The sequence below is a fragment of the Monodelphis domestica genome, chromosome 2, assembly GCF_027887165.1.
Source record: "Monodelphis domestica isolate mMonDom1 chromosome 2, mMonDom1.pri, whole genome shotgun sequence".
NCBI lineage: Eukaryota > Metazoa > Chordata > Mammalia > Didelphimorphia > Didelphidae > Monodelphis > Monodelphis domestica.
This window is the reverse complement of record NC_077228.1, coordinates 302,108,760-302,238,880: the sequence shown is the minus strand read 5'-3', so window position 1 is coordinate 302,238,880 and position 130,121 is coordinate 302,108,760. Positions and strand designations below refer to the sequence as shown.

The window sequence follows — 130,121 nt, the reverse complement described above, 5'->3', positions numbered from 1 at the left end:
TGGAGGGGGTGTCCCTTGATTGGGGAATGGGTGAACAAATTGTGGTATCTGATCGTGATGGAATACGATTGTGCTCAAAGGAATAATGAACTGGAGGAATTCCAAATGAACTAGAGTGACCTCCAGGAATTTATGCAGAGTGAAATGAGCAGAACTAGGAGAACTTTATACATAGAGATGAATACATTATGGCACAATTGAATGTAATCAACTTCTCTACCAGCAGCAATGCAATGATCCAGGATAATCCAGAGGAACTTATGAGAAAGAATGCTATCCACCTCCAGAGAAAAAACTATGGGAACAGAAATGCATAAGAAAAACATATGATTGATCACATGGTTTGATGGGGAATTGATTGGGTATGCTGACTTTGAATGATCACTTAATGCAAATATTAATTATATGGAAATAGGTTTTGAACAATGATAGATGTATAACCCTCATGAACCCTAATGAAGTGCTCATCAGCTCCAGAATGGGGGAGATAATGAGGGGATCATGAATCATGTAACCATGGAAAAATATTCTAAATAAATAAATTGTGAAATGGTTAAACAAGTAATGGTATATAAATTTGATAGATTAATATTGCTCTGAATTCCTATTTGTGTAGTGACCAACCAGTCTTCTGGAGGACTAATGAGGTTACCCAATGTAAAAATGGAGATTTGAACCCCAGACTTCAATCCCCAGAAGTCTTTGGCACTTCCCAGAATGTCCTATAATCTCACCTGAGATACCCACCTGGGCAGAGAACAAAATGGGTATTTAAACTGACTATACTGCCTACTTGGTCTCTCTGCTTCCACTTCTAAGCACACGCATCTCTCAAGATGTAGTAAGTGAAATTGAATGGCCTAGGCTTTTCTTATTTTGTATTTCTTTATCCTTGATTTCTAATAATATTTAATAAATCTCCAAAAATATAATACTTTTAGTAGAGAAACTAATTTAACTGTTACAGTTAATGGCAACCAAATGGGAAAAACTCTCAATTAAAAAAAAAAAGATAGTCTAAATAATGATTTCTAAGCCATGTTTCTCCAAGGCTTTTTAGCAAGTCTCTTGACTCATCTTGCTCCTGCCTGCCTGCTTCCCGGATCCCAGCTCCCATTTCCTCTTTTCTCTTTCCCTCACCTGGCCCAGCTGATCCAGGGCCCCAACAACTCTGGCCTCTGACCCAGATGGCTCATCACCCCAGGCCCAGCCCTAGGACCCAGGCTGCTGGCAGCAGACCGAATTTCTTTAGGATCAAAAACCAGCTGGTAAAAACGGGGGTGATTTTTCCTTAGGCTACGATTAGCTTCCACGTGGCAAGGGGCAGGGGGCACAGAGGGAAAGAAAGAGGATAAGGAAGAGAATTTTCCAAACAGGAACTTACAAGCATGGCTACTTTAAAAGGATATCTTTTGACTCTATTGATTCTTTCACTTAGCTCACCTGGGAGTGAAGAGAGCATTTCAACTCCCTGCAATTCTTTGGCCCAAACTGAGATTCCTAAAACCCACCCTCACTATGGGGAAGCAGCTCAGTGGCTCAGTGGATTGAGAGCCAGGCCTAGAGATGGGAGGTCCTGGGTTAAAATCTGGCCTCAGACACTTCCTGGTGGTGTGGCCTTGGGCAGGTCATTTAACCCCCATTGCCTACCCCTTATCAATCTTCTGCCTTCTGACAATAGACGTCTAAATGGATAATTAAAAAAATAAAACAAGGAACTTTAAAGAGACTGGAGGTTATATTTTAAGGCATTTCAGACTCCAGTGTTTTATATTAAAAAAATCTCTGTATTTTATTGCATTTTGCTGATTGTTTTGTTTAAGATTTAACTTTGTGGTTTTAAGTTCATATATTAATGTATTCAATACTATTTGGTTATAATGAATCATTTTAATGTACTAGGTTTTTAACTACTGTTATATTCTGTTGCTTTTCCCCTATAACTATACTGATCAAACATTATTGAGTAAGCCCATATAAAAATAGCTTTTCTATTTTTGACTTTGTAAATTGTCACATAGAGGATAGATGATTCCATCAGAAAATTGCTACAATTGTATAACAACCTTTGAAAAATTTAATGAGCTAAATATCTCAGATTGATTTTAAGGGTTCTTTAGACATGGTTTTTAGAATTTTTCTTAACAATCTCTGGTCTTTTTTGCCTGGCCCTAACAGGAGGTGAGGCCCATTTTAGTAGCTGAAGTGAAATGCAATTATAAACCCCACCTCCCACATTTAGAAAAATGTAAACAGAAGATGAGAAGTTAATCCCAGGGCATATAGTACCCCTGGATGGCTCCCCAAAAGAGGAGTATCTCTCATTTATAACTCTTCAACTCACTTTACGCAACATCAACAGTATAGGGGTTTGGGTATTTTTTTTCTGCCACATTTTTTGCAATGATATCTAGATTTCTTGATGATGTTCTAAACCCAAAATGAGTTTTACTTTGTTTAAATATGTTTACCAACGTTGAAAGACTTGCTACATTTGTAAAATTATGAAGAATATTCATCAGTTCATAGGCTTTTTAAAATGCCATACAGCAACTTATGTGAAATATGATAGTGGGTTTGTTTGTTATTGCAATTAACTATTGAGAATTTTGGGGATATTGATACCTACATATTTGTGCTACTGTTCTTTATAAAAAAAAACTGTTACTTTGTAAAATTCATTTGCTTGTACTCACAGTGGATCATGACCAGATATGAAGAGGAAATGGATCTCATTTTTAGTGAGGAAGCCTTGTATTCTATATTTCCTTAACTGACACAGTATGTCAATGATTATAAGCTATAATTTTGAATTTAAAAACTCTTATTATTATATTTTTCTTACATGTGCAATATACTATTTCATTTTTTTTTTATTTTTTCTCTCCTTTTTATATTTGAAGCACATGTCACCAGTATTAAGATTTTCTTTAACTTTTTGATTTTGCACTAATACAAGTTTAAAATACATTTGACCTAATGTCAATGCATAACCAAAAAGCTTGAGACTGTAAAAATGATGCCACTAATTGTTTAAAAAAATTTATGGGACTTTGCTTAATGATTCTGTCTGATTCCAGGACAAGATATACAAAAGAGCCATTTCACAGGGCCAAAGAAGCAAAGCTAAACCTGAATTGGGCCAAAAGAGCACACAGGTCAACAAATAAACCAATCCAGGAAGGATCGGTGCACTTCTAAGCCAATATAAAGGGCTTGAACCTAGTGTGAAGACTCAAGGTTGCTATGCTTAACATACGTTAAGACATAGGCCTTCCTTGTATCTACACTCTTTGTGGAAATACTTACAGACAAGTATCCCAAACTTGGCTCCTAACCTGGCTCCTATAATCTAGTCCCTTTTCTGTCTTTCATGGTGTGGCAAACTTTCTGTAGTCCTGAAGACTGACTGGGTAAATGCTTACTTGCTTATATCATTTTAATTGGGTCCTGATTCATGAACCTGTTATAGATTTATATTTCCTTTACTTAGAATTTTTACACATAAGACTTTGATAGTCTATATTTTCATCCAGAAGTTATCTTTTTTATTTGGATTTTTCTGATGTCTTTTTAATTTCTCTTGCCAATTGATTCATATACCTCATAACTCAGCCATGCATCCCTAAATGATCCCTGTGTTTTCAATCACCTTCTTCAAGGGGGGAATGTAAAAATATTGTTATTTTAAATTGCAAAGTTTAAGTTCCTTTTGAGAAGAATTTTAGGTTAAGAAACCTGCTACCTCTCAGAATCCAGAAACTGAACTGTTTGGATAAGACACCATGAAGATGCCTCCAGACCACAAGCTTCACAAGAAGATCAAGAATGAACTTTGGGTATGGTTGATTGAACATTTATTTGTATGTATACTTTCATGCCAAAGGGGACTGCCCCCTAACTGTTTTTTTTGTCAATGTGTCTAGCAATTATTGGATTTGTTCTTTTTTCATCTTACCTCAAATTATTGTAATCTTTAAGTTGATTATGTTTTCATGATCCTTTTTTGGGGAAACCTTTCCCAATAACAATCAGACAGGGGAATATAAAAATGAAGATTTGAACCCCAGACTTCAATCCCCAGAAGTCCTTGGCACTTCCCAGAATGTCCTATAATCTCACCTGAGATACCCACCTGGGCCGAGAACAAAATGGGTATTTAAACTGACTATACCGCCTACTTGGTCTCTCTGCTTCCACTTCTAAGCACACGCGTCTCTCAAGATGTAGTAAGTGAAATTGAATGGCTTAGGCTTTTCTTATTTTCTTATTTCTTTATCCTTGATTTCTAATAATCTTTAATAAACCTCTAAAAATATACTTTTAGTAGAGAAACTAATTTAGCTGTTATACCACCTACTGATAGAGAGATGGAGAAATTAGAGTGTAGAATGAGACAACAATTTTTTGACAGTGGGTTAAGTCAAAATTCTATTTTGGAAATGTTTTGTGGAAATATGTTTTGATTGGCTATACATAGCTTTACTTGTTTGTAAGGGGGGTTGTTTTTCTTGGTTTCTCAATAGAGATAGAGAGGAATTTGGTATGGGAGCATAACAAGGCAGATTTTGGATGATTAAAAAATAATAAAATATTTTTAAAAAGAAAAATCTATGTTTTTTTAAACCCTTAGCTTTCATTTTAGAATGAATACTACGTATTGGTTCCACAGAATCAAGCAATAAGGGCCAGGCAACTGGGGATAAATGACTTGCTCAGGGTCCCATGACTAGGAAATGTCTTAGGCCATATTTGAACACGGGACTTTCCTGCTCTCAATCCATTGAGCCATCTAGCTACCCCAAATCTGTAGTTTCTAATTGATTACAAATTCAATGCATTTCAATATTGTTTCAACAATAGTTCAAACAAATAATCTCACCTTGGAGTAAGATGAGAGATATACCATCAAAAATAAGCAAGGTAAGAGTTTTACTAAGCTCTTCCCTAGCCAAAATGTATGTTAAGTATGTGCTCTAGTTCTAGGTACAACATTTTAAAGATTGCTGCTGATAATCTAGAGTGAATTTGCTCCTTCCATTTTTCCTCAACACACACACACACACACACACACACACACACACACACACACACACATACACACACAGATAGTGACTTTCTAAGGCTGGGTTCCAAAATTACTTGGTGGAGACTGGAATTTATCTAAATATTTAACTGAGCCTAAATAGCTCCCCCTACAAGTATAAGATTCATCTGCTATGAATCCATGGTGTAAATACCCTCACTGACTCAACACAGGGCAAAACATGCTTCTACCCCTTTTCCAACCTCATTATGCTCAAAGGCATAACTCCCCACCCTTGTATTGCCCAAACTTTACTCATTCTCCCCTCCCAGCTGTCCTGCCTCGGTTGCTCTTTATTTCAATTTTATAACCTTGCACACACCAAGTCACAAGGGCCTCTACTGGTTTTGATTCATTTTTGGTTGACACTGAAACCATGCCCTTATGGATTCTTCTTATGGTTGACATTCCTTTCATTGATCTTGTAGCTTCTTCATTAGCATCCTCTTTGCAAATGTATGATATAATTCAAATGTCAATTTCCAAGCTGAAGGACCCTATTTCTCTTCCCCATCCAATCCCCCTTTATAACCTAAAGATAGTATATGTCAAAATTACACATTCTGAGCATGAAACGAGTTAGGCAAATGTGTGTTCAACACTTCATTTCATTTTAATTCAACTGACATTACTTAAGCATCTATATGAAAGGTCTTTAAGGTTTTATGATAAAGAGCTCCTATTTCTAGTGTCCTTAAAGCCTCTCAAAGGATTTTCCTCACAATAAACATCTGAGGTAGTCAGAAGAAATATTATTCTCCCTCTCTCCAGATGAAGAAATTGAGGTCCATACAATAAAAGTTTTCAATATTGGCACTGCCCACTGTGCTTATTTACTTAGTTTCTTTGTCTCTCAGTTTCTCAACTTATAAAATTACTTAGACCAATTGTTTAGCTTCTCAGGTTCCCAATTTATGAAATGAGGGGATCATGCTACAAGACCCTTGCATTCCCTTCCACCTTTAAAATACCTGTTAAAGTATTTTACCTATATTTTGACACCAATAATTGAAAAATCAATAAATATATCCCATTTCTAATATATTTTTGAGCAGGGAGTTATTTTTAACTCTTAGGTAATATTTTATTTTTCCCCATTATATATAAAAATAATTTTTGGCTTTACCTGAGATGTTAAGCAATTTGACATAGGTTACACATGTACTGTAACATAAAACATATTCCCATATTCTTCATGTTGTGAAAGAAAAAGACATGTATTCAAAAAAGGAAGAAATAAAGTGAAAGGGGATAACTGTTAGCGGAAAGAAGGAAGTGGTTGAATACAAGAAGTATTGTGGGTGTGAGACTGATGAGACTTGGCAACCAATTTTATATGTAAATTAGAAGTAAGTGACAGGAAAGAGATAGAGATGAATTTGATTGACTGAAAGGATAATATTCTTCTGTTAAAAATGAGGAAATTTGGATAGGGGGAAGATTTACTTGCAGAGAGAAAAAGTTCATCTTGGACCTTGCTGAGAAGAGTTCAACACAGAACTTAGAGAACATATCTCATACTTGTTCTCATTGTGATATGGCTTAGTTGTGTTTCATTCCAACCTTTCTTCAGTTGTCTTTTGCTGCTCTCATTCCTCTGTTACTCAGCTTTTGATGCTTAATAAATGTATACAGATTCTTTAAAAAAGTGAAAATGGTAAGTTTCAAAAAAATAAATAAATAAAATAAAATGCCTGTTAGCATAGCAGTTCAGTCAAGAGACTAGTAGGGATGGTGGGACCAATGGAGCAAGGTTGAGCAGCAACCGAACCCCATGGAGAGCAGTAGGAATCAATCTTCAGTAGAAACTAATGACTGGTAGAGGACACATGGCTAGTGGAGATTATACAATGCATGAGACCAACAGAAGGAAGGCGAACCCAGTGAGAACAGGGGTGTGACATCACCCAAAGACATTCCAGGTTCTCCTGTTGTCAGAGCTGGGAATTGCTCCTCCGTGCATGTGCCCTAACCATGTATATGTATTTTTTATGGAAAGTCTCCTCTGTGAGAAGGAAATTTGTATTTTTATTTGATCAGTCAGAGATTTAGACTTCTCTTCCATTTGTTTTGAATTTGGGTCAATCAGCAACCAGGGAATTGATCCCACAGACACTGTCCCCTGGGCGGTACCAGGCTAATTGAGGAATTGTGATTGGTCCCTGGGGAGTGATGTAGAGCTAATGGGTGTAGTAAGGATTTATAAAATGAGACCCAGCGGGAAGCTGGGGAGGGGGATTATTTTCTGAGACTGAGATTTAGAGATAGACACTGAGGAAATTCTTCACCTCCTTTCTATATTTCTCTCATTTTCTTTTTCATATTAATAAATTTATCTATTAACAGTCTTGTGACTTAAGGGTTAATTACAATTTTGGGCGACCACCCATTATAATCATTACACCTCCATGGGTTCTAGCCATACCTTTTCCTGAATATATATCCCACTGTGGGATATCCTTCCACCCTTATCACATGTGTTTCCCTCCAGGTCTCTACTCTTTCCACTGAGAGTGGGGAAATGGCTAACTTCTCCCTGTTTATTTATTTGTTATATATTATTATATATAATATATAATATTATCATATAATATATATTATTATATACTCTTCCGCTATTTCCTCAAATACCTTTTTACAAAACATTATTTGAGCCCTCCAGATGATTAATAAATTTAAGCACAATCAGCCAGGCCTGGTAAGCTTCAGTTTTGAGTTATCATGGACAAACGTAGCCCCTTGAATCTAAGGAGCTTTATTTAGGGGGCCCACTCTCCAGATTGGAAAGTGACTTGCAGAATTGAATATAATTTTATTAAAATGATTTTAAGTGTCCTCTTATTAAACTGTTAGTTCCCTGAGGGCAGGGAATTTGTCTTGCCTAATCATTTACTCTTTCTCATATCTGATGGGTGTCCTTGGTATGGTAGGCAATTAATAAATGTTTATTAGCGTTCATATTGTAAGGGCTGGTCATAATCATAGGAAAGGCAAGAATTCAGGTGAGATTCAGCTTGTCTCCCAAACATTAAAGGATATAGCTAGGTGAAGCATTTGACCTGGAGTCAGGAAGAACTAAATTCAAGTTTCTACTCAGATACTTACTAGCTGTGTGACCCTGGGCAAGTCATTTAGCCTCAGTTTCCTCATATGTAATGTGGGGATAATAATACCTTTCTGGATTATTATAAAGAAGTAATAATTATAAAGTGCTTACTCAGGCCAGTGCCTGATACATAGTAACCACAATAAAGATCTTTGCAATTAGCTATTATTGAAGAATAATGTAGAATCCTTAAGCACCAGACTTGGATAGGACAAAAGTCCTGGCTTGGTGACTAACATTTGCTCACCTTGCCAGCCTGAAATCCAGGGTAACTCATGTGTTGTCTTTACATTCTGTTAAGATGCCATTTCATCTCAGAACTCACAGAGACAAAAATAAAAAATCATAATATCATCAGAATAAACCTTGGTGGTACTTTATAGCATCACTTCAAAAGGTTATTCCAAACAGGAAATTTTCAGTCTTCCAGTTTCAGTTTGTGATCCTCTGAGAGCAGATCTATATTCTGTTTCTAAGGCTCAGAACTCAAAATACTTTGAAGAGAAGCAGCGGTGGCCAGTGCATAAAGGAATGTACTGGGAGTTGAGGCACAGGCCCTGCTGAGAAACAAAGGACGATGTATGTGAAGTGTCTGGCTGGCTCTCCTGGTGAGAGGATGGGAAATACAGGGGCTTAGGGAATAGTTACTGTAAATCTTAGTGGCTGACATATTTATATATATATTAAAAAAAAACACCAAAGCTACAAGGGGGAAAAAAAGGCATTCAGTAGACTGAAAGTGACATTTTATTCAAATAGAAAACAACATAATATGAAAAACTTTCAGGAGCTAAGAGATTTTGTAAATGGAGCAAAGAATAGGCCACATCAGGGGAGTGTGAGAGAATGAGCTAAAAATCTATACTGTTACTTTTGCCAATTTCCCCAGTGAAATGTAAAGAATAAGACTACCCTCATGCTCCCTCTTTCATGGCATTAACTATGACATGTGTGTAAAATGCACTTAAAAGTGGACACGTGAAATCTGTTGAGATAACCATGAATGTCACTTTATTCAAATGATCACATTTCCAAGTGCATAGAATCCCAAAGGAAGCATCTTTCTCATTGTAAAGGCAAGTTGAATTAAACAGAGAAGAGTTTTATTTGTTCCAATTAAAAGTCGACATCCGTGCAAACCTGCTAAATTATGAATAAGGCATAGTGGTTCCATGTTTGAAGAAGTTTAACAATGAGAAACAAGCTCTTCAGGGGGAATACTTTATTAGGGAGGATAAGAAGCATTATTCAAACAGTCCGAATGCAGAGCGATACCATCAACAGTGATATCTTTTATATTGGAATCCTCTGGATCTTGAGATAATAGGTCAAAGTCCTCATCCGAAGTGGAAGGGCGAGTTAGGATGATCCGGGGTATCTAAAGCAGAATATTAGAAGTTATTGACAAAAGAGATATGTATATATTAAAAAAAATAAAAAACAAACAGAAAGTGAAAAATTAATTTAAATGACAGGAGAAAGCATAAAGCATGCGAATAACAGAGTTAATGCAATTAAAAAGTGTGACTGAAATATAAACACTGAGATTGAGACAAAAGATTTAAACAGCAGCCTAGAGAAGGAAATATTGTCCAATTAGCTCTGGTAGAGCATCGATAAAAGTATGAAGTCATTGTTTGGCCTTGTTTTGAAATTGGAACAGTAATTCTCGATGACAATTCCTATTACTTTATGTTTTATGTGACCTTAAAAGTTGCAAGAGAAAAAGATTACCTGAATAGGAAAAGGGCCACACTGAAATTATTATTGCCTCTTGGGCCTGTTAAATGGAAGGAGGACATAAGGATGCCCTGTGCCAAAACAAATTTTTCCTCCTAACTATACTCTTCAACTGATACTCAAGTGGAATCATTTGCAAAATGATTTAATCAAAATATCCAAATGCTAATTGATGAATGTGTTATTTGCAAGCATCATTCAGTAGGCAGATTTCATCTATGTGAAATTCTTGTTAATTTTATGTTATGAAATACAGATGAGAAGCAAAAGAAGCCAGAGGGCAGATATTCAAATTCCTGCCAAGAAGCGTCTGAGTTTAGCTACTCTCATTACTATATGCTGCCAAAGCTCATAATTGGGAAGAAAAATCTGTTGCCCTAAATGCCCAAGTTGATGTCATTTCAAAATGAAAAAACAGAAACCATAAGGTTTCATTCATAAACTGGCCATCATACACTGACTTTACTACATTTATCATTTAATTTGCAAGGATTTTATGCATGAAAGATCATAGACTCCAGAGCAGGAAGAGACCTAAAAAGTCATTTAATCTAATTGCTTCCTTTTATGGGTGAGGAAACTCAAGACCAGAGAGATAAAGGGACTTGCTCAAAGTCATACAGGGAAGATCTAAGGCAGGTTTTGAAACCAGCAACTTTCTATATAAACTGTGATCCTATAATCCCATGACCTCAAAAAGAATATTCTTTCCTATACATCAGTGAAGTCTTTCATAATGGCATTCAGAAATCATAATCTCAGGGTTAGAAGGAATTTCATCTAGTACAATCTGAGCCAGGACACTTGATCAAATTGGGCTTCTCATTGGTCTTGCTCTATCATCAATCCCCACTCCAAACAATTCACCATATTGCTGCTGAAATGATTTTCCTTAGCTGCAGATCTGACCATGTTATTCCCCTTTGCAACACTGCAGTGGCTCCCTATTACCACCACCATCACAATAAAGTATGAACTTGTCTGTTTGGCTTTAAATTCCTTCACAATTTAGCTCCACTTTATATTTCTGGCTATTTTGTGCATTGTTTCCCCTCTTGTCCTCTCCAATCCAGTCAAAATGGTCTTTTTTTGTTCCTCCACATTGTTTTTCATCTTCCTTTTCTGTTCTTTTGTACTGGGTAGGCTCCATGCCTGGAATGCACTCCCTTGTGACTTCTGCCTCATAAAATCCTCCTTTTCCTTCAAAAAACCAGCTCAAACACTACCTTCCACATGACTGTTTTCCTGATTTCCTCAGTTGCCAATGTCTTCCCTCCCAAATTATTTTAACTGTTTCATACTTATTTGTAGTTGTTCTCTTCATATTTAGCGTGTATATAAACACAAACATATATAAATATTTATATTTATATATATTTATATATGTATATTGATGTATGAACATATGTATACACAAATATGCATTTATATGTATATATGTATATGTATATGCTCATGGCAGCTAGGTGGCTCAGTGGATAGAATGCCAAGCCTAGAATTCAGAAGACCTGGGTTCAAATGTGACCTCGGATGGTTCTTGGCTGTGTGATCCTGAGTAAGTCACTTAATTCCATTTGCCTAGTCCTTGCCTTTCTGTCTTAGAGTTGTTTCTAAGATAGAAAATAAAGGTTTAAAAAATAAGTTTATGCTTATAAGTATAAACATACAAAGATATATATACATAGGTATATATGTATATACAAACATACATTTGTGTGCACACATATGTATATTCTTATAAGTATATAAATTCATACATATATGTGTATATATGTATATATATGTATATATTTATTTGTTTATTGCTCATCTCCATCAGCAGAATGTAAGCTCCTTAAGATTGTTTCCTTCTTTGTATTTGTATCTGACACAAAGTAGGTGCTTAATAAATGTTTAAATGATTGTTGGTTGATTGATTGAATAAGAATCCCTTATAAAACACACCTGAGAGGTGGGATCCAAGCTCTACCTGAAGATCTCTGAGATCTCTGAGATCCTAGTTACCTTAGGACACACTCTATTCCACTTTGCAAAGCTCAGATGGTTAGGAAGTTTGAGGTTGTTGTTTTATTTTCCTTTCATCAAGCTAAATTTCTCTCTCACAAGTTGACCACAGCTTCTACTATTTCCTCTTTGGGAACTAGCTAGACAAGTCTAATCCTTTTTCCACAAGGCAGTTCTTCAAATGCTCAAACCCAGCTATCCTGCTCCACTCACTCCTTAAGTTTTCTCTCCTCTGTCACAAATGGAAATGAGATGTGTGTGGCAGGCTCTTCCGACCTGCTCTTACTGAAGCCTTGCTGGTTCTTCCCTTTGTAGTCCCTAAAAGCTTCTAAGAACTAATGAGTTCGCTCTGGTTAAGGAGGGAGTTGGTAGTGCCAGCTGCTATACCCTTCTAAATGCTAGCAAAATGTTCTTTTAATAATAGTGCTAGATTTTTACCAGGAATTAAAGTCAGGCTCCCTATAGAGGTTGTAGCCTCTGCCTTCTTCCATTTTGGGAAAATGGAGACATTTGGCCTCTTACAACCCTACAGCTCTTCTGCCATATCCCATGGTCTTTTAAAAATCACTGACAACAGCTTGGCAATCATACATGCCAGTCCTTTCAGTATTATAGAAAATAGTTTGGTATTGGTGACTTGCAATCCTGGAGGAAAGCTGGGTGTTCTCACTTCTGGAGTAATTCCCAGATGACCTTTTTGTCTAGCCTTCCCAGGACAGAGTTCATTCACTTCATAAGAGAAAATAGGAATAGAAAAAGATTTGAGTAATTCTACCTCTACGCTATCATCCATCAACAATATCCTGCCAGTCCAGGCAGGAATCTTACTCTTTCTTTGGTCTCCATGATACCACCCACATGGATAAATAAGCTAGCTTGACTCTTCAGAGCTTGTATTATCATCTTCAGTTCATTTTGGGCTTTATGATCCCTGGCACTACTTTTATAGGATCATACTCCTATTCTATGTTTATCTACAGTAACCTATCCTTTTTTCCATCATCTCTACTTGTCTTTTTATATTCCAAGTTTTTATAATCCAGTTGAGTTCCCTGTGGAGTGACATAAGTCTTTTTTTTTAACAGTTCCCCTTTTTCTACTAACTTGAATCATCTCTCTTTGTGTCTTCCATTTATGAATGAAAAGAAGCTTTCCATCCTTCTTGAGAATGCATCTCTCTAGAGAATTTTAGGCTGTAGAATCCTTTTTTATCTTTCCCCTAAATGTTCCAAAATTCATTTCCCCAAGATTTCAAGTGTGCTAGACTCTTATCAAAAATTTTGGAGGGTAGAGGCAATATGGCATAATCCAGGCAGCAATCCAGATTAATTCTCCCAACATTCCTTCTCAAATAAATTTTTTAACTTTGTTTTCTGTCTTAGTATCAATTCTGAAACAGAAAAATGGCAAGGTCTAGGCAATTGGGTTTTGTTTAGGGTCACCAAGCTAGGAAGTGTCTGAGGTCAGTTTTGAACCCAGGTCCTCCTGACTCTAGGCTTGGTGCCCTATCCACTATGCTGCCTAGCCACCTTTCAAATAACTTTTAAGTAACACCTGAAATCAAATTTTGGTATAGCAGCGCCAACAAAAGGTCAGAGTGCCTTCCTAAGACAACTTATGAGGCTGGTCAGAGAGATTTGTGACATTGGGTTGGAGTCTATTCTGGAGTGAGTGCAACTCCAACACCAATTGTGGGACTCTGATGCAGTGGGGACAGTGGCCACAGAATTATAGGGAGCTCTCAGTGCAGAGAAAGCAAAGAGGTTAGACAATTGATCAGAAAGGGATTGCAGAAAGGGACTGCTAGCACTGTGTGCATTTGGTACTGACTGGCTATTCTATTGCTCATAAGCAGATTTGGGTTGTAGTTGCAGGGCAGAGAGGACTGCTTGCTTGCTCTTGGTCACAAGGGAACAGGGGCCCTGGTCCCAATTTCAAGATAAGGAGGAGCACTAGCACATGCAGCTACAGTGGAGCAGGGGCTCTTCTTGGGTAAGGAGCAGAGCTCAGACAAGAAGAATGGCCACACTGCTGTCAGGATAATATCACCTTACAATCACTGAAAAATTGGAGACCTCCAGAACCAGCTCTAAAAACAGCCTGAAGCTTAAGACATTGCCTCCTTAATATGAGAGCAGAGGTTTACTATAATATAAAGGTCAAAATCAAGAAATAGGTTGAAAAAATGTGCAAACATGGAGCAGCTGGGTGACTCAGTACATTGGAAGATAGGCCCAGAGACAGGAGGTCCTAGGTTCAAATATGACCTTAGATACTTCCTAGCTGTGTGACTCTGGACAAGTCACTTGACCCCCATTGCCTAGCCCTTACCACTCTTCTGCCTTGGAACTAATCCACTGTGTTGATTCTAAGATGGAAAGTTATGTTTTAAAAAAAAAGCAAACAACAAAAAAGAACTTGAACATAAAAATCTACTACAGTTTTGGGGAAGACAAAGATAAGACAACATTGTGAAAACAACTACCCAAAAAAAGACTCAAAGAAAAATGCCAATTGAGCCCAACCTCAAAAAGAATTCTTATAAGAGGTAAAGAAAGAGATGAGTGGTAGAGGGAAAATTGGAGAAAGAAATGAGAGATTGTAAAATGTCAGAAAATGATTATTAAAATTTAATATTGAAAAAAATTTTTTAAGGAAATAAGAAATTAAAAATATTTGAACTGAGCAAAAACTGAGAAAGTTAGTGATTCCTTGACACATCAGGAGACAATAAAATACAATCAAAAGAAGAAAATGTGAAATAACTCTTTGGGGGGGGGAATAAAACAACTAACCTGGAAAATAGATCAAGGAGACATAATTTAAGAATTAAAGGACTACCTGATAACCATGATCCAAAAAATATTCAAGACAACATACTTCAAGACAGTATAAATGAAAATTGCCCCCAAATCTTAGACATAGAGGATAAAATAGAAATTGAAAAAAGTCTACTATCAGCTCATACAAGAGTTCCCCAAATAAAAACTCTTAGGAATATTATAGTCAAATTCCAGAGCTCCCAGGGCAAGGTGAAAATATTGCAGAAAAAAACCAGCAAGGAAGGAACAGTTCAAATATCATGCAGCCACAGTCAGGATCACAAAAATTTATTAGCTTCCACATTAAAGGAGTAGAAAGGCTTGGGATATGATATTCCAGAGGGCAAAGGAGCTAGGATTATAACCAAAAATATCTTACCCAGAAAAATTGAATATAAAGTATTCTTGATGAAAAAACCAGAGAGGAGTAGAAAGTTTAAGTTTCAGATACAAGACTCAAGAGAAGTATAAAAAGGTAAAATATTAAAAAAAAGTATTCAGAAGAACTCAATGAGGTTAAACTCTTTATATTCCTATATGGGAAGATTATTAACTCCTAAGTACTTTACCATCATTAGGATAGTTAGGAGGAGATTGCAGAGAGAGAGCATGGGTATGAGTCAATTATGTTAGAATGATCTCAAAAAAGCTGAGGATGAGACAGAGGGGTATGCTGGGAGAAAAGAGAAAGAAGCCATAGAACAGGGACATTTTCTCATATAAAAGAGTAATAAGCAAAGAAGAAATTTTATAGTGGAGGGGTAAATGGAGTGTGGGGAGCAGCAATACCTGAACATCCCCCCACCTTTAGGATTAGTTCAAAGAGAAAAAATATATATATATATATATATGTGTGTATACACACACACACACACACACACTCAGTTGAGTATAGAAATTATCTTACACAATAGGGAAAGAGGAGAGGAAGAGGGGGAAGAGGAGAAGAAATGTGGGAAAGGAGAAGATAAAAGGAAGGGTTAAGGGAGGCCATCATCAGAAGTAAACCAGACTTGAAGAGGGATAAGATATAAAGAGAGCAAGAAGGATAAACAAAATAAAATGAGATGAAGGGAAATGCACATTAATCATTATTGTGAATGTGAATAGGATGAGATCACTCATAAAAAGGAAGTGGATAGCAGAATGGATTAAAAACCAGAATCCAACAATATGTTGTTTACAAGAGACATACTTGAAACAGAAAGACATATAGAAAGTTAAAATAAAAGGCTGGAGCAGAACCTATTATACTGCAGCTGAAATTTTTTTAAAAAGGCAGGAAGAACAATCATGATTTCAGATAAAGGAAAAGCAAAAATAAACCTAATTAAAAGAGATTATCAGGGAAATTATATTTTGCTAAAAGGTATCATAGACAGAAAAGTAATATCAAAAGTGTGTATGAATTTTCTCTGATAAAGGTCTCATTTCTCAAATATATGGGAAACTGAGTCAGACTTACAAAAATAACAGCTATTCCCCAATTTAAAAATGGTCAAAAGATTTGAACAGAGAGTTTTTCTTTCAACTCTTACCTTCCATCTTGGAATCAATACATTGTATTGTTTCTAAATTAGAAGATTGGTAAGGGCTATGCAATGGGAGTTAAGTGACTTGCCCAGAGTCAAACAGCTAGGAAATGTCTGAGAACAAATATGAATTCAGGACCTCCTATATCTGGGCCTGGATCTCTATCCACTGAGCTACCTAACTGCATAAACATGCAGTTTCCAAAAGAAATCAAAGCAATCTATAGTAATTGTATAATGTTCTAAATTACTATTGACAAGAGAAAGGCAAATTAAAACACCTCTGAGGTGCTACCTTACACATATCAGAAATGACAAATGCTAGAGGGGATAAGGAAAAAAAGGTAGCTTGATGAACTGTTGGTGGAATTGTGAATCATTCTGAAAAACAATTTGAAACTATGCTCAAAGGCCATAAAACTGTGCATACCCTTTGACTTAGTAATACCACTACTAAGTCCATATGCCAAAGAGATGACAGAAAAAGGAAGGATCTCTACATACAAAAATATTCATAACAGCTCTTTTTCTGTTGGAAAATGTTTGAAAATTGAGGGGATGCTCTTCAAGTGGAAAATGACTGAACAATGAGGCATATGATTATTCTGGAAATACTACTGTGTTATAAGAAATGATGAGGGGAATGGTTTCAGAAAAAAACACGGCAAGACACCTATAAATTCATGTAAAGTGAGAACAACCAGGAAATCACTGTGCATAGTAACAGCACTGTTGTTGAATGATCAACTATGAAAGATATGACTCTAATCAATACAATGATCCAAAACAATTCCAAAGGATTTTTGATGATAAAATGCTATCCACCTCCAGAGAGAGAAGATAAACTCTGATTCAAAATGAAGTACAATTTTCTTGCTTTATTTCTTTTTTGGAATATGACTAATATGGAAATATGTTTTACATGATTTCACATGTATAATTGATATCATTTTGCTTGCTTTCTCAGTGGAAGATTAGAGGGAGGAGGAAGGGAGAGATTTTGGAACTCTAAATTAAAAAGAAAAGAATGCTTAAAAATAAATAACAAATGTATTGTTTTTAAAAATTCTTTGATGGACTATTGGTCATTTGGCTCCAAAGTTCCCTTTGTTTCTTTGTCAGCTAGTTAATTTGTGTTGGTTACAATGATGTCTAGAATAGTAGTTCCTTTACCTTTTGAGGAATGAAATTGAAATTATTGCAAAAGATTCCTGACCCCCTCCTACTATAACCATTTTCCTAAGTTGTTGATGCCAAGCTTTACTCTCGCTCTGGTCTCCACATTATTTGATGTCTCCTAGTCTACCAAGGTACAAAGTTTTCTTTTTTATTCATAGGCATTTGCAACAGATGAAGATAAATAGGGCTGACCTAGGTAAAATGGGAAGTCTTTTAAGTGTATTAGATATTGTTCACAGATATGGACCTAGAAAGGACCAGCATCATTTAGTTTAAACCCTCCCGTTTCATTTTACAAATAAAGAAACCAAGACTCAAAAGAATGAATTGACTTGCTTAAGATCACATGGGTAAGAAGTGAATTCTGGATTTGAACCTAGACCCTCTGATTCCAAATCCTATGTTCTTTCCAATATTCCAAGATGCTTGCCATTCTTTCCTTTCTGTCTTCCTTACTCCCTTCTGTGGTACCCCTTCCTGTCTCTTCAGGCTTTCCTCATTTCTCTCTTTTCTATCACTCTTACCCTATGAAAGCAGGGGAGGATTTGGTAATATCGTGTAACAGATGGTCCTGAAAGGAATGATAAGTTTACCTATCAAGATATATAGAGAGAATGTGCCTACCACTTCAGGCATGGGACTGGGGCATAGCATGTTTGTGTTTTTAAACCCTTACCTTATGTCTTAGAACCAATATTAAGTATTGGTTCCAAGATAGAAGAGCAGTAAGGGCTAGAAAATTGGGGTTAAGTTGTTTTCTGAAGGTTACAAAGCTAGGAAGTGTCTGAGGCCACATTTGAACACAGGATCCCTCATCTCTAGACTTGCTTCTCTATCCACTGAGTCACCTAATTCCCCCTCACAGTAGCATATGGTTTTGAGGAGGATGAAATAAAGCACCTAATGGTGATCAAGCACAAATATTTTTCTCTTGACGCTATGGATATTAGGCTTATGACTGACCAGCTGCAACCATATAGGAGAAAGAAGCCTAAAGCACACTAACTTGCACTTGAGAGATTGTGGATATAGACTAAAATAAAGGAGTATTGGATTAGGAATAGGGAGCAATGTTGAGAGGTCGAGTGCTCACTACTTAACCCAGAATAAGCTCTTAACCATGCTTTTTTGCCTTATTAAGAAACAGGTTGAGGAGTGATCTCCCCTTTCTGAGTTCAAATCTGTCTTCAGAGACTTACTAGCTGTGTGACCTGAGGCAAGTCACTTAACCTTGTTTGCCTCAGTTTCCTTATTTATAGAATAAGCTAAAGAAGGAAATGACAAACCACTCCAGTATCTTTGCCAAGAAAACCCCAAATGGGGTCACAAGGAGTCAGACACAACTGAAAAATGAAATAACAACAAGTAGTAACTGATTGATTGAGCAAGAACAGAAAAGAATTGCTCTTCTGTATGTTCTGTAGTGAGAAGAATATGAGTCTTCTGAGCCCATTTTTATCTCTCACCCGAGACTCTTTTCCATTTTGGGGTTGAATGGAAAACAAAAGGACCTGACATGAGAAGATAACAATGTGGCTCTATTAGCAGAGAAAAAAGAAACTGATCCTTATGGATAATCCTGTTTGAGATGTTTTTATTACTCTGGTCAAATATTCATCTAATTATTCATATGGCCTGGAATAATTAATAAACATTGAAGAAAGAGTTAAAATGGAAGAGTTTCCCAAGTTGGTTGAAAGGTAGGGCCAAGATCTGATTGACTAAATCTAAACAGTGGGGAGAAAAAAACCCTTTGTAGACTAATAAGATAAGCTTTGTCACCAGCAAAGGCATATATCTGAGGCAAAAAATGGCATCCAGCTCTCTGAGAACTAGAGAAAATTTGGCAATTACATTATTATTATGGTTTGCATAGAAGACGGCAAATGCACATTTAGCTGATGGCACCATTCCCTATAATAAATAAAGACAGGCAGTGGTCAACAGTATCCCCTGAAAGCTATAATCACACATAATTAATTTGATCAAAACTCATTCAAACTCATGTTGAATGTCCCAAGTATCTGCATTTTCAGGGCTTATGGATCAAAAGAGGGAGGCAAAATGGTAGAATGGAAAGAGATGGATTAGAGCCAGAAGGCAGGCTGAAATCTTATATCTTCCTCTTACTGCCTAATGACCTTGGGCAAGTAGTTAACCTGCTTTGGATCAAGGCCTTGGTTGCAATATCTATGGAAACTGAATCAACTAAATGACTTCTAAGATCCCATCCAACTCTTATTTTATAACCCTTTATTGTTATCCAATCATTTCAGTTATATTTGATTTTTTGTGACTTCATCTGGGGTTTCCTTGGGGAAATATGCTGAAATGATTTGCCATTTCCTTTTCCATCTCATTTTACAGATGAGGAAACTTTAACCAATGGAGTTGTGACTTGCCCAAAGTCACACAGCTAGAAAATGTCTGAGACAGGATTTATTCTTGGAGTCAGGAAGATCAAGATCCAAACCCTATATCTGACAAATACTCACTGTGTGCCCTTGGGCAAATCACCTAATTCCTCAGCGCCTCTTTTCATACTGTAAAGTTTCTTTACTAAGTCACTGATGATTTGAGATTTATATTGGTTGAAGGAATCCCCACACTGAAGGAATCATAGTTGCTCCACATATCTGGGATATGAAAGTTAAAAAAAGAAATGAAAATAGTTCTTTGGCCCTGGTCATCGTCATCTCTTATTGGATAACTCAAACCTTCTACTCGATTTTAAGTAGAGTCCAAATGCTTAAAGATTCACAATTGAACTTTTCATTTTCTTCCTATAGGTCAGTGAGAGAATTTGTTTCATTAACCTTTAGTCTGAAAAATTCTCTTGTCACATTTTTTTCCCAAAGGAATATATGGAGTTTTTTAAAAAAGATTTATTCATATGTGTACACATGGCTAGCCAAACTTAGAGGCAACACTAGAAGGCAATCAAATGACTGAAATCCCAGTATGTGTAAGAACATAACTGAAAGGACTGTACAACAACAACTTCCTGACTTCAAGGCCTACTCGCTATGCTACTTAAGCTACAGGAGCTAACAAAATTTTTGGAGAATATCAGTATTTTGCCTCTCATCTCTTAGTTTCTTTGTTTTTAATCCTTACCTTCTGCCTTCAAAATTGTGTATTGGTTCTAAGGAAGAAGAATGGTAAGGGCTAGGCAATGGGGGTTAAGTGCCTTACTCAGGATCACACAGCTAGGAAGTATCTATGATCAAATTTGAACCCAAGACCTCCCATCTCTAGGCGTAGTTTTTAATCCATTGAGCCACCCAGCTGCCCCCTCATCTCTTAATTTATTAAGGGAATTGGTACACAAATGGGACAGAACAAGGTATACACATTCAGAGTTGCCCAAAGTAAAGATTTGTTTTATTTGACTATTCCTTTTACAAGGCCAGAGGGAGAAGTAGATGGAAAGCATGGGAAGTAAGTAATGATATGAAACAAAAAAATGTCAATAAAGGGCAGCTAAGTGGCACAGTAGATAGAGTTCTGGGCTTGGAGTCAGGAAAAGCTGAGTTCAAACCCAGTTTTAGACATTTAAAAGCAATGCAACACTGAGCAGGTCACTTAACCCATCTGCCTCAGTTTCCTCAACTGTAAAATGGTGATAATAATAGTACCCATCTCCCAAGTGGTTGTGAAAGTCAAACAAGATAATATTTGTAAAGTGCCTGACCCAGAGTAGGCAAATAATGATTATTTCCTTCTATAAAGAATTTTAAAGGCTTTGTTTTTAAAGACATGTTCATTTTTAAAGGCGTTACTGCTTTTTTGCTCACATATAACATTCTCTGAATATCATCAGTACTTAACTGTCACAGAGAGAAGCACAAACACCTGAAAATATCCCCTAAAGATCATCTCCAGAAGAGAAAAGAATCAGGACTCCTTTGCGGTTTCTTAAGAAAAACTCAGAACATCCAGGTAAGACATCTTGTGAAAGAGACTGAGACCTAATTGAAGCTTTATCTCAGAATGAGAACATTCTCAATGGGCCTTTCAAAATCCTGAGCAGCACCACTCAGGATGGAAATAAGTATATGAGAACAAGTTGAAACCCTTCTGCACATTGTCCTGATTATCTCCATGTTGTTTAGAAGGACCATTAGCCTGTATTTGAGGGAACAGGAAAAAAATGTTTTTAATCCACTACTCTGTGAGGAAGAGAAAACGAACACTAATGTATGACCTAAGTAAGAAAAAAAAAAGGTAGTTGAAATGTGGTAGGAGATTAAATAGAACAAAGACCCCTAACTGAAGTACTAGGCTGGGAAGGAGAAGAAGGAAGTAGATTGAGGACAAATAAGGCATCTGGCAAAAAAAAAATTATGGAGCCATGAACAAATAAAGAAAATTATTTAAAGAGCTCTTCTGCAGGGCACAGGAACTAAAGGCAGGCAGGAAATGAATGAATGGACAAATGGAAAGAAGACAACTGAAACTAATGGCAGTAGATAGTAATAATAATAGCTCTAATAGCTCAAACTTATAGAGAGCTTTAAGGTTTTCAAAGCACTTTATAAAAATTATCTCATTTCATCTTCATAAGAACCCTGGGATGTAGGTGATTTTATAGATAAGGAAACTGAGGCAGACAGGTTAAGTGACTTGTCCAGAGTTTACAAAGTTAATAAGCATTTGAGACAGGATTCAAACTCATTTCTTCTGGACTCCAAGTCCATCATTCTATCCCTCCTGCCACCTAGAAGCACAGAGAAATGGGGGGAGAGAGGAATCAGCCCTCATAAGGATCATAGAAGAAATGAGAAAAAAAGAAAAGATGTGGAATTTGCTACAGTCAGCACCAGTCAGAATGGAATGTCCTCTGAATTTACAGTACAGACAAGCCAAAAGAGCACTGTGCCAAGGCACTCTGGTAAAATCACTCATTTAAAAATTTTATATAGTAAATTCAGTTTATGAGATATTGGAGAAAAACTTAACAATGCCCAGTAAAGAGAAATATTATACATACGAGCTATTTGAAAGTACCTGAGGGAACCTCTCTCTATCTCTATGTCTCTGTCTCTGTCTCTCTCTGTCTCTGTCTCTGTCTTTCCCTCTTTCTGCCTTATGTGTCTCCTCTTTTCTCTCACTCTCATTCTTTCTTATTCTGTCTCTTTCTTCCATCTTTTACCCCCAGTCTGTCTGCCTGTCTCTTTCACTCTCTTGTTTTTAATTTGTATTTCCCTCCTCTCTCTCTCTCTCTCTCTCTCTCTCTCTCTCTCTCTCTCTCTCTCTCTCTCTCTCTCTCTCTCTCTCTCTCTCTCTCTCTCTCTCTCTCTCTCTTTCTCTCTCTCCATTTTACATAATTTTAACCTCTGTCAAAAAGATTGGAACTCATGATTCCTATAACTTAGAATTCTCATTTTTCACATTATGGGAAGAAGGTGGGAAGCAGTATTGGAGAGCTGGCCTCCAAGACAAAAAGAATTGAGTTCAAGTCATGCTTCTTATACTTTCTGGCTCTGTGATTCTGAGAGCAAGTTACTCAATCTCTCAGTACCTCTAAGCAGTTTTCTAAGACCCTAAATTGCAAAGATTTCATTAGTAGAGAAAATTTCCTCTCTGGGAGTTCTCTATACAGATAAAATAATAAGTAAGATCCAAAAAAATCATTGGGCAGGTACTCTGGTATTGTAGAAAAAAGGCTGGATTTGTAACCAAACTTTCTTAGCTATGTGAACTTGGGCAAATTATTCCCTCCACCCCACCCCACCCCCAATCCTCAGCTCCTTTATTGGTATGTCACCCCTATCTTCAGGGCCACTGGTTTAGGACTCTCTCCTTATGGGTGGAGATGAATGCCCTTCCCTGTTAGAGGGGCAAGGTAAAATTTTTGCCTCTCACACAGGGCAAGGAATGAGTTTTAGAACAAAGGGTGACATGTAAAATAGTCCTGAACACAAAGACTTAAAACTGCCTCCTGCCATCTTCCTACCCAACAGCCTCTCAAGGTTGTTCTGGAGATAAAATGAGATTATGCATCACCATTATCATTCTGGTTATGCTGTCCAGTTGAAGACCATGGAATACCACACAGACTCTGAAGAATTAAACTGGAAGGTTGCCCAAAAAGAAATGGAGAATCACATGATAGATATAAGTAAACTATGACATATTACCAACAAAAAATTGTGCAACATGGGCATAAAAGATAGCATCAGAAAGATGTTTAGTTGGAAAAGAAGGTGGGCCAATTGTGTGGCTACAGCAAAAAAAAAAAAACTAATGAACAACCCAAGTACTACATGGTACCTGTACAATGTCAAGAGACTTAAAGACTCTAAAGCCATTGAATGGACCCACTTTGGAGGATTTACAGGGGAACTGTATTAGAGGTGTACTCTAATGAATGAATGGTTAAATTCTCTGAGTGTGTCATGAAGTCCTTGGCCCCCTCACCCAGTTGCAGTTGGCTGCCTCTTCTTAGAAAAGTCAAAATAGCCCTTCTGACTGTGCAAAGACAGAGCTGCCTCCTTCTCTGTGAACTGTGGAGAAGTAAAGCCAGAGTGAGAAAGGGATAAGAAAAGCAGAGGAATGCTGAGGCCCAGGAAATTAGTCCAGGCTCCTTCCCAGAAAGCCTTCATTGTCTCCAATTTAAAGATGCAGTATGCTGTGATTATTATGTGAATCAAAAAAAAAGTTTGAAAACCACTGGAGTAAACTATAAACTTAATTACAGTAATACTGTTACATTATTTCCCAGACCTAGAAACAATTAACTCCCACTGATAATCAATTTTCTTAAAGGCAATTGCTCTCATTAAAATTTCCCAGACTCAAGCACATGCTTTTCTATCATTTGGCAGTATTTAGATATACATTTCTATGTTTAGATGTATATTTCTGTATTTTAAAATATGATCAGGTCTCTTCTCTGACAGAGGTTCTTTCAATAAGAAATCTGATTAAGAACAAGATGTTCTCCAGACTCTCACCTCTCTTTCTTTGTTTCTGTCTCTCTTTCATATACACACACTTTTTATCTCTCTTAGTCCTCTCTTTTTCTCTGACTAATTCTCTTGATCTCTCATACATTCTCTTTAATTCTCTCTCTCTCTCTCTCTCTCTCTCTCTCTCTCTCTCTCTCTCTCTCTCACACACACACACACACACACACACACACACACACACACACACACACACACACAAAGGCATGCCCTGTGTGCTACCTAGGTATTGTATTGTAACTAATTCAAAACATGTTTTGTACTGTATTGCTGGGTCTTTTAGGTAAAAATCTAGCAAACAAATTCAGACTAATTTCAGTAACCAATTCTGGCCCTGAAGAACAAATGATGAAACATATTTTCCTCTGCTTGGAGGAGAGGTGGGAGAAGATTGAAATAATATTTAATATAAAGTCAGATTAAATCCTTCTTTGGTCCTCTATCTATTGTCTCAATCAGAGCTTCTAGAGAGCAGAGATAGTCCCACTTTTCTATTCCCAGACTCAATATTCAGCCTTTTCATTAACTCATTCAAGTTGCTTAACTGTTCTTATTGTTTTCATTGTTATTAGAGTAATGTTGATAGGAGTGGGATTGTATTAGTAATTTTTATATCAGAATTTATATTAGAAATGTAAAACAAAATCATCAATAAATGTTTTGTGTATAATTAAATGTTAATAATAATACCAGAAACTACTCCTGACCCCTACAAGTTTCCCCTTTTTACTCCTGTTTTCCTATCCCTTACTCTTCTATCCTTCCTTAACCCAGTTTACTTCTTTCTAACCAGTCCCAAACTCCTCAAGATTTTGAGTGACCAGAATGTCTGTAGTCTAGTCCTAGCCATTGCCTAACAACAGATTCCTTATACAGCACCATTGTCCCCAGAGTAACAGAAGATGGCCTATCACTGCTGAGCACAGAGTAGGATGAACATTATGGTCACAGAGCAAAGCTATGTAATATATGTCAATGCAGTACAGAACACAGACCCTAGAGTCACAAAGATTCATTTTCCAGAGTTCTGTGTGACCTTGTATAAGTCACTTCATCCTGTTTGTCTCATTTCCTCATCTGTAAAATGAGCAGGAGAAGGAAATGGCAAACCACTTCAGTATCTTCTCAAGGAAACCCCAAAAGAGATCATGAAGAGTTGGACATGACTGAACAATCATAACAAGTATGTGTGTATGTGTGATCAGTATGCTTTATATTTACCAGTCAAAAATGTGTTTACCAATCCAATGGAGCCAGCTTATCCTTCTTCCTATTTCCTATTTCTCTGGAGTTTACTACTCCAAGTTTTTAACCCTAGCATTACCCTTGACTCCTCCCTCCCTCTCCCTTACCCCATGTATATTTTCATTCATCATTGCAGTTTCTTTTATTTGATCATTTCCAAATATTATTCATTGGAGACAAAGATCATTTTCTTTTCCTCCCCCCCTCCCCCACCTATCCCATAGTGGACACACAATTCCACTGGACATGTGTTCTTGATTCGAAACCATTTCCATGTTGTGGGGTTTTGCATTAGAGTATTCATTTAGCATCTCTCCTCAGTCATATCCCCTCAACCCCTGTAGTCAAGCAGTTGCTTTTCCTCAGTGTTTTTACTCCCACAGTTTGTCCTCTGCTTGTGAATAGTATTTTTTCTACTAGATCCCTGCAGATTGTTCAGGGACATTGCATTGACACTAATGGAAAAGTCCATTAAGTTCGATTGTACCACAGTGTATCAATCTCTGTGTACAATGTTTTCCTGGTTCTGCTCCTCTCACTCTGCATCACTTCCTGGAGGTTGTTCCAGTCTCCATGGAATTCCTCCACTTTATTATTCCTTTGAGCACAATAGTATTCCATCACCAACATATACCACAATTTGTTCAGCCATTCCCCAATTGAAGGGCATCCCCTCATTTTCCAATTTTTGGCCACCACAAAGAGCGCAGCTATGAATATTCTTCTACAAGTCTTTTTCCTTATTATCTCTTTGGGGTACAAACCCAGCAGTGCTATGGCTGGATCAAAGGGCAGAAAGTCTTTTATCACCCTTTGGGCATAGTTCCAAATTGCCCTCCAGAATGGTTGGATCAATTCACAACTCCACCAACAATGAATTAATGTCCCTACTTTGACACATCCCCTCCAGCATTCAGTACTTTCCTCTGCTGTCATGTTAGCCAATCTGCTAGGTGTGAGGTGATACCTCAGAGTTGTTTTGATTTGCATCTCTCTGATTATAAGAGATTTAGAACACTTTTTCATGTGCTTATTAATAGTTTTGATTTCTTTATCTGAAAACTGCCTATTCATGTCCCTTGCCCATTTATCAATCTGCAATGGGGATAAACTAGATGCATTCCCAATAAGATCAGGAGTGAATCAAGGATGCCCATTATCACCTCTAGTATTTGACATTGTACTAGAAACACTAGCAGTAGCAATTAGAGAAGATAAAGGAATTGAAAGCATCAAAATAGGCAAGGAGGAGACCAAGTTATCACTCTTTGCAGATGACATGATGGTCTACTTAAAGAATCCTAGAGATTCAACCAAAAAGCTAATTGAAATAATCAACAACTTTAGCAAAGTTGCAGGATACAAAATAAACCCACATAAGTCATCAGCATTTCTATATATCTCCAACACAGCTCAGCAGCAAAAACTAGAAAGAGAAATCCCATTCAAAATCACCTTAGACAAAATAAAATACCTAGGAATCTATCTCCCGAGACAAACACAGGAACTATATGAACACAACTACAAAACACTCTCCACACAACTAAAACTAGACTTGAGCAATTGTAAAAACATTAACTGCTCATGGGTAGGACGAGCCAATATAATAAAAATGAACATCCTACCCAAACTTATTTATCTATTTAGTGCCATATCCATTGAACTTCCAAAAAATTTCCTTACTGATTTAGAAAAAAACATAACAAAGTTCAGTTGGAAGAACAAAGGATCAAGGATATCTAGGGAAATAATGGAAAAAAATACAAAGGAAGGTGGCCTTGCAGTCCCAGATCTCAAACTATATTACAAAGCAGCAATCATCAAAACAATTTGGTACTGGCTAAGAGACAGAAAGGAGGATCAGTGGAATAGACTTGGGGCAAGTGACCTCAGCAAGACAGTATATGATAAACCCAAAGATCCCAGCTTTTGGGACAAAAATCCGCTATTCGATAAAAACTGCTGGGAAAATTGGAAGACAGTGTGGAAGAGATTAGGTTTGGATCAACACCTCACACCCTACATCAAGATAAATTCAAAATGGGTGAATGACTTGAACATAAAGAAGGAAACTATAAGTAAATTAGGCAAACACAGAATAGTATACATGTCAGACATTTGGGAAGGTAAAGACTTTAAAACCAAGCAAGACATAGAAAGAGTCACAAAATAAATAATTTTGACTACATCAAATTAAAAAGTTTTTGTACAAACAAAACCAATGTAACTAAAATCAGAAGGGAAGCAACAAATTGGGAAACAATCTTCATAAAAACTTCTGACAAAGGTTTAATTACTCAAATTTACAAAGAGCTAAATCAATTGTACAAAAAAATCAAGCCATTCTCCAATTGATAAATCATTGCAGTTTTTATCTGTACAATATTTCTCCTTTGTGACTCCTCTCTCCTCACACAGGCTATTACCTTAGTTCAGGACCTGACAGTCTCCCAACTAGACTATTCTGATGGCTTCCTAATTGATTTCCCTGTCTTTGGCCCCTCCCTACAACAACCCATCCCTCACATAGCTGCCAAAGTGATTTTCATTTTCTGCATATTTGACCACATAATTTCATGTCTTAATAAACTGCAGTGGCTCCCTACTGCCTGTAGGATAAGGGATAAGCTTCCATTAGACTGTAAGATTCTTAAGAACAAGGACTAGTTTGTTGTTTTGGTTTTTGGGTTTTTTTTTTTTTCATTTCTTTTGCATCCCTCGCAATTAGCCCAGTTAACTTGTAACTCCTGCTAGTTGACTACTTCGTTTTTAAAGACCTTTACAAATGAATCTCCTTCCAAACTCATTGTATATTTCTTTCCTTGCCAGTCTGGCTAGACTGAACTTGTCTCTGTTCCTCACAGACTGAGCTCAATCTCCTAGCTCATTGTTCAAGACTATTGTACTGGTCCTGGGATACTGGGACCCATTTCTGGAGAGATAAGATTTCTCCTCACTTCTATCTCCTAGAATGGCACTCTTCATCATCTGCTTCTACAGATCCCAACTTCTTGATCCCAACAGTTAGTGTTCTCTTTCTCTAACTACTTTGTATCTTACTTTGCATAGTCTGTTTATACTTATTTGTGTACTCATCGTCTCCAATTAGAATGGTTAGAATGTATATGTGCTCCTTGGGAGGAGGGATCGTTTCATTTATTCTATGCTCAGCCCCAAAGCACAGTGACTAGCACATAGTAAAGCATTTAATAAATACTGATAGAGGGACTGATTGGGCACATAAGTTGTTTAGTGGTTTTTTTTCTCTCTAAGGCAGACAAGAATAATAAGGTCTAAGTCACAGTGTGATAAGATATGTAAGCTTAAGGGAACCTTAGAAATTATCTATTCCAACTTCCCCTTCCCTTCATTTTTTACAAGTGAAGAAAATGAGGGAAAGAGAAGTGAGAAGTCGATGCCAATATCATATTGTGAGTTAGAGACAGGCAGGGTTTTGTGTTTTGTTTTGTTTTGTTTTGTTTTGTTTTAATAGCATTACCCTCCTAATGGCCTCTTATCAGCCCTATCAATTATACATATTATAGTGCTGGTCAGTCAGGAAGCATTTATAAACCACCTAATGTGTACCAGGTATAGGTCTAACCTTGGGAAAAATGAAGAAAAGCAAAAGACATCTCCTGACCTCAAGGAGTTACATTCTAATGAGGGAAGACTATGCCCAAAAGAAAGCTGCTATGAGGAACCTAGCTAGCATGGGTGAGGTATGATAGAGAAATCCAGAATAGCACTATCTATGGAAAATGAAGAGATGACTAACCTGGGTATCCACTTAAAAGGAGGTTCTGGGAAGAGCTCTCCTCCCTCCAGTCCGAGCAAGTGGACCCAAGAGTAAAGAGCACTTCCCAGCCTGAGTTCCAAGGCTGAAGTGATGAAATTCCTGGGGCATAATAGAGAAATGCAAAGTACATACAAATAGCAAATAAAGGGGTAAGGATTCTACTTTTATGGGGACTTCTAAAGCTATCCCTGACAATAAATCTCCCTTCAATGACAAGAGGTTCTAGATCATGCTGCTTAGGGGGTCAGGGAAATGAAAGGGTAAGGGGTTCTACTTTTGAGGGGACTTCTAGATCTTTGCCTGCTAAGAAATCTCGCTTCAGTGATAGGAGGTTCTAGATTCATGCTATTTAAGGGGTCAGGGATCAGGAACATTATCCATGCACTCTCTGCCTGGCTTTGTGGGTAAGCACATGTCTGTTTCTAGTATGCTGAGCTAATGCAGTAATCCATTACTGTTAAGGTGCTGCCTCTATCTCTTAGATAAGGAAAGTCTTTTCTAAGTTCTCAGATCTCTGCCCTCTGTTCACAAAGGAGTCCCAGAGAACTAATCAGGAGTTGCATTCTGTTCTCTTAACCAGATTCCAAAGGGCATGCCATAAGATAATGAGGAGGTGGCACTTTCAAAAACCCCAGACAAAAACTCCTAAAACTATTCGATTACCAAGTGCTTGAGGAATCAACTATCGTTGATTAACCTCATCTCCTCATACTAGGAAAGTCTTTTTCCTTCTCTGTGCCTATATAAAGATTTCAACAACCCATCTTTCTCATGGGACTATTGGGAGCAGTTAGACTACCAAGAAGGAAACAAGGTCTTTATTTAGCCTTTCCAATAGAACTTGGTATTTAAGAAGTGAAGTACCAGCACATAGCTGGAAAGAGGGAAGTAAAAGAAGGAATTCCCTTGTGTGATTTGAAATCTCTGTGAATAACCTTTCCTGCCCTCCTCTAACCCAACGTTCTAAGAAGTCAGGAAAAGATAGCATTGACCTCTGAAACTGCCTGATGATCCCCCAAATCAAAGGAATTCACCTTGTTTATTTTGTGGAAATCTCTGCCCTAATCATAGGAGTATCACAGAATCATAGATTTTAGAGTAGGGAGGGATCTCTGAGACCATTTAGTCCCTAATTTTATAAATAAAGAAACTGAGGTACAATAAGTAAAGTTGGAAAAAAGTTCATCTAGAAAACTCAAGATCCATCAACTCTGGTACTCATCCTCCAACAGTACCCTCCGTAGTAGCCTCAGTGCCTTTAATTGGAGAGCTAAAGAAGGGAGCAAAAACTCCTCCCAAAGATTTCATTTAAAGATGAATATTTATTTCCCACCAATAAATTTCCCACAACCATCAGCATGCCCTAATGCTGAGTACCTTCTCCCCACCTCCATTTTTAGTTTCCTTTTGTTTTGTCTTCCCCCATTAGACTATAAACTCCTTGAGAGCAGAGATTATATATAGTTTTTTCTTACTTGTATCTCCAGATCTTTGCACAGTACCTGACACATAGTCAGTGCTTAATAAGTGTGTGTTACAACATGACAAATATGAAAATGTTTTATGTGACTGCATATGTAAAACATCAAATTGCTAGCCTTCTCAATGATGGGGGAGGTGAGGGAAGAAGGGAGGAAAGGAGAGAATTTGGAACTCAATATTTTTTTAATGTTAAAATTTTGTTTTTACATGGAATTGGAAAAAAACATAATATTTTTAAAAATAAAATAAATGTGTGTCATATTGTACTGTCACTTGCCCAAGGTCACATAGGCTAAGAATTTAAACATAGAGCCTTAAGCTTCCCGGTCGGTGCTCTTTCTCCTGAACTGTGTTGTCTCCCTAAACCATAAGACAGAGTCCCAGGAAAAGTGCCATTTAAAGAAAATGTATTTGAATTTGCCCATGTATTTGTATATAACAGTTTCATCTCTCAAGCTTGGGGAATACAGGGCCTTGAAAGCAGATATCAGTCTCTATTCAGTAGCTTAAAACTCTAGGACATGCTGCAATGCAGAGATTGCTTCAGGATAATCTCACAGACAAAGAAGGAAAGGCTAGAAGAATGTCCATTGTTTTCCATACACTAATGTAGGAAGGAGACAAATACCTTGTTGGTATTCAGTTCAGCAATCTAACACAACCTTGGCATTTAGGTACTTAACAAATTTTTCCAGGTTCATAGACTGCCAGAGCTAGACGGGATCATGGGCATTACCTAACTTATCCACTTTGATTTCCAGATGAGGAAACTGAGAGACAAGTGACCTACTATGTGCCAGGCATTGTTAGGCTCTGGAGATGCAAAAACATAAATTTTCCAAGTCCCTGCTCTAAAGAAACATATTCTATAGGGGGAAACAACATGGGCACATAAGACTATACACAAAATAAGTCATAATGATAAAAACTTTAAGGTTTTCAGTGAAATTTACATATATTAATCTCAATCCTCAAAACAAAACTAAGGGGGCAGCTGGGTAGCTCAGTGGACTGAGAGCCAGGCCTAAAGACAGAAGGTCCTAGGTTCAAATGTGACCTTAGACACTTCCTAGCTGTGTGACCCTGGACAAGTCACTTGACCCCCATTGCCTAGCCCTTACCACTCTTCTGCCTTGGAGCCAATACACAGTATTGACTCCAAGACTGAAAGTAATGATTTTATTAAAAAAGAAAGAAAGAAATACTTAACAAATCAATAAAAACAATAAAATAGGGAATGTTAATACAGGATTTTCTTAACTCAGCATGTGACCCCCACCCACCCAGGAATGCTTCTGTACAGTTTAGTGACCCCCATTTCTATTTGCATTTGATACCACTACTCTCTTTAGCCACTATAACCCTTAGGATCCACCAAATCTGTAAAATAAATCAACGAACACCAAGGAATTGTGTTTGTGACCTTGGAAAGGGGTGTACTAATAATGGCTGGGAGTTTCAGAAAAGCCATAATGCCAGAGATACTGGCACAGAGGAGGCCCTTAAAAATTGTGGGTCCATTGACTGATTTGAGCTAAATTCTGAAAGAAACCAGAATCCCAAGAAGCAGAGGAGATGGGGCAAGAGGAGATTCCAAGCACTGCCTATGCAAAGGGGAGAAATAAGATGGAAGGTCATGGGTGAAGAAAGACTGTAAGAAAACAGGAGCAGAGCTGGGGTTAGACCTTATCTAATGAATCCCACGTCTGTGCTCCTTCTCCTCTACAAAGATAGGGAAACAGTCAGCACCACAATGCCTGCATTGTCTAATGAAAAACAACTTGAGTAGCTGATGTGCATAATCACCCTTCTTCAATCCAGCTGTTACCCGTGATTTTCTTTCCCTGTCTAACATAATCATCTTGATCATCCCACTAAGGGCAGGCACTCTCCTAGGTTGCTATGGGGATTTTCCCGAAGACAATCACTCATGAATACTTCCGGGCTTTATCCAAATGCTAGAACTCAGACTACCCCCTTCATCTTTACATGTAGCAAATCCCACAGGGCAAGCAAATGGCTCTAGTAGAGAGCCACGGAGAGATCAAGAGTCGCCAACAACTCCAGACTCCCCAAACGGATTAGAGGATTAACATTCAAGCTTGCCAGAACCTAAATTCTTTGGGGCTCCAGAGAAAGCAAAAATTAGAAGAAGGGGGTGAGGAGGGCTGAAAAAAAAAGGTTTGTAGGAAAAGCACAATAACAACAGTGCACTGGGAAATCAGGAAACCTGGTTTCTAGCCCCAGTTCTCTTGTCTAGGACATCATGACTTTAGAGGCTCGTTTCCCATCTCTGGCTAGACCAGATTGTCTCGAAAGGCCCTTCTTACCCTCATAATCTATGATTCTAAGAAGGAGACTAGCTAGGAAACCATTCCCGAGATGGTTAACATTTAAATGGTATGTTCCTTTTTGGGGGGTAGGGGATCCAAATCCTGGGGTTGGGGGAGCCAAATTTGGGTTATTTGCTAAATTATGCACAGATGCCCAAAGAATTAGAGATTCTAATGAACTATAATGGCTATGTTTAAAATATAATAGGCTTCATAGAGTTGGAGATGGGAGTGGATGAGGAATAGACAAGCAAGTTGTCTCCCATTTTGAAGCAGTCCTTGGTTTGCTAAAGATGGACAACCATGTAACAATGACTCTTCAAGAACTCATTCAAAAATAATAATAATAAAATAAAATCTTCCTCCCTGGAGGGGAAGATACAAGAAAAGGTTTCCACCATCCCCACCACTTGGGTAATACTGACACCTACTGGCCTTTTCTTTCTCTGTTCCCAAAGCTTTGGGGGGAAATTTTTTCTTAAAAAAAAGGGGGGGGCAGCTTTACTTTCTTTTTTTAGTATCAGTTCTAAAACAGAAGAGGAGCAAGGGCTCGGCAATAAGGCTTAAGGGATTTGTTCAGCTTCACACAGCTAGGAAGTATCTGAAGTCATATTTGAACTGGTGTCTTTCTGACTCCAGCATGCTGCTCTCTACTGTGCTCCCGAGCTGCCCCTAAAACCCTTCTTAACATGCCACTGTAATTTTGCAATCTGATTTCCTCCTTACCCATCAATGGAAACATACCTGATTCGGGGCAATTTACAGTGTGTACTACATTTAAAGAAGCCTTGTTATGAGTAAAATAAAGTATAATATCTGCAGATATTAACTAATGAATGATTATTTTAGGAGTTACTAGAGCATCCTCACCATATATGTACTCACCCACAGTCTCAATTATATTTCTCTGCAGAGAAATGTTTGGGAGGGCCTCAAAGTATTCTGTTTTCAGATGTTCTCATTATTTAAAGTCATCGCTGACAGATGAAGCATCATTATGTATACATGAACATAAGGTGGGGCTCCTTGTTGTTGTTCAAGTTGTTTCAGTAGTATCTGACTCTTTTTAATCCCATTAGAGATTTTCTTTGCAAAGAGACTGGAGTGGTTTGATATTTCCTTCTCCAGCTCATTTTACAGATGAGGAAACTGAGGCAAACAGGAGGAAGTGACTTGCCCGGGGTCACACAGCTAGTTTGTGTCAGATTCTAATTCAGGAAGATGAATCTTTCTGACTCCAGGCCTGGTCCTCCATCCACTGTGTCAGCTAGCTGAAAAGAGCTTAAAGGGAGACCGAAATAATATAAGAGATTGAAAAAGACAGAGATCTGGAGGCAAATCCAATGAGGCAAATAACCAGAAAGGAAGAAAAAGAAGGCTACAGTACAGTTAGACTATTGAACTTAAAGTTGGAAAGATCTGCATTTACTCCTCCTTTAGAAACTTTCTTAGTTTTGCAACCATAAACAAGTCATAGAATCATAGAGCTGGAAAGGATCATAGAAGTCACTGAGTTCATTCCCCATCCCCTTTTGGCAAACCAAGAAACTTAGGCACAGAAGCTCCTTGAAGGCAAGAACGGTCCTTCACCTCTTTGTATCCTGGGTGCTTAGCATAGTGCCTGGCACATTGCAGGCTCTTAATTAGTTCATTAATTGTTTGAGAGGTAGCTAGGTGGTGTAGTAGATAGAGTGCCAGGTCTACAGTCAAGAAGACTTGGGTTCAAATATGTCCTCAGACACTTTCTAGTTGTGTGTCCCTGGGCAAATTGCTTAACCCCAGTTGCCTAACTCTTATTGATCTTCTGCCTTAGAACTGATACTTAGCATGAATTCTAAGACAGAAAGTAAGATTTTTTTTAAGAAAGAAAATTGTTTATTGATTTATTGATTGTTTGATTGATGACTTGCTCAGATTCACACAACTAATATGCACATGAAGCAAATTTGAACTCCAAATCCAACATCTTCTCCACTCTGTACTATCTTTCACTGTATTATACTTTTATAAATAGAGGAAAGAATTGTGTATATGGAATCAGAGAACATGAGTTTGAATTCTGATTATGCCACTAACCACCTATATGACAATGAGCAAATAACTTCAGCACCTCTTGCCCTCCTTCCTTATCTGTAGAACAAGACAGTAGAGTTAGATGGTGGCCCTTAAGCTCTTTTCTAACTCTGAAGCTATGAACTTAACTTTTGTCAGCCTCAGTTTTCTAATCTATTGAATGGGAATAATGATAATACCTTTATCACAGAGGTGGTCTAAGGGCCAAAATGAGATGATGTATACAAAGTTCTTTGAAAACCTTAAAGCACCATATAGATACTTAATAATATTATTACATTAACGGAAATCATTTGCATTTTTTATTTATAATCGACTGAATTCTTTATTACCAAATGGGTCTTTTCCATGACAGGAGAAAAGAAGGAAAAGAAATCAGTCCATAAACATTAAGTAGTACGAGAGGTCCCAGGGATCATAAAACCTATGGTGGCTAAAGGCAGAACCCAAACATTATAGTCCAGATGCTGTTCTTGAAAGAGTCTCTCTGGCTGGATGTGGAAGGAATACAGTTGACATAACGAGGAGCCATCATTAAATTATTGAAAACAGATATCAACCTCTATTCAGTGGCCTAATGCTCTAGAATATGCTGCAATGCAGAGATTATTTCAGTATAATATTATAGATAATGGAGGAAAGGCTTGTGTAAGCCTTCATTTAAAGAAAAAGGATGCTCAAGAGTTCAGGAATATGGAAACTAAGAACTGTACTCATGCAGATATGTCAAATTACTCTGGGACCTTAAGCTGAAAATTAGGGCAGAGAGGTAGAGAGTAATTTGCTCTGTCTGGGAAGTCAGAAAGCAACACTTTCCCCTTCAGCTTGACTAGGTAATAAGATCAGAATGTACTGGAGTAGAGGACCATAATCCACTTGGGCAGGTCAAATCAGGAATCTAAAAATGCAAAGATCCAAACAATATGGAATATGGATATGCCAGACATGATGGTAATGTGCAACCCAAAAGTTAAATTGTCATGCCAGATGATAGGCTGGTAGCACTCATTTGCTCGGGCATAGGATACTGGAATCTGTTGCCAAGGACCCACATATTTGATGCTTAGTTCTGAGACCTCTCCATCTAGGAATGGTTCCGATAGTTGGCCGGCCCAAAATTCTACTGCCTTGTTCACCTTCCCTATCAGTAGCCATGTCCACACCAGCCCTGGCCAGATAGATACAAAGGCAACACCCTGGAGTCATAGACTGTAGTCAGCTCAGCACATGCCTATACCATAGGCCACATTGAAAATAATACTGAGGCCTATCATGAAGACATAAGCATTAAGGGCCCTTGGCCAACTGGCACCATTAGCCAGACTCAAACACTCAGCACAAGTAGTGGGCTTGAAGTCCCAAATTATTGATATGACACCATATGGAAGCTAGGCACTTGCAGGATTTCTTCAAATGGGAAATGTTGGCATGAGTGCTAGTATAGACATTATTGACCAACACATCCCATCTACCATCTTGTTCTTTATTCACTTTTTCAAACAGGAAACAGAACTCATCTTTATGGCTTAAGTAATATACCACAAGCCCAATTTGTCTCCCTGCCCCAGATCCTTCATCTCTAGGATTATGTTGGCTGAGCAGCATATAGCAGTGAGTCTTATTTTCAACTAATGAAGTATATTCAGAGCAGCTATTACAGGTCAGAATTGCAGATGGGTGCCAAGGACAATGGCCCTGAAGGCCCCTATTACCACGTGTACTTGGCCCTTGCAGGGAGTCCTAGATGGTAAAAAGAACAAAGCAAAGATCAACTCATCTCCACCTCTGAAAGAGGTCAATCACTTTGTTCTTGAAGCAGAAAGGAAGCTAGCTAATACAGTAGATAGAGCATTTGATCTAGAACCAAGAAGATCTGAGTTCAAATCCAGATTTAAACACTTCCTAGCTGTGTTAACTCTGGCCAAGTCACTTAACCTCTGCTTTCCTCATTGATGAAATGAAGAAAATAATAGCACCTTCCTCCCAGGATTGCTACAGAGATCAAAGAGATAATAATTGTAAAGCATTTAACACTATACCTGGCTAAATAACTATTATTTACCATCATTAGTATTATCTTTCCCCAACAAGAACAGTCAGTTGTAGTAACAAAGAGCTAGAAATTAGGGGGTATTCAATGACTGGGAAATGGATGAGCAAATTATGGTATTTTAATGTAATAAAAGGCTACTATGCCATAAAAATGATTAAAAGGTGGCTTTGGTGAAACCTGGGAAGATTTGCTTGAATTAATGCAGAGTGAAGTAAGTAGAACCAGGAGAAAAATTTAAAGGAGTAAAACCAAACAATTTTGAAAGACTTAAGATCTTTCTGAACAACAATGCCAGCGAACAATGATGGAATGTTAACCACTTCCGGAAAGAATGGTGATGCAAAATGAGACATGTAATGTGCAGTGTGAGTTGAAACAACTTGATCTCTTTGGAGGGTTCATTATTCAAATTCATTGGGCTGTAGCTGTAGGTTTTTGGACATTGGCAATGCAAGAACTTGTTTAGCTTGATGATTCCTATTTGCTACAAAGGGTTGTTTCTTTTTCAATAGGAGAGTGGAATGGGAAGGAGGAAGGATATCTTGGTCAATTTTGCGGATCTGAATTTTTTCTTCCTTTTTATTCTTTGCTTTAAAGGATGATTCATTGGGAAGGAGAAAAGAAAAGGATACATCGGGAAATACAGGTGATATTTTTTAAAAAAGCAAAATACATCATTTTATTTTTACAGAGCAAAACTAAGCCAGAAGAGCTTAAAGAATTTGTTTGCTGAAATATTTCACTTAGCAAGCCGGTCTCATAAGCCAGCTATCTTGTCTTTGAGAGGCCCTATGGCAGTGAGGATAGTCATCCATTATTATTATACCACCTCCACATACCCCCTTCACCCCATCCAAAGAGTCTACACTAACTCTTCATCAAAAGAACATTTGATCCATTAGAGAAACAATACCAAGAAGCCAAAAGTTTAATTTAGAAGGCGGCTTTGTGGAGCAAGAAGGGATTGCAAGTTTTGTGTTCCTATAATTGGCTTCATAGCAGCAAAGTTATTGCTGCCCTGTTCTGATATCTATAGTTCACAAGCTCATATCCCCAGAAGCAGCCCAATGACTGATAATGGGATTAAGTAGCCTCACTTGAAAAGACTCATAGAATATCAGGTTGGACTTTGCTTCTTGGAGTGAACAAAAAATCTCTTTTAAACCAGCCTGTCAGAGAGCCAGGACCCAGGACTGTGAATAACAAAAAAAAAATGGTACCTTAATACCTTGCTGAAATGTTTTTCAATCCCATGTGTGCTAGGATATTATTTTAAGAATTCTCACTTGTGAGACCTGGACATAAAGTGACTTTCTTAGGGAGCAGCAAGGTACTGAGGGAAGAAATGCTCCAAGCAATAGCCAAACCTTCAAAGGAAGCTTTGCCAGCCCATCTTTTGTAAGAAAATTATTATACTTCTAAGGCAATGAAAATTCTATATAGCATAGGATAATAATAATAATAGCATTTAGATAGAACTTTAAAGTTTGCAAAGCACTTGTTAAATGTTATCTTATTTTATCTTCACAACAACTCTTGGAGGTAGATACTATTATTATTCCCATTTTATAAGAAAAGGAAATAGAGACAAACCCGAAGGCAAATGACTAGCCCAAATTTTTTTTTTAAACCCTTACCTTCCGTCTTGGAGTCAATACTGTGTATTGGCTCCAAGACAGAAGAGTGGTAAGGGCTAGGCAATGGGGGTCAAGCGACTTGCCCAGGGTCACACAGCTAGGAAGTGGCTGAGGCCAGATTTGAACCTAGGACCTCCCGTCTCTAGGTATGGTTCTCAATCCACTGAGCTACCCAGCTGCCCCCAACTAGCCCAAATTTTAAGTCCGATTGGCCTGACTGGTCCAGGTCCAGTGCTCCATCTACCAAGCTACCTCATAGTTCTAGAGCTAGAGTCAACACCCTCATTTTATAAATTAAGAAACTGAGACAGAGAGATGTAACGACTTGCTCAATGTCACACTGGCAAAGAATCCAAGGCAGTTTTTGAACATTGATTCTCTAACTCTGGAGCCAATGCTTTTTTCCCTGTACTATAGAATAGAAATGTTCAGCATTCCTATTTTGCTTTTTGAATCTCCTTACTAGAGTAACCTTTCTTATGGGCAAGATTCCTATCAGGTTAAGTTATTTATTCCCAGGACACAGTGAAAAGTATGCTGGCTCTGGAATCAGAGGTCTTAATTTTCAGATTCCAGTTCTGCAAGTTTTCACTCATGAGACCTTAGGCAAGTCACTGCTCCTCTGGTTTCCTCATTTGTAAGATGAGAGAGTTGCCAAGAAGTTTGACGCTGGAGATGAAAAAATGCACCTCCTCCTTTCTTTGTAAAGGTGAGAGACTATAGGTGTGGAATGTAAGATACATTGCCAAATTTGATTGGTATGGAACATAGTTATACTGAAAGGTGGGAGTGTTATTCCTCCCTTTTTATTCTTCGTTTCAAGGAATTGTTAGACTGGTAAAAAGAGGGGAGAGGTATATTGAAAATGAATGTGGGATAGAAAGAGAAAATACCAGTAAAAACATATAAAGAAATCCATTGTCAAGGCAAAAAAATTAGAGGTTTGAGTTGAATTACCTCAAAGGTTTCTTTATGCTTTAAATTCTTTAATAATAAAAGATAAAGGATGGTGAAAATTTTAAAAATATAAACAAATAAATAATCCTATGACATTAATCCTATAAATACATTCACATTTAATTCAGCAAAAGTGTGTTAAACAACTGCTATCCAGAAGTCCTTTTGTGTCATCCCTGGCTTATTTGAAAAGTAAAGGAGTCAACAAGTATTTATGAAGTATCCGAGTGGACGATGTGTCCAACATTCTGCTAGGTGCCAGCAATACAAACACCCCAACAAAATCCTTGACCTCAAGGCGCATATGCTTTAATGGTACAATCTAGAGCAAAAGGAGTTTCTAGAGTAACATATGCTTTTTTTTTTTTTAAGTGACTTACTTTTGTTACCCAGCTAGTAATTGGCATAGGGCAGATTTGAACCCAGATTTCTCTTGATGGCATGTCTAGCACTCTTTTCACTACATCATGCCACCACATATGTTTTTTAAGTCAAGCCAAGTCAACAAATATATATTAAGAGCTGATGATGTGCCAAGCACAGTGTTAAACCTGGTGATCAAAGAAAGGCCAAAATAGACCCAGCCTTCAAAAAGCTCACAATCTAAAATAGGATTTATGTGATCAAAAATCAAGACTGGTTTATGAAACTTTGTAGGAAACGAGAAAAGTTTCCTCCTTGGACTCGATACTTGAATTTATTCCCTCATCCATCCCACTCCCATTCTGTCAGTCCTTGTATTTGTGATGGGAAACCCATAGAGCAGAGAGTGAGTTTAATTCCCTGCTTTATAGAGAGCCCCAGCATTGTTGGCCCTAGAGATCATTCATTGTTCTTCTTGAAGCAGAAATGAAGGCCATGCTGGGGGAAAAGAATCATTTAGTGATGGCACTCACAGCTAAGTTCTTCTAACCACTCAGGATAACAGCACACCCACACACAATTGTGCGGAGTCTTTTGAAAACTAAAGCTTGGAAAACTGCAAAAAATTACAACCTCTGAAGTGTTTTTATAATCCTGCCAGGAAACAGGCAGTTGACAATCAGGCTCACAAGGTCTCTTCAAGAAATGAATTGGATTTTTTTTTCTAGTTTCATTCTTTTTTTTAAGGCTGGATCCTACTATAATCTAGTGAACTAAGATTCATACTACATAACATTTCACTTAGATCTAAAGCTGGAAGGAAAACCAGAGGCTATCTAGTCCAATTCCCTCATTTTACAGTTGTGGCACCAAGAGGTTCTGTGATATGTCCTCTGATACTATACAACATAGTGTCAGAGACTATATTTTAAGCCAAGTCCTCTGATTCCAGAGCCAGGGCTCTTACCACTGTACCACACAGTCTCCCTCACTCTAGCTATTCTTCTTCAATCTCCTCTTCTTCCTATCCTCTAAGTAAACCTCAAAGGCTCTACCCACAGCCCCTCCTCATTACATTCTCATATTATTTTCTTCCATGGCTTCAATTATTAACCCACTGCAGATGTATCCCAAAACTTTACCTCCATCTTCCCAACTTCATCCCTAAGCATCATTCCTTCATCTCTAATTGCCTGGTCTCCAGCATTCAAACCCAACATGTCCCAAAATGAGTTCATTATCTTCATCTTGTAAAGTGAATGGCATGATGGTCCTCCTAACCAGAAAAGGTCTTTTCTTCATTTAGTGATTGTATATAATTTCTTTGTTTTCTAATTTCCCTATTATTGAAACATAATTTGTATTATTATATTTCTACTAATCATATTTGTTTATAAGAAATCTTTTCTATTTGGGTAAATGGTCATATTTTACTCTGGACCTGAACCCAGTCCTACAAGATTTACTCCCTGATTAATTTCACACCAGGCCTTTCCCTTCCCCACCCCTATCACCACCCTAATTTTAACTAGAACAGGGATCAATTCAACACTACCAAAGTATCCCTCCCTGATCTTCACTTCCTATATGTATCTTTCCCCCCATCAGAACATAAGTTCCACTATGACCAAAGGGCTTTAAAAGACTGTCTGCCCTTTGATCCAGCCATAGCACGGCTGGGTTTGTACCCCAAAGAGATAATAAGGAAAAAGACTTGTACAAGAATATTCAAAGCTGCACTCTTTGTGGTGGCCAAAAATTGGAAAACGAGGGGATGCCCTTCAATTGGGGAATGGCTGAACAAATTGTGGTATAAGTTGGTGATGGAATACTGTTGTGCTAAAAGGAATAATAAAGTGGAGGAATTCCATGGAGACTGGAACGACCTCCAGGAAGTGATGCAGAGCGAGAGGAGCAGAACCAGGAGAACATTATACACAGAGACTAATACACTGTGGTACAATCTAATGTAATGGACTTCTCTACTAGCAGCAATGCAATGATCCAGGACAATTCTGAGGGACTCGTGAGAAAGAACACTATCCACATTCAGAGGAAGAACTGTGGGAGCAGAAACACAGAAGAAAAACATTTCCTTGATCACATGGTTCGATGAAGATATGATTGGGGATATAGGTTCTAAATGATCACTCTATTGCAAACATTAATAATATGGAAATGGGTCTTGATCAATGATATGTATAAAACCCAGTTAAACTGCTCATTGGCTATGGGAGGGGGGAGAGAAGAGGAGAGAGAAAAAACACACATCATGTAACCATGTAAAAATATTCCTAATTAATTAATTATTTTTTAAAAGAAACACCACCAAGCAAAAAAGAAAAGAACATAAGTTCCTTGAGAGAAGGTCTAGTCTTTCTTGCTTCTATTTATATCTTCAGTACTTGGCATACTCAGGCCTGGCACAAAGGAGGCACTTAAAATGTTTTTCCATTCCATTCCTTTGATCACATATCTTATTAGATGCCAAGTCCCAGCATTCTATCTTTGCAATATCTCATATCTGTTTCTTCAGTTCCACTGACACTAGCAGGACTATTGTAATAGGATTCAAACTGATATTCCTACTTTCAGTCTACCCTCTCCAATACATTCTTCATATGGAGAGAGAGAGATGGGAGGTGGCATGTGCCAAGTGAACCAAATCACTGCTGTCATCTTAAGCACCACCTCCCCTAGGACCCATCCTGGGACCCAGAACCCTAGAAATAGAAGTCCCTTCACAATCATGGAGGGTCATGGGTTCTGCTTCTAGCCCAGTCTCTACAGCCATAATCTAAGAAGAGAAAGTTATGAGAACACCAAACCCAGAAAATATATCAGCAAGTATTAGAAATCCATTCTCCTTCAGAGTTCCAACTATCAAAGGATTTAGGAAGAAAATCTAGCTTCTGAAGTCTTTGGTGTCATCAAATGGTTGGATATCAGAAACTGATATTTTTTTATCAGTGAAAAATCAGAGACCATTGGGCCTCTCCAGCTGCCCTGTAGCTGAACACTTCCCTATGTGCTGTCTCTCCCTTTTAAATTTATCAGTTCCTTGAGATCAAGCCTTTGTATCTATAGCACTAGTTGTATATGCTATGGATAATCAGTGCTTTTTCATTCATTCATAAGATAATCTTTCTAAGAGATCAATATTGCTATTCTTCTGCTTAGAGATTTTTAGTGACTTCCTTTATGGGCAACTAGGTGGTAGAGTGGATAGAGTATATGACTTGGAGTCAGGCAGATCTAAGTTCAAATTCAGTCTCATAACCTTTCTACCTGTGTGGCCCTGGACAAGTCATTTCAAGAAACTTCAGTTTCTTCATCAATAAAATTGGAATAATAATAGCACCTACTTCTGAGTCATTGTGAGGATTAAATGAGATAATAATTGTACAGCACTTACCATAGTACCTGACACATAGTAAGCACCATTTAAATATTACTTATTATTACTATTATTATTATTGCCTAAAGAATAAAATTGCTATTCCAGATATAGTAGGTTTTTCAATCATTCATTCATAAAATAATCTTTCTAACAGATCAGTGTTGCTATTTTCCTGCTCCAACACTTTCAGTGGCTTCCATTATAGGCAACTAGGTGGTACAATGGATAGAGCAGATGCTCTATCGGATTGTATGGTTCTTCACAGAATTTCCATTTAAGGACTATACCAAAGCCATCCATGTCTCATACCTCTCCTGGCTGCACTCTGGCTTCCTCTAACATCTTCCTTTCTTACCAGTATAGTGCCTGGCACTTAGTAAGAGCTGAATAAATGTTTGTTGACTAAATACTTCTTTAGCTATATTTTATACTATTTCCCCTTGAATCAAGCTTCTATATTCAAGATAAACTGAAACTACTTAACTTTTCCTAATTTCATCCTGACCTTTCCCATCATCTCCTTTATCAAAGTCATTTCCCATGCCTGGAATGGACTTCCTCCAATTCTCTGCCTTTTGAAATCTTTCTCTTCCTTTAAGAACCAACTCAGGTAGCACCTCCTTCATATAATCCCATCTAATTATTTTACCTGGAAGTAATCTCTCCTCTTTAACATCTTACCCAACTTTATTTTCACCTTTGATGAACTTATGACTCTCAAACCTGAATAATTATACTTATTTGTATTCATGTTTTATAGATCACAAACTCTGATTATGTTGGTTTTCACCTTTGTTCCTAGGTGCCTAGGACAATACATTGTACATAATAAGCACATAATAAATCTTGGTGGAATTTAATACAATTTTTATTCATTAGGTTGTTTGGTACTTAAAGTTTTCCTTTATTCAATGTTAACAAAGTATAGTAACTTCTATAAATCCATTAGAATTAGAAAGAGTAGGATGGAACAAAAGAATGAAGATAGGTCAACATGGTGCCATTTTGGAGGAATGACAGTATGACTGAATAGGTACACCACACATTTATATTATCTAATTTCAATTGGGTCCTCACTTGTATGCCAATCCTTTTGTTTTTACCTGATTGACTCTCTATCATACTTCTACAGAAGCTATTCCAAACTGTCTCTTCATTCTTCAAACCTCCCAAACCAGCCCCTCCTTCTTTACCTTTCAGCAGAGGACTTTGCTTCCTCCTTTCCTGAGACAATAGAGGCCATTCATTCTGAGTTTCCTCTTCTCCTCACTTTTATAACCTCTGCATCATCCTGTCTTTCTCCTCTTTGACTAGTCTCTGACAAAGAATTGGTCTTTGTCCTTGCTGAGATCAGCTGTTCTGTTTATTTCTTAGATTTCTTCCCCTCCCACCTGCTCTGGGTATTCACCACTTAGATCACATTCTCTCTCTCTGTCTCTGTCTCTGTCTGTCTCTGTCTCTGTCTTGTATGTGTGTCTCCTTCCCTCCCTCTCTCCTTCCTCTTTTTGTCTCTGTGTCTTTTTCTGTCTCTCTTTCTCTCCCCTTCCCTCTGTCTCTTCTTCTGTCTCTCTATCTCTGATTCTTTCTTTCTGTCTGCCTCTCTTTCCTATCTGTTGTCTCCTTCACTACTGCTTACAAATATGCTTTAGGCTCCCTCATTCTCTCAAAATGTATTACTTGACTCTGAAATTCACTATCATCCCATGTCATAGTCAAACTCCTAGAAAAAGTAATCTAGACTCATTGATTAAATTTCTCACCTTCCATTCACTTCTAAACTCCTTGTAATCTGGTTTCATACCCCACTAACCTATTGAAATTCCTGAGTCCATGATTACGACCATCTTTTAACTGCCAAATCTAGTGGCCTTTTTTAAATCCTCAATATTCTTAACTTCTCTGTAGCTATTATTATTATCTACGTCTTCCTCCTAGAAGCTTCTCTCTCTCTTTATATGATACCATCCTCCCTTGGTTTTCCCTATCTGACTTCTTCCCAATCACAAATTTTTCCTTTGACAGATTATCATTCATTTTCTGCCCTTTAACCATAGATGTTTCCCCAAGGCTTTGTTCTGGATCTTTTTTCTTTCTTTACCTTCTCTTAATAATCTTGTCAACTCTTGTAGTGGGGCAGCTAGGTGGTACAGTGGATAGAGTGCCCATCCTGGAGTCAGGAAGATGACTGAATTTGAATCTGGCCTCAGACACTTACTGGCTGTATGACTCTGTTTGCCTCAGTTCCTCATCTATAAAATGAACTGGAGAAGGAAATGGCAAACCACTCAAGTGGCTCTGCTAAGAAAATCCCAAATGGGGTCATGAAGAGGCATACTTAACTGGAAAAGAATAATAGTAACAATTCTCATAGGTTTAATTACCATCTCTATGCAGATGATTCCCATATCTAAAGATACAGACCCAATCTCTTTTTTGAGCTCAGGTTACACAATACCAGTTGCCACTTGGACAACTTCACCAAAATGTTGTATAGGTATTCAAATTCAAGTACAAAATAAAATGTATTGTCTCAATCCCATCAAACTTGTCACTCTTCCACAATTTCTAATTTCTTTTTGAAGACATCACCACTCTTCTAGTTATCCAGGTAAAAAGTCTAGAGTTACCCTTGATTCTTTATTCTCCCTTATCCTCCATATCCAGTTAAACTCTTATCAATTAACTACAAAATTTTTCACATCCATTCTCTCCTCTCCACTCATATACCTGCTATACTAGTTTAGATCTTCATCAATTCTTGGCTGTACTATTTATCAAATATCCTAATTGGATTCATGCCTTCCAGGTATCTACCCCTCCAAACAGTCCTTCACATATCTGCCAAAAAGCTTGGGCATATGACTCTCCCCTCCTCAAGAATTTTCAACGGTTCCTTCTTCCCATTAGAAAGAAATACAAACATTTCTGCTTAGTATTTCAAGTCCTTCACAATGCAGTTCTGGTCAACTTCTCCAGATATTTCACATGGCTATGTTTTAAACAAACTTTCTTTAGGGTTCTTTTTGTCCTCTGCATTGGCTCTCCTTATACTTCCTGCGCATTCTAACTTGGAGAATCTCTGGATTCTCTTAAGTCTCAGTCTATGTCTCACCCTATCCAGAAGTCTTTCTTGATCCCTCTATCTCTCCCTCCTCAAATTATCTTACAAATGTTTCCCAGTAGAACTCTTTCAGGGCAAAAATTGCTTTCCATTTACTTCTTTGAATCCCCCAAACTTACCACAGTGCCATTCATACAGTTGGCAGTTAATAAAAACTTGTTCAAATAAATTAAATACTCTTTTCATTTTATAAAGCATTTGGGATTTCATTTTGGTGAGGCTATTACATCCACTATTACAATTCATCCAAAATAAAAATGCATACTGTTTGCAGATTTTTCAGTATAATCCCCATTAGTATTGTTTCCAAATGGGACTCTCTTGTAAGTATATTTTTCTTGGGGAAGAACCATGGCCCTTGAAGATAAAACATCCAATGTAAAAGTAACTAAAATCATTACCACTATACTTGGAAGTCCACAATAGCTACTTGATAGAATCAGACCAACTTGAAGAAATAAGGCAAAGGAAGATGTAGATCTGTTTTTGACAAAATAGCTTCCTAAATCTTGTCTCCTCTATCTGGGGGGGTGCTCATCCACATCTTTGTGTACATCTTCCATGTGGAATCTACCCAGGACCCTGGAGTTCTTCCTATGGTTCTTTGAATATATTTTCAATTCCATTGTAGCATTCAAGTTGTCCATCTGTTATTCCTCATTTTGTTGCATAATTGGCCCACCTTTCTGTTCATGCATGTCCCCAATGATGTTTTTATGTCTCTTCCAAGCAAATCATTGTTAGTATACTACTGTGGCCTACTTATCCCCACCATGCATCTGTCTGTAATCCTTTTGTGTGCCTACAATTTCAATTCATCTGAGGTGGTGGTGTCCTGTGATTCCCAGACATAGAGTATCCCTGGGAGGATGTTGGTGCTAAAAAAAAATAATATGGGCTTTTGTGGCAGTGAGCAGCTTGGGACTATTGAGAGTGCTGCCCACTTTCCCAAATGGAATCCAGCTGGAGATCCTCCTCCCATTCAAATCTGGGACTAGCTCATTTTCCTTGGCTCTGGAACTGACCACTCAATTACTGCTGAGAAAAGAACTCAAAAGGGATGTTCTATGAAGAGTGGATAACAGCACCATCTGCATGTACACAAGATACCACATCCCTGGGCACATACACATACATCTAATACCAAAATGAAGATAATTTGCTAATTTCATTCAGCATCTTTGTTGAGATTTCTTAGTTCAATCCACTCTGAATACTGTTTCCCCATAAGACTCACTAGCAAGTGCATTCTTCTTTAATTTAAAGTTGGGAAAGGAGAGCGAAATCCCAGCCCTTAAAGATAAATTAGCTAATGCATTAAGGACTAAAATAATTTAGTCAGCATTGCTTGGAAGGATACCATAATCACCACTATTAGAGTCAGACCAACTTGAGGAAATAAAGCAAAGGACAATCTGAGCATGTCTTTGGCAAAATAGTTACCTAAATCCTATCTACCACCCCAGAAATAAACTGTGAGCATAACTTACTGTCATGATGTGATTCATGGACCGGAATGGACTAGAGATAAAGCCATCATTGGAATCCAGTGAATTAGATTCAGAGACAATGGTTTCCTGGAAGAGGGGGGAGAGGGAAAAGCGCAGGGAGAAAGAAAGAAACACAGACAATTATTTTATCAGGTCACTTATTTTATGACCATTATACATTACCTCATTCTGAATTTCCAATAAATCAAGGACATCCAACACTCTTTTATTCACCTTATTAAATCAGAACACAAACCCCATAGGTGACAAGATGCAGTGATTCATTTGACAATTACTAAGTACCTATTGGCAATGCACTGAGGAAAGAGGCACAGAAAAACAGTGTTCTTACTTGCTCTTAATTCACTGAGTCTGAAAGTAGAAAGAGCAGACCCTCATCTGCCTTGCTGGTGAGCTTTATAGCTAACATGTTGCCTGGGAAGGCAATAAATCCAAGTCCTTCCTCTTCAGTCCCAGTGGAGGAGGCCAAAGACAAATGCTCCAGATGCAACATCCAAGGTGCTTTGATGAAACTAATTTTATTTCAAGGCAAGAAATCATAGCATATTTAAAAACAATTATTCATTGCTACTGTACCCTCTAACCTCCCAGATGGAGACGTTTGCACTAGAGCAGGTAGAGTTTGTTTTAGCTGCTGAGGGACAGTGTTTGAATTGTCTGGTTTTCCAAATTAGGCAGGGCCTTGAAGCACTGCAAAAATTTTATAATCTGTCCCCTAAAAAAAAAAGAAAAGAAATTCTCCAGAAACATTAAAGAGTAAGTTGTCTGTGAATTTCTAGAGGAGAAGCATTTTTCCCATTGAAAAAGAAAGTCCTAATATTCTTAATTAATTAATTGCATAAACTTAATTTAAAAGAAAAAGGAAATCCTAAATGTTTCTTTGTTTTAGGACTACTCACCTAGAAGAGATGCTACTTGTTATTATTATCATTATTATGGTCATCTAGTATTTACATAATGTTTTAAAGTTTGCAAAGCATTTCATAAATATTATCAGATCTTATCTTCAAAACAGCCCTAAAGGGTAGTTGTTATTATTCCCATTTTACAAACAAGAAAACTGAGGCAGATGGAAATAAGTAACTTGCTCAGGGACATCCTCCTTGCCCACCTTATTATTTCTCTATTCTGTTTTTTTAATTAAAAAGTTTCACTATAAATTAAGGAAATAAGGAGACAGATGGTTGGGGGGGGGGGGGAGTCATTGACATATAGAACTGTCTATTCTACTATTGCACTTATTCTCCTTCCCAACCCATGCTCTCTCCAACTCATACCAATAATGCCATAGATACTGCACATAGGTAGCCTACACTCTTGTGACTCTAGTTACCAAAATCAGACCCTGGTTCCATCTCTGACATAGCTTAGCTTCACTAAGCCAATGCCCTTCTTTAGTGCCTTTTGCCACCCACAAAAACTCTGTCTCAGTTGTACTTCTCTCCAAGGTCACCTTAGGGACTCTACTCAGATATACCTGCCTAGCCATTTCTCTCCCTCGGTGATACATCTACCACTTTGAACTCTATTCCTATGGTACTAAATTCCTCCGATAATCTTTTTATACCTAAAATCATGCAAAACGCCCATACAATAGAGATGCCATGAAAGATGTCAGACAAGAAGTGCCTCGATTCCTAAATCTACAAGGAAGTATACTCAACTTCACGCTCCAGCTGCCCCTCTAGGATTTAGGCTCTGCCCCCCAGGAGTAAAAGTATTTTTAAATCGAGCCACTGTGGATCTGCAATAAATTCTGATAGATATAGTCATCTCGTCTTTACATTCATTCAGCTCAGGGGCACTGGGAAACACAGCCGGCATACATGGGCTGGGCCATATTTCCAAACCAATGATAAAGCAATATTCCAGAGTTAGCTCTCTCAGCATTGTTTTTCAAAATGGATAGTCATTTTTGTTACCTTATCATAGTATAGAAAAGCTATTGGGATGCCTATTTAGTGGGCAAATGGCTCATTTAAAGTATATATTTTTACATTTTTGCTCTTTTCGAGAGCCTTCGTGCTTGGGCACAGATTTAACTAATGAAATCGACGACTGAAATCGACCCTTTGAATCTGAGCACACTGAACGCAATAGCTCGATTTTGTTTGAATGAGAGATCTCGCACTGCCATCTGGTGGTACTCCGTGAAAGTTACAAGAATTTGTGCAGCAACATTTTAGCCTATTAGGGCACAGATTTTGAACTAGGACTATCCCTCTTATCCACTATAACCGCTCTAGAAGTATAGTGTGGTGGGAAATCATCTAGCCAATGGTTAACCTCTCAGGCTATATTACTTAAAACTTTAGTGCTGAGATCACTACATTTAAAAAGCCTCAATAAAAAAAATCTAAAAGATAATAGTTTTAATCCTTTCCTTCAAGCACCTAAACGATGCCTTGCACCTAATCCTTGCTTAAGAATTGCTGATTCAATTATTTATTTTCTTTAAGCTTGTAAACCCATTTGATTTGGAGCATTTGATTTAACCTTTCCTAGATGAAAATAGCCTTACACACTAGCCTAACCATATATTGGGTTCAGTATACCCACAAACAAGATTCTTCTTTGCAAATAGATTATATGCACTTTGCCCTTGTTCTAAAAATAAAGCAAAAAATAGATAAATGTATCTACTCTAAAAGGAAACTACGATAATTTATTTTATTTGTAATTTTTTCAAATAAATGCATTCGTAGTCAGGCTTCCCTCAAAAATATGTCAACTGAGTATTAAAAGAAATAGGACAGTCAATGCATCTCTGATTAATAATAGTATTAGATGGGAGGTCCTAGGTTTGAATCTGGCTTTAGATACTTCATAGCTGCGTGACCCTGGGCAAGTCACTTACCCCTCTTGCCTAATCCTTGCCATTTTTCTGCCTTGGAACCAACACATAGTATTTATTCTAAAATGGAAGGTAAGGGTTTAAAAAAATTATTAATAGTATTAGTATGAAAAGTCATATCATTTGGAATTTTACCATATTTCTAATTCTAATGAGGAAAATTTAGAAATATGATTCAATATAGATTTGGTTTCTACCTACCATTGCTTCATTCATTCAAAAAAAAAGTTTGAAGTTTGTTTTCACATTGCTTTTATATCTATATCTACATCCTTCTCCCTTTCCTACCTATTGAGCCATGTTTTATAATAGTAAATAAAAAAGAAAGGGGGAAAATGCAGCTTAGTGAAACTAACCAAAACATTAATAACCATATCTGACAGTATATTCAATACTCCACACCCATACTCCACTGCCCCAGGAAGGGGGAGTATTTTCTCAACTCTTCTCAGAGCCAAGATTAGTCATTAAAATTACATAGCATTCAGTTTCTTAAAAAATATAAAATACCTTCTAGAGGCAAGGCAGTCCTGGGTGCCACTGAAATTTGCTTTTGTTTGGGAGGAGCTGGAATGAGGCAATCAATCACCCCACCCCAGCCCACTTAGAGTAACTAACATAATGTACTTTTGTCAAGTGATAACACCTCTACTGAATCAACCAATTAATCAAAAGTATTAATCTAATGTACTCTGTGCTGTGCCCTATGGGTCTCCTATTGAAGAGCAAGCCAGTTTGGAACCCCAAATTTGTGTGTCTGACATAATAGAAAACAGTTTCAGCCAAGACCAAGAGTAAATTGTTGGCTGAGAGAAAGAGCAGAGCCTCTCTCTTCTCCAGACACCCTGCTTTGATCAGAAGGCATCCTGGTGAATTACAGAGGGTCAGAGCATTTGGACCTTTTATTGGTACCCTCGCTGGCATCTTGGGATAATAAAGGCTTATGGTCCTATCCACAGTAGGAACTAAGAACAAACTAAACCAAACATGGTAAGAAACGGTAGCTTTAAGATTCTACAATAGCTCATCAGAAAGCTACACCATACCTGTAAAAGACCATTTCCTCCTGCCTTCTAATGTACTTGTAAAAGAATGTCTTGATATCACTGGAGGAGGGAGGTAGAGAAGAGTGATGAAGTGAAGGTGTTTGGTACAACTGTTTTAGTGTACTACTTTTTGTTGTCGTTAATCAGCATATCCAACTTTTCATGACCCCATTTTGAGGATTTTCTGCACAAAGAAACTGGAGTGGTTTGTCCACCCTTCTTCCAGGTCATTTTACACATAAGGAAACTGAGGAAAACAGGGTTAAATGATTCATCAGGCTTCACATAACCAATAAACATCTAATGCTAGATTTGAACTCAGGTCCTTCTGACTCCAGGTCTAACACTCTATCCACCATGCCAGAAAGCTGCCTTATTTCTTAAGAGCTAAGTCTATCTGTCTATATGATGTCAACTGATAATCCTTAGGGGGAAGCCCATTGGTGGGAATTCACAAACAGCAGTGTTAGAAAACCAAGCCTTCTGGCTTATCTTGAGAGCCCAGAGAGGAACAAGTAGTAGTATCTTGTAGCCTTGGAACCCAGACTGTCAAATAAAATAGGGTCTGGGAAATTAAGCCTAGAGGATAGGCTACATGTAGATGGTAGGAAAAGCGCTGGATTTAGAGGGAAATTTAGTTCTATTGCATAGTACCTGGGTAATTTTAGACAAGCCACTTAATGTCTCTGGGTGTCTGTTTTCTCCTCTGTAAACTGAAGAGGTTTGAAAATGGGGTCTCTAAGGTTCTTTCTAGTTCCAAGTCCATCATACGAAATCTCTTAAAATATAATATTTTTATTATTGAGATTTAATTTTAACTTTTACAGAACCAAGGATGAGGAAGATCCAATCATTGACCTCAAGGAAAAATAAAATCTAGCTCCAAGAAGTTTGCTAAAGTCTATCTTCCTTTACAAAGCCTTTTCGGATCAGTCATTAGAATTTGCTAAGCACCTATTATATCTTTCCTCTCATTTTCTTGGAGGTAGGCAGCTTTCTAGTTCTTCTGGAGGGGAGCAGAGTAAATAAAGGGAAAGGATAGGGTGAAAAAAACATGCTCTCCTGAAGCAGATCAAGGAACCTACTGTAGATCTGCTGAATTTCTAAATAATTCCTACTGGATTGATAATAATTCTTTCTTATGGAAACTAAGTGACATTGTGGATAGAGTAGGGATCCCTGGAGTCAGGGAAGTATGAGTTCAAATTCAGCTTTTGCAAATCCTTCCTAGAAACATGACCCTGAGAAAGTCATTTAACCTCTGTTTGCCTCAGTTTACTTACCAGTAAAATCAGAATAATATTAGCAGCCACTTCTTGGGAATTTTTTTTAACCCTTAACCTTCCATCTTGGAGTTAATACTGTGTATTGGCTCCAAGGCAGAAGGGTGGTAAGGGCTAGGCAATGGGGGTCAAGTGACTTGCCCAGGGTCACACAGCTGGGAAGTATCTGACACCAGATTTGAACCTAGGACCTCCCATCTCTACGCCTGATTCTCAATCCACTGAGCCACCCAGCTGCCCCCAACTTCTTGGGTATTTTGTGAAGATCAAATGCAATAATTGTAAAGCATTTAGCGCAATGCTTGACACATAGTAAGCCTTATATAAATGTTAACTAGAATTATTTGGATATCAAATACAATACAACCTTGGGATATGTTTTTGTATTATCATATTCAATTTTTTTAACCTTTAACTTCTGTTTTAAAATCAATGTTAAGTATCAGTTCCAAGATGGAGAAGGAGTAAGGGCTAGGCAATTGGGATTAGATGACTTGTCCAGGGTCACACAACTAGGGAGGGTCTGAGTTTAGGACTCCCTATCTTCAGGCTTAGCCCTCTATCCACTGAGCCTCCTAGCCACCCTGCAAGTCAAATTTTTTTTAAATGTCACCATCATATCATGAAACCCTGATTAGTGATATGTGACTGACTGCCACTTTATAAAGCTGCAAACAATTAACTATACAAGGTGAGACATGCTTCTTTGAGTACCATTTCCTATCAAATAGACTGTAATCTTCTAGAGGGGAGGGTTGATGTCCCCTCATGTAATTCTTTGTAACACCCACAGCTCACACACAGTAGGTGCTTTCCCCTTTCCTTCCATTATCTAGAAACTTTATCTAGAAACATTATCTAGAAACAAGGCCATTAGACCCAATCATATGCATTCAAGTTGAAAAGTGCACAGAATAAATAATGTTTCTTTTAGAGCCTGCAATTCAAGTGGTTCTTTTCACCTAATGATGTGCTTGAAACATAATTAGAACAGGCTTTTTAAGCTCTCCATTTGTACCAGATCTGAGACCAATGCCCATTAAAAAAATAACAAACTATGTGGCTGTTAAGGAAACAAATTTCATCCATTTTAAATTGTCTACAAATAACAAGATGAAAACATGAAGTGATGTGCAAAGTATCCTAAGTGCTTAATCCTGGAAAGAATGAAAAGCTTTAATTTATGACAGTTTTATGTAATTAAAAATAACATTACTTTAAAAAAAGATCCCTCTTCATCTGTCATACCTCTGGCTCTTTGTCTCTTGCTGGTTTTCCAGTCATTTCTACTGAATTTTCTCTGGACAGTTGGTCAGCAACAGTTCCCTGAGAACACATACAATTTATTAAATACATTCCCACATGTCTGACACTCTGATAAAGAAACATGAGAAAGAATAATGGGTTTTTCAAAGATGTACACTCAACTATGCCCTCAAGGTTAAGACTGGTTAATTTTTCTTTATTCAATTTCTAGATCTCCCACACATTCACTTTCTCAGTAAAAATAGGCAGTCAGGTACAGAGCACCATTACACCTTTATTATGTTTCACAGACTAGGACCCAACTTGTTTTGATAAATGATACAGAAATACCCCCTACTCATCCACTCAAGAGATGAGTCAAACAACAACACTCACTCCATTTCTTTAACTTCCAATTTAGGATCATAGAATCACAAACCTTAAACAAGAAGTGACCTCAGAAGCCACCCAGTCCAATATCCTCATTTTACACATGAGGAAACTGAGGTCTAAGGAAGTAAAGTGATTTGTTCTGGTATTTAGCCAAATCTGACTTAATTGGTATCCTATTAATAAATTAAAATAAAGAAATAATTAACAAAGTAAAAATATTTTTAAAACTTCTTTTAAAAAATAATTAGTTCATTGGAGAATGGTTGGACAAGTTGTAGCATATGAATGGATGGAGTACTATTGTCCTATGTGATTTTTTTTAATGGCAAGACCTATATGAACAGATGCAAAGTGAAATGAGAAGAACCAGAAGATCCCTGTGCACAGTAACAGCAATGTTGTGATGATGATCAGTGTTACAGAAAAGACTTAGCTATTCTGATCAATTCAATGATCCAAGACAATTACTAAAAGCTCACAATGACAAAATACTCTCCACCTTCAGAGACAGAACTGGTGTACTCTAAATGAAAGTAAAGTATAGTTTATTTGTTTTCTTTTGATTTATTTTTATTCTCTCTTAAAATATGGTGAAATAGGTTTTATGTAATTTCACATCTATAACTGATAAAATTCTACTTGCCTTGCTGGGATCTAGGGAGAGGGAGGAAAATCATTTGGAACTTAAAATTTTAAAAATGTTTAAAAGAAATAAACAATTAACCTATTTAAAAATAAAACTTATGAAGGAGAATGATAGATTATGAGTAGTATCAACTCACAAAACAAAGAGAATACACAGAAAGTAAAAAAACTAGAGAAAACTTTTCAGGAAAGCTAGATAAGGAAATTTGTCTCAGGAGCATTTAAAGATAAAGCTGGAAGGAAGACAGAAAATGACAAAAGAAAAAAAGATATTGGGTTGAATAATAAACTGTTTTCCCTTTCAAGGAGAATAAGAGTTTAATACTTGGTCTTTAAGAGAATGTACCTGTATATGGTATTTTAAAAACAAAATAAATTTTATTTTTCAATAAAAAATCAATTCAATAAATAAAAATAGAAAGCATTGTGAGATATAAAATGGATAATTGCAAATACATTAAGTTGAAAATGTTTGTACAGATAAAACTAATATGGCCAAAATTAGAAGGAAAACAAAAAGTTGGGGGGAATTAATAAAGTTTTCCTAATAGAGGTCTCATATCTAAAATATATAGAGAACTTTATATGTTTGCTAAGAATATGAGCTATTCCCTATTGGATGGTTAAAAGATACAAAGAGATAGAAATCAATTAAATATAAATATATGAAAAGTGCTCTAAATCATTATTGATTAGAGAATTTCAAATCCAGCATCTCTAAGATATCATCTCATACCTCTCAAATTAGCTAAAATGATAATAGAGTAGAATGACAAATGTTGGAGGGGATGTAGAAAAATAGGGCCACTAATACATTGTTGATGGAACTGTGAAGTGATCCAACCATTTTGGAGAGCAATCTGGAATTATGCTCAAGGAGTAATAAAAACTGTGTGTAACTTTTGACCTCACTATACCATGATTTTAGGTAGAATTAGGAGTATTTCCTAAAATGATCAGGAAAAATGAAAAGAACTTATATGTTCTAAAACATTTGTAGGATCTCTCTTTGTGGTGGCAAAGAACTAGAATTAAAGGGATGTCCATCAATTAGGGAATGGCTAAACAAGTTGTGGCTTATGATTGTGATGGAATATCACTGTGCCATAAGAAATGACCAACAGATTAATTTTGGAAAAACATGGAAAGATCTGCATGAAATTCTGAAGAGTGAAATGAGCATAACCAAGAGAACATTATCTACAACAGAAATATTATTTGAAGAATGACTTGTGTGTGTCCACCTCCAGAGAAAGAACTGAAGAATAGAAATAAACTAGACATAATTTTACATATACATATAGCTTTTTGTCAAATGATGCCTCATTTAATGGGGAAAGGAGAGGGAGGAAGGGAGGGAGCTAACTGGGTATTTTAATGTAACAAACAAATAAATGAATTATTTAAAAATCAATTCAAATAAACAAATACTTCCTATGTGCATAACACTGCTTGGTGCTGTGAATTGGTGAAGTAGAAGATAAGACAGCCCCTGTTCTTTTGGAGTTTATAACCTTCTTAGGGAGAATGACACTTGTTTATAATTTCAATAGGCATAAAAGACAGACTCTTTGAGTCCATAATTATGCTATTGAGAATATACTCAGAGAGTACTATGAAAGGGAAAAATCTTCAAGAATATTTTCACAGCAGCATTATATATGATGTTTTAAAAAAAAAAAAAACCTTACCTTCCACCTTAAAATAAATACATGTATTGGATCCAAGGCAGAAGAGTGGTAAGAGCTAGGCAATGGGGGTCAAATGCCTTGCTCAGGGTCACACAGCTAGCAAAGGTCTAAGGTCAAATTAGAACCCAAGATCTCCTGTCTCTTGGCCTCACTGAGTCACCAAGCTGCCACCACATTATACTTATTATCTCACTTGAACTTCTTAATAGCCATAGGAGGTAGGTACTATTATTATCCCCATTTTACAGATGTAGAAACTGAGGCAAATAGAGTTTAAGTGACTTGTCCAGGTACACACAGTTAGGAAGTATCTCTGAGGCTCAATGTGAACTCAAAATTCTTTTATTCCAAGTCTGGTGTTTTATTCCTATACTTTCTAGCTGACAACATGGAGGAAGAGAGACAGACAGACAGACAGACAGACTGACAGAGACAGAGAGACAAACAGAGACAGAGTTGGAGACAAAGACAGGACAGACAGACAGTGAGAGACAGAGGAGGAAAGAGACACAGACAGACATAGAAATATATACATACATTCAAATACATAGATACATATGTAATAGAGAGACAGATAGACAGACAGACAGACAGATAGATAGATAGATAGATAGATAGATAGATAGATAGATAGATAGATAGATAGATCGACAAGCAGATAATGTATAGCTATGTACAAGATACAAAGCAGCTAGACAATAGCTGTGGAAGGGAAGATATTGAATGTGACCCAGAGAGAAGATAACTTTTCAGAGGTAATTCAATTAATGCTTAGACATAAAAGCTTCATTTATGAATTGATACTTTAAGATACAAATTCCACACAAACAAGGTCATGACCTCCCTGTGTCCTCTAAGCCCCCAAAGCAGTTCTGATTTTGGATTCCTATAGACAATGTAAAAAATCAAATCATTGAAGGGACAAGGAAGTGCATATTTTCACAAAATTGGGCTAAGTAAAACTGATCATAACTGCCTCTTTTTCTTATCAGTTCACCCTTAGATGGCTTATCAAGAAATCTACATATAGATAGATAGATAGATAGATAGATAGATAGATAGATAGATAGATACATATATATGTATACTGCTTCTCCAGAGTTCCCTAGTTTCATACCTCTGGACAGAATATGAGCCTCTGTCTCTGAAAGCAATTGCAGATGACTCTTGTTTTCTATATGAACCTGATGGACAGAAGATTCCACAGAAGGATGTAAGTTTCAAACAAATTCTCTTTTCCATACATGTCTCTCACCTTCAATTATCTGAAGTGGAATGATCTCATTTTTTTTTCTTAAAATAGAAAAAAATCCTTTTCCAAAAGAATTGCGAATAGTAGAGTCTCTATTTGCACACAGAAAAGGCTACTTTAGCAGAAAAGAAACTATAATTAATAAGAATAGGGCCTAATTATTCTAGTATTGTGCCCATTTAGCAGCCATATATCACCAACTCATTCAGCTAATACAAACAGCTACTAATATTTTAAAATTAGTGAAGACCATCATCTGTCCTTTCATATTTCCTTGATATTCATGATAGTTAATTAATAATTTATTCACATTTACTATCAGCAGCACACAATAAGAAGTCTAAAAATGTAGACACACATTCCTGGGAAACCAACAAAAAAATTTTGAGAATCTTTTGCCAAGTACATAACTAAAGCAATTCCAGAGGTTATAGTAACAGAATCACAAAATCTCAGACTTGAAGAGGCCTCTTTTGATGGCCATTAAGTACATTAAGGCAAATACTTAGTACAACCCTGGTGGACAATGAATTTTACTGTAATGCAGTCAAGTAGTCAAGCCTTTGTCTGAAAACCTACAGGGCCAGATCACAAGATCAAAGACCTAGAGCTGGAAGAGATCTTAGAAATCATCTAATCCTGCCACCTCATTTTACAAATGAAGAAACTGAAGCCCAGAAAGATAATGTGACTTGTCCAAGGTTGCATGGCTTAGGAGTTTCAAGCTCAGTTCCTGTGACTCCAGAGTTAACACTCTTTCCACTGTACCATGTTCTCTCCCACTACAGCCCAAGTGTTAAAGGGATTTTCTTAATCTCTTCCTCTGTCTCTTTAAGAATCAGGAAAGCAGGATTTCTAAGTGGAGCAGAACTTACAGGGGTCAGTGAGCCAGAGCTGAAGATTCTAATACCAAGGAAACCAGGGGAGAGATAAGGAAGGAACAGTTGGCAGTTATGGCTTTTGGTCTCTGGATCTCAAGAGGGCAGGAGGTCTGTCTGTCTGTCAGGCAAGAAGCTACTGGCAGTTAGTTACTGACAGTTGGGTGGTTAGAAACTGATTAAAGTAGTTTGTGAGTGGTGATTGTCTAATTATTTAGGAAGATAGGTAGTTAGTGAATCAATTTTAGATAGTGTAGGTTAGATAGACCTAGTCTTTACCAGGCAAGAAGAACCTGTCCTTTGAAGACAGAGTAGGTTTTTAGAAATTTTAGATAAGATTAGGAAGTTAGGTATAGTCATAGAGTATTTGAATTTAAAAAAAATCTCTCTTTCCTCCTTTTCTATTTTCTTTCTGTATTTCTCAAATTAAACTAAGTGTTTTATTCAACTGCTCTCCTCACTTTTGTCAAACTCCTATTATTTAACCCTTAAATGAGGCAGCCAATTCTATATTGACCAGTTCTTCTTGGAAAGTTATATCTTTGATCTTTAGCCTGAGATTCCTTCTTTGGAATTTTCCCAAATGTTCCTACATTAACCCTTGAAATTATATCCTTAGTCTATCTGACAACGTTTTAAATTTGTTGCTTTTCAGTCATTTTCAGTCATGTAAAACCCTTCATGACCTCATTCTGGGTTGTCTTGGCAAAGACATTTTTGAAATTGCATTTCATTCTCCAGATCATTTTACAGATGAGGAAATTGAGGCAAACAGGGTTATGTGACTTGCCCAGGGTTATATAGCTAGTGTCTGAAGCTGGATTCAAATTCAAGAAGATGGAGTCTTCCTGACTCCAGGCCTGACACTCTATCCCCTATATTACCTAGCTACCCATGCCTTTCAAATACTTAAACACAAGTATGATGTCTTCTCTGTGCTAAAAGTTCCCAGTTCCTTCAGTTAATCATTAATTGGCATGTATTCAGGGCTTTTCATGATCCTGATTGCCCTTCTCTGGAGTCTCCCTAGCTTATTAGAATCTTTTCTGAGATAATAATATTATATATTCCTTATTACTGGATGGTATTCTTCTCTAATGGGAGTCCAAAAAGGCATTAGCTTTCTTGGTATCATAACTCACTGTTGAGCTTGAAGTAAACTAAAATTCCCTCATCTTTTTCTGACACACTACCATCTTACCACATGTCCTCAGTGGTCTTTTGGGTCATGTCACTTATAAGATGCAAGAGTAGGCATTTTCTCCCAGTCCCCACTAATACTCAAAAAAAGGAGGAGAGGGGGAGAATTATGTACTAGAGACAGAGCAGTTTGTGTTATTTCCACAGGACTAGAAATCAAGAATTCCAACAAAATAAGAACATTATGAGTTTACAGTGGAAAATGCCAGTCTTAACTTGCTCAGTAACTTGCCCTCCCTCGTCAGCCTCTGCACTCCAGCAGACAAACCTATTGATCCATTGGCTTCTGCTTTGGGACTCACCTAAAGATTCCCATCCTGTAAAAGTCTCTGTGGGTACACATTACCCTTGTCCTTTTCCAAGTAATTAATCTGTTGCAACAAACAGTGGACTTTGACTCTCTCCAGATATGAGGAGTGGAAAGAGAGGCAAAAAAGAGAGGGCCACCAGGTTTCCCTTTTGTCCAAGATTACTCATAGGTTAGGAAATTCCAATGCAACAGAAATTCTGCCCAGAACACTCACAACACCCTCCTTCAAGCCTATAAAAAGGAGTAGACATTGCTTCAGGGCAGTCAATAAAGAAAAGAATTGAGGGATCTGAAACAGCTGTCCAGTGTGTGAATCCACACCAAGACTTGAGGAAAGAAGACTGGAATATATTTGGGCCAATCTTATATCCCTAGAAGTTACATGGATCATACCCAAGACTGGTGAAAAGTGAATTCCCCAGTGTGAGAAGAGGCTAAGAAAACTTTGAGGTCTAGCTGTAAAAGTAAACTCACCATCCAAGGGGAATATGTCAGAAAATGAGCAACAGGAGAATATAAGGCAAAAAGAGGAATCAGAGCAAAGAAATGTAACTAAGTTCCTGTCTACAACATCTTCAGACAGATCTGTAAAATACACCAGACTGAATCCTGATGGAGAAATCCATAAAAAGTCACAGTGAGTCCTTTGTCTGGCCCTGGTCAGTCTAGGGAGGCACAGGGAGAGGCCAATAGACCCTAAGGAGGGGGTCAGATAGAGAGAGCAGGAGCAGAGGCACTCCAGAGCCTAAGCTGAGGCAGAGCACCAACACAAAAGGAGGTCCCAGACCCATACTGGAGCCTCCCTAGATCCATACCAGACCACAGCAACAAAGGCTGTCCCAAATGTCACCCACTAGACAGGATTGGGTCCTAGGTCTCCCCTCCAGAGTAGAATAAGAAGATGAACTGTGCATCCTGAGGCAGGGTTACATTTCCAAGGTAGGGGAGCCCTGGGAAGTGTACAGAGAAGCCAGCAACATCAATGGTTTGACTATTGATCCCAAGCTCAGAGCTTATGGCCAAGAATAACTTACCTAGCAGGAGAGTAATATTATGGGGGGTGGTTTGGAGGGGGGAATGTATTTTCAATGAAACAGGGACTGAATAAGGACAAACTGCTTATATTCCAATATGGGATATGATATGTTTGTCTTCTCTGATCTCTAATATCATCATGTTTCATAGAGGGCATCCAATAAGACAGGGCCTAGGAATGGCTCTGTTATATCTTGATGACCTTAAGAAAAGGATGGAAAGAGAGGAAATGAGGAATACCTGGGGCAGGGTGGGGTGGAGGAAGGAGGAAAGAAAAGTTAGGGGAAATTATCTCACATAATAAGGGTACACAAGTAGATAAATCTACACACAAGGAGGAAGGGGTGGGTAGAGAGAATTTGGTACAGAAATATATTTCGTAATAGGAAAATAGAAAGGAAAATGGAATGTTGGGAGAGGGAATTATAGGGATGAGAGATTAAGGAAGGGATCAGTCCTAAGCAAAACAAACTCTAACGGATATATAAAATATTTATAGTTCTTTTGAAGTGACTAAGGATGAGAATCTGAGGGGATGCCTATAAATTGGAGAATAGAAAATAAACAAGTTCTGGTATATAAATATGATAGAATATTATTGTACTGAACTCATCAGAATAATGACTACCTGTGATAGATTAGAGAACTAATGATGAATCTACCCACCTCTAGATAGATAAAGTGTAAAGGACTCAGAATGCAGAATGAGATTTTTTTTTTTTTGGCCATGGACAATGTCAAAGTTTGTTTTGACTATACATTTTTATAGGTTTTGTTTTTCTTGTATCCTTACTTGGGGAGAAAGAAAAGGTTGAGGTGGGAGTGTAAGAAAGCAGATTTTGATTGATTAAACAAACAAATATTTAAAAGAGAAAAAGACTAAGAATACAAAAGCTCTTAAGATGAAGAAAATTCAGTTAAACCTTAAAGCACAATCAGTCAAATCAACCGGTAAAAGGCCAAAATTTAAAAAGTAGTAGCAAAACATCTAAAAAGTGTAAATATCTCTAAATAAATAAATTTATAAATTGATGAATAATGGAATAAAGAGATAAATGAGATAAAAATTGTAAGTTAGAGGAAATTAAAACAATCTTACACTTGTGAAATTGATTTCTTGAACCAAAGTATAAGACTTTATTTTTATCCTGTTAAGTTTTCACCTTATTCAATTCAGCACAACATTCTAGAACTCTTTTTTAGATCCTGACTCTGTTGGTCATTGCTAGCCATTTAGTCATTCCTATGAGCTTTGTATCATTTATAAATTTATTTAAAAAAATATTCCTTTGTCACTGATAAACATGATAAGCAAAACAGGGCCAAGCCAATCTTTTGGGTAGCCCACTTCCTTTCAAGCTAGCACTGAACCATTAATGATTTATATCTCTTTCACTCTTACCATTCAACCAATTTTGAAATCATTTTAATATACTGGGACAGTAGATAGAGTTGGGACTGGCATCATGAAAACCTGAATTCAAATATGGCCTCAGATACTTACTATACTTACACACACACACACATACCCATGAGATACTTTGTTAAAATCTAGGTCTATTATATCTATAGCATATCTATATCTAGATACAGTATTTCTGTTTCATCTTCCTGGTCTATCAGTCACTCTGTTGAAAAGGGAAAACAGGCCAGAGTGGCGTAAATCACTCTTATTAAAGCATTCCAATTCTTTATGATTCCTTTTCATTTTCTAGATGATCACTAACCCCTTCTTTGATAATATATTCCAGGAGTCAAAGTCCAATTTACTGACCTATGGTTTACTAACTACATTCTCTTACCCTTTTTGAAATTTCAGAAATTCCTTTCAGTCCATTTTCCTGCCTCTCTGTAGTACCAAAGTGAAATGAGTCCAAAAATCTTCTTTTTAAAAGTCTCCAAAGAAGGAAAATCTAATCGCTTATCAGTAACTCTTTCCAGTGTTTATAGCCTTCATCATTAAGAGATTTATTGATATTCTGGACCTCAGACTTTCTGTAGGCTCTGTCTTTTAATCCACAGAATTACAAGAGACCTTAGAGGCTATCTAGTTCTGAATAAAAATTCTTTCTACACCATGTCCAGTTTCAGAATAAAGACCTCCCATGGAGGAGAGCCCATTATCTCCATTTCACTTTTAGATAACATTAATTTTCCATGCTAGATAAAGATGGAATGTTGTAATGCCAGGTTAGTAAGATCCAAAAATAATTCAGAAAAAGGAAAGTAGAGAGTTCTGTTGTTCTTCAATCATTTTCAGTCATGTCTCATTTTTTGTGACCCTATTTAAGGTTTTCTTGGCAAAGATACTAGAGTGGTTTACCATTTCTTTTTCCAGCTTATTTTACAGATAAGGAAATTGAGGCAAACAGCATAAAGTGACTTGCCCAGGATCATATAGATAATAAGTGTCTGAAGGCAGATTAGAACTCATACAGATAATTCCAGGCCTGGCACTCTATCCAGTGCTCTACCATTTTATGGTTCCCATGGGGATGAAGGATCTCTTGCTTGTGGAGAGTGTGGAACAGGTCAGGAAAGGAAAGGAAGAGGCATTTATATCACAGCTACTATGTATAGGTCCTGTGCTGAGCTCCCCACACACACTTTTTTTTTTTAACAAATATTATCTGATTTGACTCCTCAGATTCTACCATTCTATTGACATTCTTCTTTCTGACTCATAAGCCTAGGTTGTCCTACTTTTCAAATGTACTTAAATCTAACACATTGAATTTCCCATCTCACCCTGTACATCTCCTTTAAAGCAACCACACATAATAATATTAGTTCCAAAATGAATGCCCTAAGGCACACAGAAAAAGTAAGTGGAATTTCTGAGTTAATGTTTCCATTCTGTCCCTATCTCATTCCCAGGTGAATGACTGGAAATAGAATCGAAAGAGGACCAGAGACACAACCACCATCCCAACTGCTGTATTTCCAAACTCCTTGTCTAAGTTAAAACTATAAATTCTTAGAAGACTTAACAGTATTTCCTTCCTTGTTTTAAATTTATCCTAAATGTACAACTGGATGTGAATAAGTCAATTAATTCACTGAAATGACAGTCCACTAATATCTGATCATTTTTAGCTCTGAGTTTTGTCAACATTCAATAATGCCAGATTGATAATATTACCAATCATTAAATTGCCCTTCCTGGTTTACAAAGCAAGAGATCTTTACAAAGTAAGGAAGGATACGATAGAAAGAACTTGGGACTTGGAGCGAAGAATAACCAGGTGTCAAAATGTGCCTCTGATCCTTTGTCGCTGGTGACTCTGGGCAAGTTATATAATTTCTGTGAGTCTTCACTTTTTTATTTGTAAAATCAAGATAGTAATAGAACCCTATAGTGTCTATCTCATAAAGTTGTCACAACAATCAGCTGAGATCAAGCTTGTAGGGTCAACGTGCTTTGCAAACTTTAAATTTGTTAAATGTCAGCTGTTATTATTTCTAGCTGGAAAGAACCTTAGATCATGTAGTCCAAACCTCTCATTTTACAGATAAGGAAATGGACTTCTAGAAAGGCTAAATGATTAACCTGAAGATATATAACCAGTAGGTAACAGAGCATGTCTAGAAAGAGACTGATAGGGTCTTGCCCTTACCATCCTTGTCTTTAACTGGAACTTCCTTCCTTGGCCACCCAACTCTATGAGTCCCCTCCTGCATTAGAATGAAAGCTCATTGAAGGTTGGGCCATTTTCACTTTGGGATTTGTATTCTCATCACTTAGCACATAGAGATAGGGATTAGACCTGTGAATATTTTTGATGGAGGGAGCTCACAGCAAAGAACTTCTCCTGCCAATAATAATGCAAGCCAGTAGCTTCTCTGCAAGCTATGGCCTAGAGGAAGGGTCCTTAGCCTTTTTTAGGTCATAGACTCCTTTGATAGTCTGGTGACACCCAAGGGTCCTTTCTCAGAATGATGTTTTTAAATTAACAAAATTAAAAACAGAGTTTTACCAAGGCAACCAAAAGCTGGTGAAAAATAAAGATTCTTCTCTGTTCCATTTCACAGACTTCTAAGAACCCTTGGTCTAGAGTTGATTGAAATCACTAAGAAATTAAGTGACTTTCTCAGGATCACACAGCCAGTTTGTGTCAGGAGTGGATGTGAGTCTGTCCTCCTATATATGACACTTTAGGGTCTTAAAACATGTTTTTCCCCCTCTTTAATTCATCAAATCAAATTTCTTTCCACTATACCATGGTGACATGCTCTCACATAGTACTTTGCACTCTAATTCCCGAGTTGAAGGCTGCAGAAAAATATGTTTTTTAAAAAGAACATGATCTAATGCTTTACTTTTCTAATTTATTAGGGATGGGGAGGAAGAAAACACACTAAGGTCATTTGGCATGAACAAGTATATAAGGAGAAAGTGGCAAATGACTACATTTTTTTTATCAGAATACCTTCAAGGGTTGCTGTGTCAGCTCTCTAGCTCCTGGAATGTGACCTTGAGCTTCTTCAGAGAATCTGTTGTTCCTGGTGTAAAAATGATCAGCTGGAGGAATGAATGAAATCTGCCCCTTCCCTTTGGCCTCAGCAAGCAGCTCTCCAGTGACTGCTGCTTGGTGCTTTTTATAAGAACCTCTAGACGTGGATCTTGGATCTCTCTTGATCTCTCCAGAACCAAAGAAACTGCCAGAAGTCTTGGTTGTAGGCTCCTGTTATGGTTTGTAGAAATGAAGAAGAAAAATCACTTTCAGATAGCAGTTTTTTACATGGAATGCACAAACTTTAAACATATAGATTTCAATAACTGTATTTTGATATTGTTGGGATGCTTTCATCGGATTTCCCATGGTTGGAATTGTAACCTTTGCACTTATGCCCTTCATGCTTGTACCATGCCTCTAAGGGTACCGCCAAGTCTGAAGCTTAGGGGTTTTTGCACATACAAATTCACTTACTTCTCTAAGTTTTCCACAAAACAATCTAAGCCATATACAAAAATTAAATGTTTTATGAAGACATCCAGAGAGGATGTAGTAAAAACCTGTAAAGAAACTGACAATGAGCAGAGTAGTCAAATCTGATCACCCCAACCACCATGGTCATTTCAAAAGCAACTAGCACATAATTCCAGTGAGGAAGCTGTCCTTGTACCCAGGGGAGAATGAGATTCCCAGCCATAAATAATCACAATACAAAAAAGGAAACCCTAAGAAATATCCAAAATGGCACCTTTTATTCCCTAAGATCCAGGAGCTTTTTGGAAAGCACTTTCTCTTGGAGAAGCTGAACCAAATAGACTAGTTAAGTCACAACTAATGCCCAGTCAATTGTTCAATTCCCACCAGTGGGAGGGAAAAGTTCTGGCTAAATTCTCTGAGGCAAATACTAATATTAGACCAGAGCAAGGAGACCAAAGATGGAAAGTTCAAAACAAATTTAAAGGGAACCAAGTGAATAGACAATATGAGTACATGCAAACACCATTTCCCATTTTTGTGCCTTTATCCAGGCCAAAAGGGCATTACTTCATCATCTCTGCCCCTCAAAAATTCTAGTGCCCTTCCTTAATCTAAAAGAATAGTTAAGAAAGCAATTTAAGGTTTGCAAAGAAGAGATACTAGCATGTACATCCCTTTTGTCATAGAGGTGGAGAGACCAGGAGTATGAAAGTGCACTTAATATCTGATTTTGCTGATTAGTTTTATTAATCTATTTTTTCTCTTTTTCATGCTTCATTATAAGCAGCCACTAAACTATACATAAGAATCCCTAATGCCACATATTGACTTAGTAAACCACATATTAACATTATCTATATTCTCTTCTATTTTAATTTATTTTGCTAAATATTTCCTGATTACATTTTATTCTGATTAGAGGCACTTAGGAATGTTGTAGGCTTGCTTGATAGCTCTAGTTATAAGGGATGGCTCTCTAAGAGAGGCAAGGAGATATATTGGGAACCGAAAATATGAAAAAAAAAGATATCAATAAAACTTAAAATAAATAAGAAGGATTGGTTTTCTAATTTTGTCTTAAAAAAAAAAACTCTTACCTTCTGCCTTAGAATCAATACTAGGTATTGGTTCCAAGGCAGAAGAGTGGTAAGGGCTAGGCAATGGGGGGACTTGCCCAGGGTCACACAGCTAGGAAGTGTCTGAGGCCAAATTTGAACCCAGGATCTTCCATCTCTGGGCTTTCCTCTCAATCCATGTAGCCACCCAGCTACCCCCTCTAATTTTGTCATAATTGTTTGTTTTATTTTACTGTGAGACTAGGTTTCCCTACATCACCAAGACTGGAAATGTCATGTCCACTGACTAGCCCAATCCCACTATGGATCATCAAGGAAGTTTGATCTGAATCAGACTGATTCTCCCTTCTTTAGGCAGGCTAGTGCCTCCTATTTTCTGGAGCTCACCATATCAGTGCTGTTTTTATTAATAGTGTTCATCCTTCATTTTTGAAGAGGACCAATGACATCTCAGGATGATGGCTTAACCTGCTCATGAATTGAAGTGAGGCAAAGTTGCAAAAAACGACAGCCCCTCTCTGTGTCAGAGTCAATGAAGTCTGAGGGCAGGGCAAAAGTCACAATGACTCAATATCCCATTGAGCACTTCACCAGGCCAGCTTCAACCACCTTCATGACCACTGGAACACATTGTTCTCATTTGCCTATTTCTCTGGAGGGAAGCTTCACATGCTTGGAATAGGCATCCTCCCAACTCATAGATGGATTTGAAGCCCATTCGTTATCCTCAGTCTGGTTTAGCCTGTTTCCTGAGACTGTTTCTGTGCATGCTCCAGGTTATTGGAACCACAGGTGAGAGTTGAGTGAAAAGTGGACACCAAAAGTGGATGAGTAGCTCTCACAACCAAAGAGGCTGGTCAGGGCGCCTGGGGAGCTCAGTGGTTTGAGAGCCAGGCCTAGAGATGGAAGATCCTGGGTTCAAATTTGACCTCAGACACTTCCCAGCTGTGTGACCTTGGGCAAGTCACTTAACCCCCATTGCCTAGCCTTTACCACTCTCCTGCCTTCGAACCAATTCACAGTATTGATTCCAAGATGAAAGGTAAGGGTTAAAAAAGGGGGGGAGGGTGCTGATCCTGCCTGCACACCCTATATAACCCACTGCAGCCCAGAGTTCTTGAGCTCAAATGATCCACCATTCTCAGGTTCCTCGGGTAGCAGAGATTACAGGGGAATGACTTCATTTTTAACAAGAATTAACCAGTAAAAATATAAAAAATAAAAATAAAATAAAAAGCTTCCTGGAAGACCCAAGTTCAACTCATACACAAAGCCTTTCTTAGTCTCGACCTCATCTCCCTGAATGATTAATGCTTTCTATCTCCTGGATTACTTTGGATTTACTATGTGCATGTTGTACCAGTATAACAGAAGCTCCCTGAGGGTAAGGACTTTTTCATCCTTTTCATCCTATTGCCAAGATCTCTCCTGCTGATGGTACAAAATTGAAATAGCTTGCTACTACTAGGTCCTGTCAGAGAAAGCAATATCTCAATAATATTGTGAAGACCCACACATTCATTTAACTACTTTCTACTAAGCACAATGCTTGGATCCTAGGAATTAAATATATACAAATAATTTATATACATAAATAATAAAATAAATACATGTATATATAAATTTATACACAGAGAGAAAGAGAGACAACAATTTATGCCCTCAAAAAAGCTTATGTTCTGTTAGGGGGAAGAAGGGACAATGGAACATTAAATACAAAATATGTACAAAGTAGATACAAGGTAATGTCTGGTGTGTAGCTAGCAACTCAAGAAAGAGAAGAAGGTCAGAGTTGGCAGTAGAGGACCATAAATATAAACTTCAAGCAATCCTCAGAGGCCATCTACTCCAACCCTCTTATTTTATAGAGGAGGAAACTGAGACCCAGAAAGGGTTAGCAACTCAGCCAAAGGGGACACAGCATAAACATCAAGTAGAATTTGAATCCAGATCCTTGGACTCCAAATACATTGCAATACCTTGCTTCTTTTTGGAGGCAAAGGAGAATAATGTGAAGAAGCTTGGAAAGGTAAGCCAGAGTTTGAGTATGATAAGTAGGTAGGTGGTGCAGCAAATAGTGCCCTGGACCTCAAATGAGGAAGACTAGAATTCAAATCCAGTCTCAGATAATTACTAGCTATGTCAGCCTGGGCAAGTCTCTTTTAAGAGTGCCAAATTCCCAGAGCTGTTGTGAGGATAAATTGAGAAAATATATGTGAAGTATATTGAAAATCTAAAATGGATATCTAAGTGCTAAAATGATCTTTTGTAACAAAGTGGTCCAAGTCAGAGTGTGGGTGGATTCATCTCCATTACTAGGGAATAAAGCATTACAAATTCATCTCCATTACTAGGGAATAAAGCTTCTTCAATATCCCTACCTTCTCATGGTCTCAGTAACATTGTCTTACATACAAAGGTAAAACTCTGGTGGGGTAGGAGTGGAAGGAGAGAGGAAAGGAAGACTCCATCTCTTTTAAACCAAAAGTTCCTTTAATGGGATGTCCCTCAGTTGGGAAATGACTGGACAAAGCATGGTATATGATGATGATGGAATACTGTTGTGCTATGATGGATTTCAGAGATAGCTGGAAAGACTTCCATGAACTGATGCAGAGTGAAATAAGCAGAACCAGGAGAACATTGTACACAGTAACAGCAATATCGTAGAATGACCAACTGTGAAAGGCTTAGCTACTCCAGCAATACAATGATCCTGGACAATCCTGAGGGACTTATAACAAAGAATGCTCTCCATCTGCAGGGAAAGGGCTGTTGGAGTAGGAATGCAGATGAAAATATATGATTCAGCACTTGTTTATTTGGGTATTTGTCTTGGGGGTTGGGTTCTATAAGATTATTCACTTACAAAAATGAATAATACAGAAATATGTTTTGTGTAATAATACACGAATAACCCAGATTAAATTGCTTGTCAGCTTTGGGAACCAGTAGGAAAGGGAAGAAGGGAGACAAAATGGATCATATAACTTCTGAAAACTTATGTAGAAATTTATTATTAAAATAAAATACAATAAAGAAAAAAAACAATTCAAAGTTTTCTTCTAATAAAAGGGCTGGACTAGATATTTGCAAAAGTCTCTTTGAGATAAAAATTCTATGATTGTAGGCATTAGCTTATTGTTAATAAACTGGTGTGGCTGCAAAGAGAAGAGAGTTTCTTTGGGGGAGGGACTGGATGTTTTTTACACTTATAATAAAGTGAAATAATATTCACAAGGCACTTTGTAAACCTTAAAGCCTTTTATAAATCCTGGGTATTATTACTATTTTCTAAATAATATATATAATTGTTATATATAACATTAATATAAATATATGTCAATGTTATATTATATCATGTTATATATGTATTCTATCTATAGATCTATATTATTTATAATATTGTATATTATCTATCTTTAGATCTATATCATACTATATATTCTATTGATCTATGTTATATAATATATTCTATCTATATGTAAATATAAAGAGAGATTACATGTATTCTATAGATAGATAAAATATATTATTATTATAAAGCTTTTAGTAACACAAGATTTCAAATTTAAAGGCAGAATGGAACTTGGAGGTCATATAGGACAATCCTCTCTTTTTTTAGGTGACGAAAATGAGGACCAGAGAAGACACTCAAATCACACAAGTAAATCTTACATCTTCATATAGATCCTCTAACTCCTCTGCTTCTTGTTCTGGACTGACTCTTCCTTCCTTCCAAATTTCTTTGGCTGATCTGAGTTTGTATAGAAAACCTTGGTGAAAATTTTCCTTTTCCATTAATGAGTTCCAGCGGGAATCCTGCGGGTTCCTGTTAGGGCCAACACAGCACCTAGGAGACTCTGGAAGCCACTTAAGCATGTCCTGTGAGGAAAGAGGACAAAATGATAGACGCTATTTTTCACATGGGTCTAAATGAAAACACAACTACCTTAGTAAGCAGTTCCAGGACTGTTTTCTGAAAAATTAACTTCATTAAAATATAGGAAGGGTCACCAATTTACAACGTATGATCTGAGGAAATGGTAAGATCTTTAGTATTATCCAAATGACTTTACCTTGGCATTCAGGGCTTTCCATAAACTACCCTTGGTTACCCTTCTGGCTTTATCTCATCTTACATGAACCCCTCACTGCCTAAATTGATTTGTTCACCAGCACCCTCATTATGCCTTGCTCATTCCAAAACCAGAATTCAAAAAGCCTCCCCTCCAGATCTTATAAATCCATTAAAACTTAGATTAATATTCTCTATCTTCCCTGAAAAGCTATTCCAAACCACCATAGGCTTCCTCTGAACACAGAACTTTCATTGCTTGTAATTCATTGTGTCCTGACTTGGGATAAGTTTGCTTGCTACAATTTCCATGAAGGCAAGGTCTGTGTTTTGTCTAACCTGTGTGTTTCAGCACCTAGGAGGGTACTCCTGTATACAGTAGGTGCTTAATGTTTGTTAAAGATAAATGCTTATACCCAAAGAGGTATATATGGAGTTAAATATTAACATTTCACAAGATAAGGATTTTTTTTAAAAGTTCAACATCAAGGAACAGGGACAGTGCCTGAACCCATTCAGGATCAAGTATCAGAGTATGTAGTAGAGAGGTGTCAAATGCTTGCCTGTGTGATTGTTGCTTCACCATTCCCCAGTGTGACTTGAATCAGATTAAAATTAAATTAGGAGATATCTAACAAAACAAATAGAAATAGAAGAGAACTTAGATAATGTTATCAAATGGCTTCCTAAATCATTATGTGGCCCACAATGATCCTCCTTATAAATGGTTTACTGGCTTTATTTCTATCTGAGTTTAACATCCCTGCTATACAACAAATATTCCTCCAACTCTTGAGTTTCCCAGGCTAATACCAGAGGACTCTGAATGAAGCATGAGCCCTATATTACCGAGAACTCCTTTCAGGCTCTATGGTATCTGCTGTAACTCAAACTCTTCTTGTAGAAGCTCCAATCTTTTCTCTCTCTTTCTTTAATCCTTATCTTTCATCTTGTAATGGATAGTAGGTATTGGTTCCAAGGCAGAGCAGTAAGGGCTAGGCAATTGAGGCTGTGACTTGTCCAGTGTCTGAAGTCCAATTTGAACATAGGATCATCCATCCCCAGCCCTGGTTCTCTATCCACTGAGCCACCTAGTTGCCCCCAGTCCTTTCTTATTCAGCATCTAAGGGAAATATCTTGAAGATTCTAATAAAAGGACTTTGTAGGAGTTTTGAATAAATTTCCCCTCAATTTTTTATGTATTTGTGAGAGGGTGTGACACAGACTTTAGAGGAATTTTTGTACCTGCTGTTCTTATTATTTCTCTTTAGCAAATTCTCTTTTTTAATTCATTAAAGCTGGCTGATTAATCAATAATCAACTGACAGTCTTGACTATAAGAAACCATACCAATGGGGGGCTCATGAGCTATAGAATTAGAAAGACAATCCCTAACTTATCATTGCTACCTCTAGATCCATGAGAGGTTGTAGTGGCCACCCTCTAAGAACTCAATGTGTCAGAACAAGTGGAAGTTAGAATACTTGAGTAAGGTTGTGTGCTACATGAACATATCCTGTGGGCTGTCCGTCTCTCTATATCTATAGCCATATATACATGGCCAGTTGTGCTCAACCTCCTTCCAGGAAGGGAAAATAAAAGTGTTATAAAAGAGAATGCTAGTCAGTAAAAGGAACAGACATTGTTTTATTCTGACTTTCCAAGACCAGACAGGTAGCACATTAATTCAGATCAATACCATTGATCAAAGCCATCCTGAGGGTGATTGAGAGAGGTAGAATTTTGTTAGTGCTCCTGTCCATTACAATTCTTTCCATCTCTCTTAAATTAAAGAATCTGACCCTCATAGTTACATAGATTGGAGAAGCAATTTGTTTATTGAAGATCAAAAAAGCATATCAAAGGTTTTTTAGTTGGAGTTTTTGAATAGTATAAGAAAAAACATGAAGCAATTCTCAAAATTATTGTATCTGCCTCACATTACTCAACATTATAGATCTCTCTTTTCATGGCCTCTGAGCAACTTAAGTATCCCAAGTAATGCTGACGTGGAAGAAATCAGCAAAGCAATTCAGGACTATCTTTTAATCTAGTTCCAAAAAGAGTAAGATTGTGAGATGAATACAAAATCTAGCAAAGAGGTGAGAAAATAGTGAAAAGCTATTAAAATGGAAGTGAAATGGAATATAATATATTCTTTTCAAAAATTTGGAAACAAATATTGATCCAGTATCAAAATGAAGGGACTATCCCTATGCTCTTGGTCAACAACACTATCATCTGCCTTATGCTCAAAATTTCCCTATACTCACTCACACAGCACAAAGAGGACTGGGGGAAAGCATGAGACTAGAACCTTTAGAGATAAAAAATTATATCATAGAAAGAGGTTCTTGGTTCATAATATAGCTCTTCTATATGTTACCTTTATAACCTTGGTCAAGTCATTTAATCTCTATAGATCTGTTTCTCTGAGTTCTTAAAGGTTATCCATAAAGCAAATTTGTGAAGATCAAATCCTAGGTTACGCACTGACTTCCATTATAAAACTTAAAGTGTTGGGAAATATAATATATTACATGTGTGTAAATATATTATACATAATATGATAATACTTGATAAATCATAAAATCTTTTTTAATCATCTTGGACCATGTTGGAGAATCTATGGCAGGTGTACAGGCGCATGTCAGAGGGGGATGCTCCATTCCCCCACTCCATAGCACCTGAGGACATTTCTCCCATAACCTGCCCCTCTGTCCAGCAGCCCAATGGGAACACTTCCTTCCTCCCCTGACTAGAGTAATACAGGAGGCTCACATGGGCATGGGGGTTGTGGTTTGGGCACTTGATCTCTAAAAAGTTCACCATCACTGATCTAAGAAAAGGATCTACCAGGAGCTAAGAATGGCTTCACAGTTAGGCCAGGGGATGGAATATAGTTTACCACTCTCCAATCTAGGGAAAAATACTTCTCTGGTAAAGAATGAAAAAGACACAAAACAAATCACAGAAAGAAATACCAAGCAGCAGATGAGGTGGGAAGGGAATAGGTATTTATAGAGTAACTTCAGGTATCCCTTTCCCATGCTTGGGGCTAGGGGAATAAAACCCCTATGATCTGAAAAATCTCCCTCCATACAGAGAAGTCTGATTTTTTTCATTTTTCTTTTAGGGGTCATTTATGGTGTCTTACTTGAATTTGGGGGTTACTAAACTTTTTAAGATAGCTCTACATTTTTAGCCTTTGTATGTCATCATCTGGCTTTCATGACCTTTTCACAAATTTTTACTTTTTACTTATTTTAACTTTTAAAAAGAAATTGTACAGATTTGTGGTATTAAAATATGAAATTTGTTGATATTACATAATACAATACATATGTTTTATGCAGTTCTGAGTTTCTGAACATTTTTTATGTCATCTTCTGGCTTTCTGTGTCATCTCTAGCTTTTGCAAAATTCCAAAAAAATTTCCATTTAATTTCTTATGCCAACCCATGATATATCAAAACTGCAATTGAGAAAGTTACAATGTAGAAGGGATACTTATGCTATATCCCAGGGACTATGCTCAGCAGTTTTTGCAAATGTTTTCTCATTTGATCCTCACAACAACCCTGGGAGGTAGGTACTACTATTATCTTTATTTTATAGTTGAGGAAACTGAGGCAAACACAGATTTAAGTCACTTGCAAGAATAACCCAGCTGGTAAGTAAGGCTGGATTTGAACTCCAATCTTCCTAACTCTAGGCCCATGTGCCACCAGTTTACCCTTGAAGGGCAAGATGGAGATAAAGTTGGATGCTAGAAGAAGGTAGAGCAGAAGGTGATTTGTTTAATAGTTACTGTAGGTGGACAGATTGGGGACAGTAGGAAATCATTTTCTTCTTGTTTTTTAAACAGCTCTCACAGATGTTCTCTCTTTTTTTTTAAACCATTACCTTCCATCTTGGAATCAATACTGTATATTGGTTCCAAGGCAGAAAAGTGGTAAGGGCTAGGTAATGGGGGTTAAGTGACTTGCCCAGGGTCACACAGCTGGGAAGTGTCTGAGGCCAGATTTGAACCTAGGACCTCCTATCTCTAGACTTGGCTCTCAATCCACTGAGCCACCCAGCTGCCCTCCCCTAATACACACAGATGTTCTCTTGAAAAACTATGCAACTAAGCTTCCACTAACCCCTAATGTGTGTGTGTATAGTATAGGTTCCCTATTTTTTGTCTATGTGAAGAAATACATGGGAATTGTTCTAAGCAAACTTTTCACCTCTTCGCCATATCCAGCCATTATTTTTCACAAGTTCCAAGAAGAAAGAGAAACAGTCAGATGATTCCTTGACTCAGAATTACTAGCAGAGATTGACTAATGGGCAGGAGGTGTTTGGAGGCAACTAAAGTAGGGATAGAAGTCAATGCCTAAAAATGGAACTAGCTTGTTCTTTCCTTGGTTTTTCATTCTATCATGGAAGGATAGAACTGGAAGGTACCTGACAAAGCATCTAGTCCACACCCCTGGAGCCAGAAAGATCTGAGTTCAAATTTGGCCTCAGATATTTATTAGCTGTCTGACCCTGGGCAAGTCACTTGACCTCTGTTTGTCTCAGTTTCTTCAATTGAAATATGGTGATAATAATATCATCTACTTCTTAGGGTTGGTGTGAGGATTAAATGAGATAGTATCTATTAAAGTGCTTAGCACAGTGCCTGGAACATTGTAGTTGCTTAATTAGTGCTTTTCCTCATTTCTCCTTCCTTCTTTATCTCCTTTTCCCTCCTCCCTTCTTTTTCTCCTTCTTCTTATTCCTTCCATTCTTTTATTCTTTATTTCTTCTTTCTTTTCACTTTACACACAAGGAAACTAAGATCTAGTAGCTAATTTTCTTGCTTGAAATCACAAAGATACCTTCAGAGGTTCTTAACCTGGGCTCCATGAACTTGTTTATTTGTCTTATTTTGTTTTGTAACATTTGGATGACTGATTTTCCATATGTTTGATTTCCTTTATAATTCTGTGGATTTTATTTTATGAATTTAAAAGTATTATTCTACAAATAAGAGCAAAAGAAAATGTAGAATGGGATCCAGACAAGCAAAACAGTGTTGGAATAACGATGTTAAATTTGAAATGTGTATTTTTTAAAGGTTTATGTATTGGAGATTCACAATTTTATAAGTAATTCTTTTTTCTTGTTATTTGAATGTAGAAATGTTCATGCTTATCAAATTCATAATAATCAAAGAGAAAAAAATGTTAAGCATTATCCTAAGAAGAGGTCCATAGACTTCACCAACCTGCCAAAGCAAGTCATGACACAAAGAAGGTTAAGAATTCCTGCCTTCATCCTTAAAGTGACAAAGCTTGGATTTGAATCTACACAGCATATAGAGTAGTATAGTAGAAAGAGCTCTGGCTTTGGTGTCATGAGATCTGGATTCAAATCTAACTTCTAACATTGCCTTGTTATCTGGGGCAAATCACTTAATCTGGTACTGTTTCCTCCTCTGAAAAAAAAATGAGGGAATTAGATTAGATGGCCTCTGAGATTTCTTTCAGTTCTGTATCCATGATTCTGGGTCTCCCCCAAGGTCTAGAACTGGCCTACCAAATTTGAACATCAAATTTTGGGCAGTGGATATAGGGGATGTTTCCCTAGTTGATAGAAACACCTGCTTATGTTTAATAAGAATTAGAGTCAGAAGAATCCTTAGACATCATCTATTCCAATACCATCATAAGGTTCTAAGCTTCACTGCCCAATCTTATTACATGATAGCAGATTGTGCTTTTGAATATAGGACCTTCAAACTGGATCTTTGTACCCAAATTCAATCTTCTACCACTTCATGCTTATTTCTTCTTTCCAAGTCCACAAGTAGCTTGGAGGGTCAAAGAGAGATAATTTTACTGAGAAATGAGAAACACAGAAACAAAAATATACCATGAGATGACTTGAGTTACAAGCAAATGGGGACTCCTCCAAGATCGGGTCTGTGTGCTGAGCAATTAGAAGAGGGTTCTCAAGCTTCTTTTCTCCTTAGAACTTGCTTCTTGATCATCTTTCCTATATGCTGCCCTCCAAATTTCCTCCTCTAGCCCCAGGCTGCATTGCATTCTGCCTCTGTCTTGGCCAGGGACTATCCACAATGAATCCTAGGATCTTGAATAAAGAAGTCACTTCCCTATGTACTCAACTGATTTTTTCCCTTTTATTTTCTCTCTCCTGACTTTGTCCTCATTCATTAAATTTCTCACAGATGAAGGCCCCTAGAAATCCCATTCTTATCCTAGGGTCTTTTCTTTGTTCATTCAATGGAGAAGTGGATAATGAGATGGTTTCAGTATCAGGAAGATTTAAGTCAAAGTCTCACCTCCAATTCATTCTGGGTGTGTGACCCTCAGGCAAGTCACCACCTCTCAGGACTATGGACAGCTCTCTAAGGTCATATGCTGCCAAATAGTTAGAGGGAATTTTCTCCTCCTAAGAGTGGCATAGTCCAATGAAACTACAGGTCCAGTCCCTATCTCCTTGTGCCTTAAGTACTAGAAAATCTTCAGTGGTTCTCAATGCTTCTAATAATAGCTGCCATATATATAGCTAAGGTCTCCAAAGCCTTTTATGTATAATGTCACAGTTGATTCCCACAATATCCTTGAGAATAGGAAATATGTTTAGGTTTTGTATGCTAGTGCCCTGCACAGTGTTGTAAAATGGAGATTTGCACCCTAGACTTCAATCCCCAGAAGTCTTTGGTACTTCCCAGAATTCCCTATAATCTCACCTGAGTCTACACCTGGGTGAGATCACAAGGAGTATTTAACTGGCAGCAACACCTACTTTGCTGCTCTTCCATTGCAATGATGTAGTGGGTAAGCTAAGCTCAGGCGTTTTGAATGGGCTAATCAGCCCTAGGCACGTGGTTTTTCTATTTTGTATTTTCTTTTTTCCTTTATTTCTAATAATCTTTAATAAACCTCTTAAAATATAATATTTCTATTGCTAGACCCTAATATTAATTTTTACAGTGTCCTGCATAGAGCAGGCATTTAATAAATGTTAATTGAATACATACTCCATTATATATAATGAGTGAATCAGAGAAAGATAAAACAAAGTGCTATGGGTAGTATCAAAGGGAAAAGAGGCCAGAATAATCAGGGGAAGCTTTATAGATCATCTATTTAGACCCAGAAAGGATCTGAGAGGCTATCCACTCATTTTACAGATAAGAAATTTAAGTTCCAGTGAGTATAAGTGATTTACCTAAGATCACATAGGCAGTAAGTATTTTAATTCAAATTCTACGACTCTAAACTCTGCACATATCTTCCTTTTTTTGGGAAAAAATGGTTTCTTTGTATTCCTAGAGTTTAACACAGTGCTTGGCATATAATAGCTACTTAATAAATCCCAATTTACTGTCTTCAACCTACTTACTTCAGACACCTAAACTGTGGGACCCTGAGCAAGTCATTTAACCTTTGCCTGTCTCTGTTTTCTCATCTATAAAATGAGGCTAATAATAAATAATACTCCCTTCTTATGGTTGATGTGAGTATAAACTGAAATAACACCTGAAAAGGACAGTCAAGTTAAGTCAATTCAGCAAGTGTTTATTAAGTGCTTACAATGTTTCAGGCATTTTACAAAGCATCCAGAACACAAAACAGGTAGTCTATCTCCATCATAAAAGAGCTTAAATTCCAAAAGGGGAAACAGCACACAAAAGGAAGCCCAAAGTAGATGCAAGGAGGAGAAGAAAGAGCATGGAAGAGAAAATCCTGAGAGTGGAGTGGAGTCTGGGAAGGACTGAAGACATAGCTGACCACGGTGATTGCTTTAAAATAAAGGTTCATGAAAGGATCAGCCAATCAGATACAGAGGCTGAATAAACTTCCAGGGTGAGAAGGCTTCCATGAATGGTAGAGAAAGTCCAAAGAGTCAGCATTGGAGCCTGAAGAGAGGAATGCTAGCTATTATTATTGATACTCTTATTAAATTAATATAACTAATAATTATTAGTAATAATAATTTAACTTAAACTATAAGAGAGGTAGTTGGTTATTGTACTTTATACTAAAAAAAGTCCAAATTGGCATCCCTGCTGATTTCTTTTGACTCTCACATAAACTAGATTTAAGTGAGGCAGAGGTGCTCGAAGTTGTGCTTCACTCTCTTTTCTAGTCATCCGAGTCTAATGGCAATATAAAAGTCATGATGATGGCCTGGGATGCAGTAGGATGTCTTTGGCTTCTTGAATATCCAGTCAAGCTCTAAGTACTTCACAGTGCTTGCTTCCAAACTACCTTCATACTTCGCCTTCATGTTGGAACAAATTGTTCTCATGTTCCCCTTCTGCCACTGGAATATGCAAGAAACACAGGCTTAAAGCTGGCAAAATATAGAATATTTGGAGGACAGAAGATACTCTAATTTGACTAGAGGATAGAATACAAGAATATGAGAAGTTTGCAAGGCCTCAGATCATGGAAGATCTTTAATTCCAGCCAAAAGAATTAGAACTTTAGTCAGAAGGCAGCCATTGAAAATTTTTGAACAAAGGAGTAAAATGGCTAGATTGCTTATGTCTTTAATCATGCTACGCTTAAATGACTAGTATATATAGGTCTCATCTCCCTACTATTTATAATTTCTTAAATTTGGGAAATCTTGTCAACTTTTCATTTTTCCATATTCAACTCTGCATGTAAATGTTTTGTAAGGTGAACTAAATTAATGAGTGATTGGGAGTGGAGAGGGCAGAAGAAGAGCCCAAGCAAAAGGAATGGTATGGAAAAAAGCATAGAAAGGGGAATGTCTGAGACATTTTCTAGGGAAATAATGAGAAAAAAGGTTGGAAAAATAAATTGGGGTTAGATTGCCACTAAAGGTTTTTTAGCAAGGAGCTGGCACTCTCAATACACCTAATTACCAAAAAATTATATAATAGCAACACAGGTTGCTTTATTTACAGGTTTATTTAAATAAACACAGGTTTATTTAAAAAAATAAATGCAAGTTGAGCCTGGTTACCAAGAGACCATTGGGAGCCTTCTGTAAGAATGGAGAGGTCATGGGACTTTGCACCAGATTGTTGGCTTTGAGACTGAAAAGAAGGAATGGGTGTGCAGAGGTTAAATAGACAGATCTCAGGATTTGATTGGATTTGATTTACAATATGGATAAAGGAGATGACTTTCAGGTTTAGAGTCTGAGAGATGAAGAGACTTGTGTTGTCACCAAGAGCAGGAAAGTCAGGAAGAAGAGCAGGTTTGGGAGTGAGGGGGAAGAGGAGATAATGAATTCAAATTCAGACTTGTCAAGTTTGAGGTGTAGGCGACCCATCTGGGTGGAGTTGTGCAGTGTGTCATTGGAAACATGGGCCTAGAGTTTGAAAGTTAGAGATATAGATTAGGGAATCATTTGCATAGAGGTAAAGTTTGAAGCTCTGGATGAGATCATCAAATAAGACAGTACAGAAAAGAAAGAAGAAAAAAAGAAGAGAGACATCCTTAGACCTTTGAGAGATTTCTTTCTTTAAGGATCCAGCTAAGGATTGTTTAAATAATGTAAGACCATCAAGAAAGAACAGTCAGAGAATCCAAGGGAGGAAGGGAGCATCAAGAAAATGAAATGGGGAGCAGCTGGGTGCCTCAGTGGATTGAGAACCAAACCCAGAGATGGGAGGTCCTAGGTTCAAATCTGGCCTCAGCCACTTCCTAGCTGTGTGACCCTGTGCAAGTCACGTAACCCCCATTGCCTAGCCCTGACCTCTCTTCTGCCTTAGAACCAATACCCAGTATTGATTCTAAGCTGGACGGCAAGGGTTTAAAAAAAAAATGAAATGATATTTCTTCAGCAATGTTCAATGCTTCAGAAAGGGCGCCATTAATACAAAAATGAGATCAATCCAGGAGATTGGATCACGTAGAGGTCACTGGTGCTCAGAGAAAGATAGGGAACAATTCAGTAGAACAGGAAAACTAGGAGCCACAGTTGGAAGGGTTAAGGAGGGAGTGGTAATGAAGCAGACTTAGTATTTATAGACTATTCTTCTGACAAATCCAGAGTTCAAATATCATTGAGATTAAGGAAATGGTAACCATAGAGGGGAAATGAGGATGAGATAAACATTAGGAGATGGAGAGAGAGCTAGTAAATAAAATACATGTTAAACACTCTGCAAACCTTAAAGTACCATGTGGTAGCAATTATTATAAATATTATCTTTACATATATTATGTAATATATATAATTATGATATATACAAATTATAGAAGATATAATAAATATTGTATAATGATATGTTATAATATAAATTATGGGATGATATACCAAGGCATATTAAATATAACAAATTATAAATTATATGATGATATAACACAATATTATGACAACAATTATTATCCATTTAAGTCCTAACTAAAATCCCACCTCCTAAAGGAAGCCTTTCCTAACTCCTTTTAAGTGTCTTCCGGCTATTATTGATTTCTTATTTATCTTGTATTCAACTTGCTTTGTTGGTTTGCATGTTGCTTCCTCCTTTAGATTTTAAGCTCTTTGAAATCAACAACTGTCTTTTGCCTTTTTTTTATGTATATCAGTAGTGTTTAGCACAGTGCCTGGTCCATAGAAGGCCCTTAATAAATGCTTACTGAATTGAATTGAATTGAAAATTGTTATTATCTCAGTACATCCTTCTATAGGGAAGACTTTTCTGAAGCAAGGCTTGGGTGAGTCAGTTGTGGCTGTCCTTGAGTGCAGAGAGACTTTCTCATCTCTCTTCATTCTAAACTGACAAGGAGTTTTGGTCTCTGGAGTGGCCAAGAACCTCAATAAGACATTACCCTTCCTACTAAACTTCCTCCCCAGTAAGAAGAGGGCATTTCTTAAGCATCAGTAGGGTAGAGTGGAAAGCGGATTAGAGTCAGAGCCCATGAAGCCAAATCCCAGTTATTTTAGTATTCAGGAAATAACTAGGTTAATCATGGGCTCATCTTGGGAGACATTCCTCTTGGCCAGGGTCTAAATCCCCTTCCAAGGGGCATGGTTGCTTCTCTCTCCCAGTGTCACAAGCCCCAAGATGGCCATCCAGCAGGAAAACTGTCCTGCTCTACCTAGGACAGGAAAGCTCTTCTATTAATGAGCTTTCTAACTCCACTATGACTGGGCACAGGGGGACTGTACTGGGGTCTGCTCCCATCCCAACCCAGCTGCTTCTTGGGTGGAAGTCATGGCATTAACCCTTCTGGGTAGATCAACCTGCATTTTATTTGCGGATGAGTTTACCATAATAGCATTCACATTTATCTGGCACTTGCTTTGAAACTTGTGGTGTAATTTATTCAGTTACTGGTGGTCCCAGGTGAGGGAACCAAGGCTCAGAGAGACTCATGGGGGAAGTTAATTCTTTGCAACATTCTAATTTCAGTGATGGTTACCATACTTTTGGCTATCCATTCTTTTTGTATATGGTGCCTGACGTTACAGCTGGGCAGAAATAGTAAAAGTAAATGATTAATAAATGCTTTTTGATAGTTTATCATCTAAGTGGGAGGCAGGAGGGAGATGGTTTGGATCTTATAATTTTGGAAAATGTAGGTTGAAAATTATTATTAATCTATATAATTGGGAAAATAAAATATATTCACATTTTTTAAAATAAATGCTTTTTGAACCAAAAAAATAGACAAATCACTTGACCTATTGGGGCCTCAGTCTCCTCAGCGGTAAAATGAAGGGAATGGCCACCAAGGTTCCTTATAGCTCTCAAAGTTTGTGACCACATCTGTTTCCCAGGTATAGATCTTCCTTCTGAGGTACCCACAAGGTTTGTGAACCCTGACTAAGGGATGGTTCTTTCATAGGGCCAAGATGACTGTCTGTGCCTTGAGGTCAATTAAGCTTTCTCCACTACCCATCCCTCCCATTGCCAGAGCTGCTCACTTCCCCAGGACTTCTTGGTTGGCTGGTCATACAGCATATAATCTTCGAGAAGGCTGTTATTATAGTTGGGTAATATCAAAACCTCATTAAATGTCCATTTAAAATAACAGTCATAATTCCCACCCAAAGAAATAGCAGCACTTATCACAAAGGGAAGCTATCTATTAAAGTGAGTTTAAGTTAGCATAGAGCAAATCTTTCCCTAATAATTAAAAAGTTATTAAAATTTAATAGAGTCTGGTTGTAGCAAGGGTTTCCCACATTTATAGAGTATCTGTATGGAACTGTGTTAAATATAAAAGGCATCCTGCTGACATGGCTATCTTGCTAGATGAAGAATCAGGAAGATCTGGGTTCAAATTCTGACCCTGATATTGTAAGACCATGGGAAACACAAATCACCTCTCTCGTTCTCAGAGTCCTCACCTGTGAAATGAGTGGGTTAGAATTAGATGGCCTCTAAAGTTCCATCTAGCTTTAAATCATCATCGAAATCTATCATCCTATTTTCCTCTGAGTCTCAAATAAAAATAACAATAAAGGGTCAGGAAGATTCATCTTCCTGAGTTCAAACCTGGCCTCAGATATTTCATAGCTGTGGGACCCTGGACAAGTCACTTAACCCTGTTTGCCTCTGTTTCCTCATCCATCAAATGAGCTGGAGGATAGGTTGAACCATTTCAGGATCCTTGCCAAGAAAATCTCAAACGGGATCCTAAAGAGTTAGACATGACTGAACGACAATAACATCATGAGGTCCTTGGGAATCTTTATGTATGGATTAGTGGCCACTTTTGAGTTTTGGTTTGAATTGGTTTGAGTTTGGCACTAATGACTAAAGAAAAGGAAAAAGAAAAAAAAGCACAACTCAAAATTGCAACCCAATCTCCCTCTGTCAGCTTATTCCAGTCACAATCTATATGGAGTAAACAGTTGGAGCGGTAAATAAAATACCAGACTTGGAGACAGGAAACCTGAGTTCAAATCTGGACCTCGGACACATTTAGGTCACATACTAGTTGAGTAAACCTGAACAAATCATTTAACTGCTGCTTGCCTCTGTTTCCTTATCTGTAAAATAGGGATAATAATAACACCTATCTGCCAGGGTTGTTGTGAAGATTAAATAAGAGGATATCTGTAAGGTAATTGGCATACTACCTGGCACATATAGCAGGAGCTTAATAAATACTTATACAAGCAAACAGTACGGATCAAGAAACTGAATTCATCAGTGCTCACTATTCTCCTGCATGTGTTCTCTCCCTGGATTTATTCTAGGTCACTCCTCTGAGTTAACTCTTTTCTTGCTGTGCCCAAGGATCCAAGCATGAACTCTGACTTGACCTGGTGCAGTACATCAGATCACAACTTAGATTATGTTCTCTTTTCTTCAGAAAATGCCACCTCCTTGGGCTCAGTTAATTGCTCCTAATCACCATCATATTTCATCTTCCTCCCTGGAGGCTAGAGATCTGATATCATAAGAGTAAAATCTTTTTGGCAAGAATGGCAAGAAAACTAGAGTAGTCCTAATGGAGAGCAGAGATAAAACAAGGCCATTAAAATTCCTCAAACCTAACTTTAGGCAAAATTTTACACGTTTGGTTTTTTTTTTCCATCAGTCAGCAAGCAGTTATTAAATAAATACCTATTAGGTGCCAGGCACTGTGCTATTAAATGCTGGAAATACAAAGAAAGTCAAAAAACAGTCCCAACTCTCAAGGAAGCTCACATTCTACCACCAGTTTTTTTATTTACGACCAGCTTTCCTTTCCTTTAGTCAGGTCAGTCTGCTGGAATTTTTAGGCTAAACACCCCCCTGAAGTCCAGGACGATCCAGTTTTTAATGAATAAATCAGTGTAGGGCAATCATGCAAGCGGAAATGAAAAGTAAAAAAGCCAGATATGTATCCACTCAATAAGAAGTCAGGAAGGAAGGAAGGAAGGAAGGAAGGAAGGAAGGAAGGAAGGAAGGAAGGAAGGAAGGAAGGAAGGAAGGAAGGAAGGAAGGAAGGAAGGAAGGAAGGAAGGAAGGAAGGAAGGAAGGAAGGAAGGAAGGAAGGAAGGAAGGAAGGAAGGAAGGAAGGAAGGAAGGAAGGAAGGAAGGAAGGAAGGAAGGAAGGAAGGAAGGAAGGAAGGAAGGGACAAGGGGAGACATTCTGGTACAGTGGAAAGAGAGCTGGAGTTAAATCCAAAAATCTGAGTTCAAATATAGTCTCTGCCACTTATTGTTACTCTGGGCCTCAGTTTCTTCATCTGTAAAATGAAAGGGTTGTATTAGATGACTACTGTGGTCTCTTCCAGCTCTCCTTTCAGGATCTTAGATGTGTCAGTTACAGTGACAAGAAGCGGAGGAGACTTGATCACCAATTCTATTCTCCAGAGTTGGTGGGCATCATTGGCCTCAAGGAGAGGAGAGGAGAGGAAGAAGAAAATATGCTTCAATCTGTAGTCTATCAATTCTCTATACAGAATCAGATAGCACATTTTATCAGGGATCCTTTGGAATCATGGTTGTTCATTATGTTGATCAATTATTAAGCAGAAAGAGATGATTTATAAAAGACATGGAAGGAGGGGGCAGCTGGGTAGCTCAGTGGATTGAGAGTCAGGCCTACAGATCCTAGGTTCAAATCTGGCCTCAGACACTTCCCAGCTGTGTGACCCTGGGCAAGTCACTTAACCTCCATTGCCTAGCCCTTATGGCTCTTCTGTCTTAGCACCAATACAGAGTAGTGATTCTAAGATGGAAAGTAAGGGTTTTAAAAAAATAGATTGTCTATACTCTGTCTGCCTGCCTATTCTCTATAACCTACAAACAATTGATTCTTCCTTGATTAGATTTCATCTTTGGTGTTTTCTGTTTGGAAAATGCCACCAAATCAAGGAATTCTGCTATGAATTACATGGAATATAAATTCAGGTCCTTCTTCTGAGAATTATTTTGTTTCATGAGTCTGTTCTCATTATATCAGTATGGCTCAACCTACTGAAGAGAGTATAGATTCCTGGTCCTGCTTTCCTCCCACAAGAGGAATACAAGAATATAAAATCCTGACGTAACACAATGTCAAGAAATCTATCGGATGTCTGAGAAACTGCTTCATTAAATGCTCTTAAAGCAACAGAACAAATGGAACAAAATATACTTGATTAATAATTTCCCACTTGAGTCATCCACCCACATGCCTCTTTAGGATATATATTGTATTTTTCTGTGTCCAAGCTAAATTCATAATTTTCCCCTTCAGAAGTTTTCCTCTCATGTTCAGAAAAATCAATAGGATTACTAAATTCATTAAATTCTTTGTAAAAGACATATTTTAGGGCATTGTGACCCAGCAGGTGGGAAAAATAAGCTTTCTTTTAAGAAGATGTGAAGGGAAATGGGCACACAATGGGAGGAAGGAAAGAACCAAGTCAAAACAACCAAGATAAGGTGTTTTAGGCAATGATAGTTAGATCAAGAGGAATGCAAGCTTCAAATCCCTTGTAGTCACTAAAGTGGAAGGAAGAGCAGTAACAAAGAGGAAGAAAAAGGATGTGGTTAGAAAAGGCAGACTCCCTCCCCAACACATCCAAGAAAATAGCATCCTCCTTAGGATGAGTTGGTCCATTAATCATTCTGAGAAATAATAAAAGACTCGTGGAGTTCTAGAACTTGAATTAACTAAGATGTCAAAATGATGCTCCTGATGCTAGGAGTGGAAGTTACCAACAATATCTCTTCCTTTTACTTTTACTTTTCCCCTTTCCCTTTTATTTTCTGCTCTAAACTTCACCGGTTTCCATTCCATCGTTTCTCTGCTTCTATCCTTTATCCCAATCAGTCTTTTCTACCTTCCCTCTCCTTAGTTCCAGACCTTTCCCAGTTCATGATCATAGACTTAGGATCATAGATTCTAGAAGGACCCTTAGAGATCATCTTATCAACCTCTTCATTTTACAGGTAAAGAAACCAAGTCCCAGAAAGTTTTATGATTTGCCTAAAATCATACAAGTCAAAAGGATCAAAAACAGGATTTGAATTCATGTTCTACTATCTTCTCACTCTCACTTCACTGTAGTAAAAGACATAAAACCTATTTAAATATAAAAGAAATGGCACAAATGCCAATAGCCCTAAGAGATCAAAAATAAGCTAAATGTTTTCAAAACAGCATTTATTCACGATCCAAGTGACTGCCTTCTCTGGGGTTTTACACAAGAAAGAAGTTCCAGCTTTATTTCACTTGATTTTGGAGTCACCAGGAAGATGCTAAATGCCCAGAGCAACTTCATATTCTTGAGAGACTGAAGACTACAAGAAATGCAAGGACTGACCTCCCTCCCAGTGCAAATTGTGATGCCAGTTCAATTTCATAGACTTATTTGCAAAACTAAGTCCAATTTTTCTAAAACACAAACTTCCAAAAATTCATAAAGACAAACATCCCATCATGGTGATTCAAGACCAAACAAATAATAAAATGGGAGGCAATAAATTTCCCCTTATGGAAATACAGCTGTGCTAAGAATCTGGGGGAAATGGAAAAGAGGTTATTTAGAAAGAAAAGGCTGAGGTGCAAGACATCTTGTAGCAAGAATAAAGAGGGTTGAGCTAGGTTTTTAAAGAATTGAAGAGATCCATGATGGTATAATGTATCGTAGGTGGCACAGTAGATACAACCTTGAGCCCAGAGTCAGGATGACTTGAATTCAAATTCTGCCTCAGATACTTACTGTGTGACCCTGAGCATCACTTAACTCTGTTGCCTCAATTTCCTTAATTGTAAAAGGAGGATAATAATAGTACTTACCTTGCAGGGTTGTTATGAGGGAAAAAAATGAGATGTTCTTTGTAGGGTGCTTCAGTACAATGCCTGATACACTGTAGGAGCTGAATAAATATTCTTCCTTTGCTCACTCTAATGGAATACAAATGAAAGAAGGTAGCATGGTACAATAGAAAAAGCACTGGCTCTGGAATCAGAGGGTCTGGGTTCAAATCTTGCCTTTAATATTACATTTGTGACCTTGGTTAAATCCTATTCCTCTGGGCCTGAGTTCCTCATCTATAAAATGAACAGATGGGGCTGGCTAGGTGGCTCAGTGGATGGAAAGTCAGGTCCAGAGATGGGAGTTCCTGGGTTCAAATCTGGCCTCAGACACTTCCTAGATGTATGACCTTGGGCAAGTCACCTAACCCCCATTGCCTAGCCCTTCCCACTCTTCTGCCTTGGAATAGATACTTGTATTGATTCTAAGTCATAAGGTAAGGGTTTTAAAAATAAAAACAAAATGAACAGATAGACTAGATGGCTTCAGAAGTTCCTTCTAGCTCCAAATTGATGATCTTAAGAAAAACTGGGTGCCAAAGAAGAAATTCAAATATACAATTAGAAAAAGAAGAAATGCTGAGGAAGCAATCTGTTGATTATAGAAAAGAATCAGAACAAAAGAGGTATCATAGAGGCAGAGATTTAGAGTTGAAAGAACCTTGGGGGCCACCTGGTCCAACTCCTTCATTTTGCAGAGAAAGAAATTGAGACTCAGAAAGGTCAATTGGCTTGCCTCAGATCATGGAGGTAGTACATAACAGAACTGGGATTTGAACCTAGGGATTCTGAATCCCTACCCAAAATTCTTTTCACTCTACCATGATGGGAGGGAAGGGACCAATTTGTTTGTTGGTTGCAGTAAAAGTTTTATTTTGTGGAAGAGAGAATCAAAGGTTTTGAGATGATAGGTCCCTTACAGTCAATCTATCCACCCCTCTTCATTTTACACATGAGGAAACTGAGACAGAGAGTTAAGTGGCTTGCCTAATATCACACGATAGTATAAGACACAAAGATGGAAAATGAATCCAGGTCCTATGACTCTAAATCTAGCACCCTTTCCCTTACTTTGGGCAAGTCACTTTGAAAATCTGCTTGCCTCGGTTTCTTCAAATGTAAAATTGTTGTGAGAATCAAATGAGATCCTATTTGTAAAATGGTTAGCATGGTGCCTGGCACATTGTAGGTACCATATGCCTCATTCCTTTCCCCCTTCCCTCTTTCTGCTGTATTATGTTGTCTCCCATAGGAGGTAGCAAGTTTCTTACTTGGCATTCAAAGACCCAGTTGGAACAACTGTAAAAGGAGGATAATAATAGCATCTACCTCCCAGGGTTATTATGCAAACCAAATGATATAACACAGTGCTGTCAAACTCAGTGGAAATTAGGGCCCGTAAGCCTTATTTATATAAGGATACCTGGGGGTAACACATAGACTTCAAAAACCATATATTATCTATGTTCCATTGTATTTTTATTTATTTTGTTAAATATTTCCCAATTACATTTTAATCTGGTTCCTCCCAAGGAGGCAGCATTGCAGACCTCTGGTAATGAGCTGAATCTCTAACATAACATACATAAAGTGCTTTTTCAAATTTTAATGTACGATATAAGTGCAAGTTATCATTATTATTACTATTATGTGGTCTGCTTATGCACGTATTTCAGGAAAATTTGCTTCTAAAATTGAAATGGTTTCATAAGTGGAAATGGGATTAAATGTCCTGAACTTCTCTCTACAATCCAGTACATCAAATGACCAAAGGGAAGTCTACTGGTCCACTCCAGCTGGTACTCACTCTAGAAGGAACTTGGAGTTAGAGATAGAAGAGACCTTGGAGACCCTTTATTCATTTTTACAGATGGGGTTGGTGGCCAATGAGGAGATGGAACCTTCAACCACTTAAAGAAAATTATTTTTCCAAGGTCACAGTCATTGTCAGAGGCAGGATTTAAACTCAGGTATTCTAATTCCAGAGCTAGGGCATGCTTTCAACCAAGTTACCCTTTGGTTGGGCGTACTAAATGCACTGGGCTGACTTTGTTATCTTAGTTTAATTTATTCAAGAAAAAGAAAATAAACATAACCTATAACATACTTTCTGTTATTGTCCATGTTACTACCATCTGGTCAAGCAGAGTCCAATGGCAAACAACTTAGGCATAAAAGGAGTAATTCATCTGGAGTCTTAGTACCTTATAAGGAGGAAGGAAGGAAGGAAGGAAGGAAGGAAGGAAGGAAGGAAGGAAGGAAGGAAGGAAGGAAGGAAGGAAGGAAGGAAGGAAGGAAGGAAGGAAGGAAGGAAGGAAGGAAGGAAGGAAGGAAGGAAGGAAGGAAGGAAGGAAGGAAGGAAGGAAGGAAGGAAGGAAGGAAGGAAGGAAGGAAGGAAGAAGGGATAGAGGGGAAGAAAAGAATAAAGGAAGAGGAAAAGGAAAAGAAGGAAGGTGGGGAGGGAGAGGGAGAAAAGGAGTGAAGGGAAGAAGAAAGGAAGAGAAAGATGGAGACAGAAAGGGTTAGAGAGAAGAAAAGAGAAAAGGGAGGAAAAGAGGAAAAGAAGGAAGGTAGGAGGGAATAAGAAAAGGAATGAAGAAAAGGAAGGATGAAGGAACAAACGAAGGAACGAAAGAAGGAAGGAAGATCAAATGACAGACTATCTGAAAGATGTTTTGAGGACCTTAAAGTGCTATATAAACGCTAGCTATAATGAGGATTATGATGATAACTGACTGCCCCAGGTTTCCAATCTGCTGCTTAGCCCAAGTGTACATTGCTTCTTCATGGGAAGCCACTGTGTTTGGTATCAACAGAAGGATGCTAGGCATCCAGCCTGGTGTCCCAAGGTAGCTCGCGCTGTTCCCACACTTCAAAGCTTCAGGTACACAGCTGAACACACAGAGCTGATCTAGGCCATTTCATATCCACTACGTACCTATAAATGGCTTCATCTGTGCCAACAGACCCAGGAGAAGCAAGGTAGACGCATAATTATCCCTTCGGGAGCATGCAAGAGAACCCTCTCACAAAAATTACAACCCATCCCTCCCCCAAAGAAAAAGAAAAAGAAAACCCCGCAACTCAAAACAAAACCAACCCAAGCCTAAACAGACCCAACCCACAGCCCTTTCTCTCGAAACCTCCCAGTGCAACCCGAAACTGGCCACACCCATCCAGCCTCCAGGCTGATGGGCAGAAAGAACAAAACCCAAGGAAGAACATTCAATGCCCAGACTAGTAGGTGTGTTGTTGTTGTTTTTCCCTGCAGCCTCTGCTGTGTGAGAGAAGTTTAAACAAAAGTCCTTCTACCTCCAGCCTATGAAGTATTGACTTCCTACTCTGGGGACCCTGATTGGAACAAAAGTTCACCCATTACCAGCCTACTGCTGAGTTTCAAAACAAAACAAAACAAAACCCTGCTCCATTGCTCAGTGAAGGCTGTCCCAGGGGCTTGCAATGCAGCCCTTGTACAGGATGCTCCTTGGACTACAGTTTCACCTTTCTTGTGTAGGAAGTAAAGAAGAAAAGTGTTTCTGCCGCCTCCCATCAGCAGGCTCGCCAAATAAATCCCCATGCTCCAAGGAGCGGGTCCGCCATTGGTTAGTCCCCGATTCATATCCAAGGTGTCCCAAAAGTCTTAGTGCAGCTGTCAACTTTAATACCCTGAAACTGCCCTGCGACTTTCGGAGCACCCTCGTATAACGTGACAAAGTGTTGCATTAGTCTGTATAATTAACAGGGATCTAGTCTAGTCTCTTCATGGGTGAAAATGATGACTAAAACGCCAACGTTATGGAAACTGGGAAGTAGGGCTACTTTTTTTCATGTCTACCCTATGTGTGTCCTAAAGTCCTGCTTTTTTACAGTCCTGCTTTAATTAAATAGGTTACTTAAAAAAATAAATAAGCAAATAAAAAGTAGCATTTGCCAAGTCGTTCCAAATGGTCATTTGTAGAGACTTAAAATCCCCCTTTACACCTTAAGAAACAAGAGATATGGGGCAGTTGGGAACTCAGTGGATAGAGAACCAGGCTGGGAGTCAGGAATCCCTGGGTTCAAATCCAACATCAGACACTACCTAGTTGTGTGTCCCTGGACAGATGCCAGAACCTTAATTGCCTAGCCCACCTAGCCCTTACTGCTCTTCTGCCTTGGAAACTATAGATTCTAGGATAGAAGGTAAAGGTTTCACAAATAAATAAATAAATTTTAACTTCTCCCCTTCTCAGAGCTATTACACTATCACCCAGACTACCTTCACCATTGTTCTCCCTTGAAGAGTAAGCTATGACAGCACTATTGATTTAGAATTTTTCATTATTTACCTGCTCTCAAAGAGGGAGGCAAATTAGAATTGCTTCCATTTATTCAGTAGCCTATGGTTACAAAGAAGAATGCCAACTCCTTATGGGCAGGTTATTTCAATTCATGATTTTGTCTCCTCAACTCCTAGCAAGGTGACTGTTTAAATAAATACTTCTTTTGTTGAGTCAAAAGTTCTTTGCCCAATCAAGAAACATTTCTACTGTGTCCAGGCAGCTAGGTGACTCAATGAATGGATCTACAGGTTTGGAGGCAGGAAGACCTAAGTTCAAATTTGATCTCAAGCCCTAGCTGTGATACCCTAGTCAAGTCACTTAACTTCTTGTTTGCCTTAATTGACTGGAGGAGGAAATGGCAAATCATTCTAGTGTCTTGCTCTGAAAACCCCATGGACAGCATTGGAGTGCTGTGGTCCATGGGGTCAGGAAGAGTCAAACACAACAATGCCATGTGTCAAGCACTGTGCTTGGTTCACATCATCTCATGTGATGCTCATAAAAACCATGTGAAAGTAGGTAGTATAAAGAGTATTCAATGTGCTGACAAGAAAACTAGCCTGAAGAGGTCATTTGGTTTACACAAGGACCTACAACTAAAATGAACTAGTGAAGCTAAGACCTAGAATTCAGATTTTCTAGTTCTGAGTTAGGCATTCTTTTTACTACACTATGGTGTGGATTTAAAAAGAGACTTAAAAAATCACTCACAATCCCTTTAAATTAGCCAACAACTCATTAATCATTATTAACCATATTGGAATTATTATTAGAAATTCATTTACTAGATAAATGGTCACTTCAGATAATGGTGAAATGTATACAAATGAACTCTCATTCACTAATGAGGAATAATTTTCATTCTGAATCACTTTTAATTTTCATGCCATTGATTATGGCAGCTAGGTGGTATAATAGATAGAATGTGGGGTCTAGACTCAGAAAGACTCATCTTCCTGAGTTCAAATCTGGCTTCAGATACTTACTAGTTTTATGACTCTGGGCAAGTCACTAAACCTTGTTTGCCTCAGTTTCCTCATCTGTAAAGTGAGTTGGAGAAGGAAATGGCAAAGTACTCCAGTATTTTTGCCAAGAAATCCCAAATGGGGGTTATGAAAAGAATCAGACATACCCAAAATGACTGAACAACAAAGGGAACCTACAAAGTTTGTCATACTTATCACCAAATAATTTAAAATATTCTTTTATTGGAGTAAAGGGCGCAGTAGGACCATGGCCCTAACAGGGGCCTGCTATCTCACAGATGTGAGCTACTGGTCACAGGGACCAACTTAAAGGTATAGAGTATAAATCAACAGTGATCCTCCAACTCTAAAAGCCAACTCAAAATGCATCCCCTCCTGGCTTTGTATCAGTAACACAGTCTTTGTATAGAAAGGGTTGTCTGTTAGAAAGAATAGCCTGTTATTCTTACCAGTTTAGAAAAAATGCTACAGCATCCAAAGAAAGCACCTTCTAGCATTAGCCTAATCAGATTCTTGCCCAATACAACTCACCAGGTTTTGGCAAAAGGCCTCCCATGGGTGTCCTGGTCACTGTCCCAATCTCTTAGTTTAGGATTACATGACTCTCCTGGCCCATTGTCAGATCCCAATGCTGAGCTCTAAGCACCCCATGTAGCCTATGTTGAACAAAAGCTATGGGATCAGGTTGTTTTATTTGGTTTCCTTTTTCAGTCTAGCTGTCTACTTAAAAAAAAAATAAATAAAAGTAAAAAAAGGATTCCTGTGAGATGGAGTGGTCCCTCAATATTTTTCTCCCAAAGGAAACCAGAAATAAAACTGGCTCTTAGCCAATATCTCTCAATTGATCAATTTCTTACATCTGTGGGTCTCTCCTGGAATAGACCCCAAAGTAAGGAAAGGTTTCAAAGAGAGAAAAGATGAGGGAGGAGAAAATAAAATGATAGCAAAGAAATTAAAAGTAAAACAATTTGGTTAGTGCTATGTGGGGGTGGGGAAGAGATATTACTAGAAGAAAAATGGCTAAAAGTAGATCAATAATGTAATGATATCTTCCATTATTTGTCCCTTTTTTCCACCATGTTATCATAAAAACGTACAAAAATCAAAGAAATGACAGAAAGTGATATGGGAAAAAATTAGCTATAAAGCATTCTAAGATAGATTTCCAAACGTCAAAGAAAATATCCAGTCTTCTACTTTTAAAAAATTCCTACCTTGTCTTAGAATCAATACTATGTGTTGATTCCAAGGCAGAAGAGTGGTAAGGGCTAAACAAAGAGGGTTAAGTGACTTGCCCAGGGTCAATTTGAACCCAGGTTCTCCTGACTCCAGGTCCAGCTCTCTATCCACTAATTGCCCCTTCAGTCTTCCCCTAACTACTGTACCCCATGATTTTTCACTATGTAAAGAAGTAGCAAAGGCTAGGGGAATGGTTCTACTTCCTAACTTCCCATATCTCTTCTCTTTCCAATGTGGCTTTGGGCTTCAAAAAAAAATAAGGAAATAATAGTAGTAAAAAAGAGAAGAGGAAGTCTAGAGGGGTATTCTAATAATGATTATATTTTCTCAGATATAAAATCAAATTTATCTAAAAGGTTGTCCCTTCCTTAGTTGGACAGCTAGTGGATAGAGCACTGACTCCAGAGTAAGGAAGACCTGAGTTCAAGTCTGTCCTTGAACACTTAACCAGCTGTGTAACTGAGGAAGTTGCCTAACTTCCCAAGCCTCCATTTCCTTATCAGAAAAATGGTGATAATAGTTAAAAGCACCTACCTCTTAGGATTTTTAATAATATTTGTAAAGCAATTTACAAACTTTAAAACGGAACATAAAAATACTAGATCACTAATACTTCCTTCCCAACTATGTTCTGCCCTGATTTCATCATATATCATTTTTACCTGTAGCAAAGGGCTCAGATCAATCAGAGCATTGCAGAGCCTATAACAAGCTTTAACAGGTTAGTTTTGGAAATGGGAAGTTCTAGAATCTTCATCACAGTCATCATCCTGCAAGATCACATCAGTTCTGAAACTCACACCCTCCCTAGTACTTTTTCTTCTTTTTGCCACAGGGGTCCCTTCCTCCCTGGGATTGGCAGGGTGGACACTGGAGAGACTCCCCTAAATTTCCCCATCTATGGAGGGCACTCGGGGCAGCCAACTCATTTAATTCATTGAAGCTGGGTATCCTTCTACTCCTCATTCTCCTCATCCTTTTCAGATTCTTTGTTTCATTTTTGCCCTTTTTAGCTTGTGAGTTCCTTAAAGGCAGGGTCTGTCTTTTGTCTCTTTTTGTATCCTCAGCTCTTAGCACAGTGCCTGACACATAGTAGGGGCTTCATAAATGTTAATTGACTGATTTGGAACTCAGGAAGATTGGTTCAGATTCCACTTGTGACACATCCTAGATATATGATTCTAGGCAAATCACATTTTCTAAGTGCTCTGGGTAACTTCAAGTTGCAGAGGAGGTGCTGACTTGTTCTGAATTCATTTCCTCACCTGGAAGTTCTTTAATAATATTGAAATCACAGATCCAGTCCCTATTTCTATCTTTAGAATGTGTAACAGCATATTTTATAGCTTCCTGTTTATGTTTTGGCTAGGCTATTATGTAATTTGCATTCCTTGACAGAATAATGCTTAGGAAACAAGGGGAGGGGACCAAGAGGATGTTGACCTGCCTGGACAAATCGGTTCCAAATTAACCATATATTTTTCAAAGGAAGTAAACATTCTAAGCTAGAAATAATTGTTTACATTTTTAGCATTTGGTGTTTATTCATTTTTATGGCTTATCCAGGTCATTGCTTTTTCTAGCATGGCAATTTTTTTTCTCCTGCTGTTAATCTGGCTTCATTGAGAATGTCTCTTGTAAAAGTTGGCCAATACCTTTGAATTCCTCATGGTAATCACCTCTTAATTTGCTGAGATTAGACCCTCTTTCCTTTTACTAATGAGCATCTACACAATACAGAGTCCCTCATTATAAAAGTATTGCACAACCATCCCCTATATTGAGTCACTAACTTTTCCCATAGTAGTCTCTGGACCAAGATTGAGATTTACTTGCTCAGAGAACTTCCTGTCCATTCCAGATTTTTTCTTCCACCTCCCACCTTTTTCATTATGGGTTTTGTTTTGTTTTTTAAACTCCCTTAAGTGTGGTAGATTTCCCAAGAGATGACAGAAGGATTTCTGCACAAGGATGGTGGTTGATCTTCTACTTAGAATATTTTAACTTGAAGACAGTTAGCAAGCCTCTTGACAGAGGGAACCAGACAAAATAAAAAGTTTAGAGCTATGTAGCATGCCTCTGAATGTTCCAGTATGAAAACAATTAAACCATGTGGGTCTAGGGCAAACATGCCATTGGCTTCCAGTTTACTTTACTGGCCCCATTTCCACTAATAATTTTTACTTATTTTCTCATCTAATGCATGGGGTTCTATGAACTTAAAAAAAAAGTATTTTTATAACTATCTTTGAAAATAATTCATTTTTTTTTGTAAACCTATATATTTTATCCATTAAGATCATTCTGAAGAGTCAACTACAGGCTTTACTGGATTGCCAAAGGGCTCCATAACATCTCCTCCCAAAAGCTTAAGAACACCCACTCCAATGTTTATAGTTCTATTTCCTTAGGTGGTTTGTTTGTTTGGGATGCTATTTCCTTCCATGTAAATGGGGGATAAAGATAAGAAGGGTGAACAGATATGGCAATGTTAGCCTCTTTTCTGGCTGCTCACATCTTTCACCTATACAAAACCAGGAAGTATATTAGGCCACATATTATGCTGTTCCTCTTCCCGTAGGAAATGCTAAAGAGACAAAATGATGCCACTAAAACTGTTGAGTAACAGTCTGAACTAATAAAAGGCTAGGAATCTTTGGCATTTGAATCAAACCAAGCAAAAATCACCAGTTCTCAATCCTGCCATATGTCCTTAAGATTTACTATCTACTATATATCATCCTAGCAAGAGTACTTTACTTATTGGAATTTCCTAGTTGATTACTGTATATTCCATTTTAGGGTTTTTTGGTTTTTTTTAAGAATTGTTGCCTTTTAAAAAAACTCTTAATTTCTGTCTTAGAATCAATTCTAAATATTGGTTCCAAGGCAGAAAAGCAGCAAGGGCTAGGCAACTGGGGTTAAATGACTTGCCCAGGGTCGTGCAGTTAGAAAAGGCATGAGGCCAGTTTTTAATCCATGTGTAATGTAATCCTACACATGCCCCCTTTTAAAATTGCCCTAAGGGCTTCCAGCTCCTCTCTACATAGATAGTTATAGTCACAAACCAACCAAGTCGTTACCTTTGTAGATTTGGTCTTTTTCCTCCTAGCAGGAAACTGTCCAAAAAAGTTTAAATATAAATGGAATAGAAGGATCTCATCCTTCTCTAGTCTACTGTAGCCATGACCCAATGAGTAATAAAGAGTAGAGGATTTTTATTTAAAAAACAAAACAAACAAAATGGCTTTGGAATCAAAAGGATTTTTCTTTTTAAATAAATTGATCGGCTGATGAAAAACAACATGCTTATGACATCACTCCCACAGATTTTTTAACTGCATAAGCCAAAATACAAGCTGTCTCCTTGCATTTGATCAAAAGTTTCTATTCATCCACTGAAAACAAGAGTGGAAACAAGTAGAGCATGACATGGTACAACACAGCACTGCAGAAGCACCAAACCTTTTCCAAGAGTAGGCTGCAGAAATGGCTTGGAACCTCTTTGCCAGAGTACATGCAATTCAATAAATACCTAGTTGTTGTTGCTTTTTAAGACCTTTATAAAGACAGATTAAATAATAAGGAAATTTATAGTAGTAGAAACGTATTATTTAATTTGATTAGTTAGAACAAGATTGGTAAAGAATCCAAGATTAGAATGGTTCTCCTCGTGGGTCAGTGAGTCCAACAGAAAGCTGAAGTCAAATGTGAGCATTAACTGATCTGACCGACTGAGAGTAATAATGCAGCTCCCAAAGGTGCCTAAACTTAAAACCAACACATGTCTTGGGTAATGAAAATGACTCATTATAAGAGCAAAACCAAATAAATCTTTAAGAAATGCAGCTCACTAAAAAAATACACCTGGATACATTCATGCTAAAAAAAAAGTCTTGGATGCCACTGTCCAGGGTGAGTTGACTTCATTAGGGAGATAATTTGATTCCACTGATGTCTTTTAGTCAGTTGGCAGCATTCATTTCCACCTTAACTGTAGTCCATAATATTTGCCCTTTTCTCTCCCCCCCATAAAAATAACATGTCTTTCAGTTCTTTCAAAAGGCTATGATTTTATCAAAGCGAGTGATGTACATCACAACCTCTTGTCATAAACCATGTTATAAATGGTGGTGGCTTAAAATATTCATCACTTTTACACAATCTCTTGCAGAAATTAACAGACAAAAGCACACACACACACATGCACACACATCCCTTCCCTGTGTCTACCTGCCCCAAAATACAACTGGCTACTTTATTCAACATCTTTTAGAGCATTTTGTTACCTTTCCCAACAAACTATTTTCGAATTAAATTGCACTCATAATGACACCAATGTTGCTCTGGTATAGTTATAAGATTTCTGCTTTATTATGGTTTTATATCTGGATATAAAACCTCTAAAGCCGTTTTCAATAGCATCATGCTTTCCTCTGTGGTACATTTACTTGTTCTCCTAATGTACTCTGAACCAATCTCCTACTGTGCTTCCTGTTCCATTCTCGTTTACAAATGGCACAAGCCTCACCAGCAAGGGCAACCTCATTGCATTTGAACAATTAAGACACTGTCTTTGTAAAAAGTTTTAAAGTGTAAGTAATCAAACAGTAGAAGCTTAGACCTGCAGGTTCATCTCTCAGGTAATCAAGCAGATATGATTTCTAAGTCAAGAGTCCCTCTTGATAACTTCCTACCCTCTTGTTGGTTAAAAAAACAAACAAACAATTTAAGAGAAAATATGGCTAAAAAAGTGCATCCCCCTATCCTAATTTCTCCGCTTAGGGATGGATGCCACTGTTTAGGATGACATACAACAGGACACACATTAAGGCACAACTGGGTGGTACAAATACAAATGAATACTTCAGGACTGTCTTTCCCTCCCCACCCTACCCCACAAATAGTAAAATATGTACCGTTTTCCAGATAAAACAACAAAAAAGAAATACATAATTTTCTTATGAAATGTCTATACAAAATTTTAAAATTTACACCATCTGAGCTGCCAAAAAATGTTTAAAAAAGTATCTTTTTTTTTTCACATAAAACTATATCTTTCATCAGTAGGTCCAAGTATACCTGGGTCTAAAAGATCCCAGCACTGTGGGGGAGAGGGTCAAAATCCCTCCTTCCCCCAACATAGGACAACAATGACAGGTGAAGTTGTACAGTAGTGTATTCTACTCATTAAAAGTGACCAAAAATCCATTAAAAATATATTATCTGGAGATTACTGGTGCCACAACTGGTTAGTATAAGGCACTTCCTTCGAGACAGCAGCACCCTCCACTAGGCGGTAAAAGGAGATGATGGGTCAGGATCTGGTTAAGACAAAGGGCTGGATGAGATTCCTTGGAAGACAGGACCATTTCGACAGCAGGGGAAGACACAGGAGGTAAAAACTTGGAGGCTTTACACAGAAGTGGTCACTCTGTCAAAGGTATTATTGACCTCATTTTTGTTCGAATCCAGTCCTTTTGCAGCATTCATGTCATTCCGTAAATTCTCCACTGTCTTTTTCATACTCTTTAACTCTCCTGGGTGTGGAGTGGCTCGCCTTAGAAGTGTTCTCTGAAAAAACAAACAGCAGTATAAGTGTTTTTATTTCATTTTCTTAAAATGTCTTTATTTATTTTTCTTAAAAAAAAATAAAAGGAGGGCACAGGCTTTGGGGGCCTTTGCAACTGAGTATTGTCAAAATTCAAAAGAATGACAAAATAATGAAAACTGAACACCATAAAATTATAATGGTCAAGACCGGCCTTAAAAAATTAGACTAAAGGGTATCTCCCAGTCTTCTTTGCAAAGGAAAAGGGAACATGGAACACTGTATATAGTACTATATTTTTTTCCCAAGTGCTGGTTAATTTTGCTAAACTTTTCTCTCCCTCCTTTTTAATTTAATTCTTTGCTAAAATGGGTAGCTCACGAGGAGGGGGAGTGGGAAGGTAGACAGAGGGGAATCTAGTTGCTAGAAAAACAAAAGACATCCATTACTTTCTTTTTTAAACATCAAGTATCACTTTCTTGGGAATAGTATTTAAGAGTGAACCGAAATGCAGCCCTATTGTACCCAAGCCTCAATGATTTGCACTTACTATCAATAACTTTTCTAATAATTAATGGAAGCTCAAGAGTAGGAATGTGGACCAGTCAGTTAAGAAAGGTTTACTATGAGGAAAAAAGAGATGCTAAAAAAGTAACTAGTGTGAAGGGGAGAAAAAAGCAGTAGAGTAAAATATCAAATACAGTGGATGCTCAAATATATGTGCTAAACAAAATTTTAAAAGTGGAAAAAGACATTTTCTCAATAAAATCATTGACTGAGATAGAGAGATGGGGAAAGAGTGTGAAAAGAATTCTTTAGGGGAGAAAATACTTCTAAATTAAAATTATGGTATTTTATGGGGCCGGACCTCTCATCTTTAGACTTTTGGCAAGGGAAGAAAATTAATTTTTGTATATTGTCAATTGTATTTTCTTTTTCAGAATTAATGTAAGCTTGTGTACTGGATTAATTAAGAGTAAGAAAACATCTACACTTATGAAACTGGAAGTTGAGAATAATAGCCAGATAGATGGAGGCTAGACCTGTAATTTCATTGATGTAAGGATAATCTTCCGACCCATACCAGTTGGTGCTTTCTTTATAATTGTCAGAGAGCTCTCTGGAGCAGACAGAGGCTAAGTGATTTGGCCATTCATTCAACCAATACGTATCGGAGGTGGTATTTGAACCCTTGTACTCTTGGCCTTGAAGTAAACTTCCTATTCACTCTGCCACAATGCCTTCAAACAACCAGAGGATATTAAAGTAGCACTGAAGGGGCCTTTTAGAAAAGGAGATGCCATTAATAAAACAATTACTTTAAACCTAGACAGTCATAAGATAAAGAGAACCTATTAATGGATTATTTTCTTTTGGGTGTTATCTCATTTTTTGCTGAATTTATGGTCTTCATTTTGTAATAAAGAACATGAGCATCATCAAAAAAGAACGAAAAAACTGTCACTCTCCTTCTGTGGGACTCTAAATACTCTAAGACAGCTAGGTAGAGGGAATAAAAGTCTGTAGTTAGGAAGACCACTCACTAGCAATGGGACTTTAGGCAAGTCACTTAACCACTGTCTACCTCAGTTTCCTCAACTGTAAAATGGGGATAATAACAGCACCTACCCTGTAGGATTGAGAAGATTGAATGAGAAAGTATCTATAAAGTACTTAGCATAGTGCTAGATACCCTAGAAGATGCTACATTTTATTATAATATTTATTCCCTTCTCATCTCCCACAGAACATTGTTCCTTCAAAGCCAACCTATGCTAATGACTCTCAAAAGGTGATTTCATTCAGATAGCATAAATATAGGTAACTGGAGCTTTTGAATGGTTTATTTATTCTACTAAAAAGTTTGTGTAAAATTTAAATGACTATCCAATAACTCCAAATATTATATTTTATAAGACTTATTAGAAATCACTTGAGTAGAAGAAATTAAAGAACCAAAGTATAAAAGCCTAATGTAAAACCACATGGGTAAAATTCTCCTGCCTGGCTCGCCCCCAACCTCCACAAACTGTATTCCCAGTAAAAGAGAGCAAGAGGGAGGAGCTACACAAAACTTATATCTTCCCTACTTAGTACATAATGGAGATATATGCAACTGGGATGCTGGGAAAGAGAGTCCCTGGGTAAAGAATTCTAATGACATATTTGTAGGGTGCCAATTTTGTCATAATTATGAATACTCCACAGGATAGCCAAGGTAAATTGGTTGCAGAATAGAGGGAAAGGCACTTGGTGTAATAGGAGGCAAGATTAATGGAATGAGACTGAACTCACTCAAGATGGTCTACACTGCAGTGAGAACTCATAATTTGTTAGGAAATGGAGAGGAAATCCTAACCAAATAGGTTCTAAGAAAAAGAAGGCTGAAATAAGCAAAAAAATATAAATGAAAAATAAATCCTTAACCTGAAATTCTTTTTTTAATAGAATACATAGCCTTATTTACCACTTTGCAAAGCAGCATTGCTGTGTTGAGAATAGAAATATCAAAATACATCACAAAAAAATGATAGATTGTTGCTGTACCCTAAAAATAATTGCCAACTCCCAGAGAGGAAAGATATTGTTTTAAAATAAATAAATAAAATTAAATAAAAGGAAATGGCTGATTAGCCACTTAGCATCCATCTTTGAGCTTCCTCATGTACCTAGAAATATGGTTCATTTAAAGAACATACCATTTCATTATCTTCTTCATCCCTCTCATCTTCCAAAAATCGGATTGCACTGACTCTGTTGACTGCCCGCTCATTCCATGCTTCATCTGACATTTCATTGACTAAGCTTTCCAGGGCCCCACAGCGGGGCAAGTTCTCTGTAGGGATGACAAAAGAACAGATTAAACCAAAAGTGTGTCAACTCAGGTAGCCATTGCCTTCTGTGAAAGGGAATTTTTATTCCCTTTGACTATTTTCAGTTAATCAATCAAGAACTTAAACTACTTAACACTTTGTAAGCCATTAACTAAGAAAGTTCACACTCCCAAAGACCACAAGCACTGTCCCCACTTGGGCAGTGCTAGGCAAATTGGGAGGCTGTGATTGGTTCCTGTGAAATGGAAGAGATACAGGAAGTGATGTGGAGAAACTGCCCAAGGACTCCTGAGGATGCATTTTTAGCTGAAGAGGAGGCTTTTTCTGTGATTCATTCTGCGAGGCTCTTTACAAAGATGCATTCGGCATTGGTGAGTCAGGCTGAAGAAGCATTTTGTGCTGCATAGAATTGGTGGAGTAAATCAAGCTGAAGGAAGAGGCTTATGCTGTGGAGATCCTTGTTGAAGAAGCTGCCAGACTTCCACATGGAGATCAAATGAGCTACATTTCTTTGCATAGGACCTCTCAGGTGGTAGGCTAGGAAATATTTTCTACTTCCCTCATACATTTCCCTCCTTTTACTATATTTATATTAAATTAAATTATTAAGAGCTACTAACAAAATTTTGACTTAAGAAGTTAATTTTATATATGGCGACCACAATTCTTTTTTTTAAACATTTTTTTTGTCAAACCAAAATTTTAACTATTATATTTGGCAACCAATTTTTAATTATTACATTTCAAACATTCATTATGTTCTTCATTAGGCTCAACTCAAAAGCCAACCAGTGTATAGGAAAACAGGTTTCAAATCAGTAACTGAGCTGGTGTATAACTCCTGAAAAGGAGGGCAAGGCCCTTGTTTGGCTGTTAAGTTACCACTAGAAAATAAGATCAATTTAGCAGGTATGAACTGGCTCTTCACACTTAAAATTCTATCATATTTATATTTTTATAAAAAGCTTTCCTTACAATATTACTGGGTCTTTGATGTTACAAGGATCTCTGATTTTCTTTATTTTACATATAAAGAATTTTGTTGTTGCATTGTTTTTTCAGTCATGTCTGACTCTTCATGATCCCTTTTGAGATTTTCTTGGCAAAGATACCAGAGTAGTCTGTCATTTTCTTTTCCAGCTGATTTTATGGAAGGGGAAACTGAGGCAAACAGGATTAAGTGATTTGCCCAAAGTCACACAGCTAGTAAATGAATAAAAGGAAACTAAGAGGTTAATTAACTTGTCCAAGGCCAGATGACTATGAAGTATTTCTACAGCTGGAAGTAAGATGCCAACTCATAGAACTAATGAGCTCTTAATTTAGAGGCAGAAGGGACTTTCAAGATCACCAAGTCTGATGCCTTTGTTTTACAGAGGAGGAAACAAAGGCCCATTGATAATAAGTAATTTGCCAAAATTAACAGGTATAATGGAGCAGAATCAAGATCTGAAACCGAGTTTTCTGACTCCTCTAGTATATTATCTACCATACCCCACTGACTCCAAGTCTAGGACAACAAATAATCCATACATCTACACCTATTCACCGAATTCTGTGTTTAATGTCATTCACACCACAGAACTGCCTTAACCACATATAGAATCCTTTTTAGGAATTTCTGTTCAGTGTTCTCTCAGGAAAAATATGTGCTGCTCCAGCTACATATACAGTAGATATTAACTTTTTTTTTTCACAATATGTACTACCTAATTTCTTTCTTCAAAGTTGTTGTTACTGTCTGATACTGGGTCTCCCTGTTTCATTAGGCTGAAAGAACCACCACCCTCTCCTATTTTTAACTTGGACCAATTCTCTTCCCTTTGGTCAACCAGCCAGGCATGAGAGTAGAGCTAGGGCTAAATGTCACTGTCCATGGCAACTCAGAACTGCCGAGTTCAAGCAGCCCATTAGCCTCAGTATCCAGGAGCAGAGATTACATATATGTGCCATAGCTTCCAACTCCCTTAAATTTATAAGGCGTCCATATGACTAAGGCGACAAAGGCAAAGTAGATTTTGTGCAAAAATGTTAAAAAAAAAAGATGGTTATGGGAGGTTCCAAATCCCTTTTTAAGTATTTATAGCCTATTACTCCTCTTCTGAACTCAATATTCACATGTTTTTCCCCTATCAAAATCTGCTCACTAGGATTAATTTGTTACCATGTAACTTCTTAAGGAGTCACATTTCTTTTCTTTTAAAAAAATTTTTAATTAAAATTTAAAAATTTAAACTTTAAATTTAAAAAATCATAATTATATAATATATATAATAAATATAGATATATATTTTAAACCCTAACCTTCTGTTTTAGAATCAATACTGCGGGGATTGGTTTCAAGGCAGAAGAATGGTAAGGTTAGGCCACAGGGGTTGAGTGACTTGCCCAGGGTCACACAGATTTGAACACTGGACCTCACATATTTAAACCTGTCTTAATCCACTAAGCCACCTAGCTGCCTCCTCATCACATTTCTTTTAAACTTCAAACCCTAATTCTGGGAATAAAAGGTTTTGGACTCTGAAGAACTTCATGTATTAGCAAGCACATAAGGGATGCACATCAGCGAAGGAGGGGCTCATCCCAAAAGAACACCTGCAATTATTCATCTCACTGGACCTAGATATTGGAAGAGTGCTACAAGATGAAGCAGGATGTTTGGTTATTTCTGTGACAAGGTCGAAATGATGCTTAAATTATATTTACCTGAGCAACTGGGTTCAGAAGGCAGTTGAGGAAGCAAAACACAGGTTAGGATCTTTTCTCCTGTTTCATGGTCTGTGTCAGTCTGGCATGTAAGCAGAGGCTGGGACTGGTTGTCAGACAGCCACAAAGCCTTCAGCTTCAAGTTAGTCAGGGATAAAGGCAGATGCAGTAATCTGGTTGAAAGGAAATATTTAAGTAACGACCTTCAATTTAACAAATTGTTTTAAGAAACTCCTAATTGTTAAATCAAACAAAAACAACCAGAGGGCCGCTTGCCATCAGTTTCCAAAGAATGAGAGGAAGAGACCTTCAAGTCGAGCTTCATTTATAAGCAGTGAAACATAGACAAGAGCATTGGCCCAATTATTTAGGGTTAGTGTCTCCCTAGGTGGTTATCTATGGAAGCTTTTGCTCAACTTCCCACCCACCTCAGAGCTATTTCAAGGCTCAGCAGCAATTCAAGACAAGGGGAAAGAAAAAAAAAGATTTAGTCAGTTTCAGGACAGATATGTCTTGTTTTAGAAGTTGCTAAGGGAAAGCTAAGGAAAGAAGACAATGAAATGGGGGAATGGGCAAATGAGAAAAGGGAAAGAGGAAAGGATGAGTGAAAAGACAGAGAGGAGAGAAATGAAGGGAAAGGGGAGGGGAAGGGATGGAAGAGAAAGAAAAGGATGGGAAAGGAATGGGAAAAGAAAAAGGAAAGAAATGGAATGAGGAAGGAGGTAAGAAGGTAAGAAGGAAAGTTAAGAGAAAGGAGGAGGGGCAAAAGAGAAAAGGGAGGGTTGGGAAGGGAAGGAATATGAAAAAGAGAAGGAAAGGGAAGATTGGAAAAAAGGAAAGACAGGAAAATAATCCCTTTCTCAGCTGTCCTTGTTTACTGCCTGTCTCCCATGCCTGAAAAATTCTCCCTCCTAGATTCTTTCAAGACTCAGCTCCAATCCTGCTCTTAGGACTCCCCAACCCTTTCTATCTTTCTTCCCTCCCTCTGCAATTGCCTCCCCCCTGAGATGATATCTAATTAAAATGTATATATCTTATATAGACATAGTTGTTTGCAAATTGTCTCCTCCATTAAAATGGGAGCAAATTGACAACAAGGATTGTACCCTGCTCTGTATTCCTAACAGTTAGCACAGCTCTTTTGATGTAGCAAACACTTAATAAATGCTTACTGATGAGGATGATGAGAAGAAAAGGGAAGAGAAAGGAGGTAGAAAGGGAAAGAATACAGGAAAAGAAGGGATGGGGTAGAAGGAAAGTCCTAAGTTATTTAGGGGAGTGAATACTGAGAAGGAAATTCCTAATGACAGAATAAGCCTTAGCTGTTTTTCCATAAGTAGCTTCAAGAAGTTTCTGGTCTTTGTCTTCTCACTTCCCTTCCCTAATAGCACCAGGAGAAAAAATATGAAAGGTGATAAAAGGTGATGTAACTGAGCTTCCCTTATTAACTCATGTGGTTCATAAATACTTATTAAAATACATATCTGAATATATACTAAGAGAAAGTTTCCATTAACTACTTGGCTTCACAGTTTCAATTGCCTTTGTTTTAGAATAACCTCTGATAAGATCCTATATCTCATATTTTAGGATACAGTTGACTATACATAGCTGGAACATACACACTTCAAAAATTTAGAGCTGCTAGTGTCTTTAAAGATTTCTTTGATACAAGGGATGATTCCACTAGGAAAAGTCATTGGAGAAGTGACAGTAAAGTTAAAAAAAGAGCAGGAATGAGTTAACTCTTTTATTTTTTAAAATAAAAAAGATGCTCCAGAAAATAAGGGCTACCTGACAATTCTACTTATAACTCTAGCACTTAGCACAATGCTTTGTATATTGTTGTTGTTCAGTTGTGTTCCAACTCTCTGTGACACCATTTGGGGTTTTCTTGGCAAAGACATTAGAGTAGTTTGCCATTTCCTTCTCCAGATCATTTCATAAATGAGGAAGCTAAGGCAAACAGGGTTAAGTGACTTGTTCAGGGTTACACTGCTAGTAAGAATCTGAGTCTTCTAGGCCTTGCACTCTACTGTCCCTCTATTGTCATTAAGAGTGCAGCTTTGAATCATGAGCCCTCACAGTAAAGAAACCAGAGCTCTCTATTCATATAGTGATTTTTTAAAAATAAAATTCTACTCTAGTATTCATTAAAATTATTCTGAATAAAGAAAAACATGAAAAATTTAAGATGTCACTTTGAAGAATAAAAGGGAAAAAGCAGAAATTTAAAAAAAATATTACTTCAAATTAAATGCCTGTTTTAATAGTGATAGTTTCCAAAGGAAAGACTGAACTAGTGATATTTGGATAAGGAGAAAAGCTAGAGATAGTGATAAGTAGATTTTAAAAGAAAAAATTATAATGTCCAAACGAATTTCTATAATATTTTAAGAAAAAGTGTCTAAGATATTATATATATATATATATATATGTTTATGGATTAACTTAAGCCATTTCTAATCAATCCAGTAATTTATTTAAATATCTTCCTTTTAAAAAAGTACAAACACTTAAAGTACTTTAAAAACTTTCCTTGTTTTGTTCAGTAAGAAGGAACAGTTATTTTTGGTGCCAATTACTATTTTGTACAATTGTTCTTTGTTAGGCTTTAGTTGTACACTAAACAGAAGGTCTATTATATCCTATCACTTTCCAGATTGCCGAAAATGACAAGATATAAGGAAAAAAGAACAATTTCCATCTCTTTGACTATTTTAATTATAAAAAACCTAAATATCTACTTTCATATTAAACGGATAAAAATTAAGCAGTTTAATGGAATTGTGATCTTAATGATATGGATGCTGACTCTAAAAGATAACAGAAGACAGCACCCATATCTGCTCATCTTATGCAACTCTTGCCCATGCCCTTCCAAAGATCATCCATAAGTGATTTATCTAGTTGACACTCTGGAGGTCTTTCTCTAGGAATTCTGATAATCTATGGGCATCATACAGCATTTTAGCTATTTACCTCTTGCAACTGGCCATTTCCTTGCTAATCTCCTTTATATCACTTCTTTCATGAAACATTGGTAATAAACTAGACTTAAATCTACCATGTGTCTCTTTTTGGGGGGACAACTACAATTTTTGACTCTTTGGAGACTACAGTGTCCAATCATTTGTGGTAATACAGCATCATTAGAATACTAGTGCTTAAGTAAGGTAAGCTTGTCTATTGGAAAAATTTAGGATTACTGATAGCATTATCAGCCAGCTCTCATCTTCCTGGTCTTAGCTCATGGCCCATCTGCAATGTTCATCCAAAATGGATATAGCAATAAAGTCAATAGATCATTTAGATACATGCCATAGCCTAGACAATAGGCATTCTTCATTCATTTGGTATTTCCTAATGGAATGTTAGATTGGACTCTTTTGAATAGTCTTGAATTTCATTGTTGTTCAGTTGAGTTTGGGTCTTTGTGACTCCTTCTGGCGTTTTCTTGGCCAAAATACTAGAATGGTTTGCCATTTCCTTCTCCAGTGGATTAAGGTGTTCAAAGTTTAAGTGACTTGGCCAGGGTCATGTAGCTAATAGGTGTCTGAGATCAAATTTGAATTCGAGTCTTTCTGACTTCTGGTCCAGTGCTTCTTCCACTGTACCAAACAGATGCCTCCAAGGCCAACAGAGGTTGAGTGATTTGCCCAGGATAACACAGCTAGAGAGTGTCTGAGATAGGTCTTCCTGACTTCAGGGTCAGTGCTCTCTCTACAGAGTCATCTAGCTGTTGAATTTCCTTAGGGAGATATTATAGCACTATAGGCTTGATGGAATCAGAACATAATTCTCAGAAGTAAGGATGTCAAAGTCATATCAAACTTTCTGGCTGAACTAGTAAAACTCCCTAGTGTAGGCTGAACTAGTAAAAAGTAATTGGGAAATATAACATAAATATAATAATAATAATATAAATATCACATAGATGATGTTCATCAGTAGTTTCCTAAATCAATATGTGTTATGTAGAGATCCCTTTTATTTGAATTTGACTTCATTGATCTAAGGGGAATGAATTTCTTATCTACTCAAAATCCACTTGGGGCAGTCTCCTCAAAAGAGCCAAACATCTTTAATGAATATCTATTTGGAATGAAATGGAAAAAAACATTTATTAAGTACTTACAATGTGCCAGGCACTGTGTTAAGCACTTTACAAATATTATCTATTTTTATTTCTGCTTCATCCCTTGTTGTCTGACTAATAATCAGAGGGTTGATAAACAAGGAAACTTCAAGATCTCAGGATGTGCTCTGAGATGCACTTTGCTGGAGAAACTTGAGGGCTGTAATTTTATTCTTCCAAATAAGTGGTGAGATTTTTTTTAAATCAACAATTAAAAAAAAGAAAACTTGTATTCTCTAACTTTTCAGACAACTTAAGATGTCTTAAGATGTGATAAATTACAGATAGTACTTTGTAAAATCTTGGGTTGCCAGTCACCTTTCTTTCATTGGTTCCAGCAGTTTTCTCCATCTTTTGGTCTTTCTTGATGCAGTTGCCTTCATTAGAAAATGGAGTTACCTCAAAATGATGTAATTTATTTTTTTATTTTCCATTTTTATGAGTTGATTGTTTGCCTGAATAAATGAGGTTGAGCTGTTCTAACTGTACTACAGAATCACCTTTCAAATTTTCATTCTTTTTACTGGTATGGTTCAGATGTTTTACCTTTGTTCTAATGAGTCAATGATATGAAAAAAGCTGACTCAGAAATGACTCCTCCATCAATTGCCTCTCATTTCCTGTCTGTCAAGACAATGCATTTCTCTCTCCTTCCTTCCTTCCTTCCTTCCTTCCTTCCTTCCTTCCTTCCTTCCTTCCTTCCTTCCTTCCTTCCTTCCTTCCTTCCTTCCTTCCTTCCTTTCCTTCCTTTCCTTCCTTCCTTCCTTTCCTTCCTTCCTTCCTTCCTTCCTTCCTTTCTTTCTCTTTCTTTCTTTTAAAAGTTCTTTCTTATTTGATTTCAACTCTCTCCTGGAAGAAAATATTCATCATCTGTGGAAGTGTCTCCTAGGCTATCAGCATTTGGCCTCTTTTCCCCCTTAATTCTGAACCATAACATTCCAACATGGTATGAATGATTCCTGCCACCTGATAGCATCAGGAAGCAAATAATGCCTTGGTTTGAGGAATATTATTATTATAATTATTACTTTTCATCGTAGACCAAGTCTCCTTCTTTCATCCAGACTCGAAGTGCAGTGGCACTCAATTGCCTAAATGTCCTGTAGCTCAGAACTCCAGAGCTCAAGCGATCCACCAGCCTTTGCCAATCTGGTAACAGTTATTACCATCATGCCTGGCAATGCTTGGTCTGAGGTTATATTCAAAGTAGTTAGTCCTTTGGCTTATGTACATCATAAGAACTTCAAGGAGAAATGACCAAAGAGTCAATGAAACAATGCTCTAAGGAATTATAGGGTGTAGCTAGGTGGCACTGTGGATAGAGCCTGGGGTCAGGAGAACCTGGGTTCAAATTTGGCCTCAGGCATTTTCTAACTAAATGACTGTGGGCAAGTCACTTAACCCTTAACCTTTGTCTTTGAATTGTTCCTTTTTTTCCAATTTTATTTATTTAAGTATTTTTCCAAGGTTCTATGATTCTCTTCCCTCCCTCCCCTCTTCAGGAGCTGACAAGCAAGTATCAATTTGAGTTGTTCCTAAAACAGCAAGTAAGGGTTTAAAAAAAAAAAGGATGCTAGATCTAGAATTGGAAGGGGCCTCAAAGACCATATATTCCAATTTCATTTTACAAATAAGGAAACTGAGGCCCAGGGTAATTAAGCAGTTTGCTTAATATCACAAAAGTAGTAAGCATCAGAGTTGAGACTAGAACTCAGAATGTTTGACTTAAAAAACAAAATTCTCACCACTGTATCAAGCTGTTACCCTTAAGCATACAAGTGAAATCACTCCTTACATTTCTTATTTGCTTAGTCACAATTTCCTTGTGGTTTCATTTATAATGAAAAGGTCATTATTGTTATGATTTCATTTATCCAGTAATATGTGAATTAGTTGGTCACTGAACACTTAAAGAGTGCCAATAATTGATAGCTCCAAAAAGCATTTATGAAGCACCTTCTGTATACCAGGAGCCCTGTTAAGTGCTAAGGATAAAAAGACAAAATTGAAACAGTCCTTGCCTTCAGGAAGTTTACATTTTAATGGGGAAGAGTTAAATGAATGCTGACACACACAATATAAAGGCTGTATTATTCTTTCTACTTTATATTCCCATTTCTGACACTAATACTCACCTACCAGTAATAAGACTCTCTCTACCTATCTAGGCTGGTCTTCAAAAAACAGATATACTTTGTGGTCAAGGCCATTCCAGCTTGGCAAACAAGCTCGTGTTTTCTTGGATTAGACCTCAAGAATCCAGGAAAAATCTGGTATCATTTCCATCCACAATGAGGCACCAGAGCAGGATTTTGGTAGGAAAAATATATAATTTGAAGAAGAGAAAACGATGTCAAACTAGTCCATAACTTTCTAGATTAGCTAAGAAGAAACTCTGCCTTTCCATCTCCATACTCCCAAACAAAAGGCTTAAGAAGAAGACTGGAAAAAAGCTGCTAACTAGTTGTAAGACTGAAAGCCAAGTCCACCAGGAATATGGCAACAGCCTCTCTAGAGAAGTAGCTCTTATAATAATTGGCTAACTCCAGCCTGACACTAATGACTTGGATGAATCACCCACCAGCCCTCCTGCAAAGAATCAGAGTGCCAGCTTGAGCTCAGTTAGAAGAGGGCCAAGTAAACAATACACACAGGCTTATTTGCTAGTATCTTGTGGGCAGAAGAATCCCAGTGGTGGTAGATGGAAAAAGAAAGGCAATGTTCATTGACAGTCTGGGCAGAGGTTTGGTGCTCCTCCCGATTCGCTGTGTGTGGTTTGGGAGGGGGAAAAGGACACAGGACTGTTTCTCATAGGCGTCCCCTCCTTGTTACTACATAGAAAATAGGTCAAGACATCAGTTTTTCTCTATATAATCTATAAACTGTTTTCTATCATATTTTCAGTCCTGTCTTACTCTTCATGGCCCCCTTGTGGGGTTTTCTTGGCAGAGATCTTGGAGTGGTTGGCCATTTCCTTCTCCAGATCATTTTACAGATGAAGAAACTGAGGCAAACAGGGTTAAGTGACTTGCCCAGGGTCACATTAGTAAATGTCTTAAGCTGGATTTGGACACAGGGTCTCTTGACTCCAGGGTTAGCACCCTTATGCCACTTGGTTACCCCTATAAACTAAGAATGATTTGATTTTAAAAGCCCTTTTTTTGGCTTAGAACTGACACCAACTATCAAGTCTGATAGTTGCAAGGCAGAAGAACAGTAAGGGCTAGGTCACTGGGGGGACTTATCCAGGGTCACACAGCTAGGAAATGTCTGGAGCCAGATTTGAACCTTCTACCTCTAGGCCTGGCTCTCCATCCACTGAGCCACTTGAAACAGACATACTTTATATGGTAGACCATGACATCTAGTGGATAAAGGTGAACTTAGAGCTGAGAAGATCTGAGTTCAAAATCTGCCTTATACACATATTGGTCATCTGTTCCTGGGAAGGTCACTTCATTTTTCAGAGCTTTAAAATAGGGGTCAGCAAACTATCTAACTGCCCATTTTTGTTCAGTCCATGAGCTAAAAATGTGTTTTTTTTTATGATTGGAAAAAAACAAAAGAAGAACATTTTGTGACATGAGATTTATATGAAATTCCAATTTTAGTGTCTCAAAGTTGCATTGGAACACAGCCATGGTCATTGGTTTAGGTATTATCTATGGCTGAGTTTGCATGACAACAGCAAAATGAAGTCACTGCAACACAGACCAGGAGTGGTTACAAATCAGTGTGCAGTCCTAACTGAACAGTGTTTGAGCATCACACATTACTCTTGTACTGTGACCTTTTGTTTTATTTTTAGCACCAGTACCTACGTATCAAAACAAAAACTGAAGAAGAGTGAAAAATGGTTTAATTTTGATTTTTTGAGCTCTGGACAAAGACTGAAATTTTTCTGAATGAGAAGAACTGCCTCAACCACTCATTGGTTTTTGAAATTAGCCTTTGCTGCAAACTTGATGATGTTCTTCATGAACACAACCTAAAATTAAAGGCAAAATCGCACTCATATGTGAAACTTAAAAACAATGCTGTTTGAATCACACGTAATATCAAGCTACTTTATACATTTCCATTGCTGTCAGAAGTCAAAACAAGCAGGATTTCTATTCCCAAACAAATCTGAAAAAGATATATTTTCCAAACTCAAACTACAGTACCAGCAGCATTTTTCAGCAAGCACAAAAATAAATTTCCATATTTCAAAAGTTATTTAACTGTGCAATTGAGGAGCTTCTACATAACTTCTGAGGAAGCAAATAATCTGTGTTGTAATGACATGATAAAGAGGCAAATCTTTTTATTTTTAAACCATTACTTTCCATCTTAGAATCAATACTGTGTTCCAAGGCAGAAGAGTGGTAAGGGCTAGGCAATGAGGGTTAAGTGACTTGTCCAGGGTCACAGAGTTAAGGAGTGTCTTGAGGGCAGATTTGAACGGAGGACCTCCTGTCTCTAGGCCTGGCGCTCAGTCCACTGTGCTACCCAGTTGCCCCCAAGAGGCAAATTTCAAGAGAGGAGTTAATAGAGTTCTATAAACACCTTGTAAATGATAAATAAGTACAATTAAAATTGTGAGCTTATGAACAGTATTTAGCAGAACCTATCTATGTGGAAAGGCAGCTAGGTGGTACAGTAGATAGCATACTGGGCCTGGGGCCAGGAGGACCTGAGTTAAAATCCACCCTTAGATATTTATTAGCTCTGTAACCCTGAGCAAGTCACTTATCCCCATTTGCCTCAATTTCCTCATCTATGAAATGAGTTAGAGAAGGGAATGGCAAACACTCCAGCTAGGCCTGGAGTGAGGAACACCTAGGTTCAGATGGGACCTCAAATACTTATTAGTTGAGTTACCCTAGGCAAGTCACTTAACCTTCAGGGTACCCAAAACATTACACTTATTGTAGGGAGGGAGGGAGGGAGGGAGGGAGGGAGGGAGGGAGGGAGGGAGGGAGAGAGAGAGAGAGAGAGAGAGAGAGAGAGAGAGAGAGAGAGAGAGAGAGAGAGAGAGAGGAGAGAGAGAGAGAGAGAGAGAGAGAAGGAAAGAAAGAAAGAAAGAAAGAAAGAAAGAAAGAAAGAAAGAAAGAAAGAAAGAAAGAAAGAAAGAAAGAAAGAAAGAAAGAAAGAAAGAAAGAAAGAAAGAAAGAAAGAAAGAAAGAAAGAAAGAAAGAAAGAAAGAAAGAAAGAAAGAAAGAAAGAAAGAAAGAAAGAGAAAGAAAGAGAGAGAAAGGAAGGAAGGAGGAAAGGAGGGAAGGAAGGAGGGAAGGAAGGAAGGAGGGAAGGAAGGAAGGAAGGAAGGAAGGAAGGAGGGAAGGAAGGAAGGAAGGAAGGAAGGAAGGAAGGAAGGAAGGAAGGAAGGAAGGAAGGAAGGAAGGAAGGAAGGAAGGAAGGAAGGAAGGAAGGAAGGAAGGAAGGAAGGAAGGAAGGAAGGAAGGAAAGATCCAGCTAGGTGGATATAGTGCTGGCTTTGAAATGTAAGAAGACCTAAATTCAAATTTTCCCTCAAACACTTACTAGCTATGTGAATTGAGTCACTTAACTTCTATCTACATCAGTTTCCTTATCTGTAAAACACAGATGATGATAATAATAGCATCCACCCTTCAGGATCAAATCAGATAACTAGGTTATGCAAAAGAAATGGCAAATGAGTTTTGCAAATCTGCAAACAGGGTTGTTGTGGTGAGCAAATTAGATAACCACATATGTAAACCACCTTACAAATCTTAAAGCACTCTATAAATACTAGTTTAGAGCTAAGAGGGATGCTCTCCGCCTGCTGGGTACAGCTAACAAATCAGGGCTTAAATTCCTACCTTCTACTTTATGCTCTGGAATTCTGATTTTATTGGCAGAGGGAACTCTCCGATGAGGAGATTCCTTCTACTGATACAAGCAAGCAACTCTTCTTCAATTGGGTTCATAGGATCATGGATCTGAACCTGGTGAGGCCTTAGAATCCATCTAGTTCAATATCTTTGTTTTATGGCAAAGTGGAAAAAGCAACAGATTTGGGAGTCAGAGGAGCTAGGTTTAAAGCTTGCCTCTGTCAATCTAGACGATTTGGGGCAAATCACTTAAATTCTCTAGCCCTTGTCTGCTTAAAAAATGAGGGAATTGGACTAGACATACTTTAAAGTCCCTCCCAGTTTGGAGTCTATGATCCTATGAATTCAGGCATAGGGTTAAGAGGTAGGATTTGAACCTGGCCTCTCAAGAGGTCAAGTGACTCAGCCAGTAAGTGTCAGGGGTCTTTCTGACTCTACAGCCACTATCCCTCTCACAATTTTGTTTTGTTCTTGTTGTTCATCACTTACTGAGGGGGGAAAAGTGGCCCATTTATTGGCATCCTGACTCAATGCCTCTATTATTCCCTTCCAAATCTGAAACTCTTGGGAGGGAAGTTTCTGGAATCTATGTCACTGGCACTGTCCTCATTGCAATTTCATATTTTTATATGCTTGAGAGAGGACACAGAAATTGCTGGGTGTGCTTCCTAAGACCTCCCATGGTGAAGTATTTCTACAAGCTCATGCATTTTATTAGTTTCTATAGGAGCACATAAAATAAGCTGTAATTAAAAATTTTAATTGCCTCAGATTGTGTTGCTAATGCACAGTGTGAATACAATTGGCTCAGCGGATTGAGAGATATATAACTAAAAGTTTTAACTCATCTTTCCTGGTACCAATCTTTAAATTCTTGTGAAAGCTAGAAACAGAGTTCTATTCATATGCAAACCATTTCTGATAGTGGAAAAGGCTTTCTTTCTGAAAAGAGGTTTGCATAGTCCAGTCTAGGGCCCTGCACAGAAAGCTGGGGCCCAAATTGTTTTGTTTGGACCATGTGGAGTAAGAGGACAGGAAGCTGTTGCTGCCCATTCCAGAAGGGCCCCATCAGATCCTTTGTCCAAGAGTTCAGTACTCCTCAGGAAGGAAGCCAAGTAGTTCTTAGATAATCAAAGACCATTAATGGTGTTGGAGAATTTATCAAATGGAAGGTAAACTGGTATTTTTTTTTGTAGGGGGGGGAAGCATTTTCTTCGCAGCCTCTGAAATGAAATTCATTCCATTAATTTACCTTTAGGTCCTGGGTTAGTTTGCCTTATTTTGTTTAGTTTTGCTGTCTCAAATCCATTAAGGAAAGTGAATCATGTTCAAACACCATCCCTAGAATGACTCTCTTCAGGACCTAAATGGGTTGGACTATTCATTAGCCATGTCAGAAACACCCTAGCAACACTACAACAACGTTGAAAATCAGTCCAGCTTGTTGGTGGTCACTGATTGAAATCATTTACAAGCTCCCAAGCCTACTCCCGCCTAATCTCCCAGCATATTTTATTTCTTCTGGCCTTGGCACAGACCTTGTGATGTTACTCGTAATTGCTTAGTACTCATTCTGAACTCTAAAGCAACGGTTGCATTTACCATTTACCCATGATTTAACTTTAAAATGCTCCCTTAAACTCAGTCAATAAAACCGTATTAAGCTCTGTGGATTTTAAAAGTAATAATCAATAATTATTATATTTTATAAAGTTTTATTAGTAATAACTAAAGTAAAAGAACTACCTAAATCCAGACTGGTCACAAGAGAAGAGAGAGGATAGAATCACAGGAAACTTAAATATAGTCACTTAAACACAGGAAAAGGGAAAGGGATTCTAGGTAATAAAGAAAGGAATTTTGGGTGGAAATGGGAAAGGGGTTCTAGGTAATAAGGAATTTTGGGTGGAAAAGGGAAAGGGATTCTAGGTAATAAGGAAAGGAATTTTGGGTGGAAAAGGGAAAGGGGTTCTAGGTAATAAGGAAAGGAATTTTGGGTGGAAAAGGGAAAGGGATTCTAGGTAATAAGGAAAGGAATTTTAGGTGGAAAAGGAAAAGGGATTCTAGGTAATAAAGAAAGGAATTTTGGGTGGAAATGGGAAAGGGGTTCTAGGTAATAAGGAATTTTGGGTGGAAAAGGGAAAGGGATTCTAGGTAATAAAGAAAGGAATTTTGGGTGGAAATGGGAAAGGGATTCTAGGTAATAAGGAAAGGAATTTTAGGTGGAAAAGGAAAAGGGATTCTAGGTAATAAAGAAAGGAATTTTGGGTGGAAATGGGAAAGGGATTCTAGGTAATAACGAAAGGAATTTTGGTAAGGTAGTTTTTTAGGGGTTCAAGAATTTCTAACTCTACAGCTCCTAACACGTGCCAGGCACTTTGTTAAGAGTTGGGGATACCAAGAAAGATGAACAGGGACCCTGTTCTCAAGAAGATCCCATTCTTCATTGCATGGGTAGGTGAGTGTGAGGAGAGGCTGGGGGAATATTTAGAATGATAAAAAGTCCAGGTGAGCCTGGCCATTCTAAGCTACTTTCAACTCACCAAAGCCCTGGAAGGTGGGAGGTTTGGGTCTGCCAAGGGTTGAAGCTAGGATGTAAGAAATGATGGAATGGAGAGAAAAATTGAATCCCCTCATTTTACAGAAGAAGGAATGAATCCTCATAAAGATGAAGTGTTTTATTCAACACCATGTGGCACGTTAGTGGCCAAACTAGTACTAGGTTTCCTGGTTTTAGGTCACTGTTCTTTTCATCATAGCATACTGTCTCCTTCCCAGGCAGTGTTTTACAATGGGAGTATTTTGCACTTTAATGGGCCCTATTCTGGTCTTGTGAAGAGTATGGATTTTTATACCTTTCTCCACTCAGAGCCAATCTCTCCAATCTTGCAGTGAGGATTGTCTTTGTATTCCGAGAGCCTAGCACAGTACATGGCACGTAGGTTAAAGAACAAACTAGAACTGTGATAGCAATTATATCAGAGGAATTCTAAGATCAGAAAATTCCCTCTACAGATGGCAAAGAGGCACATTCTCTGCAACCTGTGGTCTTAGAGAGTTGACTAAAGCTCTAAGAGGTTGTGCGAGATGCCCAGGATCATATATATAGGCACACAGTAGGAGTTTGTTCACTGATGCATGGATATAAAGACCTCACTATGGGCTCTCCATAATCTGTCCAGGTCTGTCCTGCCCTATTTTCTATAAAAGGAGAAAGGAATTAATAGGGAAGTCAAAAAAGATGAATATATAGAATGAGATGAACAATTATAATTTTTTTAAACTTTTCTTTAAACTTTTAAACTTTTGCTTGATGTCTTAGTAACAACTCTAAAGACTGAAGGGTAAAGTGAGGCAAATGGGGTTAAATGACTTGCCCAGGGTCACAGAGCAAGCTAACATCTGAGGCTAGGTCCTCCCGACTCCAGGCGCTCAGTGCCACCTCCCTGTCCCAATTTTCTTTTTAAACCAGTCCTGGGATTTCATCAGGAAGGGAACCTCCAGGAAATTCCTTCTATCAATGCAAACCTGTATTTGCTCTGAATGTTTTAAAAGGGTCAGCTGGGTAACACTGCAAGGTAAGCTTACAGGGCCATTAGGTGTAAGGAAAGAATGGACCCAAGGCATTCCTGAATCTGAGGCAGGGACTCTTTTTGTATGACTAGTGCTCAGCACAGGGTCTGGCACACAGCACACAGTAAGTACTTAATAAATGTTTATTGAGTGATTACAACCTCTCCAGGCTACCATGCAACTTTTCACTTAGCCTCTTAACTGAAAGTAAGTATTTATGTTATGTGTGTGCCCACATTATACACACACATATTGCACCTACACATGTGAGTAATGTAGGCACACTATACCTATTTATTACATGTGTGTATAATATGTGTGTATAATACATGTATATAAATATGTGCATGTATATAAAACATATATGCATGTATAAATATATGTATAAAACACAAGTGCATGTGTATATAAATATGTGTACATGTGCATAAAATATGTACATTCAAAATACATATACAATGCATGTGTGCATAAAATGTGTATGCGTAGAAAACATGTGCACAAACACATATTATTTGTGTGTATAAATATGTACATGCATGTATAAAATATGTGCACAAAATACATGTGTATAAAATGTATATATCTAGAAAAGATATGTGTGCATCTATGTATATAAAATATATGTGTATATGCATATACATATATGTGCACACATATATGCATATTTGTGTTTAAAATATGTGTATGTATATAAATATGTGTGCATATACTGCATGTGTACAAAATATGTGTATAATAGTTATCTGTGTATACATATAAATGCATGCATGCATTATAAAATGTGTGTACACGTGTGTATATGCACACATACATGTGTATAAATATATGCACATTTGTGTTTAAAACATGTGTGTATGTATATAAAATATACATATGTGCATATACTGTGTGCAAAATATGTGTATATGTGTATAATAGATATCTGTGTGTACATATAAAATATATGTATGTATGTATGTATGTATAAATATGTGTATATATGTATATAAACAATATATGTGTATGCATGTGTATAAATATATAGTGTCTATATAATAAACGTATTTTATTATATATTATGAGTTATATACAAAATATATACATATATGCACATACATACACAGACATGTATATCTTCCCAACCAAGCAACCAAGGAACGGCTTACCTATTTCCAGCAACATCGAGGACGTGAAGTTCTGTTGCTTGTGACACTTCTGAGGGTATCCGACTTAGTCTGTTGTCCCGCACAGAGAATACAGTGAGACTGCAACACCCACCAATCTGGAGTTAAAAAGAAAAGACAGCTTTTCCCCTTCTGCACTTGAAAATCTATTCTACAAATACACCGACAGAATGTATAATAGGGTAGGACATGAGGACTGTGTCACCATAACCATCGGTCAGAGTTAATTATGCACTCAGCTTAAGGTTTAAATTGAACCATGAAAGCTTTCTAATTCCCTTATTTTCACAAATGCCTTTTCAACACACTAACAATAAGTGACTCTTGATTCAATAACCTCCAAATAGCAAGGTTAAATAATTTCATTAGGAAACAAAGACATTATTTTTCCAATTCTAATAAAATTGTGAACTTTGCTTTCAAAGAAGCACCCAAGGACCCAGGATGAGCAGTGGTTTGCTAGGTTATTAACGGCTGAAAACTTTCAGATATAAGCCAGAGAATGACTAAAAAAAAAAAAAAAACAGACTGTCCATTACAGGAAATTCTACTTTCTTGGTTAATATAAGGATATATAGGAATATAATAAAAATTTATGGGAAAATGTTCAAATAAGTATTATTAGAAGTGTCAGAATGTAGAAATGTCCACTAGAGGAGGATCATCACAACAATTTCTGTTCATTCTCTCCATTTCTTAGCATATGAAGGCTTACTTTCTTTGTTCAGGAGTTTCAGCAACACAAAAGTAAATTTGGTAAACAGATTTATGAAATGTTTAGCTGGGAGATACAGCTAAAATATACAAATAAACATAACTGTATTCAACAAATCCAATCACCATCTAAAAATGTAAGCAATTAAAGGTCACGACTCTATATAATCTTAAAAAAAAAACAGTTAAGAGATTCAATTAGGCAAAGTCATTTGTATTTCATATAAAGTTAGGGAAACTGATGAAAATTTTTATTCCTAAATTCAACATCTTAAAGAACCTCAGGGGGAAAAAAAACCATACCACATTTTTCCTGTGGTCTATATCCGACTAGAAGCAATTACTAGAATAGGTTTATAAAGGAAACTATTGATGTCTCTCTGAGACATGGAAGAATTCACCAAAGGACTCCCTAAGTGAGAGGAAACAAAAGAAGTTTGTATTCTCTGCTTTCTAAAAAAGCTTTTCTAAATTTTTCTATTAGAAACCATTGTTTTCAAAAAAAGAAGAAGAAGAAGAAAAAGAAGTAAGAAGAGATATCAACTTTCTACCACAGCATAAGTCCTTTTAGCCACAGGATATTTTTATTCACATTATACCAGATCTGGGATCTTACATAATTTTAAATTTTCTTTCCTAAGGATAAACACAGCAAACTTCAAATATTTTGTCACCACACCAGAATCAGCAAATGTGTATGGTAAGCTTTTTTCAATGATGTCAAGCCATTATCAATGGAAATGTGGATGAATATTGCCTCTGAAAGTTAAAAGTCCTGGATTCAAATCTCACCTTAGATAACTGTCCCTCAGTTTCCTCATCGGTAAAATGAGGGGTTGGATGAGATGATGATCTAAGGTATCTTCTTGCGCTAAGGGAAGGGAATAAGCATTTAAAAAAAAAACCCTTACCTTCAATCTTAGAATGGATACCAAGTATCTGTTCCAAGTCAGAAGAGTGGTAAGGGCTAGGCAATGGGGGTTAAGCAACTTGCCCAGGGTCACACAGCTAGGAAGTGTCTGAGGCCAGATTTGAACCTAGGGTCTCCTGTCTCTAGGCCTGGCTCTCAATCCACTGAGCTACCCAGTTGCCCCCACCCCCCTACTCCAATTAATTCAGTTTTGTTCCTTCATTAACAACCCTGCAACATCAGGCTAAAAAACAAGCCAAAAAACTTCCCTATCTATTGAGGTTCACCTATCAATTTCCTATTAATTCAGTTTTGTTCCTTCATTTACCAACCCTGCAACATCAGATTAAAAATAAGCCAAAAAACTTCCCATTTAGGTAAATTTTTACTAAAATTTGAGGTGTTTATATATGTTGTGTATGTCAACTATATATAGACTAGCTAAATTTATCACCTTTACTTAGTGATTAAAATTAAACTAAAAATTAATAAATTCTTTTAAAGTTAAAAATTATGATGTTTTTATTAGAGAGCCAACATCACATAGTGGAAAGAATACTGAATTCTGAGTCAGGCAATCTGGTTTTGATCCCAGCTCTTCTATCCACTATCGGTGTAACTTTTGTTTTCTTTCTCTCTCTGGACTTTTCTAATATTACATTCTTTGAAACACAAGAAGCTGCTTAATCATAAAAAACAGATAAGAATCAGGAAAGAGCAAATGGATTAATATAATAATTTTTTAAACAATATTAAACAGAAAATCAAAAGCCCAGAGGCCTAATGAGACTGGTGAAGAAGTTAATTTTAAAAAGGGAAACTAGTACAATTTAGTCTGTAAAATCCCTTAGACAGTTCTTGAGATATTTCTGGAACTTTATGAAGGATAAACTACAATATGTCTGCTCAGGTGTTATATGGAAACAAATTCAGATCTTCTGTTTAATGAATTTTGTTTTCATCATCACCATCACCACCCCAATCAAGCTGGCACTGTAATGAGCCGGCAAAACTGATGAAATCTTGACCACTAATAGCATCTCTCTTTGCAAATCTCTGCTATAAGCAACAGACCTTTAAACCTTCCCAACCCAGCAGCCTGGCTCTGAAGCAGGTCAGAAGTAATAACTCTAGAAAGGAACTGAGCCCCTAAGAGGGGCCTCAGATTCACCCTGCCCTTCCATGCCATGAAGAAAGCCCCTTGGACATTGGAGTCAGAGCATCCTCAGAAGCACAGTCTCCAGGAAAGGTTTTAGACCAGAAATAGATCAGACCAAACATCCCAGTAGAGTCTCATCCATACTTGTCCATTACAGGCCCTTAAACTTGAAACTGATTTGAGTATGTTGGGGCAAAGGGCTTTTGGCTCCTAAATCCACCTTGTTGATTTCACCCTGCTGGTGGCATGGGTTAATCTCGACTTCACAGAGATCTGGTTTTCAGAATATCTTCCTATCGACTGCCTGATTCTCACTTATCTAGACCTTGAAAGATTTCAACTTCAAGTGGTCTAAAAGACAAATAATCCCTCTGGATAAATTGCCAGGATAAAAGGGACAGGGAAGTTTTCTGTTCTAAATTCATATACATTTTCTCTTGCTTATTTGTCTTCAGTTCTCCATTCTCAATTCGGCCCCTTATCATCCGGTCAGCACCCAAATTAAAATCCAGCTCTTGTTCTTGGAGTTCTTTCGGGCATAACGCAAAGATTTCATTTCACTTCATTCTATTCTTCGTCCATCCTTCCACCAGGTCCCTTACCCCTAGGATCAGAGACTGTAACCTGGAGGTTTTAGCCCTTTTATCTCTGGAACATTTACCCTGAGGTCAATCCAACCAGAGCCTCCTTTAGTTTACTATTTAAGGCAGACATGCTTCACTCCTATCTTCAAATCTGTTTTTTCACCCTTTTGGTAAGGAGGGAAGAGGTTTGGGAAGGTTCGAGGTGGCTCTTAGCTAAATTTTTGTTTTAAATACTTACTTCAGTCTTAGAAATAAAACTAAGTATTAGTTCCAAGGCAGAAAAGTGATAAGGGCTAAGCAAATGGGGTTAAAATGACTTCCCCAGGGGTCACACTTTTAGGCAGTATATAAGGCCAGATTTGAACCCAGGATCTGGCTTTTTAGCCACTGAGCCACCTGGTTGCCCCCTCAGCTATATCTTAATTGAGAGAAAGGGTTATGGCAAGCAGAAATGAGAAAGGCATAGAAGATATACAAAGAATGGCTGTTTGGAACAGAGCATGTCAATTGGGCATAAGTAAACTTCTGTTATTTTATTTTATTTTTTTAACCCTTACCTTCTGTCTTGGAATCAATTCTGTGTATTGATTCCAAGGCAGAAGATTGGTAAAGGCTAGGCAATGGGGGTTAAGTGACTTACCCAGGGTCACACAGCTGGGAAGTATCTGAGACCAGATTTGAACCTAGGACCTCTTATCTCTAGGCCTGGCTCTCAATCCACTGAGCTACACAGCTGCCCCCAAACTTCTGTTATTTTTTGAATCATTGTTAGCTTTTAATGTGTCTCTATCTTTCCCTCACAACTAGAAGGTAAGTTCTTTGAAGGCAAATAAGATAAGGCTGTTTTAAAAAAAAATTCTCATAGTTCCTTGTATACAACAGGTGATAAACATTTATAGAGAGAAGCCTCTACCTCTTATGAAGTCAGTTTTTTCAATTGCCTAACTGGAAATTTCTGTTTCCTGGAATGATTCACTGGAGATATTTGTTATTTGGCTTTTTTTTTTATGTGATATTGTGGGCTCCATGTTCTACAAAGCTCTTGGTATGTTATTTTTTTTTTTGAGAAAAATAGTGTGCATTATCCACCAAAGCATCTTTTTAATATGATGTATTTATATTCTTGACTTCCTTAATGTTTTTTTCCATTTCCTTTCCCACCCTAAACTCACACCCATTAGACATTGTCCAGGGGCGGATGGCATTTGTGTCAAGAGAACCTGGTCTACCCTGTGTACTGTCAAAGCAGCCTATGTGACCTTTTGATCTCTTAATTGTTACCCCATTTCTGTACTCCACCACTGCTTTTATAAGCTAATGCCAGCAAAAAAGCACATGTTGTTGTGAAGTATCCAGGGGACATCCCTTAGTCATCCTTTCAAAGTCATATTCCCAACTCTCAGGACCTCTGTCTGCTTCGCAAATGTTTATACAAAAAATTAAAATGTTAAAAAAATTAAAGATCTCTTTGCTTTTCAAAGGTGAAAAGCTTTCCAAAGCAATTGACTTTGTGGAAGCAAAAACTTGCCTATAGTTTTCTTAAAAATGAGTAAACGGATGAATCGCCAACTAAACTTGTGAGAGGGGGAAAAAAAAAAACAAAACCAGTCTTCTTAGATATTTGACTCATTAATTTACCTAGTCAGATGAAATCCATTACTGGCCTTCCCTTTACTTCTCTATTTCACTCTACCCCTTTAAAAAAATCCACAAACAATATTAGAGCCGGATGACAGGATGAAAAAGAATTTTGTTTCAATAATAACAAAACATGGCGTTGTCACACATTTTTATAGCAACTCTGTATTATTTTCTATTTTTCATATACAAATTTTGGAGTGTTAGTGTTCTTTAGTTGTTTTTACTTGTGTCCAACTCTTAGTGACCCCATTTGTATTTTGTTTTTTTTTTGTTGTTGTTTTTGCAAAGATACTAGAGTGGTTTGCCATTTCCCTCTCCAGCTCATTTTACAGATGAAGAAACTTGAGGTAAGCAGGGTTAAATGACTTGCCCAGGGTCACACAATTTGTAAGTGTGTGCAGCTGGATTTGAACTCATAAAGCAGATTCCAAGCCCAGTGCTCCATCCACTGTACCACTTGGCTGAATAGGTTGAATGGTTGAAAGGAAGGTCAAGTTTCCATTTGTTTTGACTTTTTTAACTGCTTTGCTAGTTAGATCAGAAAGTCAATTTGAATTGCATTATCTTACAAAAAAATAAAGACACTTTGACTGGAAAAAGAGCAGGCTCTGAAGCTTGAACATTTGGGTTTGAATTCTGCCCCTGACCCTGAGCAAATGGCTTAAACTCTCACTGCGCCCAAACAACTCTTTAGGATGGTAAGTAGCAAAAGAGATGCTGAAATTTATTGGTTAGGGAAACATGGAAGGAATTACAGAGCCAGATTTATTAATCAATGCCCCATACCCAAACGGAATAAATTCATTAAGTAAAATCTGTGCCCTCCGCCCCAAACCTGATGAGGCCTGAAATATGATCTTAGAAACTAGAATATTCTTAGTCACTTTTCTATCAACATTCAAATACTGTTCAAAATGCTGCCCTCCTCATGAATGAGACAGAAATCACCAGAACCAACACAGGCTTAGTTTCTTTTTTTTTTTTAAACCCTTATCTTCCGTCTTGGAGTCAATACTGTGTATTGGCTCCAAGGCAGAAGAGTGGTAAGGGCTAGGCAATGGGGGTCAAGTGACTTGCCCAGGGTCACACAGCTAGGAAGTGGCTGAGGCCAGATTTGAACCTAGGACCTCCCATCTCTAGGCCTGGCTCACAGGCTTAGTTTCTTGACAGCACTACATTTACTAAGCACCTTTTACATGCTGTTCTCCTGCTAGATCCTAGAGATACAAAGATGAATAAGGATTGTTACGCAGAAATTAAGGGGCAACTGAGGTCAGGCAGTCTGATTTCATGGAGGATCATGGTCAGAAAGGCCAGCAGGATTGAGGATATTGGGGCCTGGAAGGAAGAATGAGATTAATAGGTGAGATTTATCCAGCATTGAGATTGGAATGGAGGAAGGATAAGAGGAGGGAAGGAAGGGATTCAGGGGTGGGCAAGAGCTCATTTTTGACAGCAGAATCAAGACTATGGAAGGGAGGAAATGAAGCCAAAGGACTGGAGGTTATGATGAGGATGGAAGTAGGTGCAGAGAGACGGGGTCTATGAGAAAGATGGGAAGATGGAGCATGATGCTGAAAGAAGCTCTCTCTGTCCCCATGGATGTTCTACTCTAGTTGGAGACAATTCAAGTGAAGCTTCACACAGTCATTAGTGCTCTTTCCACTTCAACCAACTTTATATTTCATTGTCTCTGCTCTCCAGAAGAGTATGAGATCCTTGAGGACAAGGACTATGTTAGATTTTATCTTGCTGTCCCCTGCCTCCAGCTCATTTTCCTCCAAGCAGCAGACACTTAAGGAATATAGTAGAAAGAAAGTCAGAGGTCCTGAAGCCTTTGGGTAGCTTTGCCACCTCCTGTCTAAATGATTTGGGGTAGGTCATTTAATTTGGGGGGTTCTATCTTCCCATGCGTTAAATTCGAGTCAGCTTTAAATTGATATTCCTCTGAAAGGAGATATTCTGGTCAGAGAAAGGGAATTCAGAGTGCTGGATTTTTTTTTTTATTTAAACCCTTACTGGAGATAGGTAGGTGGCTCAGAGCTTCCTGGAGACAGGAAGTCATAGATTCAAATCTGGCCTAGGCAAGTCACTTAACCCCCATTGCAAAAAACAAAACAAAACAAATCCCTTACCTTCCTTCTTGGAATCAATATTGTATATTGGTTTGAAGGCAGAAGAGTGGTAAGGATTGGACAATGGGGGTTAAGTGACTTTGGAAAGCAGTGGATTCTCTCTCCCTGAAGGTCTCCAAACAAAGGCAGGACAATCATTTTTCAGGTATGTCGTGCTGGGGATTCTTGTAGAGGTTGAACTGGGTGATCACAGCAGTTATTTCTAACTTTGAGATTCTGTAACTCTGCCCTCACTGAGCTATGGACAGCTGATACAGTGGAACTGGACAGAAGGCCTCATGGAGTGAACAGAGAACTAAGAGGCCCTGCTGTTAGAAAAAGTACTGAATCCTGAAGCTACTGAGGATGGAATGGACGACATCCAGGAAGATGGGAAGATGTTCTTGAGGTCAGGATAGGAGAGGGTATAATCAGAATATTCATAATATTCAAAGAAGGGGAATATGTTGAATGATGGCAGAAAAACCAGAATTGAAAGGAAAAACGAGGAGTGTGTTGATTTTTCCCCCTGGCTCTTTGGGATGGAGAAAAGGAGCAAGCCAGGCCTGGAAAGGATGGTGAAAGAGAAAAGTGGTATCCTCTGGAGAAAGCTGAGTTTTAATAAGTTCTAAGACCCATAGGAGGAAAGCAAGAGAAAGATGATGAAAAGGAGACTTCAGCAATAAAGTGTGTGCTGAAAGGGATGGGGGGATTTAAAAGGCAGAGTAGATTGATTAATAGATTGGGAAATGGAAGTCTTTACTATAGAGCAAGGCCAGTAAACTAAAGCCCATGGACAAATATAGTTGTATTTAAAAATTCTTAGGTTACTGCAGTCCAGAGTTTGCTGAACCCCTAGACAGAGAGGAAAATAATCTATAAAGCTTTCACTTGCCACCCATGTTATGTAGAAGACACTTTCTGCACTCACAGGATCAGAATCTGATCCTCCATTGCACCATTCAGAACCAGCCTTTCACCCACAGCAGTTAGAGTGCATCAAGAAAGCCCCACTTTATTGTTATCAAACTCCCTTCACTTTCCGTATTATTCATATTCACCTGTATTCATTCATTCAAAAAGCCCTTAAGTTTTTTCAATGTGGTAGGTGCTGGGGACACAGAAATAAAAATGAAAATCGTCCCTGCTTCCAAGGTGCTGGCATTCCATTGTTCTGGTGCTAGTCAAGCTCTATTCTATCTCATATGAGTACATAGAAAAATTAGCATCAAGCAGGTAAATGGCACAAAAGAGTGGGAAGATCTGAGTTCAACTCCAACCTCAGACACTATGTGACCCTGGGCAAGGCACGTCACCCTGTTTGCCTCAGCTTTCTTATCTGTAAAATGAGCTGGAGAAGGAATGGCAGGTAAACCATCCTGGTATCCTTGCCAAGAAAACCCTGAAGGGGGTCACAAAGAGTCAAACACAACAGAAACAAAAGAACAACAATAAAAGTTCAAGTGAATTTCATCTTGAATTAATGGACCAACAAAGGAACCAAGCTAGGCATCCATCACTTGGCTACATATGATGTTCTGCCTAGACTGATTATGACCCATGCTCTTGAAGAATCTTGT

The 130,121-nt window shown here is 37.7% G+C and overlaps 2 protein-coding genes across 2 annotated transcripts in view; both read right to left on the bottom strand.

The window, feature by feature from the left end:
* Positions 1 to 9,182: 9,182 nt before the first annotated feature.
* On the bottom strand, positions 9,183 to 72,138 carry LOC103104019 (uncharacterized). The gene is made up of 5 exons (XM_056818410.1): positions 71,935 to 72,138; positions 66,677 to 66,931; positions 54,846 to 54,923; positions 48,394 to 48,480; positions 9,183 to 9,570 (listed from the first exon to the last, which is right to left on the bottom strand). Exons 1-5 carry the CDS (start codon positions 72,136 to 72,138, stop codon positions 9,418 to 9,420), a joined length of 777 nt encoding a protein of 258 aa, XP_056674388.1. The 3' UTR covers positions 9,183 to 9,417.
* A 26,671-nt stretch (positions 72,139 to 98,809) lies between these two features.
* LRRC1 (leucine rich repeat containing 1) overlaps positions 98,810 to 130,121 on the bottom strand; it is a 183,696-nt gene continuing 152,384 nt past the window's right edge. Inside the window, exons 11-14 of the mRNA XM_056818409.1 lie at positions 121,402 to 121,517; positions 106,706 to 106,878; positions 103,862 to 103,998; positions 98,810 to 101,185 (exon numbers count right to left, since the gene is read on the bottom strand). Of these exons, the coding sequence (XP_056674387.1) occupies positions 101,027 to 101,185; positions 103,862 to 103,998; positions 106,706 to 106,878; positions 121,402 to 121,517 (585 nt within the window). The 3' untranslated portion in view covers positions 98,810 to 101,026. The remainder of the gene's footprint in view (positions 101,186 to 103,861; positions 103,999 to 106,705; positions 106,879 to 121,401; positions 121,518 to 130,121) is intronic.

Coding starts and splice junctions, on each gene's coding strand:
- LOC103104019 (XM_056818410.1), bottom strand. CDS start 72,138: ATGCTTAAGTGGCTTCCAGAGTCTCCTAGGTGCTGTGTTGGCCCTAAC. Junction 48,481..54,845: donor CAAGAGACAAAGAGCCAGAG/GTATGACAGATG, acceptor CCCCTCTTCCAG/GAAACCATTGTCTCTGAATC. Junction 9,571..48,393: donor CCATGAATCACATCATGACA/GTAAGTTATGCT, acceptor ATTCTGCTTTAG/ATACCCCGGATCATCCTAAC.